Source organism: Hibiscus syriacus, unplaced genomic scaffold, assembly GCF_006381635.1.
Source record: "Hibiscus syriacus cultivar Baekdansim isolate YM2019G1 unplaced genomic scaffold, ASM638163v2 tig00110597_pilon, whole genome shotgun sequence".
Classification (NCBI taxonomy): Eukaryota; Viridiplantae; Streptophyta; class Magnoliopsida; order Malvales; family Malvaceae; genus Hibiscus; species Hibiscus syriacus.
In genome coordinates, this window is record NW_024062795.1 from 3,147,025 (window position 1) to 3,275,555 (window position 128,531).

Consider the following 128,531-nt stretch of genomic DNA (forward strand, 5'->3'; position numbering starts at 1 on the left):
ATTCTGACCATGGTTGAACTTCCAGGAAAACTTTATTTAAATACGACCAGTTATGCTCCTTCATGATACTGAATAATTCGTCATCATCTATCTCAACTAAGAAATCTCTCCCTCCCAGAAATTTGGTCTTAATTTCTCCTAGGCCTCCTGCACGTAACCTATCTTCCACCTGACTCGAAGAACAAACCGTCGCCATCATTCATACTAGGCATTTCTGAAGCTTTCGAACTACGTCCTTATCTACATACCCTGAATAATTTTACTGCTCCTTATTAATTGATCCTCCAAACTTGATCCTGCAATATTGTTCTTTTCTTGTTCTACCGATGTTGCAACTTTGGAGGGTGATGGTCTATAAGTTTTCCCACTTTGGCTCTTAGCTCTATACCAAGCTTCTTTGACTGATAATCGGTACCCAAAAATCCATATTCCATCTAATCTTTGAACTGCTCTATCTGCATCGTTCCTGTTGGAGAATCTAACAAAACCAAAACGCTTTCCTGCTCTGTCTAACTTCCTTGCTATGTAAGAACTAACCACGTCTCCATGCCTGCCAAATAGTTATCTCAATCCACTCCAATGGTATCTAGGTGGAATGTTCTGAACAAACAGAGTTGATATGATGCTTTCTTTCCCCTCCATTTTAGCATTCGAACAACGTACATCAACTGTTACATATGATACTATAGAGACATTTTGACAAACACTTGGTGTGCATCAGACCCAGAAAAATCCCCCGATCGAATAATACTATTGGTAGAACCCCCTCCGATGAAGAGTTAACTTGAATCAATACTCCAGGACTTCTTTATTTATCCTATCAGCTTCGACAAACACCTTCGCTGGAAATGAAGAGGATGAACAACAATGGAGATTCTATTTTGTATACTCATTTATTCAAATTGCATGAGTCTTGTGGTCATGAAGTAACAACAATTTTTTAGCCTTTAGGGGCACATAATCTAAAAATATTATTATCCAAAGATTATTTAAGAAAACATTTATTCATATTTCCTTACAGAATTGAGAAATGTTTTCCTAAAAACAATAAGGTTTACATGACATCATTTTTGACTTCTTTGATATAAAGTATAAGGGTCAAGGAAATATGAGGGAGTACATTATGAATATATTTCATATTACTTCAAGACTTAATACACTTAAGATCAAGTTTTTCTGAAGAATTACTTGTTCTTGTGATTTCAGTATCGCTTTATATATAATTTATTCAACTGAAAGGGAGAAATGAACTCATGCTTTTTATTTTGTACTACATGAAGAAAGATTGACGCATAATAAGTTTGAAAGTATTCATTTGAAAAATGCATATAAAGTTAAGGGAAAAAAATAAAATCAGAATGTAATTATTAAAGGTCCAAATCAAAAGAGACAACAATATGTTACAAATGGTTGTTCTCTTTTTTAGATAAGTTTAGGATATATGAGGAGAAATTAAATTCTAAAAAAGTAAGCAACTCCTTCAGTTATTCTGAGCGATCCACGGGGTTATAAGTTTTATGATCTCATAATCAGAAATATTTTTAAGATGAGATCTATAACATTATTTTTTTAGAATGTTGAGTTTGGAGGGAGAAATAAGTTTTAAGGAATTGCTTTTGAAGGGGAATTAAATTATAACTCAATTATTATTATCCCTTTTGATAATATCCACGTGCTTATACATGTCGTTAATTAAGAAGTGAATCTATAACCTCAATAAGATAATATTGAACAACTCTCCATTCAAGATTAGAAATTATTACGGAATGACAAACTCAACAACCTCAAAGAACAAGTGTAATTTTAAAGATCCAAGAGATGAAAGAAATATTATTTTAGATTATTATGTTTCTAAAAGAAATAAGGATGACAGTAGAATGATGGAAGATGGTCTAATCAACTTTCATCATGTCATAAAAGTTATAACTCTAAAAAGTGGATTAATGTTATGTAAGAAGAGTATAAGGTTTATACAAGATAATAAAAGTTGAGAACTTGTCTCATTACCTGAAGGTGTAAAGATTATTGGCTACAAATGGATATTTAAAACCAAGATGGATGCAAAAGGTGATGTTGACAGGTATAAGACATATCTTGTATCTAAAGGATATACTCAGAGAAAATATATTAATTTTGTAGAGACTTTCTTTTTTGTTTCATTGAAAGACTCTTCCAAGATAATCATGATACTTGTTGTTCATATTTGGTCTTGATTTACCTAAGTTGGATTTCAAAAATTACGTTTATCAATGGTAACATTGATGAGATGGTTTATACGGCGCAATTAGAAAATTGTGTCTAACGATACAAATTTAATGATATGCAAATTAAGGAAATCCATTTATGAGTGTAAGTATGACTCCTGTTAATTATATAACAAATTTCATCAAGTGATTATCTCATTTGGTTTTGAGACAAATTTGGTTGACTATTGTATATACTACAAGTTCAATGGGAGTAAACTAAGTGATACCCCTTATTGATAAAGGAAACAAGTTTAGTCTTGATTGGTGCCCTAAGAATGGTTCTGAAACTAAGAAAATGCAAAAAGGTTCCTTATACTTCATAAATAAATGAAGAGTTTAATGTATACTCAAGTTTGTACGCATACAGTCGTAGTGTATGGTTTTGGGATATTAAGTCAATATTTAAGTAATTTGGGTATCGATCGTTGGATAGAAGCCAAATTGATTCATACGATACATTTAAGAACAAAAATATTACATGCTCGCATATCAGAGGTCTAGTAAGTAAGAGATCATCAAGTTTATGGACTCCTACTTATTGAAATATGGAAGCAAAATTTTGTTACATGAACTGTTGATTATGGATTGATAAGAAAGACCACTTGAGTTATTTTGTGACAACAAAGTTGCAATCCTTTATTCTATATACAACGGAAACACCTTAAAGTCTAATCACATAGACGTTATGTTTCTGATTATTAAAGAAAATATAGAGTTGGTTATGTGTTTATAGAGCATATTGGTTCAAACTCATTATTGCACGCTTATTAAGGAACTGTCACCCTAGGTCTTTCATGAACACACTACTCACGTGGGTGTAATATCATTTAAGAATATTCAAATTTAGTTGGAGTTTGTAATTTAAATGCTTGTTGGTTATAAACACAATTTCAATTACTTTAATTGAAGAATATTTATGCTAAGGGTTTGTTTTTGCATAAATAAAGTTTGTTTTGGTTTATCCACACTCTAGTTTTCTTAAAATTTGATCTCACTAAAGAGGACCATTTGTAAATATACATACAGTTCACATTGCATGTAATTTCCATGCTACGCTTCATGATTGATCTATGTCATTTGATTGTGTTTGTATACATGACCATTGATGTGTCTAGTCATGATTGATATAGCAAATGCCGCTTTGATCCTATATGGATATAGTTTATGAACGAGATTATTATAGAATACATATTGCATGATAACAAATTTTGAGCTCATAAGGTTATACATTTATCAGGAAACATATGTTGTCCAAGTGGGAGATTGTTGGATTAAAATCCATAATTATGGGTACATATTTTTAATGTATATTGTTATCATAAAATATGGCATAAATTAAGTGATCAATTATATTATAAAGTCATAAGGTATTAGAAGTGTCATAGAAATAAAAGTGTAGATACTACTAAAGTTGTATTTATAATTCGATGAGGGGTAGAGTTATAAGTACAAACAATAATTGATTCTTAAATCAGCTATATAAAGGGGTTTTGGTCTCAAAAAATAGATCATCTCGTATTACTCTTATCCGCGCAGAGAGTTTATACTTAATAGAATTATATCTTCTTGGAAGATCACAACTAAATAAAGATTCAAGGATTTTAACCTATCAATTAATTCAAGTACACTTCCGCAAATCTAGTTTATTTTTTTTATTCTTAATGATTTAGCATGATTAGATTCTGGTTAATTTTCATTTATATTATAATTTGGTTCTAACATCAAGACCAATACAACAACAACTACAATGTATAAATTTAGGGTGGAGTGGTGGATAGCGTAAGATGTTAAATTTAGGAGGGTGCTTTGACAAAGGGGATGGAGTCGTGGATAGTGTTGGCAATTAATAATCAAGAGTGTGAGTTGCAAATCCAAGTTCAAAGAAGAAGAAGAAGAGACGTGAAATTTTTTTATTTTTAATTGCGATCATGCCATAAGTAAAAGGGAATTGAAAACCCGTTTAGAAAAATTAAGGTAACAACATAGATGAATTTATGATCTTTTTTTCTCCTTTCCTTCTATACCCAAGAGGCAGAACATACAATAGAAATACATTAAGCGCTATAGTACTATTTAGTAGCCTGGAAACATTGGTGGAGGTGGTGACGAGTATTGGAATCCAATGTTTGGTGGGAGGATAATATCCACTTTAGGAGGTGGTGCAAGTTTGACAACAGGAGGAGGTAGGGATCGTACTGGTGGTGGCGGAGAATGGATCGGTGGTGGTGGTGAATAGACAAGTGGTGGAGGAGATTGAACTGGTATCGGGGGTGGGAAGAAGACTGGTGGTGGTGGGGAGTGAACTGGTTGAGGTGGAGATTGAATTGGTACCGGGGGTGGAGATTGAACTGGTACTGGAGGTGGAGATTGAACAGGTACCGGAGGTGGGGAGTGGACTGGTCGAGGTGGAGATTGAACCGGTACCAGAGGTGGGGAGTGGACTGGTCGAGGTGGAGATTGAACTTGTACCGGAGGTGGGGAGTGGACTGGTCGAGGTGGAGATTGAACCGGCACCGGAGGTGGGGAGTGGACTGGTCGAGGTGGAGATTGAACTTGTACCGGAGGTGGGGAGTGGACTGGTCGAGGTGGAGATTGAACCGGTACCGGAGGTGGGGAGTGGACTGGTTGAGGTGGAGATTGAACTGGTATCGGAGGTGGAGATTGAACTGGTACCGGAGGTGGAGATTGAATTGGTACTGGAGGTGGAGAAGGAACTGACGGTGAAGGTGAAGGAACAACAGGTGTTGGTGGCCTAATAGGAGTCACCGGAGATTGATAAGTTGGATCAGGTGATGGTTTTGGTTGTGGCTTCGGCATTGGAGGAGCTTGAACCTGTGGCTCTGGTGGGTTAGGCTTAGGAGGTGAAGGCCCTGCAACACATTGATCCTTGCTACAATCAACCGGATTCCTCACCACCGATTGACATTCATTATCCAACTTCTGGTTTATCCGACCAGCCACACAATTACCAGTATCATCCAACACGATGTTGTTCCTTTCAGGCGATATACAACCTTTAGGCTCCTCAGTGAAATAGTTGTGAGAAAAGGTGAAATTAGACAAGGTTGGCAACTTGCAAACTTTTCAGGCACAGCACCCGTCAACTTGTTGTGAGAAATATCCAAAATGTCAATGTTCTTCAGGCTCGATATTTTGAGGCAAACTACCGGTAAATGAGTTGAAGCTAACATCGAAATAGTGACATTGGCAAGCAATCCAATTTCTGGTGGAAAACAACCACCAAGGTCATTGTTCATGAAAAGAATTTCATTCAATCTCCACATTTTCCCAATGCTGCGTGGAATACACCCTTTGAACTTATTGTTGGCAATGTCACCACCGAGACCAAGATGTGCCAATTGTTTCAGGGATTGAGCAAGTGAACCGATTGTTGTTTAAAAACAATGCATCCAAATCCTTCTCAAAGATCTCTGGTGGTAAACAACCTTCAAAATTATTGTATCTTATATCAAGATACTTAACACTCGTCCATGTCATTACCACTTCTGGGAATGGGCCAACGAATCGGTTGTTGCTAATATCAAATTCGTACATGAGCGTAAGCCTTGAAAAGCTCTTGGGGATAATACCACAAAACCTGTTGGAATTTAAATGGATCAATGCAAGGTCGGTCATCAACCCCAACTCTACTGGAAGATAACCGGCAATGTCGGCATGGTTAAGGTCAATACCAGCAACGACCGTCAAATTGGAATCATCCAATGCCGGAGCACAGAACACACCTTTGTAGCTACAAACATTGGACCCAAACCAGTTCCTGGTGATGTTCAAAGGGTCGGAGTACATAGCCTTTTTCCAGGCTTGAAGAGCGATGAAAGCCCTCCTAAGCCTTTCATTTTCGAAAGTTTCGGTTGTTTTTACTGTATATTCATACCCATCAGGGAGATCACCATTTTCGGGGAGAGCTAAGAGCTGACGACGAGCGATATAAGACGCTTCGTTGTCTGATAATGCAGAAGTGGGTTCTATTTTATACAAGAAGAAACAAAAGAAAAGAAGAAAGCAGCCCAAGGCCGGAAGAGCTTGACTATTATTCATTATTGACCACCTTGGTCTGCCCAAGGCTGCTTATGCAATGAAGATGGAACCGTGGAATGGGGATTATATTGAGGAGAAAATGTCCTATTTTAGCTACCGAAAAGATTGGGGAACGGTTCAAATTGAAAGGCTTTGAAATAAAGGAAGAAGAAGAAGGAAAACGTAGCTTTTGTTTTAATTTTTAATTATCAATTTAATTTCTGTTAATGAGTTAACAACTAAAATCGAACAGATTTATAATATAAAAAATAATAAAACCATCATTCTTTTGCATCGGTGACTAAAATCGGACAGACAATCGTTACAGTTTATCCAAAATTTTAAGGCGGGTGGACGATTCATTCTGAATCTAACTGTTAACGATTGAACTGGGTGGTTCACTGAAGCTGTAAAATAGAAGCTGCCAAAACTGGGTGGTTTGGGTTTGGCTGTATGGCCTGGTCTGCAATATAAGGTCGCTGTAATTTATTAAATTTATTTATATTCTTTTTTTCATATATGTATAAATGTACAATAATTTTGGATCAATTTTGTTATATATATGATATAATATACTAGAGGAATTTTGTTTTATAAATGAATGTTGGTGAATTTTATGTGAAAATAATAATATACTTCCAGGTGAATGCGGCATTATAGTGTTATATTTAGACTAAAATTATAATTGATAATTAAGTTTAATTTTGTTATAATTTTATTGGTTAAAGATTATTTTTTGATTATATTTATTCAGTTAATTTATAAGAATTCTTGGTGATTAAGTATTTGATTCTATAAATAGAGAGTATATCTTAATCTTTAGAATTATGAGAGAATTATCTCTGAGTGATATAATTTTTTTCTCGTATCTTTGTAACTTTTGAGGTTTATGTTATAAATATAATTTTCTAGGGATATTGAGAGAGTGAGTTAGGATACTTCGTATAGATATCATATTTTAAGATACATGTGATATCATATATTTGTATCATTTGTGTCCTCTACATTTATAGTAGATTATTATTCTTCACCCGCGAAGATAGGTAAAGTCGAACCACGTTAAATCTTGTTTCTTTTAATGTCTTATTTTATTTTAATATAGTGTCAGTTATTTTTTCGCTTACGAATTCCTAAAAAGTGATATCATGAGCTATGGTTTGGGATATAAAATCTCGAAATAGATAATATGTGATGCAATCCTTTTTGAGATATTTATAATTGTTAGGGTTAATGTTGCAAAGGTGGTTTTATAAGGGCATTGATAGAGTGATTTGAGATACTCCGAGTTATGATATAAATATCAGATTTTAAGATACATAAAATATCATGTATTTGTATAGTCGTGATCTCTATATTTATGGTGGATGATTATTCTTCTCATCGGAAGTAGACAAGATTGAATCACATTAAATCTTGTCTCATGTGCATGTTTTATTTTATATTAATATTACTTTTAGTTCATTTTCAGTAAGGTCCCTATCATTAATTCCCGTTAGTTTTAGCTGACGTGGTACATAACCCCATTACCTCCATCTTCTTCTTTTCCTCCTCATTCTTCTTAACCAACATCAGACGGAGGAAGGACAATGACGAGGAGGCACGACTGACTGAGTTTTGGTCAGAATGGTGTGATAACTCTAATGGTGGTGGCGGTATGGTGAATAGACGACCTAATCGACCAAAAAATTATGAAAATAGAAAAGGGGTGTTGGGGTTTTCCGATGAGATTCAGGACCCTCTCTACAGTGAATGGAGGTGAGTCTCAGTAAGTGACCAGAGGGGTTTTGGTTGGAACGGTATGAGAACTCCAATGGTGGTGGCGGTATGGCGAACGAATGACCTAATCGGACAAAAATCGATGAAAACAAAAAAAGGGCGTTGGGGTTTTTCGACGAGATTTGAGGCTTTCTCCACGGCGAATGGAGGTGAGTATCCATGAGTGGCTAAGGAGGTTTTGGTCGGAATGGGGCTATACTCCTATTGGTACCGATGGTAAAGGTCATCGGTGACTGACGATAGAGACCAGGGATGGGTGTTCAAACGTGTTTTCTCGTAATTTAGGACGAATAATGGATGATGAGTATGAATTGAGGGTCGGGGTGTGGTCGGGAAGCGACGCTGGTGATGATGATGATGGCAGTGTGAGCCACTGCTGATTGGAGGTGGGGTGACCGGAGGTAGTGTGAGAAGAAGAGAAGAATAAGAAAAAGAAGAATGCGGTTAACGAGGTTAAGTGCCACGTCAGCTAAAACTAACGGGAGGTAACCACAGTGACCTTACTGAAAAGGAACTAAAAGTTTGATGATTGTATTACAAGTTTGTTGGGATTTCGATGAAGCTCAATTGAACAACTGAATATTGCCAAGAGGGAATGAATTGGCTTTTTGAGTTTAGGGAATAGGGAGAGAAAAAAAAGATGAGGCAATTTACACAAGGATTTATAGTGGTATGACTTCTTAACCAAGTCTACATCCAGTACCTAAGCTCCTTACTTTGGATTTTCTAACAAATTCACTAATTTGTTCTTTCTTTTTATAGGATCAATAGATAACCTTTATAACTCCCTAGCTTTTCACAGTCTAAGCTAGAACCAATCCCTTTTACAAAAGGATAAGAAAAGTAAACAAGAAAAACATCTCAAAAGGAATGTATTTACAAGAATTAAGCTCACAAGAAAACAAATAAAAGATTTTCAATGAGCTAAAAAACACAAATATTTACAAGAGAAAGGAAAATAGAAATGAAAAGCTCTTCTCTTGTGTTTGATTGCTTGGATAGGTGTTCTTAACCTTCTTCAAGTGTAATCAACTTGTTTTTATATGTTTGAATAAGTTTGTGGCTGTTTCTAGCAATTGGGGATTAATTTTCTGTAAAATAAAATTGCCCAAAACAGAGAGTATCGATACTCCTTTAATAAGTATTGGTACTACCTTTGTAATTTTTAAATAAACTAACCGTTAAAGAGCGTTGGGCTTGACCAATATCGATACTATGCTTCATGGTATTGATATCACTATGTAAAGTAGTATCGGTACCCCATTGAGTATCGATACCTATTTTGCATTATGGAATTTGTGCAATTCGGAAAACACCTGGTAGTATCGATACTTCTCTTACCTTTGGTATCGGTACTACGTGAACAGTATTGATATTGTTCATGCAGTGTTAATACTGTAAGAATAGTATTGGTACTACGTACCCAAAAAAATAATTTTGTGCTCAAATTATAGTTTAATGGACTTTGAATTATTTTTGAAAACTTTGAACAAGTTTAATAAAGTCCAAAAACATTTTGCCTTAATTTGTTATATCAAAACATTATAAAACATGGTTCAATAAAGATTCAAAAGTTGGGTGACCAAAATGTAAGTGTCCTAAAAGTTTAGGGATTGTTATATACTTTACCCTAATTAAAATTTAAATTGCAAATGCGATTGCGATATCATGAATGATAACCCTGTCTTCCTTATAAAGATGGAAATTTATGAGCTAATCTAATTCGAATCACAGATGCAAATGAATGATGCTGGAAAAACACTTAATATTGAGTCCAAAGTTTTTTCTTGTCTTCCATTGGATGAGGATATGTTTGAGATAACGTGAGACACTTAAGGGACTCTTTATGTATTTTATCCATACTATATATATATATTATGTTTCATATTATATTAAATAATTTCCTACTAATAAAAGGGTAAACAACATTTTTAGTACCTAAACTATTATGTTGTTCACTTTTAATATTTAACTTTTTTTTAAAACGATAAATTTCATTAATAAAGAAAATATAAGTTTTAATTTGATTTTCGCGGTTAAAAAATTAACAAAACTATTGATATGATATTTTTTTTTATTTTTTCAATGACGAGTTAACATTATCTTATAATGATACGTCAATATCATCATTAAATTTTTAACACGAAACATTAAGTATAATTTTTTAAAACTATAAAATTTAAATATCAAAATATAATAAAAATAATAGTTTAGATATTAATTGTGTAGTTTATCTAATGATATTAAGTGTTTTTACATTAGACATGTCATGGGTCTCATCTAAGTTTTTTTTTTAAGTACCTCACCTAAGTTTTTTTTAAAAGTACCTCACCTAAGTCTTATTATATCCACTTGGAACCGTATTTTGGTTTGTGTTATATTTCTATTGACAACCTAAACTTAGCGTTATCAATGTGAAAAATAGTCTTACGTCGAGAAAATAAATATGGAAATTTAGGGGGAAAACTTGTCAAATTTATTACGTGGCAAGACTCTACAGGCCAGTTGATATTAGGGAGAAAACTCTCTAACGCTGTATATCCGCACCCGATCATAATCTCTCAAAAACCTTACTATTTTTTTTCTTTTTTTTTTTCAAATATATTTAGTAAAAGGAGAACAAATTCCAGATACTCTCATTTCCCTCTCCTATGTTATTTTATTTCTTCGTTGCGCCTAATTCCAAATTAATCCCTGCTGGAAGATGATCGAAGAGAAAAGATTCAATCATTTTCCTGTTCCTTTTCCGGCTTTTAGTTTTTTTCCTCTTCCGTGATAAGAAAATGAATTGAAAATTCTGGAAAATCAAGAAATTGAATTCCGCGAATTGGAAGAAAATTGAATCGGAGGGAGGGAGTGGAAAAATAAAAGAAAAGCTGGAAAATGAAGCCGATGGAGACGATACAGGATCTGATCGAAGAAGCCAAAGTTCGGACGGTTTGGTGGGCGTTGGCTACCTTTACCGTGACTTCTTGACTCGTAAGTTTTTTCTTTCTTTCTTTTTAGCGGTTTAATTTTTTCTAATTCTTTGATTTTACTTTGCATGGATACTTTGTTTTCGTAGAATTGTTTTTTTCTTTGAAGTTCTTTAGGATATTCCATTTTAATAGGAATAAATTGAATGTTAGATTTTAAATTTATATTAATTTATAAATTGAAGTTCTTAGAATTGATTATAAGTAATTTTCTCGCTTTTGTTAATGGTTGTAGATACGAGTACATCTATGTTGATGAATTTACCTATAGAAATTCTTTTTGTTGCCGGATTGCGATTTATAGTTAATGAAGTTGAGTTCAAATGGAAAGTTAAATCAGTTCGTCGTCCATCTTATTTGTCTCATTTGGAGAAGAAACAGTTTTCCGTGAATGATTCTCGTCTTTCCAGCTTACCTTCTCCGATCAAGTGGAAGCGGAAAATTGATTCTCCTATTGTGGAGGCTGCTCTCAATGAGCTTATTGATAAAATACTCAAGGATTTTGTTGTTGATTTATGGTATTCCGAGATTACTCCAGATAGGGAGGCCCCTGAGTTGATACGCGATGTGATTTTGGATGCTATAGGCGAAATATCAGGAAGGGCAAAAGAGATAAACCTTGTTGATTTGCTGACAAGGTAGATGTTTTGGTTTAAAAAGGTTTGTCAATTGTAAAATATTTGTTCACGATTTTTTAAAAGTTAAAAGGATTTTAAACGGTTGTCTAATGTTCCAGGGATATAGTTGATTTGATAGGAGATCACTTGGATCTTTTTAGGAGAAACCAAGCTGCAATAGGTGTTGAAGTTATGGTAACATTGTCATCTGAAGAAAGGGATGAAAGATTGAAACACCATCTTATGGATTCTGAAGAGCTTCATCCTTCACTAATTTCACCAGAGAGTGAGTACAAGGTGTGAGTTGAGTGTTCCAAATTTCCTATTAAAACATATTTTGCCTTTAGATTTTGCGGTTTGCTTTTTTTTTTTTTAATTCCTTATTCTTGCATTTTTCAGGTTATTCAACGGCTTATTGGTGGAGTTTTAGCAGTAGTATTAAGACCACGAGAAGCTCAATGTCCTTTGGTTCGTACTATTGCTTGTGAGATTGTTACTTGCTTGGTTGTGCAACCTCTTTTGAATTTGGCAAGCCCTAGGTAGGTTATTGAGCTATGGTTTGTTGTTTGTTTAATTTCAAGGTAGCAGAAAATGCAGTTGGTACTTAATATAAAACTACAGTGCTGTTTAGCGAATGCCTAAACTTTTAGGTTTAAGAATTTTGACAGTTGATTTCGAAATGCACTCTTATTTCGTGTTTATTTGGTTTTTGAAAGAGTGGAACAATTAGAATAGAAGCCATCTGGCATGGAAGGACATTATACAACTAGAGTGGTTTCTTGGTTAGAATCTTACTCTTGCACATTGTAGGCAAAAGAAGGGAAAATGCCTAAAAGGTTATTCATGGTTGTCCTTTCTTCCTTGGTATAAGATATGTGCTTGCCTATCAAATATGCCTTATTCTATCATTTATTTTTCATACTTATGTTTTGTTGTCAGGTATATCAATAAAGTAATTGAATTTGTTCTACTTTCCATTAAAGATGATATGATTAAGGTGATGGAAGGTTTTGATCAGTCTTCAGTTGAAGTACACGCAGATGACTCTACCTCATGCAAAATTGCATCCTTAAATAGTCAGGGAACAGATTTGATGTTGGCTAGAATCGAAAATCAGAAAGAAATATATTCAGATTGTAACAGATATGAGGAAGAATCAATGCAGCCTCGACCAGCTGATTGGGCTCGAAAATTAGAGGCGGCAACACAGAGAAGAACTGAAGTTCTTGCCCCTGAAAATCTTGAAAACATGTGGACAAAAGGAAGAAACTACAAAAAGGAGAAAAAAATATAAAAGCAAGATCTCAAGAATCTATTCCTAAGGTTGCCGTGTTAATGGGGAACCCTGGTAGTGAAATCTCTGCCAACAAGATTGGAACTTCTACAGGAAGTGAAGAGAAAACTTTAATGCATCTAATGCCTGGTTTAAATCTTGACGCTCAATTATGTGGTGGTAACACAGCAGACACAAAGTTGGCTTCAGAATTTAACACCTCATTGTTATTTTGTGGAGATCATCATGCTAATAATTTTAATGATGCTAGTGAACAATCTGCTGATGGAAATAAAAGTAGGCTTAAGAGATGCAGTAGTTCCTCCGATTTTATTGTTGAACCTGATACAAAGAAGGCATTTACAGGAGATATTCAAGAGCCAATTATTTCTGAGTTCTACAGCCCTGATCTTGGTAGGCATAGTGAAGAATCTAGGGGTAGGGTTAGCTCAAATGCAGTACTTCGCAATGAGGAGTCTCATAAACCCAAGCTTAGGTGTCGGGTGAGCATTCCTGTCTATACTGTTACTAGTTTTGAGAATTTGAAATTTGAACTGCCTGTTTAATTCATAAGTGACATGGGATATAAATTAAAAAAGCTTCATATTCTTGGTGGTGTTGAGTTGTAGTCATAGACATTTTTTGTGATCTGTAATTATATTTGCTATTCCTGTCTATCTCTGCAGGTTATTGGAGCATATGTTGAGAAACTTGGATCAAAATCTTTTGCAGTTTATTCAATTGCTGTGACAGATGCAGAAAACAGAACTTGGTTTGTTAAGAGAAGGTTTTATCTCACCCAACTGCTTATGTATGTACGTGTGTGTATTAAACAAAAAAAGTCATTTATTTAAGGGCCCTTTAGTCATAAATGAATAATGGAAAACTATAATAATTTGATTTTTCTTCTTCTCTAACATCAATCTTTTTCTGATCTGCAGATACAGAAATTTTGAACGATTGCATCGGCATCTTAAAGAAATTCCTAATTATACATTACATTTGCCTCCCAAAAGGATATTTTCATCAAGCACCGAAGACTCGTTTGTTCACCAGCGCTGCATTCAGCTTGACAAGTATCTGGAAGTAATTTTGTTGATAAAGAGTAAACAATATAGTGGAGAAGAAAAAAGAACTCTTTTATTTTATATATATTGAATGGTGAAAATACATCTTTTTATAGGAAAAGTTAGGAGTAAGTTTTCTATTAGAAGTAAACTACTTAGTAGTTATCCTTTTCTATCCAACTTTCTAAGAGTTAGTATTATATTAAAATACTAACTAATTATCCTTATCTATTGCATAACCTACACTCCCCCTCAAGTTGGGGAGTAAATGTTGAAAAGACCCAACTTGGATATAATCTCATCAAAGGTAATTCTTGGAAGTGCTTTGGTGAGAATATCTGCTAACTGATTCTTCGTTGAAACATAATTGAGCTTCACCGTTCCACCATTCACCTTTTCAGAGATGAAATGTCTGTCAATCTCCACATGCTTCGTTCGGTCATGATGAACTGGATTCTTTGCAATACTTATTGCAGATTTACTGTCACTTTGAAGTTCAAACCATTTGTTGGCATATAACCCCATCCCAGTTAACATTCTTTGAAGCCAAATTCCTTCACAAATTCCAAGTGCCATTGCTCTAAATTCTGCTTCTGCACTACTTCGAGACACCACCGCCTGTTTTTTACTTCTCCAAGTAACAAGATTTCCCCAAACAAATGAACAATAACCAGTTGTAGATCTTCTATCCGTTAATTCACCTGCCCAGTTTGAATCTGAAAAAATTCTTACTGTTCTATCATCACTCTTTCTAAAAATTAACCCATGTCCTGGTGTCATTTTCAAGTATCTTAGAATTCTATTCACAGTCTCTAAATGTTCTTCTCTTGGATCATTCATATATTGACTCACTATACTGACAGGGAACACAAAATCAGGTCTAGTAAGTGATAAATAAATTAGTTTACCTACTAGCCTTTGATACTGTTCTTTGTTCACAGGACTTCCCAATTCTTCTCTCCTTAGCTTAAGATTTGCTTCCATGGGTGTTTCTGTCGGCTTACATCCCTTCATTCCAGTTTCTGATAGTAGATCAAGGATATATTTCCTTTGGTTGATCACTATTCTTTCTTTTGACCTTGCAACCTCCATGCTTAAAAATTACCGCAAAGTTCCCAAGTCTTTGGTTTCGAACTCCTTCGCCAATAGCTTTTTCAATCTTTCTATCCATACAATCATCACCTACTATAATGATATCATCCACATAGACAATCAAAATTGCCTTTTTGTTGTTTGAAGTTGTTTTAACAAATAAAGTGTGATCCGATTGACATTGCTTGTAACCATCCTGAATAATCACCTTTGTAAATCTGTCAAACTAGGCTCTTGGAGATTGCTTAAGTCCATACAAGGACTTTAGTAATCTACATGCTTTTCCTGTATTACTCTTCACACCCGGTGGAATTCGCATATATACTTCCTCCTCCAAGTTTCCGTTTAGGAAAGCGTTTTTGATGTCTAACTGATGTAGCACCCAATTCTCATTAACTGTTAATGACAGTAACACTCTCACAGTGTTTAGTTTTGCTACCAGAGCAAACGTTTCATGATAATCAACTCCAAAAGATTGAGTGAATCCTTTTGCCACTAATCTCGCCTTATATCTTTCAATGCTACCATCAGCTTTGTATTTTACCTTGAATACCCATTTGCAGCCGACTAGTTTTTTATCTTTCGGAAGATCAACTATAATTCAAGTATTGTTGTTTTCCAGTGCTTTTAATTCCTCTTCTACTGCCTTTTTCCACTTGGGATCTTTCAATGCTTCTTCCACCGTATCTGGAACAATAATGCTATCTACACTTGCTGTAAAGTTCTTAAAACAAGGCGTTAGCTTTCCATATGCAACAAATCTCTCAATTGGATAATTTCTGCATTTTCTTACTCCTTTCCTTTGAGCAATTAGAAAGTCATTATCATCAATCAAAACATTTAATTCAGTGGAAGAACTCTGATTACCTTCTTCATTCTTCAAAGGATTCTCGTTCGGTTCCGGTTCATGACAGTGTCCATGCTGTGTGGGAGACTCGGGATTAGGTTTAGGGATTTATTTAGAAATTGATATTTGTCGTCTCTTGTAAATCTGCAACTCGGATTGAGGTATTTGAGGCGAAGTGATATGTTGATCATGTGTTTCGGTGGACTGGTTTGGCAAGGATACGTCTTCTGGGCTCGATAGTGTTGTTTGGTCTGGCTATAGCAATTTTGTAGGCTTATTCGACTGGTTTAACTGGCTTGACGGTGTTGGTTGATAAAAAAGTGTTGGCTGCAAATCAAGTGACAATTGTTGTGAGTCAACAAACTGATATTCATTATATGACTCCCCTGAATAGCAGTTTTAAGAAAAAAATGTGTTTTTTCAAAGAAAGTAACGTCCATAGTAATAAAGAATTTCTTTGTACGAAGATAATAACACCGAAAGCCCTTTTGAGTCGATGAGTAACCCATAAACACACACCGAAATGCTCGAGGATCTAATTTGGACCTGAAAGGAACATTGTTATGAACGAACACAGTACAATCAAAAACTCTAAGGGGTAAAAATGAATTCATCGGTTTAAAATTGGGAAAAACTGGAAAAAAAAACATCTCTCGGACACTTAAATTGTAATGGTTTACTAGGGAGACGGTTAATCAAATAAGTAGCAGTTAAAAGAGCTTCCCCCCAAAAATAGTTAGGAACATTTGTGGAAAAAAGTAGAGACCGAGTAACCTCAAGAAGATGCCTGTTTTTTCGCTCAGCAATCCCATTTTGTTGAGGAGAATTAACACACGAAGTAAGATGAACAATCCCGGTTTCCTGAAAGAAAAAACCCAAAACATTGGCAAAATGCTCACTACCATTGTCAGAATGAAACATTTGGATTGAACACTGAAATTGGGTTTCAACCATCTTATGGAACCGTTTAAATATTTCACAGGCTTCAGATTTGGTTTTCATGAGGAAGGTCCACGTAGTACGAGTGTGATCATCAATAAATGAAATAAACCACCGAAACCCATGTAAAGATGCGACCCGAGATGGTCCCCAAATATCACTATGGATCATGGTAAATGGTTTGGACGGTTTATATGGAGAAGGTAGATAAACACTCTTAGTTTGTTTAGCAAGTGGACAAATGTCACAAGAAAAGGATTTTGGACTTCTATTGACAAACAAATGTGGAAACAATTTTGCAAGATAAAAGAAACTGGGATGTCTCAAACGAAAATGTAATAACATAACATCGGTTGAAGGTTCAAGTAAAGGAAATTGTTGTATAACATTGAAGGAAGTAGATGAGTGGGAAAATAAAGTTGCTGGAAGTAGGTAAAGACCCCCACAAAGCCTAGCACTGCCAATCACTTTCCCCGAGCTGGAATCTTGAAATTCACAAAAAACAGAGTTAAATTTCCTGGTACAGCATAAATCGGCAGACAACTTGCTAATGGAGATAAGATTGCAAAACATAAAGAACATGAGATAACAAAATGTTCTGATTTATTTGAATAGACCCATGAGCGGCAACACCAGATAGAGAACCATCAGCTGTTCGAATATGAGAGATAGACGAGTCGGCATGAAAAGTGTGAAAAAGCCGAAGATCACCTGTCATATGATCACTTGCACCAGAATCCACAATCCAAGTAGGAGTGGTGGATGTATTAGCCAAAGTAGCAGAAGGAATTCTACTTGCATGTACTGATTGGGAATGAGTGATAGAGGCTGAAGAAACATCAGAAAGGTTTGAATGGGGCAAATTAACGAGGCATTCCGAAGTGACCTCCGATGAAGAAGTGGCGGAATTCATGATCGACGGCTAGATTTAGGGTAAAAAAATCGACTAGATTTAGGAAAAGGATCGGTCACCTAACTGATACCATGTTGATAAAGAGTAAACAATATAGCGGAGAAGAAAAAAGAACTCTTTTATTTTATATATATTGAATGGTGAAAATACATCTTTTTATAGGAAAAGTTAGAAGTAAGTTTTCTGTTAGAAGTAAACTACTTAGTAGTTATCCTTATCTATCCAACTTTCTAAGAGTTAGTATTATATTAAAATACTAACTAATTATCCTTATCTATTGCATAACCTACAAATTTACTTCCTAAGCTTCCTTTCTTTCCTTTTTTTTCTTTTTCTGTAGGATGTTTACTTTCAACCTGTGCTTCAATTAAGCTGCCTATTTGCAGGATCTGTTGTCTATAGCTAATGTGGCTGAACAACATGAAGTGTGGGACTTTTTAAGTGTTTCCTCAAAGGTGTGTATCTTCTTCATATCACATTGGGTGCACTTTTGTTTTCTATTTGTAGGAATTAGGACAAAGACATCTCATTCTAATTGTGGGTGACATTTGCTTTTGAAGAACTACTCTTTTGGAAAATCTTCATCAGTGATGAGAACCCTTTCAGGTAGGTTGTTTCTGTTTTTGGTTATCATGCCATTTTTGCAAACATTGAATTGTTTTATTCAGATTACTTCTTGACCATTTCCAATTCTCTTGTTTATGAACAGTGAATGTGGATGATGCTACGGGTGATGTTGTACGTCAGTTTAGAGGAGTATCAGATGGCGGAATGAGCAAAGTTGTCGGTTCATCTTCTCCCCCTAGTGAATCCTCTCCTTCAGGCTCTGGCAGGTCCTTGTCATGGACCGCAGATGAGATTGCTAAAGACATTTCAAGGCAAAGTATCTTGGAGTCAGCAAACAGCATTTCTGATAATGAAGAAGGTGATATTAAAGACGGTAGCCATGGTCATGAGGATGATAGATCTGGTTCCCGAGGTCATGCTTGGCACCCAGACCGTGAGTTAATGGGTTTGACTCCAAGAGTGGTAGATCATGATGGAGGGTCTGGTAATTTAATCTCTGAGAAACATGATTTATGTGTTAAACCTGAATTTTCTGGCCAGGGTGGCTCTTCAATGAAATTTTCAGGAACCTCAAGCCATATGGAGGATCCAGTTGGAGTGCCCCCGGAGGTATCATGATTTATCTCTGTTGTTTTGTTTTGAGATCACTCTTCTAAAATGTCAACATTGTCAATAAAATTTTGGATTGCTTTCATAAGAATCTCAAGCAAAAGTATGATTATTAGGAAATCAGATTCCTTGGTTGCACCTATTCTCTAGGTGCTGCAAGCCTTTCTTTTCTTGGTGTCTATTTGGCTTTGACTCATTGCTAATGTTAATAATCTTTTGGTTGAAAAGTTTCAGATTTTTTAAGCTTACACTATTTTATAAGAGCTTTTTTCACTTTTTGAAATTTTTGAATGTTTACTGATTGATTTTTGTGCAGTGGACACCACCTAAGGTGAGTGTACCTTTGCTGAATCTAGTTGATAACGTGTTTCAGCTTAAGAGAAGAGGCTGGCTAAGGTGAGTGAGTTTTTCCTTATTTCCATAGCTGTGGATTACTTAATTGCTAATTGCTAAATGCCATAATCTACTATTTGAAAATTATAAAGATTATCCTAAAAACAATATTGTACCTTGTATTTTTTATATTTCTAATGTTTGTTAATTTGTCATCATGATTAATTATTAACTTATGCAGTTACTTCAGCTAGGCTGACGATTAAATGGCTCCGTACATTCAAGTAGTAGGCATTGCTATTTCCTAGACTAGGATTGGTTGATGTGAGTTGACTCGAATAACTCAAACAACTCTACTCGAATAACTCGAGATAAAAAAAATCAATTTTTTCGAGTTGAATCTAGTTTTGTTCACCCCCACGATTTTCTCCAGTTGTTGGAAATTTTGCACTTAAATCATAATCATGTTCTTTCAGCAGAATCAAATTTTTGTGTAGATTCGATCATTGAATCCAACCATGATTGTAACAAACAACTAATGAATAGCCTATAAATGAGTTTGGTTTTGCTTATGATCTTTTGCTTATTTTTAGAGAATCTTTGAGATAATGTTCATAATTTGTCAATGTTTATTTAAATGGAAGGGATAAAGCTTGATTTAGTACTTCAATTCCACCACATCTTTTCTGTTCAATCTTGTATGATAGGTAGTCTTGTGTCTAGTGGCTCTTTTGTCTGTTTAAGTTCTGAAGCAGGTTGCAAAATGAAACGCTAACCTAGTCTGAGTTTAGAGGCATTAGTTTACTGCCATTGATTAGTTCTACTTCAATCCTTTTTCTTGTTTCCTGTTAGCCAGTAACAACTGTCTGATCTTTCGGACAATGTGATCCTGTTAAACTTTAATGGTGTGATTTGATGCTCTAAAATTACTTATTTTCAGAATAATTTGGCATAAACATGTGCATCTTTTTTCCTTGATGCAGAAGACAGGTCTTTTGGATATCCAAGCATATATTACACCTGGTGATGGAGGATGCCATCGGTGACTGGCTTATGAGGCAGATTTATTGGCTTCGAAGGGAGGACACTATTGCCCAAGGGATTCGATGGATTCAAGATGTAAGAACTGAACAAATTAGCCACATTATAACTTAGAGTTTTAACTGGCTTAGGATTCGTTGCTGTTAAAGCATGAGTTTTGCCATTAAGAGCTGGTTCTACTTGCATATAAACTTTTAGAAGGCTTTCTGTTTTGCAAAACCCCTTGTATTCTGTTTCTTTTGATAGCACGTTTTTTCTCCCAGATTCTGTGGCCAGGTGGTACATTCTTTACAAAAACAGCAAACATTCAGAGAAATTTTGATAATTCTCAGCCTAACCAGGCACCTGTGCACAACGTCAGCCAATTTGGTGGGAGTAATGTCAATAAACCTGGGTCCTTTGAGGAACAACTTGAGGCTTCTCGTAGAGCAAACAACATCAAAAATATGCTTTTCGGTAAGGTTTTTTGGGTCAGATCATACTGAAGACCTGCCCTGACTTTTGGATCTGTAGTTTACATGCTTGCAATTCACTTGATCATTGCTTCAAATGATATAATTCCTTGGTCAGGAGTTCAATGATTATATTTCCAACTAAATTTTCTGAAGTCCTCGTGTATAGGTTACCATAAAATGTTCATTGTGACGGTTTATGTTGTTAAAATCATTAAACTTGTCTCATATATATTTACGGGGGGGCTGAACACTAATCAATTGTGAAAACCACTAAAAGAGTAACAATTTTGTCAGATGGGGCTCCGACAGCCTTAGTTAGCTTGATCGGGCAAAAGCAATACAGACGGTGTGCAGGAGACATTTATTTTTTCACTCAGGTTGAGTTTTTATCCTCCTGCCATTTTCTTCCATGCACGTCGATATTTTCCCCTAATTTCTTTTATACTTTACATTTACATTGTCCTTATCCATTGCAGTCAACTATATGCATTAAGCAACTTGCTTATGCGATATTAGAACTTGTAATCGTATCGATTTTCCCCGAGTTACGGGATCTTGTGACGGATGTCCATGGCATGAAACACATTAAATTTTCTGTTTCTGGTTTTGGCGAGAAAGTTTGATGCTGTCTCACTTATATCCATGAAAGCTTAGAAAATGAAAGAACAATATAGTCAGCTAGCACAGTTGCCTTTGCCTGTGATCTTCACTACTATTTCAAATTACTAGCAAGCAGCGCTATATGGAATATACATACATACATACATATATTGTTTTAGGAAATTAGGGTTTTCTTTTTTAATCTCGCATTCTAAATGTACAGGGATGTAGATTTAGTTTGTACAGAATGTTTTGTCCTTGTGGCTTTACCCACTCGGGAGACAAATCTATTGGAATTTTGGGTTGATTTGTATTTGGGACATTTGAGAAACAGGGCCGATAATATTCGTTATTCTTTCTTTAATCCTAACCAGTGGTTCTGGAAATTCAAGTATTTATCTTTACACAAAATTAACATAAGTAATGTGATGTATACATAAATTAGAATTTGGTGTTAATGTTTAGACATTCAAGAATCAGATGTGATATCCGTTGTTTAATTCGAATCGTGACAAGCAATTTCGGAAATCTAAAAAATAAATATTAGTTCTAAATAAATATTTTATTCTATTATATATATATACATATATATATATTAATTTTTGCAATTAAATTTAAGATAAATTATATGGATGATCTCTTATATTTCTAGACTAGTTGATTTTAGTCACCGATTTAAAAGATTGTGGTTTTAATCCTTTATGTCATCAAACCGTTCAATTTTAGTCATCATAGTAGAAAACGTGATTTTAAAGCATACAGTTAATTTCTGGTCATCACCGAATCTCTCTATATGAGTTTTGATTTGATTTTGTTTTTCATTCTGGTTTAAATTACATGCATAATAACAAAAACAAACCAGTGCGTCGTTCTTTGCCTTTGATGTTGTGGCTCCTCCAATCTCCACGACCCCTAAATTGTCTATGATGAAGTGTTCATGAAGAGACGCTCTTGAAATCTGGATTTAGTAACGGGATGTTTTAGGGTCTGTTCCAAAGACATTTGCAGAATTTATTCTAGTTTGCAGGTATCATAAACAAGTTTCTATTCAATTTTTCTACTTCATTTTTATACGATAATATGGTAAAAATGTCAGATGATGGATGAGAGATATAAGGGATAAATGAAATGGGTTAGAATCGAAGTGGATTTGGATAAACATGTTATCGTTCCAAAGCTGGATCCGAACATTGATTCACCCAAAAAAGTTCCTTGAGGGGTTACATTTACAACACGAGCAAAGCCGGCATCGACAAATCGCATCCTCTTTGAGACATCCATTTGCTCAACTTAAGAAACTCGTAATCTGAGACGGTTGGAGCTTTTAGGGTCCATCACTCCCTTGGCGGTGGCACTTCACTCGTGTCTCTTCTACTCACTTGCACTCTCCTACTATCCCAGTCAATAAGAAGCAAGAGAATAAGGAGGATGATAGATGGATGTGGAGAATTATGTTTATGTTTTGGTCTTTCTTTCAAGTGTCTAAGAATACTGTTGTTGGTGTTTTCATGTTTATTTCCACTCTATTTGTAAGACAAATTTAAATTTGTATCCCAATATAAATGAACTTATATTGATATAAAAATTAATTAGCTTTAGCACTATTATATATATTTTTAATAAATTGATTGTGAAGCTTAGAAATATATTTGTACTTTTGTGTGCATAATAACGATAAGATATATATATATATATAATGTGAATTGAAATAATTAATTTTTTTCTTTCCAATGTGTATGAAATATTTATGATCATATAAATAAAGCATTACCCTTCTTATACGTAGAATATATGAATAAATTCTTTCCTTTTCTTTGCAATATTATTAAAGGCTTTACCGAATTACATGTTATCATTGATTCTTTGAAATAACTCTACCAATAATTACATTTATTGAAATTATTTTATATGAAAAGAGGTTTAATTTCGAAAATAAATAGAAAAAAGGTAATTTGATTGGCGAGAAATGAAGAATGAAAGTGGGTTCCTCCATTTATTTATTTTTTCTGTGCATGTGATTCTGGGAGTGGTCCCTTTCCACCCTGATCTGACACGTGTCCATTTAAAACCTTGCCTTTGACGAATGGAATGAATAAAAGGATCTTCCTCTTGGGGTCACCACTCGGTCCACACTGCCTTTTTGATTCAGTGCTCCCGACTCAACTCACTCACCACATCGAGTTCAACCTAACTCACCATTCTTGCCGTTTTGCCTTGTTTTTTTAATCTCACTAATTTCTCCAACTCTATAATAGGCTCTTTCTTTTTAACACGAATTCTGGTTTCATTCACCTATCTTTTAAATAATCTTAATCATTCTATTAATATGTACAATTAACCTTAGTGACCGAAAATTCCTTATAATATATGATTTTGACCAATTTTTTTTTGATTTGCCAAAATGACCAACAAAATCGCAATGCGATCTCTAAATCGCAACGCGATCTCCAGTATTGCAAATCAGTTTTAAGATTCGCATTGCGATTTTTCAAATTCGCGTTGCGATTTTAGAATATCTCAATGCGAATATGTAAATCGCAACACGATTCTAACTATCGCAACGCGATAATACATAATCGCAACGCGATTCTGACTATCGCAACGCGATAATACATAATCGCAACGCGATTCTGACTATCGCAACGCGATAATACATAATCGCAACGCGATTCTGACTATCGCAACGCGATAATACATAATCGCAACGCGATTCTGACTATCGCAACGCGATAATACATAATCGCAACGCGATTCTGACTATCGCAATGCGATAATACATAATCGCAACTCGATTCTGACTATCGCAACGCGATTCTGACTATCGCAACGCAATTTTGACTATCACAACGCGATTCTGACTCTCGCAACACTGAATTTCAAATTCGCAACACAAATGTTTTGGGTATATAACTACGCAGCAACAACAACTCATAACCTAAATCCCTAAATCGCAACTCATTTCATCTCCATTTATCACTCTCTCCGGTGACATCCATTCCTATATCCAACGACATCCTTCACCATCCGGCAACAGGTTTTAGTTTCGCAGCTCGTTTGTTTAGTAAATTAATTTACAATAATGAAATCATTTAATGTTGATCATGTTTGGATAGATTTGTGTTTTGGAGGGTCATGGGAGAATGTTCATGGTGTTTTACAATATATACATTTACCCATGAATCTTCAACTAAAACTGTCATTAAAAAAGTTAACTTATGAAACTCTAATGTTACGTGTTGCAAATAAATTGAATTTAGAGCCCCTAAGTGGATTTAGGTTATCTTATCAGAGAAAAGGTAAAGTTTATTTGTTAACCGACAATGAAGATGTTGAACGATTCATTGCTTATATTAGTATTTCGCAAGATGATGTTACATTGTATGTTGTTGAACCTAGAAGTAGTGAAGTTGGGTCAGTAGCGGGTAGTAATCAACTAAGTTTTTCAATCCCAGTTTATGATGCTCAAAATTTAATGGTTCCACCACAATTTCATTACTAAGTAAATTTTGTTTCACCACATTTCCAATACCAAACACCCACAACCTTTCCCTAATCCAAATCTCAATCAACTTTCAGCATCAAATTCCGGTTTTCGTATTGACCAGTTAGACGATGATGAGCCAACAGAAAAAATTGTGAGTACTAGTCAGTATTCGAAATTTGATCTTGGTCAATACCCAGACTTTGATCTTGGTCAATACTCGGATTTTGATGATGTTTCAGAAGAAGAAACAGACCCTGCATGTAATGATTTTGATATTGGTCAATACCCGAATTTTGATGATGAAACAGCAGCTGCCGAGGAAGATGTTGATGATGATAATGAGGAGGAAGTTACGACTGTGAATGAACATGTTGAACATTCATTCTGTAATTCATATAACCCTAAAGAATAAAAAGAAGAAGAAGAAATCCCCGAAGAAAATGCCACTAGAGTATAATTGGAATATGTCAGAATTACTTCAGATACCGGAAGAATAGTTGGTAAAGATAACAGTTGATTGTTACACAAAAATTATTCGTATCAAGAAAGATGATTGTTTTGATACAAAGGAAGACTTGAAGATAACTTTGTATATGAAATGTGTGGAAGATGGCTATCAACTAAAAGTTAACAAATCAAGCAAAGATCGTTTCGAAACAAGGTGTATGATTGACAAAAACTGTATGTGGCGTATGATTGCAAAGAAGATAAAAGATTGCGAAATGTTTCAAGTTAGGACTTTTATTGATAAACATACATGTTCAAGAACCCAAGTTTTTCCTCACCATAGACAGGCAAACAAAAAGGTATTGGGTGATTTTCTGGCTGAGTTAATGTTTTTGAATGGCAGGGTATATCGGAGACATGAAATTATGACTGACATGAATGCTCGGTTCAAGATTAGTATCTCATATTCTCAAGCTTGGAGAGCCAAATGTTATGCCTTGGAATTGTTGAGGGGGTCGCCAGAAGCATCATTTGCCCAACTGCAGGCTTATTGTCACAATTTAAAGCTGAAAAATCCTGGGTCGGTAACTCATATCAAAACAGATAGAGATGGACGCTTTGAGTTGCTGTTTATCGCTATTGGTGCTGCGGTTAGTAAATCAATATAATTTATTGACTCATTTTTGTTAGTTACATGCATTTCACATTTAAATGATTATATTTCTTGTGTATATTATTTTGTAGATTTGTTCGTTTATTACTTGCATGAACCCAGTTATTATAGTTGACGGGGCACATTTGAAAGGTCGATACCTTGGAGTAAACTTATTAGCAGTAGTCATGGATGCTAACAATGGGATATTGCCAATAGCTTACGGGGTTGGCAAATCTGAAACCTCTGATTCATGGACATGGTTTATGGGGCATCTTAGGGATTGCATAGGTCCTATTAGCAATCTGACAATCATATCTGATAGGGCAAACTCAATTGACAACGCTGTTAGAAGGTGTTTCCCAGATGCTTTTCATGGACTTTGTGGTGTTCATTTGTATAGAAATCTAAAATCAAGGTCTGTTGGTATAAAAAATCACAAATGGACATACTGGAAGGCTGTAAAAGCTTATCAGAAAGTGGATTTTAATAAGCATATAAATTGTTTAAGACGTGTTTTGCCTTAGTGTGCTCAAACACTAGAAGATGTCGGGTTTGAAAGATGGTCAAGAGTACATCAACTTGGAGCAAGATATGGTTTCATGACGTCTAATAGTGCAGAATCAATCAACGCTCTAAGTCTTCATTCTCGAAAATTACCTATTACTATGTTAATGGAGTTTTTTCGAGCCTCTATTCAACAGTGGTACTACAAGAAAAGAAACCATGCAGGTATTATTTCTTTAAATTCGTAATTTATCATATATTTTACTAAGTATTATTTATTTAAATTTACATGAACATTGGAACATCGTGTTACACCATGGACTGAAAAAAAGATAACGAAACGTGTTGTGAAGTCAACGTCATGGAGAGTTGAACCATGTTCAAAAACTTTGTTTGAAGTACTGGATAATAACTTAAATGGGCTTGTCGATCTAAATGCAAAGACGTGTAGTTGTATGAAATGGTAAACATCTGGTTATCCGTGTGGCCATGTTATAAAAGTTGCTCTTCATCTAAACCAAGATGGTTCAAGCGCATACGCTATGGATTACTACACTACAGAAGTATATCGACAGACTTATGCCGAGATTATCTACCCTATTCCACATCCTTATGAGTGAGACATACCAGATGACTTACAAACAGTTTTGTCACCAGCCATGGACAGAAGGCTACCTGGCCCACCAAAAAGTCACGATTGTATACCGTCTAAGGGTGAAGAGAAGAAGAGATCGACATATAGTCGGTACAAGGAAAGTGGTCATACAAGGTTGACATGTGGATCACCAGTGCCATCACAATAATCTTTTCCTCTACTAAAATATGGATCCTCATCAAAATCCAAAGCTCATATGGTGTCAAGCAAATGGCAATCAAAATCGCAATCAAAATCAAAATCTCAATCACAACCGGCTTCACCTTCTGAGACTATTAACTTAGGTGATTTTTAAATGCAAACGTTGTATTATGTGTATTTTATGTGTAAACTTTTAACATTTTCAGTTAGGCATGTATTAATAACTTGAGTTTGAACATTGCTATGATCTGTTCAGTTGTTATCACTTATTACACATTCATTTGAATATCGCAACGCGAATTTGACTATTATGTGTATTTTATGTGTAAACTTTTAACATTTTCAGTTAGACATGTATTAGTAACTTGAGTTTGAACATTGCTATGATATGTTCAGTTGTTATCACTTATTACACATTCATTTGAATATCGCAACGCGAATATGACTATCGCAACGCAAAAATTGCAACGCGAATTTGATTATCGCAACGCGAATTTGACTATCGCAACGCGAATTTGACTATCGTAACGCGAATTTGACTATCGCAACGTGAATTTGATTATCGCAATGGGAATTTGACTATCGCAACGAGAAAATTGCAAAGCGTATTAGACTATCGCAACGCGAATTGACTTTCGCGTTGCGATTTTGGCTTTCGCATTCGATTTTGACTTTTGCATTGTGATTTTGAGTTTAGCGTTGCGAAAGTGTACCTTCAATAGGTCTTTTGTCTTCAATATGATGCATATTGAAATCAACAAATCAATTTTTACATTTTAATCAATTAAAAAAGAACAAATAAGAATTATTTACACATCAATTAAACAAATCAACTTTTACAAATCAATTAAACAAGCAAAAAATGCTAATAATTCTTATTTTCCTCATCAATTAAACAAATTAGACTTTTAATAATCAATTAAACAATCAAAAAAAGTGTACCTCATACAGTTGTTTATGCACCCATACATCAATTTCACGCAGCTCACTTCAGGATTAACCTGCAGAAACCAAACATTTGCTCAAACAACACTTTCTACACATCTAAAACCAAAAAACAACAAATTATTGAATTCTAGGTACTTAACAACACTTGCATTTGACTTACCAATTGTTTATGAACACTTTCATAATGCGGATGCAGGTAGGTAGCGTCTCGCATATATCGTTCTAGCCATAAAATACCGAAACCACAAGCCTACTGCACCTCTATCTATATCAGTGGGAGGTAGAAACTGTGTACTTCCTGTCGTCAAACGCTCCAAGAACATGCATACGAGAGGACCACAATCCCCTATGGCTTCCTGCGTTTGTTGTGGCGTGGTCTCGTCTCTGATAACTGTAACATTGAACTTCTTTGGCTTATTGTTTCCAGAATAAGTCCAATAATTAATCGCATCCAAGAATTTAGCCAAATGAGAGCTTCATCCCTTAATAATATCTCTCAAATCAGACAATGATATGTAATTTATCATGCAGTCATATACTATTGTCTTCAGGGATGAGAGTTGAAGCTCGACGAGAAGCCAATGAGTACGTTCCAAAACAGGGATAAACACCTACAATCATAAGTAATAATTCAATTGCGCACTTATTTATGAACACCTTTAAAATATTTAAAAAATAAATACTAACCTTATCAACCTCCCACCATGCAGGATAAAGTTTAGCTTGTCCATTAGCCAACACATATGATTCATGTCGTTGATTCTTCAAGTGAACTACGTGAAAAGACGTCGGCATAATTGTATATCACGTATTTTTTTATTTTTCCTCATTTTCCTTATCATTAGAAGACGTGACACCCATGCATCAATATGTTGTTTTACAAAAAAAGACATATATTAGTGAATTACATAAATTTTAAAAAAAAATTAATCAAAATGAACTATAAGAAAAATATAAGACTTACCCCCCATGAAAATAGCCTTTGTCTTCAACCCCTAATAATACATCCCACCAAGACCGATCAATCAACAAATGCATATCATCGTTGAGTTTGTATATGTCAGCGTAACACCCCTGGCTCCGCTCATGTAGATAAAAATCAACTGCGGTCTTAGCCCAAAGGGTATTATCCAGAATTGTTTCCGGTAGTTTTCTCCTCTCCACTTCATCTGCCGGAATGGTACTGGCCGGTAACTCATACGAAAGCCAACAGTCATCCATCATGTCCGGCACGTGAGAGGGTTTCTCAATAATTTGACATATTACGCCGTGTGAATTGAGCTCTTGAATGGTGGGAGAGACCTCTTCAACGATGACAAGGGCCTCTTGAACAGTGGGAGGGGACTCTTGAGGGATGATAGGGGCCTCTTGAACGATAGGAGAGGCCTCTTGAACGATGACAGGTGAGTCGGGCTTCTTCTTACGGAGTCTTTGCACTATTGGGATGAACGGAGACGTAATGGCACGTGCATGCCGTCTGATGCGTGAACCCCGTCGTGCAAGAAAAACCCGACGTAAAACATCCACCTTATCGGGCCGCTAAAAATAAATTAATACATAAATCAGTAAATAAACAGACATGATATTAAACAGTGAAAACAAAGACAAATATGTTTCAAACTTGCACGGTATTCACCCAAGTCATTATTCTATCATAGTTCACAAAATGCATCAGATAACATTCTAGAAGTAAGCACTTATATAAACATTTAAAAGGATAACATATAGGTTTAGTGCATGTTTAAGGACAACATAAAGAGTAGTAGTTTATTCTTGAAACTTAAAATTTGCAATACTGTGAAGTTAGTATTTGTCTTTGTCTTTTGGTTGAAGTAATGCAATCCATTCAAGTTTCAATTTGCAGAAGAAGAATAGTTTCTGAAACTTAAAATCGCAACACGAAACTTAAAATCGCAACGCGAAAATGACTATCGCAACAAGATAATCGCAATGTGAAATAAAAATCACAACGCGAAACTAAATTCGCGTTGCGATTTTCATTTTCGCATTGCAATTTTCACGTTGCGATTTTTATTTCGCATTGCGATAGTCAAATCCGCGTTGCGATAGTCATTTTCGCATTGCGATTTTAAGTTTCGTGTTGCGACTATTCTTCTTCTGCAAATTGAAACTTGAATGAATTGCATTACTTCAACCAAAAGACAAAACAAAGACAAACACTAACTTCACAGGGTTATTTTAGAACTGTTTAGCAGTATTGGCAGCAACCGAATGAATTTACTAAGCAATATAAGTGAAATGGTTAATCTAAGTGAAATTACGAGTAAATCAAGTTAAATATGAAAAATATTAAACTTACCTCGTTACGTAGAGTATGAACCACATTCTGCAACGATGCTACCATCTCACGTAGAGCCGCTACCTCACCACGTAAAGTAGATACCTCATCACGCCATGCACCATTGTCATCGCGTAAAGTACCGACCTCCTCACGTAAGGCATTGACCTCATCAAGTAATTCCCCTAACTCATCCCGTGGAGGTGGAGAACAGGGAGATAAATTTCGTGGCATCTTTGCTGGTCGCCTATCATGAGGTGATGGTGGAGAAGAGGCTCGATAATGTGACGGAATAGGTAATGGCTCTCGTTGTAGAGGTGTATAGTGTGGTCGATCAGGTGATGGCTCTGGTTGAGGTGATGGCTCTCAAAGTGGAGGCTGCTCATCATCCGTTCCATCAAAAAAATGCTTACTAGCTTGCCACCAATTAGTGGCAAGCTCAGCCTCCGTGGGTATCAGCCTCTGTAATGGAGTGTTGGCCTCCTAACAATATAAAAGCTCAAACAAAGTTAAACATATACTGGTAATAACTTGTTTATATATGGTAGTATTTGTGTTAACTTACATCATTTATTGTCGTATACAGTAGTAACTCTTCCCAAATCAACAGCCGCCGTTTCCTCTTCCAGGAAATAGCCCTAGGAATATCATTTGAAGTTTTTAATGCAAATGTCTGCATGTCGGGAAAAACCTCAAATATTCAAATCTACAAACAATATAATACACAAACATTAGTAATTGTTAAATAATTAATTACAATATTGGAAACATTATATAGAAAATCTTACCTTAAAGGCCCAAATAAAGCCTGACAAAGTGTATTTGGAACCATCACCACGCAAACTTTTGCGGTCATCAAAGGCAGACGACAACTTATTCCAGGTAGCTTTCCATAGATACGAACCCCACGGAAACAGGTTCTATGCATTTAGGTCCTCTACCAATAATATTAGGTCCTTAGGAATAGGTTATCTGGCCTTTCTGCCTAAAAAGCCGGCATGCAAAAGTACTAAAAGGCATACTCGGATAACATCGACGTCATCCATCTGAGGAAAACCATCTTTCTTATTAAATAATCACGTCAAGTCATCGACGTGTAAATTCAGCTTCTCCATTGACAACTCAGGAAAAACCCGGGATAACCATGATGGACGGGTAATATGACTAGTGTATCGACCTACATCACCGTGTCCGAAGCGTATACCAGTGATTAAACAAAACTCCTCCCGCCCAAAACACGTATACGCCAGTGGAAAATGAAACCATATCTCTTCATTACCACGTTTTATACTCTCGGGTAGATCGCTAGTCATGGTCTGAAGCCACAAATGGGTCAACATAGCATCTCCACCCAGATGTTGTACTTTCAGCCATGGCCCGAAGCAAGTATCCTCAAACAATTTTCTTTGTACAAGTGAAAGCTTCGACGCAATTATAGTGACTAGACTTATTTTATTCCTTAAGGTCAATTGAGCCGAAAAAAGTTCTACAAAAATAATAAACATACCAAGTTAGATATACCAAAAACTACATTGTGAAGATATACCAAAAACAATAATAAACATAAAGAGTAGTAGTAGTTTATTCTTCAAACTTAAATTTGCAACACTGTGAATTTCGTATTTGTCTTTGTTTTTTGGTTGAAGTAATGAAATTCATTCAAGTTTCAATTTGCAGAAGAAGAATAGTTTCTGAAACTTAAAATCCCAACACGAAAATGAAAATCGCAACACGAAAATGACTATCGCAACGCGAATTTGACTATCGCAACGAGATAATCGCAATGCGAAACTAAAATCGCGTTGCGATTTTGTCGTTGCGATTTTCATTTCGCGTTGCGATCCTCGGTTTCAAATAGTCATTGTCTAAAATTGAAACTTGAATGAATTGCATTACTTCAACCAAAAGACAAAACAAAGACAAATACTAACTTCGCAGGGTTAAAGACTATACAATTTAGCAGTATTGACAGCAATCGAATGAATTTAATAAGCAATCTAAGTAAAATGGTTAATCTATTATTGAAATTACCAGTAAACTTATCATCAATTTCAATATGAAAAACCTAATAATAATGCAAAAATTTCAAAATAAAAATAATTAAAAAAAATTAACCCTCGGTAGTTGATTTGGTTGATTTTCCATTTCTGATCGTGAATGATTGTGAGGGTGGCTCTGAGAGATGGAGATAGACGAATTTCGCCGGAGATGGGGACAGATTTCGGCGGAGATGGGGACGGATGTTGCCGTAGAGAGTGAGAGATGGAGATGAGGCTGAGTTATGATTTAGGGTTTTAGGTTAAGAGTTGCGATTACGGGATATATTAATATTCGTGTTTGGAATTTGAAAATAAAATACGCGTTGCGATACTAATGGCGCTTTGAAAATCGCATTGCGATTTTGTATTATCGTAACGCGATAGTCAGAATCGCGTTGCGATTATATATTATCGCGTTGCGATAGTCAAAACCGCGTTGCGAATCTGGAAACTGATTTGCGATACTGGAGATCGCATTGCGATTTTGTTGGTCATTTTGGCAAATCGAAAAAAAGTTGGTCAAAATCGTATATTATAAGGAATTTTCGGTCACTGAGGTTATTTTTTCTTTTATTAATTTAATTTTATATGATTTTAAATATGTGATCAAATAATACAGAATTGTTAATCACTTTAATCATAATAACTGATGATATTAGTAATTTAGATGAAATAATAATACTATAAAAGTAGAAAAAAATCAAATTATAATAATTAGAGGATTAAGTCTTAAATTTTAGCATAATAGAGATAGAAATTATAAATTTATCAGTACATTTTATTAAAAATACTTCTTTAATTTTAAAATTATATAATGTTAGTCTATGTTTATAATAATTATATTTTTATTTTATTGAAATTATTTTGTTAATATGCACAAGTAAAATAACTTAAATGCTGTGTTTTAATGACTAAAAAAAGAAATGAACTAAACTTTGGGTATCATTCAAGCTGCAAAGTACCAATATTAGTATGATTAATTTATTTAGGTTAGGTAAACTGTCAAATCCTTATTTAATGTTATATTATGTTTATTATATTATTTAAAATTTGACTAAATTGAACTTATTGAATGATTTTTGTAATTCAAGAGAGTGTTGTTTTTTTTTGAGGTTTTGGGTTCAAGTAATTGTGTTTGTTGTGTTGTCAATGATTAAAAAAAGATTATGAGCAAACATTATCTTATAATAATCCTGACTATTCACAAAGATATAATTAAATTAATAAAATTTGTAAAATTTATGGATTAGACACGTGATTATATCAATCAGAAAGTTGACACATTAGCTCTTCCATTATTAGTTTGACGAATAATGACTAAATTGTAATTAAAAGGTACCATTATTGATTAAATTTATATTTTTTTTCAATTCAGGGATCAAAATAGCACAAACTCACTAATTTAGTGACTAATGGAGTAACTTACCCTATAATTAATAGTGTCTGGCTTTTAACGATTGGTGAGTTTGTGAAAAAGAAGAAAAAACACTTTTTCCTTTATTCGAAAAAGGAAATAACTTTTACTACTAAAAACAAAGGGGAATTAGTTGGACACAGAGAGTGCCTGAGTTTTAAGCAGACGAATTATATAACTCGGAAAGTGAGTGAGTGAGTCGACAAATGTGATGAAACTGGGTTAACTTTTAGGTGAAGTCGATGTTTTTTTAATGTTGTTTTTTAAGCTTTAAAATCAATATATGTCTAGGAGAAAAAAACCAGTGGGAAGCAGAAGAGAAAGGAAAGACCCAGATCTGAAAGTTCTCTCCTTTTTTTTCTGTGTTGAATTTTGAACGAGTAGGATTATACTTCATATATGTGTGTATGTATGTACTGTATACACTTAGAAATTTCAAAAAGGAAAACCCAAGTCTCTCACTCAAACTGAAACTCAACATCATTATATGATCTGACCCTTTATCCAAAATGCCGCGCCCTTTTTTCCATAAGCTTATTCTCTCCACCACCCTTCACGAAAAGAAACTGGTAAAATACTAAACCCCCATTCTTTTTTCTCTTACTCTACTCTTCTTATCGCTCTATAATCTTTGTTTTTGTTACGTTACTTAATCTGGTTTCTCATATATTGTTGTTGGCAAAAAAAAAAAAAGGTAGATAACTCCCCTTTTGAGGGGTAATTTAGCATTTGAGGAAGAACTTTTTCTGTGGGATAAAGTTTAGTCTTGGAAAATTAAAGGATGATGAAGATTAGTAACTTTTGTTATTTTTTCTTTCCCTTCCAGTTTTTGGTTTGTGGGTTTTTTCTTTCTTTCTTCTTTTGTGGTTTGAACTTTGAAGTGTGTTTTTGAGATAAGATTTGAAGGTTAAGACATGATGAAACTGTATAAAAAAAATTATAGAGACTTGAAGAAATTAGTTTAAGTTTTGATCGCTAGTGTGATATGATTTTGATCAAATAATTCTTGAAGTTTGTTTGCCTACTGGATGAACTAGGTAAAGTAAACCCAAAATCTCAAATTTCACTTAAAGTTATTTTATCAATGTTTTTTTAGATCAATTGTTCATACATGATATGCGTGTGTTACTTCATTTTAGTATATGCATGATATGAATGTGCTAGTATTTTACTTTGGAGTGTAAAGTTTGTTGCTGAACTCGATTTGCCCCAACTTTTCACTCATTTGAAATGGTGTGATAATTATTTTTTTACATATTTTCATTGGGTTATAAATGAAGAAAATTCGAATGGTGTAATTTTCATTACTTTCTGTGTATCATTTCAGCTTACCTCCCGTTATCTCGCCTGTATGTGAGTGAAAGCTTATTAGTTTTTATACTTGGACTTAATCTGGTCCGCCTGGTTTTAAGTTGGTAGTTTTTATGCATTTGCTTTGATCTTCCTGTATGCGTTGTGGGGAGTAAGGAATACACAGCTAGTCCATATAATGGTAAAATAAAGTTCTATATTTCCCGGATTTGTTGGATTTAATAGAGTACCTTAGGCCGATACACTCTTGTTTGTTTTTTCTCGAGTAAAAGAAAAACATTTGAAAGACTATCAAAATCTATTGGAACCAGAAAAGTAGAAGTGCAACAAGATCTATATAGATTAATACATATTCTAGGAAGGATCTCGTACGATATCGCTGTATTACTTAGGTATCTTTCAGATAAAGAAACAAACTTTATAGAAGGTAATTTGTACTAAATTTGAAAATTGCACGATGGTTCAAGCTGTGTTATTTATTTCAATCTTCATCATTGGTGTATATTACTTGGACAAGGAATCTTTTGACCGTCATCTATTTGTTTGGCATCTCTCTTTGTGTTATACTGCTAGCGAGTTTCGTCAAATAGGACATCGAATGACATGGCTATTTCAGTGTTTTATGAGCAAGAGAAGAAAGTTCATCTACTTCTTAATTTAATATTTCAGTGTTTTATGAGCAAGAGAAGAAAGTTCATCTACGTCTTAATTTAATATTTTCCCTTTTCTTGACGTTTGGTCATTTGAAAAAGTATATATATGGATTTCACTTTTAATTATGATTATGGTGTTATGATGCATATTTTTTCTTTGAAATGATCCAAACTTCTCATGTTGATGCTAGTATTACTTTAGGTACGAGGACGGATTAGTAGTTTTCTTCGCCCGGCATGAGGTTTAAGCTCACAATGTTATGAAAGTTCATCTGCAAATTATTCACTAAAACCATCTGAATGCCGGTTCTAGTATTCATCAGATAAATAAGCCTAACTTGATTTGGGGTGTCTGCAGAGGATCCCTGATAACTTTGTTAAGAAATTCAGGGATGAGCTTTCTGTTGCTGCCGCTCTCACTGTCCCTGACGGTCATGTTTGGCGTGTAGGCATAAAGAAAGCCAACAACAAGGTTTGGTTTCAGGAAGGTTGGCAGGAATTCCTAGAGCGTTACTACATCCGTGTTGGCTACGTTTTGGTTTTCAGATACGAAGGAAATTCTGCTTTCAGTGTCAGTGTATTTAATTTGTACAACTCGGAAATAAACTATCAGACTAACGCCCTTGTTGGTGCTCAATACAATCACGGAAAACAATATCCATTTGAACAACTTGAAGATGATGAATGCGTCTCTCCAGCACTGCAGAATTTGTTTGGTGGGTCTAAACTTAACAACTGCATAAACTGGGGTGGTGACGTTAACCTTCAAACTTCAAAGAGAGTGAATAATCAAGCTATTCGAGGTATGGCTTTTCATTTAGTGCTTTTGAACTTAAAAAGATTCTGCTGATGAAGTGAAACTGCATACTTCAGGTGCAATGCCACCTGAACAGAAAAAGCGCGGGAGGAAGCGGCAGGTTGATCCTAGTAAGTCCTCTTAGCTAAGGCTTATATGTTTTGTTTTGTTTTTAATTATTTTAAGGAGCTGCAATTTCTGATCGGTTGCCAAATGAATGTAGACATACAGGAGCCATCTGCTGGAAATGTAGATGAGGTTGATATGCGCTTTCGATCTTATGAAAGTGCTTCAGCCCGAAAGAGAACCTTGACAGCTGAAGAAAGAGAGAGAGCAATTAATGCAGCCAAAGCATTTGAGCCAACTAACCCCTTCTGCAGGGTTGTCCTGCGACCATCATATTTATACAGGGGATGTATTATGGTGAGAACTGAATATGATGTGTTGTTCATGTCTTTTCCGGCTTTCCTTAAAGTGCATTTCGACTTTTTCTCTCACAGTACTTACCATCATGCTTTGCTGAGAAACATCTAAACGGGGTTTCGGGATCCATTAAACTTCAGCTTCCTGATGGGAGACAGTGGTCAGTACGATGTCTTTATAAAGGAGGCAAGGCTAAGTTCAGTCGAGGATGGTATGAATTCACACAGGAGAATAACTTGGGAGAAGGGGATGTCTGTGTCTTTGAAGTGCTGAGAGCGAGGGAAATTGTGCTCAAAGTGACTGTATTTCGTGTAATGGAAAGCGCTGGACTAATGCATCGGTCTCACTAAAATGCCGCCGGAGTTCTAAAGTTTAAATCAACCTAGATTATAGACAACCGGAAATCTCTGAAATGACAGAACTCTGTTAAGTAACCCTTTTCTGGCTTCACTAGGGTTGTAAATAAATTTATCCAATGTAGTCAGTCCACTTTGAACCGGGTCCTTACACTTGATTTTTATGGTCTGTTTGATTGGTTTGAAATCGAATTTTTATCCTTCACTACTCGGCTTGAATTCCTCATGTTCTTTCATGCTGTATTCTTGAATTCTTCTTGTACTAAAGGGTATCATGTGTTTTTTAAATAGTTTAGTATGATTATAAGATAACGTCTGTTTATAATCTTTCTTAATCTATTGATATAGCGCGCACATTTTACGGTCGTAGTTGTTCGAACTCATAACTTATAGGGAGAACAACATTCTCTTTAATCATTGATGTCACTTGATGGGTTCAAAAGGTATCATGTTTGTCGTATTTGAAATTATTTATGTTGTATTTTAATATGGTGTCCAAATTCTTTAAAATTTAAACCCAATTGAGTCTTCCGAGTCTTCTTTGCAACTGATCTTAAGGGCATTGACTAAAAGCATTTCAACATTTTGATTCTAACTGACAATGCCACAGATATAAAGTTAGAAAATCCTGCTCGATTTTAATGTGATTGATTGTGGTTGGACCCCACAAAGAGTTGGTCCGAGAAAAAAGAGAGCAATTTTATTGCCCAACGCACAGCATAGAATATATCAAAGGAATGTAAAATTTCTTCACCGATGTCTTTTTGAGTGGACGATGGTCATACTTAAACTTACAATATTTGACCTCCAAAACTTGACTATTGATTTAATGAAAGTGACGATGAAATACAGTATAAAAATAACTTTAAATTTTAAAAATTTATTAAATTTATCTTAATTTAATGAATATTTAATATTTAAAATCATATCAATCTATTCTAATATAAAATCCTAAAATAAATTTCAAAGTCTTGGTTTTCCTAACACCTATTCTCCAACATCGTTGTCGCCCATTCGCTCAATCACCGTTGTCTCTCTACGCCGACCGCTTGGGTGTAAATGAACAGAACGGTCGATGGTTGTTCGTTAACCGTTTCATACTTTATATATCATTTGTTTATATTTGTTTATTAAGTTAAATAAACGAGTATAAATAATTTTTTATATGCATTTAATACACAATGAACACGAACAAAGACATGTTCGGTTCGTTTATGTTCACGAACAAGCTTGGTTATATTGACTTGTCTATAAGTTTGTTTATCGACTCACTTATAAGCTCATTTATCCGATTCTCCTTTTCCTTTTATCGTTTTACATTTTAAATGATGGTGAAGATAGAAACTAAACACAAGGTGGACTTTAGAGTTTAAACTATGAGGCATAAGGAGCTAAAAGACTAGTGACATAATTTCACCATATTTTAACATATAATCGAATATGTTAGAAAAAACTAAACGAACATATTTTGAAACATATGCGATTTAAAAAGTAAACAAACGAACACAAACATAACCTTATTCGTTTAAACTTAGTTCATTTACATCCTTACCGACCGCAGATCCCTCGTCGAGCCCTTACGTCGGCACTTCATTGATATTACACTAAGTTTATGAGACAGAATTCATAGCTTCACACTTCACGGGATTGTATATCTACATGCATGTACCAGATTTGCCAACATGGGCTCATGGCCTTTATCTTTTATATTTTGCTCTTCAAGAACAGGCTAGCTAGTTTAATACAAACCAGTTTTTGTTAAAAGTCATTTTCCACATCAGGATGAAACAATCCATGTGCTTAACTGAACATCCATCAGTTGCTTCAGGCCTTCAGCCATCTATCTTCTGCATTATGCTACCAATTTCTTAGAGTTTTGCTCATACCGTATAAAATTGGTGCTGTAAACGAATACAATGTTACATAAATTATTCGTATATTATTTATTTGTTAAATTAGTTAAGTAATTTTACATCAATCAAACGACTTCATTGAGGTTTGAATTTGAATATCGTGTACGTAGGGGTGTTTGTGGATATTAAATGAATATATTCACGAATATTGAATAATGAACCTGTATATACGTAATTTTTTAAATAAACAAACATGGAAAAAAATCCGAAAGCAGAAATGAATTGCTGGATTTTGTTGGAAGGAAATAATATGTTTGGCGAGGGAAATACGCGTGGAATTATAAATGCAAACATTGAACAAATCAGAAATCAGAAATATTAGCCGTTCTTTGCACCCAAATTTGGCAAAATCCAAGAAAAAACTCACCTCGCCGCATTAATTACAATTTATTTCCCTAATCTGCTCTCAAAGCAACAAAAATAACAAATCCTACATCACTAAAACAGTCAAACCATTCCTCCATTTTCTGTTTCACATTTATACACAAACACCCAAACTGAGAAGAAAGCCATGAAAATGAATCCTTTTTACTTTGTTGTTCAAAGATCATCGCATATTCTCTTCTCTTTCATCTTCCTCTGCTTTCTTTTCAGCTCCATTTCACCTTCATGTAAGTATGCACAATTTCTCTTAATGGCTCCAATCTATTATCAATTATTTTTCTCTGGTTCAGTGAGTTGATTCTTTTTGTTATTAATAAACATGCAGTTGGATATGATCCTTTGGATCCCTACGGAAACATAACACTCAAATGGGATCTTTTGACATCAGATACAGCCTCTAATTATGTTAGTTCCTTCTTCTTTTTTAATTTGGGGTTTAGGAAGAAACGATGAATGAAAAATCGCATCTTTTTTGAAGTTTGAAACAACTTTTTATGCATGTTCTGTGTTCACTGTGCTTTTTCTTTCTTTCTTTCTGAGTTGTAAAGAATGTCCATTTGTTTGTCTCTTGGCTTGTGTTTCCGGGGGCAATTGAGTCCACGAACTGTAGGCTTGTCGAACCAATTGTTGCCTACCACGTCATCCTTCTTAGGGGTATTTCCGTCTTTGTGAAGAGGAGAATGATGTTTCTCGCTGGTCAGAAACATAAGATCAGAACAAACAAAAAAACTATAACCGAAGATACCTATAGCTTATCCCTTCACGTTTGCTATAAAATTAGTAAAGATATAAACATCCAAATGGTGATACCTTGAGGATTTGGATTCGAGTAGCCGTATTTGTCTGGTGTATGTACCTTATTAATAAGATAAAAAAAATTATGAACATATATTATTTTCTAATCACTCCAAATTATTCAAAACAAATGACCATAACTTTGATCTTTAAAAATATTCAAATTCTATTATTAGTCATTGTACTCTGTTGTATAAATTAGAGTTTATGGACTAAATCTACAACTTCGGTATACTGATGAATTAAAAAGATGTTTAATTGTTGCTTAACTTGCAGGTGAGGGTATCGATGCTTAATTTCCAAAAATATCGACATATAGAGCAGCCTGGGTGGAAACTAGGGTGGGATTGGAAAGGTGATGAGGCTATTTGGAACATGCTAGGTGCCGAGGCTACCGAGCAAGGAAACTGCTCCAGGTTCAAAGGTGGCCAATTGCCTCATTGTTGTGAAAGAACCCCTTCAATTGTTGACCTTTTACCTGGTACCCCATATAACATGCAAACCACTAATTGTTGCAAAGGAGGTGTCCTATCATCCATGATCCAAGACCCCTCTAAATACGGTTCCGTCTTCGAGATGACTGTATCCTCAGCCACCAAAGCCGGCTTCAATATGCCGGAAAATTTCACCATCGGAGTTCAAGGCTATACCTGTGGGGATGCGGTTCCGGTTGCACCGAGTAAGTATAGTTTGGATGGTCGTCGGTGGACACAAGCTCTTGGTAAGTATAGTTCAAATGTTGGTCGTAGGTTGTTTTGGCCATGTTTTTTTCTCTAGGATTGAACCGAAACTCACGTTGTATGTATGTATGTTGCAGGGACATGGAATGTGACATGTATGTACTCCCAATTTCTGGCATCAACTACTCCAAAGTGCTGTGTATCGTTATCTGCATTCTACAATAGCACCATAGTTCCTTGTCCCAAGTGCAGCTGCAGCTGCCAAGGATTACCTGGAGCAAAATGTTTAAAGTAAACCCTCCTCCTTACATGCATACATACATAACAAGTTCATAGGTTCTGACGATTTCCTTTGAACAGTTCCGGTGAAACACCGTCATTGTTGCGGGAAATAAAAGATAAGAACCGAGAGCCGCCGTCTTTAGTGAGGTGCTCGGAACATATGTGTCCGATATGGATTCATTGGCACGTGAAACAAAGTTACACAAGCTATTGGAGGGTGAAGATAACCGTGCATAACCAGAATATCGTGAAGAATTATAGTGAGTGGAACTTGGTCGCATTGCACCCCAATCTGAAAAGCGTGGTACAAGTTTTCAGCTTCAACTACGAGCCACTTAGCCAGTATGAGTTTATCAGTAAGTTATCAAAGTATTTTGCTCACCTACTTCTTTGTGAATTGAAAAGATTAATGCACAAATTACCCATATATTACATGTTAAAACGAAATATAAACTACATATTGTTATACCTATAGAGACTTCCTTCTCGGAAACTGTAAAAATCCTTCCATTAGAAATCACTAACACTCTCTCAAATCAACTACAGTGTGTAAATAAGACCCTACAAAAAAAAAACCACTTACAAGCTTGAACAAGCTTCGGGTGTGAAAATTAAATAATTTGAGTAGCATATCTTAGCCTATCATCCCACAAATAGCCGTAATGACCCTATATCTAACATCACCGGACAAGATCACTATAAAAAATCCTCCTCAATTATGAGAAGAGAGAGACATCATCTTCTTATTCTTCTTCTCTCAATTATCTTACACATAAAAACATATGGGCCCACGGCCGTGGCTCTCGGCTAAACCAGAAGGGTGTGAACAAGTCATGGCTGATCCCTTTTGTTGCCATCAACACATATTAACCAAAAATATGATGTATTTGGTGCAGATGATACAGGTATGTTCTGGGGGATTAAGTTCTACAATGACATGCTGCTTCAGGAAGGTGCTGGTGGGAATGTACAAACAGAAATGTTGCTGCAGAAAGATCCAGGGATGTTCACTTTCAGGGAAGGATGGGGTTTCCCTAGAAGGATACTTTTCAATGGTGATGAATGCGTCATGCCCCCACCTGATCAGTACCCAAGGTTGCCTAACATTGGACAACATGATGCTAAATTCAGCATTGTTGCTATCTTTTTCTCTTTGTTGCTGATGATGTTATGTGCTTGAAAAATGAGAATTGTATGAGAGAGCATTGTAGGCTTTTCAGGTTCCCAATTGTACAAAACCCATTTTCTTTGCTCAGCTAAATCTTGTTACAAACTAATGAATTTGAGAACCTCCTACTCGGTTTTGGGATTCTGAGTTTGGTAATTTCAGTTAGATCGGAGAAAGATACTCTAAAAACCAATTAGGATTTGCCTTCGTATACTCATTTTGGTTAATTCAAGATGCAAGAGTAAGCTACACTCACTTAAACTCGGACATGCATATTGTTTAAGTGAGTGTAGCTTTTAAAACCATATGCAAATCCTTTGAGAAGCCATTACATGCATATGGTTTTAAAATCATATACCATTACATTTATTGCCTTCGTATACTCTAAAAATGCTTTGAGAAACCACATAAACTCAACATTCAAAATAAATACTCATCGTATAGTCTCATTATTTGTTTCAATTGACTTTAAAACCATATACATTATACCAATTGCGTTTTCGTATGCTATAACGTGACATGCATATGGTTTTAAAATCATATACCATTACATTTATTTACAAACCAATTGCACATAAACATATATAACAAAGGTTCCATAAAATGATTTACGGACATGTTGCTGCTATAAAAAAAATAGAAAACATAATTTTTATTACGTTGCTCTTCTGAGATTTGATGAAATCTCGGAGTAAACTAACTCCTAATTATCTAACCTAAGTACAAAAACACGACACGTTGAGCCTCAAACTCAATAATATCCCTAAGAAAACATATATCAAAGCGTCCGTATAGGGATGGCAAACGGGCGGGTCGGGTGCGGATACTCCCTTCCCATCCCCGTACCCACCTAATATTTTTTAATCTACCACCAGTCCACCACTCATGATTGGTAAAAAATTTCAAATCCACAACCGCCCACGTGGTTATATTCTCAAATACATCACCACACCCGCTACCCAACTGAAGACGTACCCGGCTAGACCCGCCTGACAGCTAGGGGTTTGCAAAAAAATACGATCCGACCGATCCGATCTGTCTATCCGATCCAAAAATTCGTATATCCGATCCGTTTTTCAATTTTTGGATAGTTCGGATCGGGTATCCGAAATTTTTTCCGTATTATCTGATCGGATACGGATCGATAAAAAACCATGTTCGGATTATCCGAAAACCCGAAAAAAATTTGGGCTAAATTCGAAGACCAGAGGAGGTTTTCACATAAGGCGTGGGCATAACTTATTCATCCTGAGCTATCGCATAAGAAGTCTGCAGTTAAGGCGTGGGCATGCCTTACCAGTTCGTATAACCCTAAATTAGGGTTATAAATTTACAAGGAAAAAAGAATTTAATGACAGTTGAAAAACTCTATTGAATCATTCTTATCTTTAAAAAATGATGAGGGTAATCAAAATCCCTATTTTGGTGGGATTTACTTTGGGGACACTTCCTTATCTAGAAAAGGACAATCCTTATATAGCCCGATGTTTGGATCTTTACCTTTGCATTATCCCAATCCAGAAAAAAATATCAAATCTAAGTTTTATTGGTTTTGGGCTTTTTTTCAAGATATTTTTGTTTTTCAATGCATGATTATACAAATTATAATGCATAAATTATTCATAATTTTCAAAATCAGCAGAATGTATGAATGCACTTAAATTCAGAAGAATATCAAAATCGATAATTAAATATACGTACATATAACGTATTTCTTAAAAATCAAAATCAATATACGAATACTCTTAGATTCAGCAGAATATCAAAATCAAAATAACAGAGTATTGACTATTGACATTGTGTCTTGAACAGAACTAAGAGGATTAGATTTGAAAACCGGAGTATTCACATTACGACAAATTAAAGCGGCCACAAACAATTTTGATGCAGCAAACAAGATTGGGGAAGGTGGTTTTGAATCTGTGTATAAGGTGACATATAACTCTACTACCCGCAGAAGAGACCAGAGTAAATAAGAGGAAGAAGGCGTACCTGAATGAGTTGGAGACCAGAGTTTCAAACTAAGAGAAGAAGAACTACCAGAATATCGACGCAGTAACCAACAAGCAAAGCACGAGACGGTCCGTAGGTTTGTCCCTTGAGGACTCGGGTTTGAATAATTGTATAAATAGGGTGGGTACACTATCAATAGGCTAAGAAAATTATGAATAAATATTACTTTGTAACCACCTCAAATTACTAAAAAAATGTTTTGAGAAGCCATAAACTCAAAAATAAATATTCATCATATAGTCTCTTTATTTGTTTCAATTGATTTTCTTAACGGTATAAGCTCTCTAATAAGTATATGGATAAACTATAAACAATATGATATATTATTTTTATGAGTAACTAAATATATCTAACAAAATTTAATGACATACGAGATCACTTTTTACCAACATATTTATAAATCAAAATAATTAGTATATTTGTCATATTTATACGACCTTAAAGGTGTGTTTGATTGAGGGAATGTGAGATTCTCATGGGAATAAAATCCACATTTCCCCGTTTGGTTGGTCGGGAATTTCATTCCCGGTAATCTTACATTACCAATAGTGGATTTTTTGGGGTATATTACTGGGAATGTCATTACCTCCCTTTCCTTAGGTATTATTGGATTACCGGCGTTTTGGACTAAAATGCCATATAAAAAAAATTCTTTCAAAAATATACTTCTGTCATTGAATAGTAAAAATTCTACGAAGGTTAAATTACAAATTTATCCTTAAACTATTTTAGATTTATAAAAAAAATCTATAATTAAAATTTTATATGAAGTTCAGGGGTTAAAATAAAATTTTTCCCTTTCATTAAACCTTTTTATATTTTCAATTTTATAAAAAAATTATATAAATTTTATGAATTTAAATTTTTTAAAGAAAATATATAAATATTTTTCAACTTGTTAAAAAAGCAAATATATAATAAGGACAATTTGGTCAAATATACATTCCAATAATCTTTTATTCTTTTAACCAAACACGGTAATCTTACATTCTTGCTAAACCAACCAAACACAAAATACAACATTCCCAGTAATCTTATTCCCTGATAATCTTTTATTTCCTGGTAATCTTTTATTACCACTAGTAATCTTACATTTCGTGAACCAAATGCACCCTAAAGGAAATCATCAATCTCATTTAACCATATTACATGGGAATATATCCGATATAACTAATAATTGTAGTATTTGCACAAATCAACTTACTTCAGTGATTAAATGAATAATTGTTGTTCTTTTAGGTCATGGGTTTGAACACCAGCTATGCAAAGGTGATTGAGCGGTCATTGTCAAATGAATAAAAATATTTAGAATAGATACTACTTTAAATACTTTAAAAATACACATATAAACCTCTAAATGCTTTAAAAAAATATGAAAGATGTTTTATCAATATGAAAATCTTATCTCTTTTTTCTTAAATCTAAAATTCTAATTTATCCTTGATTCCACATATAGTTAGATTAACTTCAAAAATGGGAAAAAAATCAATTTATATTGATTAAAAACTTACCTCTTTTTGGAGCAAAATTATGAAAAGATCCATTTTTCCCAAACTCAAGCTTTCCTCACATTTTGAAGAAGATGAAGGGACGAAGAGGATGATAGAATTTAATTTCATATTTTTTATATAAAATCAAATAAAATTTAGTAAATTATTAAAATCTCTGACTTTGCTTAAAAAATATAATATCTCGTGCCACTAGGCTAACTAGTTGTTGGTAAAAATAATATTATTTCTCATCACATATATATATATGGGATAAATTCACTGGGAGAAAAAGGAGTTGATCTCATACTTTAATTTTTCTTTATCCAAAGGTCCTAAAAGATTGTAAAATTAAAAGTTATGCACTATGTGTAAGTAGATCCTAACTTTTATATTTATATACATATATATATATATATATATATATATATATATATATATATATATATATATATATATATATATTAATTCTAAATTTAATATTTATTTGAGAACCATTTCCTTTATGTTTCTCATTAAATAAAAACTTTTGAGATTTTTTTATTTTGATCCCTGAACTTTTCTTTATTAACAAAAATTACTTAAATCGTCCCAAATCATAAAAAATCATACCTATCATTCAGATTTGAATCAACCATTTTCATTCTATTACCTTTTTACCCTAATTTAATCATTTATGAATTTATACCTAAAACTTTTATCTTTACAATTTAATTCTAATTCAGCAAAAATTTTCTTTTCAAAAAAGCTGCAATAACTTTGTTTTAGTCACATTGTTAATTCCTTAATATAATATTGGGCTGAAAATCAATATTTAATGATTAACCACTTTTAAGGCATTAAAACAGTAATCCATAGACTAGAGCAGTAATGCCAACGAGAGGGGAAGGGAGAAAACGAAAGGGCTGAACGGCATCACGCAACGTAATCCCTAAATTTATTATAATTATTTAAAAATTTTGATATGATTATAAGATAATATATTAAAAAAAAAGTCTATTAACAACACATTCAATTGTTTAAACTCAAACCATCGAAAGAGAATAACATTCTCTTATTAACAAATTTTATTCTTTAAAATGTTAGAGATATTTTTATTATCAAATAAGAAACAATAATTACCATAGAGAGAATAGACTTTTATTCTAACTAATAATGTAATATTTCAACTGGTTTAATATTAAAAAATCATTTATAGCTACCCAAAAAGTAAAGGCATTACAATTGGAAATCTAAGGTAAAGCCCCTCCCAAGGGTTTACCTTGTTAGATAAACCGTTTTAATTCACCAACTCACTCTGTATATCAACATAACTCCTATCTTCTATCCCAAACGTATTTTTTATATCTTTATAAAAAAAACTATTCCATGCCAATGGAGTGGAATTAAAAAAAAAAGCACCACCGAGATATCCAATAATAATCTTATAACTGAATTTGACAACTAGAAGGGTAATTTGCAGATGTGATCGTCGGTTAACGTCCTTACAGCTCAATAATGGTTGTGGGGCAAGGGGTGACCACTTGGCCAGCCTAGTTGCACTAGTACCTCTATTTCCTTTCTTTCACATATGCTTTGCTTTCAACTTGCATTATTAATCCTACCCCACAAAAGTAACTGAATTAGTCACATTGGGTCAGAGGAAGAAATGTAAATGAGCTGTCAGGGGATTTGCATTCTTGGAAGGCTAATAATGACAACAACGTAATATAATAAGTTTTAAAAAAACAAATCAAATAGAGTATTTTTTTTATAAATCCTAAATATAATCATCATCTTATCTAAAGAGAATGGGAAAGAGAATTTTAGAGGAAGGAGAAGGAGTTCCTAGTAAATCTAGAACTCATGACTTAAGAGAATATAAGAAATCAAAGATAAGAAGGTTAACCATCCGGTTAACCATCCGGTTAACACTAATTCTCGAGTTCAAAGTTCAAACCCGTGTGTGAAAACCCTTCCCTCCTTTCCCCCAAATAGTTCTGTAATTAGTAATGCTTGCGTTGATTTAAAAGAATAAAAAAATAAAAGTAATCCTGATTAGGACTATAAATGAGACGAAATAAATCGTGATCTATTCGAGATCGACTCGATCAAGGCTCGATAAATACTCAGATCGAATAGACTCGACTTGAATTTTTAACGAGCCAAAACAAACTACTTGATACTTGACTCGAAAAGCTCATGAGCAACTCAAAAATATAATATATTAAGATTTTACTTTTTTTAAAAAAAATTATTAATAATATTAACATTTATATGTTGTTGTTTTTTTTTTAAAATACAATAAGACTTTCATGTATTTAAAGTTCAGGTTCGAGTTTGAGAATTCAATCTTGTTAAGTTTAAGAATTTTTTTCATTTCAAGCTGCTCACGAGCTTCAGTTCAAGATTTTGAGTTCGCTCGCGAGTTTTCGAGTCGAGCTCAGCAATACTCGAACTCGACTCGGCTCGTTTACACCCATACTCCTGATAAATGATAATGCCAAGGGGGAAGGTGGGGAGGGAGGCTCCTTGACTGCAAACCTGAAAACCTAGACGAATTTATAAAATTATTGGGAACGAAAACAAATTATCACTGAAAAATACAAAGAAAATATCTAAAATATATGATAATTTAGAATTTTTAGGACAATTGTCCTAGCCGCTCCCTCAGTCCATCCATGCCTGCAAACGCCAAACCAACTTCAAGCATAGGGGCAAAACCATGCAAATAATTATAACCAACAGAATCCCGGAAATATGGCATAGATTTGATTAAAAGCATGGTACAATAAAAATTTTCCTGCCGTTACGCATTATACATATAATGCACATCTAAACAGCCTAAAGATCTCTGCAGTACAAGGTGGGATCCACTGGGCGGATACTCAGAATGGGGGACAAATAAAATTTCAAAATCATAATAACCACAGATGAACAGACAGGACCGGGTGGGGGGAGGGAGAAACTGCCCTTATGTTTTCCACCTCAGGTGAATCATGTGCCAGAAATCAAATTTTCTGGCAATGACTACCAGGTGCACATCAATATTTAATTGGCTGAAAGGAAAATAATAAGGGTAAGATATGATGGAAAATAACATGAAGATCAGGCAGAGGGAAGGCACCAAGACTGGATGAACTTGGCTTTTATCCCACGCAAAGGGGATGTGGAAACAACAAATTTGGTCGGCATGGCAGCGCCCATTGAAGTAGTGGCACAAAAAGCTCTGGCTAGATTAGATATTTAAATGCGGAGTGGACCAGTGAGTGTCGTGACCAGAACTGGTATCCTTCTCTTTCAGAGATAGGTTTGCAAATTGGGAATCAATATCTCTACTGCTAGAGCGTCGATGGTTTGATGATGGATGCTTTTGTTGCTGCTGCTGCTGCTGGTACAAGCCTCGTAGCCTACCAAGCTCCCTCTCCAATACTTCCTGCTCAACTGAGCAAAGTGATTGCATGATTTAGTTTTCCTTCTATAATTTTTTTAACCAAATAAAATAATTAATGTTCGTCACAGGACAGATCAATGATGGCCAATTAGGCTATTACACACATTGGCATTTTCTCCATAATAATCCATGCTTTTGAAAGACCCAATGCATTGCTAAGGGAGCTTGTCTCCCCCCAAGGAAACCAGAAAATCACTTTCCCAACCAAAAGAATAAGACAGGACCATGCACATCCTATATTTGCCTTCTTAACATGAAGGTAAAACAAGTGAAATTGGTTCGCTTGGAATCATTACATACCTTAACTCCTCCCATACACAGCACAAGAAGACATTTATATCATTTATTAGCATAACAAACTAAATCGTAGCCTCAGAGGTCATGAGTTAGACACTTACGAAATTTGATAGCATGCTCTTGGGACAAACTCTCTAAACGTTGCGAAAGAGCTTTGTTCTCCATGCTAAGAATAAGATTCTGTTGGTTGAGAAACTCAAGCTCAGCTGAAACTTTAGATCCTTCAGCCTGTTAAGTAAAAAGCTTCATTACAAGACATATACTCGCTCATAATTTCAAGCCAATTCCAAATGTAAGTACATGTTAAAAAATATTCAGTTCAGACTAAATCTTGCCTGCAAAGCTTGTACATTTCTTTCCAGCTCAGCTATGTACTGAAGTTTACGCACTCTTGAGCGTTGAGCAAACTGCCTGCAATAGATAATAACAAAGTACTGTAATCAAACATTTTCAACCAATGTGGATAACAACTAAAAAAATTTATAAAAGTTTTAAGAACCACACAGCAAAAGTAAATCAAAGTCACTAGTCACTAACAAAAAAATAGATCAACTTAAACACCAGGCACATAAAAAATGAATATAGAGGGAATGAAAGTGATATAGCATTCCATTGAGAACAAAGAAAACATAAAAAAATGTATTTATGTTATCCTTTTGTGAGTGTAATAAATTCCACTCGGAACAAAACATAAGAAATTCCAGCCAAAGAAGCCAAGGTAAAAAGCCAAGAAATACAAAACAACTAGAAGGTGAATGCAAATGCAAGAAACATCTAATCACACAATCTACAGTTCCATATCCTAGCATCATCTATAAATTCCATTGGAAATTAACTTAAAAATCCTTATCAATTGGGTCATTACAAGCAAAAAGTAATTATTAACAACATTAGCAGCATTAAGCAACTATCAATATTCCCAGAGCTCATAAACTGTAACTTTTAAAAGTTATTGATGACCGTGTGAGATTTTGCTCACTGCAAGCACAGGCAAAAAAAGCAACAACAACAACAATAGCAGGCCTTGCAACCAGAAAAACACAATATATCACTACGGTATTGCTATACCCCAAATGTGGAACAACAAAAAAAGGCTACTCACTGCTTGGCTCTTTTTGTGTCACAGTCAGACGCAGAAGACTTGGCATGAGAATTATCTTTTTTCTCAGAAAAGGCTTTTTCATCAAGAGGGCCAGATTTAGCAGAATCTTGTTTTCCATTTCCTGTTTTTGGTGCACCCTCCACTTCTCGTGCTGCACATGATCCTAAACCCTGAACAAATGTGTTTCCTCTAAGTGAAGGAAGCCCACTTGGATGAGACACAGCATTCAAAGATGAATCCCACGCCCTATTATTTTGCTTTACCAAGTTCACATCAGCATAGAAAGAGTTAAGCCGAAAATCTTTGCGATTGTGATGATCAAAGTCTTGAGATGCCCAAGAAAGTCCAGAATTCATAGTTTTATAACCATAATCATCTTGAGCTGCATAATCTAGGCTAGGAGCATCAGATACATCGATGTATGCAAAAGAGTCGCTCGATGATCGTCGATGACCTCCTCTGTGCACTGGAGTCTCTGGCTCATTAAGGAGATCATCAAGCCAAGAAGGTTGTTCCTCTATTAGAAAGCTTTCAGAGGAAGTGCGCTGGTGGTATGCACTTCCCTCTCTGGGCTTTTGAACCACTTTTGATCCAATTACATTGTTGGGGGCATTATCATTATTCGTTGAGGAGACAGTAGGAAAAGGACATTTAGGAGGAAGTAATGGATTCTTTCCAGCAAACATCAAATTTCTTATATTTGTTCCCTTGGAATTTGCCATGGCCAAGGCCAACCAGTTCCTGTACAGGGAACAGGAAAGACTGATCATGAAATAGATAATTAGGATAAGAACAAAGTCAAACAAAAAGGTATTAGCAAAAATGAGTTGTCATGCCAATTTCAGTTCAGAAACTAAGAGACAATAAGCCCTCCATTAAACAAAGGAAATCGTAAAAATAATAGAGTGTACCTTGTATCAAACATATTGCTATATAGCAGACAGTGATCTTAACATAAAAAAGTTTGTCTGGTACACAGCATTGCATAACAAGTAGACATTCTATCAAAGATTTCTTTTCCCTTTTAAAAAGAGACCACTCATGAACAATATCTTTCAACAAGACTTTACATCTTACATCAAAATCAATTTTGTCCCTAGTTCCAATGGCTATATCTTCAGATGCAAGTAAAACAAAAAAAAAAGCCAAACAAACACTACACTACTACAGTTAGAAGAAATCTTTGCTTTTGTTTTGCAGGTTGAAGATTGTAACATCACACAACACTTTTATGAAGAGCCGTATGTTGATTGTTTTAATTGAAACTGAGCATTAAAAAAGGAATAGCATAGAACTCGAAACACAGTGTAACAAAAGAATGTTTCCCAAGCTCTGTCAAATAAGAAAACCTATCTAACGAAATCATATTCATATTGTGTATGAAATATTATAACTTTTGCATATGTAGCCAAGCATGTAGTCCGAAAAGAAATAGCAGCACATTCCTCACAAACAGGAAAAAATAGATCAAGAGTTCATGACATTCCTCATAACAAAATCTAAGTAATCTAATTCATTAACTTAAACGAGACACTTCAAGTTCATTCAACAAAACAGGGAAAATGCAAAGCAAAATCTGTTAAAATTAACAGATTAAATTAACTTATAACAATGATTTTGGCATTATTTTTAGTGCCTCTACATAAACAGGAAAAAAAACAAAGTTAAAAAGCTTAATTGAATTTTTTACTAAATAATAAAAAATATGAACAAACAGCTACTAAGCTAAAAAAAAGCATAGAATACTTAAAACTGTGACTTCTGATTGTTTTCCACATTTCCTCAGCAACCAAAAGGCAGACTAAAAAATCTAAGACACGTGAAAGCCAAAATGCAGCTCATGAACCTTTTTTTTTTAAAAAAAATCTTAAGCATTGAAGATTAGGTAATCTATATTCAGTATAAAAAGGAAATGTTACACAACGTGTGAGACAAATAAATATACTAGAAGATTCAAAAACAGATTGAAAATACAAACAAACGGAAAATTTATCTTTCTGAAGTTGTAATTTATAAATATATACAAATTTTAAAGCTTACTTTTGAAATCGAAGAATTAAGATCTCGAAATGCAAATCTTCAATGATTCAAGATCGGAATCTAAGAATTCCTAGGGTTTGCCTTTTTCGCCCTTTTCTCTTGAGGTTTTTCTGTTCTCTGGTTACGCACCTTCTGCCCTGCTCTCTCTCTCTCTTTCTATTTATATTTCTTTCTCTGCGTTGAAAGCTGGAAGTGGGAATCACGAATCAATCAGGGACTGGATTGAATAATAGTAATAAAAATTGAGAAAAAACAAAAGTTGAATTACGTTTTTCTTTTTCACTTTTTAACTCCCCAACAAATCGCCAATTTCTATTTTGATTATTTTAATATATTTTAGCCCACTTTAATCCTCAAAATATGATTAAAATAAAAAAAAATCAAAACAAAGAAGAATAAAAAATAAACTTGAAAGCAAACAATTATAATATAGTTATAAAAGAATTTAAACAATAAATGAGAGGTGAAAACATTAATAAAAAAAGAAAATAAAAAAGAGTAAAGTACACAAATGATCCTGAGACTATAAGTTGTTTCCTTGTTGGCTATTAAAGTTACGAAATGACCCTTTGTTTATAGTACATTATTTTGTTGAGTCACACGACTATAAAAAGATACAAAATAGTCAGCTAACTATTCATATTTTCAATCTTGTCATTTTGTTAAAAATTTGATGGCGGTTTGAGTTAGACGTTAACATGTTAACTGTGATATGATAAAATCGGATCTCAAAATCTCAAATGACTATCATATCTCAGTCAACAGATTAACTTCTAGTTCATATTGTCATCAGTTTTTTAATGAAAAAGACGAGTTTAGATTATATAAATAATTGGGTGACCATTTTATAACTTTTAATAGTCGGAAGATTCAATAAAACAATATCCTATAATCAGGGAACTATTTTATACTTTTAATAATAGAAAGAATCAACAAAATAATGCCTACATATCATTTGTGTATTTTACCCTACAAAAGATTTTGGACTGTTTCTTAGTATGGGCCACCTACCATTACTAGTCCATTTCTGGCATCGTCCCCTATGCCTTTTGTTTCTTTTATTGATATTTCCATAAAAACATACTATATATTTAAAAATAAAACTTTTCTATTGCAGCAAGTTGCAAAAAGCCTGCATGTTTCATTCATATAATAAGATAGGAAGGGATCTGGCTTTTTCAATAAATTTTATATTTCTCTTACTTTTCTTTTCCATATATTATTCAACACTATTTTTAGTTATATATATATATATATAATTTTTTAACCATTATCCTCTGCCCACATGTTATTTATATAACCTTTTTTTATTTTTTATTGTTAGTTAATAAAGAAGATTTTTTAACTTTACAAGTAGAGTTATAAAACTGCATGTTTCTAGAATTAATAAAAATAAAAAAGACACTTGATTTTTTTTAATATATTAGTTTTAAAATCCATTTTGAGATATTTATTAGTAATATTTTCATTATAATTTAAAAACATTTAAAGGACTAAATGTTTATTGATGTCATGGATAGATATTTTACTTAATCTAGAAACATTTTTGGATGATTTAATTTGGTTTATTACATGAGGAATTAAGAATATTAATATATTGTATAATTATAAAACAAAAACTATCAAGTTTTATTGGTGAAAAACTATCAAGTTTTATTGGGGAAAAACTTTCAAATAATTGAAATTTGTATTTATCTTTTATAATCATTCATTGAAAATTGTTTGATTTTTATGTTTACAAAATCAATTATATCAAAATTGTTTTAAATATTATAGTCATTTATAATATAATCTTTTATAATTTTTTTAAATATAATATTGTTTTCCATAATTATGAATAATATGTTTTATTTTTTTAATAATATGAGGTGATTATAAGGTAATTTGTTTATAATTTTTCTTGCTCATTTTATAACGCACATATACCATGTAAGCGTAGCAGTTAAACGCTAGACGATGTTTATTTAGATCTAAATTGAACAAATTAAAAATGACACTAAATCACTACCTAAGACGACATTTTAAAAACAAAAACTATAAAAACACTTTAGAAAAAATTAATATATTGAAACTACAAAAACTATAAAATTAGGATTTTTCGTATCAAAGCTTATAACTTGAAATAAAAAAAAAATTATTGATTGTTTACAGTAATTTTTTATGTAAAATATATATTAAATATATTTTTAATAATAAATATTGACCTCGATATGTATCAAGGCCTTATCATCTTGATCGCAATTAATCCGTAGAAAAAAAATTAATGATTTTATATTTTTATGAATAAGTCATTGATGGCATGGTTATGAGATAATCGGCGTGAACGGTGTAATTTGGATTGAAAAAAATTATTCTCTGTGATTTATTGGAACCTTTAGAAGCAGTGAAACCTCTCGATTTTTAATGATTCCATCAAGTATGAAAGTATTGTTGCGCGGAGTAGGACTCTTTAGAGAGTTATTAGCTAACCGTGCCTCCAAGCAACATGCTCCCCTTGTAGGATTGATTTCTGCACGATGAGAGAGACCTCCCAAGAGGATTAAAGCTAACGTAGACGTAAATGTGAGGTGCAATGACATGACGGAAGCTGCGGGAGTGTTCTTCGATGTAACCAAGGGAATTGGTTATTTGGTTCCTCTAAAAATATAGGTAATTGTCCGATATTGTTTGCAGAAATTTGGACCTTCCATGATATGTTTGTGAATGCATGGAGATTGAGGTACAGTAAGATAATGGTTGAAACTGACAACGCCGAGGTATTTAAATTACTATTTTCGGCACTAAGAATAGAATTGAAGAACCCACTCGTAGACTCGGTAAGGACGATTCTAAAGTTATAGTGGGATGTGCGGATATTGCTAATTGGGAGGAAAGCTAATTCGATAGGCTTGCAAGATTGGATCGGAGGCGCTCCATTGGCAAAAGAATTTTTACTAAACCGTCTCCTGAAGTGACTGCCATTGTCTCTCTAGAGACTACTGAAATTTGAGGAGTCTTGAGTTCTGTAGTTTCAGTTTTAGTGAGAGAAAAAAAGGCAATTATACAGATGTAATATAACAGAATGTGCAGGCATTGGACAAAGGATTACTGACATAGGAAATAAGATAGATGTGATATTGTTTGGCCTTGAATTCCTGAAGTTATAGCTGATTCGAAGTTCATGCTCCAATCGGTCCACTTCCTCTCTAGTCTCTACTCTTCGGTGCAACTCTAAAACCCCAGATAGCAGAAGAGCATCCTTGTAAAAAACCTCAAATTGCCACTCTCTGTCAGCCTCGTGCTCACAAAAGTGGCTTCTTCCGATTTTCCCTTGTCGCAGTCTGCCTGAATTTAATCAAGTTTGTTATTGTTTGCGATGCCAGTGTCAAACAAGTTTTGAACAGCCTCGCCTCGGAAATCACTAGTAGTGTTCCTTTTAAATCAACTGATGGAGATCATACTACTTTTGCTTGGTCGTGTTTTATTAAATCGTGGTGTCAAGTACGAAATACTGTATGTTTTGACCTGAGGATAGGAATCTATTGTGTGAGGGGATTGAACTTGACCTCAATGATCAACTGAATGCTAATCTCAGGGAAATGCTGCTAGAATCTAATTTTGGGTTTGATATATGATTTTATTTGTTTGCTAATTATAATTAATTTAGTGTTTATAGATTTATTATGCATGTCACTGTAAAAAGTATATTTTATAGAATGAATAATAAGGTGGATACGACCAATGTGGGCCGGGTAAAAAGTTATTTGGGTAAACAAACATATCAGGTTCTCGTATAATATTGAAGATAGAATGAAATTATTGAATGAAACTCATTTGATGAACAGGAGCATTGAGAACGTAGTCATCTTGTGCGGGGATCATCTCTATCGAATGGATTATATGGACTTTCTACAGATTTTAGTTTCTTTTGCTTGACTTGGGTCATTTTTTTACCTTTTAGCATAGCTAAAAGCTTCAATAGCTTACTGCAATGCATAACAGAGTCATGTCGACAATAATGCTGATATTACGATTTCATGCGTGACCATGGGAAACAGGTTTCCGATCTTCTTCTCTTATTGTAGTTTTCTCAAGTTGTATATGTACCTTATTTAACTGGTCCCCATTAGTAAGAGTTTCATGGTTTACCATTGTGATGAAATTATCTCATGGGGTATATTTTTGCCGAAGCTTCTTTGGGTAAGGCTTTCTGTATCACAACTTCGTATGAACAAATCCTAAAATCATCTAAGAAGCTGAACATAGATAATTAATCACTTTCCAGCCGTGCATCTGATTATGGACTGGTGACGATAGATGGAAGGGGCCGTATTGTCCAGTTTTCTGAAAAGCCAAAGGGTGCTGACTTGAAAGCAATGGTAAGTAGTAGAAGTCGTGCGTAGTCTCGATGTCCAGTTAGCTTCGAATTTTCTCTGCGTTTCTGAATTTTAGCTACAAACATTGAGATGTTGTTCTATTTACTTGCTTTCTACTTATGTAACCGACGATTATTTTCTCAACCGATACCACTTTTCCTTTATAATTCTCTGCAGCAAACAGATACCACTCTTCTAGGGTTGTCTCCCCAAGAAGCCTTGAAATCTCCTTACATAGCATCAATGGAAGTCTATATATTTAAGACAGAAGTTTTATTAAAGCTTCTGAGATGGAGATTTCCTGCTTCCAATGACTTCGGGTCCGAAATCATCCCTGCTGCAGTTGAGGAACATGATGTCCAGGTAAGAGCTATAGAAATGGAAATTCCATTTGTCTATGACGTTTCTCCATCTTTGCTAAAACGAGGGACGAGTTCATATACCAGTGAGGCTTCAAACCGAGCACTGAATCTTACCGGAAAAGAAGCAGGCCTTTCCAAGTGTCATTTATTGACTCGGATGTTATGTCAAATATAAGAATTATTTCATTCATTGTTCGAATAAGATTTAACCTCTGTTAATCTTCTCGGCCTGTATGCAGGTTCCTAAGTCCGAGTGTTATGATCCAAAGACACCTTTCTATCCATCTCCTCGACACTTACCACCAACAAAAATCGATAAATGCAGGGTATGGTTGTGTAATTTTGGATTACAATTGTGACACTTCATTTTCTTCCATCTCATGATGTTTCAGTCTATTAATGAAGATTAAAGCTGCACTAATCTCTCATGGATGCTTCTTGCGAGAGTGTACCGTCCAACACTTGGTAATTGGTGAATGCTCCCGTTTGGACTCTGGCGTTGAGCTTCAGGTGAATTATCATTGTTTCCCGTTTAAACTAAATCGTTTGCCTTCAAAACTTTTTGGTTGGATTGATGATTGTTCAATTCCTTCCTATCCACAGGGCACAGTTATGCTGGGAACGGACTATTACCAAACTGAAACTGAAATTGCATCTCTACCAGCTGACGGTAAGGTCCCGATTGGAATGGGACACAATACCAAAATCAGATAACTTATTTAACATGTTGAACAAATTCCAACAGTTCAATGACATATCCGTGATCTCGTCTTTCCAAAACACATATCGTTTTCTCTGCCAGGAACTGCATTATCGACAAGAATTCTAAGATAGGAAACGATGTGATCATTGCCAACAAAGATGTAAGAATACTATCCTTATTCATTCATTCATGCCTTTCCATGTATCATCAAATAAAGCAGAGCATTTATAAGACATCGATAAACTGTTGTTTCTTTTGTAGGGTGTTGAAGAAGCGGATAGGCCGGACGAAGGATTTTATATCCGGTCGGGAATCACCATCATAGCAGAGAAGGCAACAATTAAAAATGGTACTGTTATATAGGCGGAACATAAATTACTTCCACGACAGCTCTGGGCTTGGAATTAGAAGGGGCACTATCGAAAGCTGTTACTGTCGGATGAGCTTCTGAAGGTGGCGTTAGCAGAGCATTTTGCCTCAGAAAAACAAAGCTGCAATGCTATCAATTACTTTTATGTAAATTGTTACTTGTTTTTTGCATTGTAAAGTAATAGATTCAATGTCAGTTGGAAAAATAAATCAGGTGGCTAAGCCCCTTGTTTCTGTAATATCTTTTGAGAAAATAATAAATGCTTAAAATTTTATTTCTTTAATGCTTTTAATGTTACTCTTTTGCTATCCGTGCATGACTATATATTTGTATAAGTTGATTGTTAGTGATGAGATAGAATTTCTTATCGGTAGTAATTATTCACAGATTGCGGGCGTTAATTTTTATTATTTTTAACAAAATGACAAACAATTTTAAAATAAATTAGAATTACTTTGAAATTTTTCAATACAATCCGACAAATTATACAATATTATGAAAATTATATAAAAATTTGTCAACCTACAACTAAAGCCCATACAATGCAATGGAAGCAATATTTGGTGACTTTGATAGCCTTCAAAAGCATTCAATTTTTTCAATTCCATGAAACATTAAAGGATAAGTAAAGAATCAAATCCTGCTTGATGGCTCGACCCAGCTAGACGAAATATGTTAACTCTTTTGCCACTTTATCCGGACTACCGAACAAACGTCAAATATCATGTGACCAAGAAGAAAAAACAATATCCACATAAAAGAACCAATATCATCAGGGAGTGACTGTTAAGTTAAAACATTCACTAAGAATCCAAAATCATACGAAGCATGGAAGGTCATCCACATTAAATCTCTAAAAAAATTAAATAGCCACAAATCCTTGTTGCGGAAGACGACTATCGGATAGAGCAAAATCGCAACTGATAATTTGAGAAAATAAAAAATGAAGATAAAAGAGACACAAAATTTACATGGAAAACCCCTAAATAATATAGGATAAAAACTACGGGCAACAGTAGAAGAATTTCACTATAAGAAAATAGGAATTACAACTTCTCTCGATCTACCAAGGAGAAAACAATGATAATTCTCTCTTGATAAATAGGAGAAAACAACTCTCAAGAAACTCTCTAAATTCTCTCTAATATTGGAAGAAAGCTAGAATGCTTTGGGATGGTTTTGAAGCTAAATGAGCTAGGGTATTTATAGTTGAAGCTTAAGGACTAATCTTAAAAATACTCTAAAGTTTAGTGACTAAAGTTTCTAATTTTTCCATTTAATTTTCAACCATTTCAGCTACCTAATTTTGAACCAAATTTGCAGCCAACATGGACCAAATTCAGCCACCCCATGCCGCCCCATTTGCTTGCTTTGACATTTCAACAATCTCCCACTTGAAGATTTGATTGGAACAATCATATCTTTACACCATTCTTTCTACCTTGTACCATCATGTTGTTTATGTCTCTGACAGGCCACAGGAGGATCGACACCAGATAAATTTATCAGCGTTGATCGTCTTCGTCGTGAAATTTGCTATGTTGTCTTTGGTATAGATCTTCTGCATATCTACCGTCCCTTCTTCTGCATATCTATCGTCCCTTCTTCCACCTTTTCACGAATGAAATGGTACTGAACTCGTATGTTCTTTGTCCTTGAATGAAATACTGGATTCCTTGCTAGATGCAAGGCGCTTTGACTGTCACAAAACAGAGAGACATACTCTTGATTGTGCCCAAGCTCCTCCAATAGCATCTTCAACCAAATTGCTTCTTTACTGGCTTGTGTAGCTGCTACATATTCTGCCTCTGTTGTGGATTTAGCCACAACTGACTGCAATTTTGAAACTCAGCTTACAGCTCCACCAGCAATTTTGAACAGATATCCTGTAGTAGATTTGCTTTTATCCAAATCCCCTACATAGTTAGAATCAACATACCCATTGATAAGTAAGTTTGATCCTCCGTAACATAATACAATATTTGAGGTCCCTTTGATGTATCTCAGGATCCTCTTTACTGTATTCCAATGCTCTTTTCCTGGATTCACCATGTACCGACTAACCATTCTCACTGCTTGTGCAATGTCTGGTCTTGTGCATATCATAGCGAACATTAAACTTCCCATTGCTGATGCATACGATACTCGAGACATCTTCATCCTCTCTTCTTCACTGCTAGGACTCATTCTGGAGGATAATTTGAAGTTAATAGGAAGAGGGGTAGAAATTGGCTTACAATCTTGCATGTTGAATCGTGACAAGATATTCTTCAAGTAATTCTTTTGTGAAAGCCAAATCTTCTTATTACTTCTGTCTCGGTGATTTTGCATCCCTAGAATCTTGTTTGTTGATCCCAAGTCCTTCATTTCAAATTCCCTAGCTAGTTGTGCCTTCAATTCTTCAATATGATCTTTGTTGGGTCTTACAACTAACATGTCATCCACGTACAACAGTAATATAACAAAATCGTTATCAACAGACCTCTTGAAATAAGCACAAGGGTTTGAATTAAGTCTGTTGTATCCAAGGCACATAATGAATTAATCAAATCTCTTATACCAACACCTCGGCGCCTACTTTAGATCGTACATAGATTTGTTCAACCTGCAAACCAAATTCTTCTTTTCTTTTTCTTCAAAACCTTTAGGATGAAGCATATAAATCTCTTCTTCAAGATTTCCATAAAGAAAAGTTGTTTTAACATCTAGTTGCTCTAGATGTAAGTTCAATGTAGCACACATTGCCAAAACTACTCGAACTGTTGTTAGTCAAACCACAAGAGAAAATATTTCATTGAAATCAATACCTTCTTTTTTAGCATATCCTTTGACCACCAGTCTTGCACGATACCTCTCAACTTGATCGTCACCATTTCGCTTGATTTTAAAGACCCATTTGTTACCAATTGGCTTCCTTCCTTGTAGTAGTGGCACAAGGTCCCATGTATTATTTTTATGAAGGGCTTCAATTTCTTCTTGCATCGCCATCATCCACAGTGAAGCATCTGAGTTGTTTATTGCCTCCTGATATGTTGATGGCTCACCGTCCTATGTTAAAAGGCAGTATGCAACATTTCCTTCTATAACATAATCTGAGTGCCAATTGGGACGTCTTCTCACACGATTTGATTGACGAGTTGTTGGAGCTTCAGAAATCTCTGGTTCTTGTTCATCATGTGCTGGTTCTGCTTCAGAAGAATCTCCTTGTTCAACCTCTTTTTTACATCTATCTGTGTAGTCTCTGACTTTTCAACGCTATCATCATCTTCTTTTCTTTGTAGTTTATCTTCTACAAAGATAACATCCCTGATGATGATCACTTTGCGGGCAGTGGGATCCCACAAGCGATACCCCTTTACACCATCAGCATACCCCAAGAATTTGCATTTCCTGGATTTTGGATCCAGCTTTGAAATTTCTTGGGAGTTGTGCATCACGTACACAATACTTCCAAATACATGGAGGTTTGAATAATCAGCTAGTTTACCAGTCCACATCTCCATTGGTGTCTTCAGCTCTATTGCAGTTGATGGAGCTCAATTCACCAAATAACAAGCGGTATTGACTGCTTTTGCCTAGAATGATTTTTCTAGGTCTGCATCCCTCAACATTACTCTTGTTCTTTCTAACAAGGTTCTGTTCATCCGCTCTGCCACTCCATTTTGTTGAGGAGTATTCGCCACTGTGAACTGTCTTTTGATGCCTTTTTTCCTGCAAAAGTCATCAAATTCTTCGCTTGTGTATTCCCCTCCATTATCTGTTCTGAAACACTTGATCTTGTTTCCGGAATCAAATTCCACCCATGATTTGAAGTTTCTGAAAGTTGAAAACACATCTGACTTCTTCTTAATAGGGTACACCCAACATCTTCTAGAGTAGTCATCAATAAATGAGACAAAGTATTTTGCTTCGCCTAGAGATGTAACTGGTGCTTGCCATACATCAGAGTGAACCAATTCTAGAACAATTTTGCCTCTAGAATTTGACGTCTTGAAATATTGAAAAGTATATAATTATCTTTAATATTCAAAATTAAATAGGTAACAAATACATTTTAATTTGACATATTCAAAGAATAATTATCCTACTACTATTCAAATTAAAAATATCTTTTAATTTGTAATATTTAAAAGTATAGTAAATTTAATTCAGAAGGTAGTACTTGTTTGAAAAAGAGTGAATTATAGATTTAATATGTAAATTAAATTTACGATACTTTTAAATATTACAAACCAAAAAGAATCGCTTGGATCAGTGACTTCTTCGTTAATGGTATCGTCGGTGGGAGTCATGGAATCATATGGTTGAATTAGCCATCTCAGACGGTGAATTCACACCATCCGAATCAAATCTTTTTTTTTTCCTCATCAACTAATCTTGCAAAAGATGGCAATATGGAAGAAGAAGAAAAATGGATTGGGAAAATAAGTTGAAAAAGAACTTAGTTAAGGAAGGTAGAGGGTTCAAATCTTCTTTTTCTTTCCTTATCAACTAATCTTACAAAAGACAACAACATGAAAGAAGAAGAGATTTGGAAATGGGTTGAAGAAGAACTTAGTTAAGGAAGGTGAAGGGTTCAAATCTTTTTCTTCTTCTTTTGATATGTGTGTTTCCTCATCAACTAATCTTGCAAAAGACACAGTATGGAAGAAGAAGAAGAGATTGTGAAAATAGGTTGAAGAAGAACATGGTTAGGGAAGGTGGAGGGTTGGACGAATCCAAAATCAGAAAGAGTAGAGGGTCGAGGTTGAGAATTAGGTTTTTTAATATTTTAATATTTATTATTATTTTAAAATATATTTTAAAATTAAATAATAATAATTTACCATGTCATAAAAAATTAAAAAAAATTCAAGTCATTGTTGAGTGATAAAAAAATAATGTATAAAATTTAAATTAAAAAAAATTAAAAGTACAATTAATAAAATAAAAGATTCAACTACTAAATTTGTCATTTATCCATTTAATATTCCAACGACCACAACGGGAGCTGAATCCATGACCTTCTGATCGGAAGTCAGACAAGCTAATCCACTGCGCTATGCAGTCCTTGGATGGACATGAAATTTGAAACCAATTAGCAAGCTAACTCTAGATTTGGGCCGCTGAATTATATTAAAAATAAAAAAAAGATGAAGGACTATAATTGAAGTCGATGACAATGTAAAAATATTTTGAAAACTTAATAAAGATATATCAATTTTGGAGATGGTTTTGTGGAGGCAATAGATCCTTAAGGTTAATAAAGATGGAGTTGTTGATTTTCTACTGATTTATCTGGTATAATATTGAAGATCAATATAGAACTAGAGAATAAATGTGATGTTTTCGAGAAGATTGAACGAAACTCGTTTGATGAACAGCTTCTGGCAGCCACTCAAACATCAGGAGATGCAGGGAACAAGTGGTTCCAAGGATGTTGTGAGGCAATTTCATCTTATCATCATACTGTTAACATCTTTTATTAAAATTATTTATTATTAGATAACTCACTAAATTTATAATCATTTGTAACTTATATGATTGCATGCATATATTAGTGATAAATTCAAATAAAAATGACGTTATTGAATAGATTAAGATTTTTAAATCTTAAAATATAGAAACAAAGGTAGACCAACAAGTAGCAATAGTTTCACACAGATAAGATGTGTTAGAAAGACCATCTAAGCTAATCACAGATTATTATTGATCTCCTTTTTCCTTGGCTTTCTCTTTTCTCAGTTAATCACAAATTATTAGCTCCTAATCCACACAAATAAGATATGTTAGCAACACCATCTAAGTTAGTCCATGGGAAATACGGAGGACTTATTTCGCAAAGGGGGGAAATGTTTATTACAGTAGTCGTCTTCGAAAGTTACGGGTAGTGCCTTGGTAGGTACGAACCAGCAAACCTACTCCTAACCCGATTCCAACAGACACTAAGGCATTGAACCAAGACAGCTCCCCTTCTTCCCCATCAAAATACTCCACCCCTGAATACATATAGCTGTGTTCTTCACCTTCTGATTTATGATTCAAGCAATCTGGTATCTGTAAAAACAAAAAGGAGAGAAATACATAATGTTAAGTCAGACGTACATTGTTGTGATTCAAGTACATGGTTGGCACTTGCAAAGTCACTACGTATAAAACCCTTCATTGTTATTTTTTTTGGTACAAAAGAAGGTCAGGACCGGGAATAGATAACGGGATGCTCGGTTCAAACTCTAGCATCAATTGGATTAATCTCAGGTTCAAAAGTGTAGAGGGAAGACATAACAACTCCAATATAGATATAATAGTTGAATTATTGAGTATCAAACTAGCATCCAGGTCAGTTGCTAAACTGGTATGTTGGTGCAACTATAGTCCGAGTCTCTTGTGTCTTTAGCTTTCAACCAATTAACAAATCTTCATGCCAAATTATCACTACTCAGGGATGTTTGAGGCTCAGAGGATAGCTCGAAGAAGCAACGACAATACGGCAGAACAAATTCTACCCGAACCTTTAAGCTGTAAACAGCATGATAATTTTTTAATGAGATTGACCTCAACATGATATCCGGACCTTCTCTACATTTTCAAAGGCAATTATACAGATCTAAAATAACAGAATGTGAAGGCATTGAACAAAGGATTACTGACATAGGAAATAAGATAGATGTATGCAAGTACTACCTTTTGAATTAAAAGTATGTACTTATCAATTGAACTAAAGGTATGATTGATTCTCAGTAAGGAGTTTCGTTAGACAATGAACAATATAGGGTACAGTTTAGAGCATGTGATGAATGGCTAGGATAACATATCAGTTGAGCAGCGAAGGGGGCAACGGTGAGATTTCTTTTGAAGAACTTGAAATTTAAGGATCCGTTTGTTTTACTGAAAACATTTTCCATAAAATGTTTTCCGTAAAATGAATTACATCTTCTGGAAAATGTTTTATGGTGTTTGGAAGATGTTGTGTAAACCATTTTTCATTAGTTGATAATTTTTTTAGAAATTATTTATTGCAAATATAAAATATAATAAAATAATATTATTTATTATAAAAACTTAATATTATTATTTTAAAAATATTAGAATAATTTATTGAAATAAGCCAATATTATTATTAAAATATTATTTCTATAATTTTATATATAAAAATATTAACTCTATTATATTCTGTTAAAATAAAAAATGATAAATTATATTGAATATCTATAAAAATAAAAATATTATATTATATTTTAAAAATATTAATAAATATATTTTAAGGAATTTTATAATATTATTAGACTATTATATTAATATTAAATACATAAATAAAAGTATTCACTATTAATAATTCAATAATATTATTTTTAAGAAATTAATAAATAATATAACTTTTATTAATAATTTATTATATATTATTAAAATAATAATATAATAGTATCATATATTATTATAATATAATTGAGTATATTATTATTATATTATATTATTAAAAATATTAATAAATATATTTTAAATATGTTAATAATTAATATTTTATTAAAATGATACTAAAATATCATATTAATATTAAATTTATAAAATAATATTATTTTGAGTATTTGTGTTTTAAAGTGAAAAGTTTGAAAAATGATTTACGGAAAATTAAATCATAAGGCATTTTTTAGAAAATGCAAATAAAATTCTGTTGACTAAAAAAAAGAAAAAATATTTTACATTGACCAATATATTTTCTTCCAACTAAATATAAAAAAGATCGGAAAAGGTTTTACGTAACCTAAATGTTCACGAATAAATACCTGCAAAGGGCTAACTTCTTTATGATCTTCAGTTGCGTCATACTCTGGTATCGAGTCCAATATCCCTTCCATTTGCTTCTTCCTTGCACTAGGATGTAAAGTTCTAGTTAATATAATTGGACTGCCTGAGAATGACCCAGCAACGTAGACCTCAAAAGTTCAGATTATTATATATTTCATGAGATCTTTTAATGGCAAAAGTTTTCAAAAAGTTAAATAAATTAATAGCACGAGTATGTCTATATTTATAAAGTTATTTTTATATAATGTTGAGACTTGAGATTGTGCTTTTTTAAAAAAAGAAAAATTAATCAAATAAGAAAAAGCTGCATCTGAAAATACGAAGACCAAATTAATGTCAACTACATTGTAAGCGCTACATCACACCATTCAATATAGTAAATTTGAGCTAAACTCAAAAAAATCAATTTAATTTAAAGTTAAAAAACGGTTGAAGTAAACGTAACAAAAAATGTTATAAAATTATATATATTTTAAATGAGGCGTAACCTAAAATGTTACAAATATCATGAAGAATACAACATTTTAGACTACATTCAATTTAAAATATTTTATTTTTTTATAACATTTTCGATTACATTTATTTCCGTCGTTTTTTAACATTAAATTATTAGATTTTTATGGGAGCTTAAGCATTACCTTATTATATATAACCCTATTAATCAAAGATAGACGGAGGGTTGTTTGTTTTGTTGGTAGTGGTGGCCGTCTGACAATGGAGGTAGTGGCCGGAGGATGGTGTCAGGTGATGGGTAGTGGGATGGTTAAGGTGAGTAGTGGTCGTGGAGGGAGGAGGAGGCGGTGGAGTGTAATAAGTAATTTGTAGTTATTTATAAAAATTGCAAACGGTAAGCCAAAGGGTTCCATGGTCTAGTGGTCAGGACATTGGACTCTGAATCCAGTAACCCGAGTTCAAATCTCGGCGGAACCTATATTTTATTGCAATTTTTTCCATATAGAAATTTATCTATTAATGGCTTTAGTCCCTCTAATATACTTAAGTTTGACATTTAACCCTTCTCTTTTAATCTAGTAAAATTTGATCTTCATCACACTATCATAACAATGTGAAAATTCACTTCCATTGCCCTCTTTGTCTAAAATTCCATTTTGTATATGTAAGTTTTCCCACCAAACTTGTCTGCAATTTTGAGATGACCAAATTCAAAGGACAACGAATACTTTATGGATACACGCATATACTATAACACACGACTCGCACCAAACATTGCCACTCTTTCTCAGCTACTTCTATATTTCCCAATTGAAATGCCCAAAAGAATCTCTTGTTGATTGTCATGTCAGTTTTTTCCTGAACAGCTGAAACTCTTATCTGAATGAAGCAATCCTAGACAATTACAATTTACATTTCACAAAAGGACCACAAACACATGCTCAAATCACATAAAAATCGTAGCTTGCTTTTACCCTGAAACAAGCTGTCAAAAAAAATCGAACCAACTACTTGTCAATGGCGCCCCTATCACAATGTCCACGGGACCGACGGAGCCCTTCCGATGCGATGCAAAATATCACCTTGGAAATCCTATTTACCTATGAAGAGCTTCATCGGGTGCTCAACCAAAGCAGGCACTCCAATGGGAAGCCTGTCGTCTTATTATGAAAGAATTGTAAACAAATTTAACCTCTCTGCTAGTAGTGATCCTGCCGTTCTATATCTTGTTGTGGTTCAGGTTGCTCCGGGCATATCTCCCTTGAATGCCGTCTACGTGAGGATGAATGGTCACCTCCACCATTCTGAGCGCTTCCCTGCGAACCCGTTGTAACTGAGTGCTTGAAACTACTTCCCCCTTCAGCTCTAGTAGTGGAGGCTGCAGGATTAATAGCTACGTTCAAAGAGCTTTGACGCCAGCTACCAAAAACAGAAGCATTCCATGATCCTCTAGACGAGGTTGTTCTAAGCCTTGCTGAACTTGAAGTATCTTCCCTAACCACCCTCAAAGGATTTTCCAAAGCTTTGAGAATATATCTCATCGGTGGCCGTCTTGAAGGTTTCGAATTAAGACAAGACCTCGCAACAATGGCCATGGCCCAAACTTCCTCCAACAGATCGTCATCCACAAGAAGAGATGGGTCCAAAATTTTAGTCACAAGTTCCTTTTCATATATACTGATGCATGGTAGTGTTTGTTCTAACCATTCCTTCATCTGGGCATCACTCGATACACCGATGTCCATCTTACCGGTTACCAACCCAAGTAAAACTTTCCCGAAGCAGTAAACATCGTAGGCACATATTGCTGTAGACGAACCTGCCCGTTGTACAAAATAAAAAGAAATTCAGAAAAGCTTTCAGATTTGATGAAAAGAGTTGTAAAGGTAATTCTACACTCTTAAGCTTTGCTCGTCTTTGGAAATCACCCTGTTAGGTAAGGTCAGGCAAATTTACGAAGATTATCCATGTACATCTTTTTGGTCCTAGAATGAGTAATTATGTATTTATTCGGTAATTCTAACTGAGTAAGCATATCAAAACAATACGCTGCCGATCTAATAAAAAGTGGGGGCGTGAGGAAGGAAAGAGTGGTTGATTTTTGTGGTAGAATGATAGCCAGACGCGAACCTAGAATGAAACTGGTTGCTTATTAGTAAAACGGGCTAATACATGCAATGACCATGTTGGAGCTAAAGTGCAATGTATTCGGAGATAACAACTGAGAAATAAATATTCGCGAATTTTTACAAGCGAAATGTGCACATACCTAAAGAACCTTGTTCAGATGACCTGCACGCAACAAAGAATAGAACCACATTACAACCTTCATCAATTAAACAAGCATAGAAAGCAATAAATACAACTCGGACATTTCGTTTGAAACGGTAATAAAATCCATGAAGAGGAAATGAAGACGGAAAAGTTTTAAATGCTATTTGCTAATTACTTCTCGATGCATATGTGCCTGGAAATGGCATTGCTACAGATTGAAACATCTCAATACGCATGTATTATTGATCCATATCAAAACATAACATTTTTATTTAACATGTAAATGCCAGAACTCTACTGCATCAGATATTAAAACCCGAACTTGGGTTTATCCTTTCGAGTCAAGGAAACACGCTTGTGTGCAGAAAAATATGCAGGGGAAAAGAAAGAAGTAAATCTCAGAACCAAGCAAGTAAGAAACATAGGTGGACTTAAGTGTCTAAAAGCTCATTCATGAGACCGTGTTCTATTAGTCCGTTGTTTCTAGCTAAAACATAGAACAACGTAGAAGTACCACACTGTTGAATTATATTCTCCATCCGAAAACTATGAGACATTTTAATCCTCAGCTTCGTTTAGCTAAAAAAATTAAGTGCGGGAAGCCAGGGGGATTTCAATAAAAAATTGCATAAGAAAGAAGCCAAAAAAGTGATATATCACAATCAACATGCAAGAACTCGTTCAACTAACATATTAGGTGATCTACAAATATTCATCTATGTATATAATTCACATTCTGAGAACATCTATAAATATATACAATTGTACAGAATACTCACTGTGGCAACCGCAGTAATTGTGTGATTCTGTTTTGATGACCATCACCTTCATGAGCGCAGACCTCGCTCAGGCTCCCCATTCTAACTTCAAATTTATCATCGAGAAGTATACTGCTAGCTTGAACATCTCTTTAACAATAAAAAGAAAACATGTCACTGCAAGTATTTTTCAGTTTCTCGATATTCCATTCACAAAGAAGTTATGATATGCATAAGAAAAGCATCATGCAGCAACCGAAGGCAGTTTAAGCATAAAACGAGAAGCTGCAAAAATACCTGTGGACAAGAGGTGGTGTGCATTCGTGATGCAGATAAGATAGGCCTTCTGCGGCTCCTATAGCAATTTTCAATCTTGTTATCCAATCTAATGACTGTAAACTATCATCCTCCGGATTGTTTTTCCTGTACAACGAACTTGACAAGTCCCCATTTGGCATATATTTATAAACCAAGAATTTCTCATTCTCTCTCTCTAAACAATGTCCCAATAGAGGAACAATTCGTGGATGTGAAACTTTACTAAGGAACTCCAATTCCGAAAGGTACACTTCCTTTTTAATTGACTGCAAATCAATCCTTTTGATGACAACAGGAAGCCCGCCTTCTAAGATACCCCTGAAGAGATCACCAGAATGACCGTGCTTGATGAGGTTTGCATCATTAAAATCACCAGTGGCTTCAAGAAGTTGCTGGTAGGTAAATAGATCACCTAGACTCGAAAAATTAATTTCGACTCCCGGTGAAGGAGGTGCTTGTCTAGCAGGAACCGCTCCCATGTCAACTCCTCTATGATTCCTTGTGCTCCTCCTTTTAAGGACACATTGGACCAGCAATAGCAACAGGATTAGTAGCGCAACAAGCCCAGATCCTCCCAAGACAGCAGCCAATATTATTGTCCTTCTGTTGCTGCTTCCTCTTTCAGATGCTGGAGGTTCTGTGGAATTTGGGCGTCCGAAATTATCAAAACTCAGGCCCCTCTCAGCATAGAATGTTACACATTGCATTAAAGTCCTCTGGCTTGACACATTTTGGAGACAGTTAGTACTAAGAAACACATTGTCCTGCACATAGTCCGGAACCATGCCTTCAAAATAGTTTCCAGACAAGTCAATAGACCTAAACCTTCGAAGTACAGTTGTGAGACCTCCATAAAACTTGTTCTGTGAAATGTTAAGTACTGCAGCAGTGGCATTATCATTCAAAGTAGAATTAGGCAGCTGTCCTGTAAAATTATTCTGAGAGATATCGAGCAGGTTCAGCTCACGTATTGACCATAATACTTCAGGAACAGTGCCATTGAAACTATTGTTTGTCAGAACTATAACTTGCAACTGACTTGGGGCAGGGAACAACTCGGCCGGCAGAGACCCTATGAGACCATTGTTCCCCAGGACCATTCTCCGCAAATTCCTTAGCCCTCTAAGATCTGGTGGCACTGATCCTGACAAACCATTGCTTCTGAGATCAAGGTCAACCAAGCTATCAAGGTTCCCGAGTTGTGCAGGTATTGAAGACGTTAAAAGATTGCTTGAAAGATTCAGACTTTGTAGCTTTGAAAGCGATCCAATGCCAGAAGGAATTGACCCCGTTAAGTTATTCGAGGAAATGTCAAGTCTTGTTAAATTCCTTAGTGAAAAAAGTGATGATGGAATAGATCCAGTGAGCAAATTCTTGGAAAGATCAAGACGTAAAAGGCTTAACAACCGACCCAAAGTCGAAGGAATCTGTCCGGTCAGCCTATTATCGGACAAGTATAGACTAGTTAAATTAGTCAAATTACCAATACTCAAAGGTATAACACCTGAGACATTACAAGACCTGAGATCCAACACTTGCAATGTCAACAGCCTTTGGCCAAACCAATCTGGGATAGAACCAGGAAGCAAGAATCTAGAGGCATTGAAGGAAACCAAACGAGTAAAATTCGCGAGCGAATCCACGGCGAACTGCGGGTTTTGTCTGCCAACCCTTGTTCTTCTAAACCCGGAAATGTTAATGGAAGTAACACTGCCATTCTCACATGTAATACCGTTCCAAGTGGTACAAGGGTCGACTTTTCTAGGCCAGTCTCTGCTTCTAAGCCCCAAAGAGGATCTGAGTTCAAACAAAGCAGTAAACTCAATGCCTGAACTCAGCCGCCGCTGCTGCTGCACTTGTTGCTCAAATGTAAACTGAAATAACAGCAACAACAAGAGATGTAACAAAGCTACTACTCCTATGCTACGCTGATCCACCATGGCTCATGGAGTCTATCCCCCAATCATCAAAGCATTCTAATTTCTTCTCTTTTTCTGCCCCTTTCTCTCTACTCTTAATACATGAAATGAAAATTTGACCCCAAAAACCCCACTTTTAAAGGAACAAAGAAAGAGGCAGCTACTTTCTTTCTCTTTTTGAAGCCTCAAACCCTCCAAAGAAAAAAGAATTGTCTAGAAAAAGCTCTTACGTTGATGCACCAAAGCTCTAATTTTTTTTAGAAGAAAATTCTTCAAAACTGTTGGTAACCAATCTGTATCAACTTCTCCTCCTTCTTGGCTGTCTTTTTTTGCTCTCTCTACCTACTTTTTGTTCTCTCTCTCTAAATCCTTCAGTTGACAAAAGGGCGGTAAGAGACAGAAAAGAAGGGGAGAAAAGTTGTATTAATAAATAAAAAGTACTAATGTTGATTTAATTAATCAATAATTCTAGAGGTAGGAGAAGGAGGCCGGTCAAAAACTCAAGTGATGCACTTTTCACTCTATCTCTTTCCCTTTCCTTGCTCCACCAAAAAAAATTGATTGAGGTAAATATATATAAATATATTACAGTGGGGTAAAATTTAAACTGGAGGCATTTTGATTATGGTCTGAAAACAGAGACAATTACGGTGCCGGTACGAGTTTTGTCTGAACTCCGGCATCCCGACTAAGCTTTAGAAAGAACAAACAAAACTTACAGCACTGCCCTATATTGTCTTCAGGGGCTTCTCTTGTTTCTTTGTTTAGGATTTAGTTTATGTTGTTTTGTTTTTGTTGTTGTTTTGTGTTTTAATTTAAAATTCATCCTAATAAAAGAAAAACTCGATTATGTAAGTTAATTAATTAGTTATTATGAGAATACCCGGTATTTGTAGATATCAGATATCATTTAAATAATTATCATTAATAATAATTAAATGAGAATATATTTTCAAATAGAACAGTCTATTCAAAATAAGATTATTTTATTAAGACAATGAATTGTTATTAATATACTCCATTGAATCTAATAAAAATACATAATTATATAAAGCATTAATATAATCGGTTTGATTGGAAAAAAATTAAAATTGAAACAACCGATTAATTTGTTATTCTTATAAATTAATTGAGTGCTTTAAGTTTAATCAAATCAAAATGATATCATTTGATTTTATCTTAAATTCATAATTGATTATTTATCGGCACAATTAATTTAATTACATGCAAATTCATTTTTATTATTATAATTGATTTGATCAAATTTTTACTTATTAAATCAATTTAAAAACCGAATTTATTGCACCGTGGGTGCTCCGTTGGGTTTATTGAAGCAAAAGATGACTTTGCTTCCCTTATTCAAACACTTAGGCCACCCAATTTGTTTTCAAGTTCAACACTTTTGTTGGCTTTTCCTAGGGTAAGAATATGAATAAAAAATTAAAAATAGATCCTAAATCTCCAATTTTTGTAATAAATGAATTTATGATTATTGTGGAGGTAATAGGTATGTGTAGAGTAGGGGTATGTAAAAAGATTTGATCAGTTGGTACATTAATCCGATTTGAAAATTTAAATATTTGATTTATTTTTTGATTTTTGAATAATTTAGATCGGATATCTTAAAAAATTAAGATAAATCATGCATTTAATATCTAAACTACCAGTTTTGATTCGTTTTAGTACATATACTTTAATTTTTTTCAAAATCATATCTACTTTAGTTTTTGTTTTATTTTAATACCCCGTCATTAAGTTAAAAAAATGAAAGTCTAGGTTTCAAAACATGTTTAGTATCTAAATCATATTTAAGTTTTGATTTTTTTTTAAAAAAAAATTTAGGTAATAAAACATATCAAAACTAATAGTTTATGTACTAAGCACATTAAGTTTTTAATGGCGGGTATTAAAATGAAACAAAAAATAAACTTTGAGTATGGTTTTGAAAAAATTAAAAATTTAGGTACTAAAACGGACCAAAATTGATAATTTATTTAATAAATGATTAATTTACCCAAAATTTATGATAATCGGATAAATTTTAATTTAAAAAATCCAAAAAAAAATTAGGCTTTTAAACTTTGTATACCCTTTAACCCAATAAATGAGTATGTCGCTAACTCATTAAAGCTCTAACCAATAAAAATTATGATTTTAAATTATTTATTGTGTGTGAGTAGTTAAATATATATATATATAATATAGTAGAGATATCGAATAAGTTACATTAACCCACAAAAAATAAAATTTAAAATTAATTTTTTGTCAAATTTAATTTTATATTTGGATATGGATATTTTATCCAAAAATTTAGATATATGATTATTCCGGATCGAATACATATCACTATTTTATGTGTCCAAATTTTTTGATATTTCAATTTTCGGATCGGATCCGATATCTAAATTTGCACACCATAACTTAGAGTATTACTTTTTAATTTTGAATTATTAGAGTGGTTTGAATTGTTCCCGTCAATTCAAATTAATAGTTTGAACTTTGAATTTAACTAAAAATTTGAATATTAAAGCCACGTTAAATTTGGTATTTAGCTTTAGTTAAGTATTTGATAGTTTTATAATTTGGTCTTACTTGTTCCTTATATTACTCTATTTTAAGTCTATTTTAATTAAATTTGAACCACATGCTCTAAGAATGCATGTGAAACTTCAAGTTCTCTTTTTGATAATAAATTTACCTATTTATAATTTATTCTCTCAATTTCATATTTTATTCAATTTGATCTCCCTAATGCAACTATTTATAAATTATTTCTTTCCATTAATTTAATTTTTAAAACGGTTTTCTTGCTGTAAATATTTTTTTTATTAATCACAACTATAATTTCTGTTGATTATTTAAATCTAAATTTACTACAGCTGTAATCCATGTATGATTTGAAACATTTAATCATAAAATTTGGTAGTTACAGCAATTATTAATACATTTATTTTTGCGGCATAAATTCAGCCTTAATGTGAAGCTAATTATTTATTTTCTCCTGAATTCAACCTATAAATATCAAGGATATCAGCATTGTCAGATCACCAACATGTTTTGTTTACTTTTTAAAATTTATTTTATAGTTCTAGATCTTGAGAATAGGGATATCATCGCCGTACACTTCAAACTTCGGGTATATGTTTTTTTTTTAAAAAGTATGCTAATCTCACAAGATATCGTCCAATATAATAATTACCTCAGTTGAAATAAATTTACTTTCAAGACTAATTTAACACAATATTTTAAAAAATATTCAATTTATTCTTTTATTTATCTTGTCAGTGCTACTTATTTTGCACTAATTTTTACTAACATCTCTACCTCATGTACTGTATCAAACAACTCAGAGATTTACCCCCAGTGGACACTTCACCAAGGAAGCATTTCCTGAAATCTGTGATCTGGACTTTAAGCTGTGTTATATTCTTCGAGTTTAAGCAGTGTTGCTCAAATTATATAGTTTACCCTTAATGTAAGCACTATAAAAGTTCAGGGATCATTTATATAGTTTACCCTTAATAGTAACTAATTGTTAGCGTTGGATTTGATAATTCACTTTACAACTACGTGCATTCCTTTTCGATTCATCCGAACAAATATTTATTTATTTATTTAAAAAGAACAGTAACATGAAATGCATATAATTTTTACTATTATTCAAAATAAATAAATAAGATAAAAGACAAAACCCAACTAACAAACCAACAGTAAGGGGGAAAATGCCTGCCTCTTATTCAGGTCCCCTGCTTCGTAAGTATAGTACCTTTGACTAAACTATGATAATGGGATCTTTTCCCTCACAATATTAGAATTTAGACAACGTGGGTAACAAAACTATTTTTAAAACATATAGATGAAAAATAAATTTATTTGGTGATTGTTGAAATCTATTTCTTTTAATATAGATGGAGAGTCGTAATTGATAGAGACTCGTTGTGATTAATGAGAAGAAAAAAATATAGGTAGAAGAAGATGAGAGAGAGAGAAAAAAAATCATTTCTTTTAATTTTTTATGATATAAATATTCGGATTATAAGACGATTGATATTAGACCAATGACGACGATGATTATTCATAGATGGATCTAAAAATTAAAAAATAGGGATCTAAAATTTTAATACACTGTTATAAAAAAAATTAAGTATGCAATTTTTTTGTTTCCTTTAACAAATTAAAATAAATTTGTAACTTTTCCCAAATAATGAGTTTGTAATTACTCCCATATGAAGTCACATACATCCATCTATGTTGTAGGCTTACTTAAATAAAATGATTACATAGGTCGGAGAAGGTTTGATTCATATAAATCACATGAGATTATCATACATATAATCGTGACATTGTAATCACTTAATAAGTATAGGACATTAATTAAATCTTGAATAAATATACCATTCTCCAAAAATATCTTTGGAAGTATAATAAAAACATATGTTTCATGAATTTTGATTTTAAGACAACGAAATTATATCATGCACGTATTTTCCATGGCTTGTTTTTCATATCACTTTTACTTCAAATATGGACCGGAATGGTTGCTTGTGGTGGAGGGATTTTAAGAAAGAGAATAGAAAGGAAAAAAAACAAGTAGGGGCAAGCAAGTTGTACCGAAATTGAATTTCCATGTTTCCAAGTAACTAACCTCCCCCTTTGAAGACAAATATCAGTTTTAAACATTTTAAATGCCCCCATGTGAAAGTAGATTACGACCCAAATTTTATACCAAGAAAAGACTTTTTGCCCTGTTGAGATAGGCTAGCTGCGCCGCCCTCGCCTCAAAGTTCCACCATCATTGCTCAATTTTTAGCACCCGCGGCAGCATTGCTGCCGTAGTACCTTTGTTGTTTTCTATTTATATTGATTGTTCAACAAGTTACTCCGGTCGACACATCCACATTATTTTATTAAATTTGAATTCTTAATCTTTCGAAATAAAATTATGTTTTTCACTAAACAAAAAATAAAATATAACAAAGACAACAAAATTTCAATATGAAAACTCATAGGGCGTCAAAAATCAAAATATTCTTTTAAATATATGTTTCATCTTTCATAAAAGCTTAGCAACTATCAATAATATTTATGTCTTTATTTAAATTTAGATGTTATATTATTCAATGTGTGGAAAGTAAGAGAACTTATATGACAAATTTTCACAAACGATTTTAAATGTATCGATATCCTAACGTGAAATAAATCTTATTATATAAGATCATTGACATTTTCTGATTAAGATATAAACTATGAGGAATGTGAAACATGATAAACAAAACTGTGTTGCAAAAGCAAAAAAAATAACGTTTTAAGAATATACATAAAGGAATAAATCAAAATATAAGGGTATTTATTTAGAACTAAATAAAAAAATCAAATAAAATATAATACAAATAAAAATAGATGACAATACTTAGATCGACGTTTTTTTGATGATTTGAAGTTAGTAATTCTTAGAATTTGAAAATGATGTGGATATTTAGAGGGATTTTTTTGTCTAACTTAAAAGATGTTGAATTCATTGAGTGATCTTAATAGTTAAAAAGAAGTATTATTTTTTCTTAAGGTCTCAAATTTCAGCAATTGTGTTTACAGGGCATGTCTACGTTATTATTGATTAAAAAATATAAATAAATACTATCTTTGTAACATCCTGGAATCAGGGTTAGTGATAAAAATGTGAATTTTTAAAATTTGGGGATCAATTTAGGAAAAATTGAAAGTTCAAGAATTTTAATAGGAATATTCCATTATTGGATGAAAGGGTAAATATATGAAAGGATTATAAGGGCATTATGGTAATGTTAGCTTAAAAGATATTTTCTCCCTTTTATAAGAATGAAACACGTGGGTTTGGAGAGTTATCTGGAACTCTTCTTTTTCTTCTTTCTTTCTTCTTCCCGTGTGTTCATGCTTAAGCCTCAAAGGTGAGTTTTAATTTTGATGGTCAATTCTTGAATATTTGAGTTGTGTTTTATTCTTTGAGTGTTATAAGCTTAAAGAAAGCTTATATAAGCTTAAAACACCAAAAGGAGAGAATTAGAAAGGATATTTGATTAAGGGTTGAGAAATGAACTTTTGCTATGGAAAGGTTTTTGAAGTTCTAAAGATGGATTTGACTTGTCAAAGTGTTAATTAAGAAGTTAGAGGGGATATAATTGAATTAAGAACACGTGTAAAAATTAGATGCAATTATTTGATTCAAGAACCATGGTGAATTATGTGAGATGATGAAGTGTTATAGTGTTATAAGAAGGTTTATACATGTATAGATAAGTTTTAAGGCATAATGAGGGGTTAATAAGTAGAATTTGAGGTCAAAGTAAGAATTTTCGGGCTCAAAATGTAATTTCTGGATTGTGTGCCTCGATGCATCTTCAATGTGCATCGATGCACTCTCAAATAAATAAACATCGAGTACAGTTGGTGCATCGATGCATGAGGAGTGCATCGATGCATCCCCTTAAAATGGAAACATCAAATGTAAATTGTGTATCGATGCATGGTAGTGCATCGATGCACCTATTAAATAATGCATCGATGCACTGTAGAATGCACCGATGCACTTCAATGGGAAATGAAATAAATCGTTATTTAGTCTATGGAATGATATATTAAAGTATATTAATTGGATACTGATAGCATATATATATATGATTGTGTAGACATCGATCAAAAGCAAAGTTCGGATAGGTCGACAGAGTAAGATACGCAACGGAAATAAGAGTTTAAGAGGGTTCATTGAGACCAAGTGAGTACATGATAGTAAGTGTACGTTATGTTAAGGAATTAAGACTTGCGATGAGTCCAATTCTGATATTATATGATGATATAAGTATTAAAGCATAAACATGTAGTGATATGGTGTTAGATGTATGGTATATGAGTAAATGCATATGTTTAATTGTTGAATGCATTTTTATGTGTGAACTATGTAAATGCCTGTATTATGATAATAGGTCATGTGATCATGAAATATATGATAAAATATATATGAAAATAATATGACTCATATGTGCTTCTATTAGAATGTTACATGATATGTTAGTATAATAAGATAGATTAGATATTGATAATAAGACATAAGATTATATGCATATGTAATATATGTTAAAAGATAAGAAAAAAATATGTTATATGCATATGAGAAAAAGGTATATGTGATGTGACCATGTGTGAAAAGGATGAATAATGTGAATTTCATGGAAAATGCTACGTGAAAGTAAACTACGTGACTATGTGATCATATGAAATGTGATAAAGAGCTATGTGAAAGAACTATGTGATATGAATATATGAATGTGTAATGAGGTAAAAGATAATGCCCATGTCATGTGTTATGAGAGCTATAGGTATAGTTGGCATGCCAAGAGTCGAGTCTACGCGATCCTTCGGGGCATAGTGGTCCTTCGGGACATCTACGTGGTCCTTGGGGACAAATTCTACGCACCCCTAGTGGAATTTATATGAGCTGTGGTGACAGCATAGTGCACAACCTTTATGTACTCACATACCTTAAGTTCTCAATAGTGTGCATGGGCTTTGAAAAGAAAACATAATTTGATATAATGATATATGTGTTTCTCTGGAAATGGTATATGTGATATGTGACATGTATAAGTGATAAGTTAGGATCATATGATAATAATAGTAACAAATGCATATGGGTAATGGTTATATGAAATGCTATGTGGTTATGTATGATATGATCATAGTAATTATTCATTTATTGTTGTGTTTTGTAGTCATATTATATGATTGATTCTATAAGTATGTAATTATGATATGTATTATATGACAACTGCATGTATTTGTTAGGTCACATTGTGCCTTTACATGTCTCACTAAGTCTATGACTTAGCGTGTAAGTGTTTTACACGTAGGTGTGAAAAGTCAGAAGATCAAGCTTCGAATTCTTAAAGCAGCATACCTCTGTGCAACGTTCAGATCGAAAATATTTTGTAAAGTATGTATTGTCATATAAAAGAATTACTTTATTGAAAAGAAAAAGTTTTAAATTTTCTATGGTTTTTTATAAAAGTATATACTTTGACTAGTCAATGTGACACCTCGGACTCGTATCCGAGTCGGGTACGGGTTGGGGGTATTACAATCTTATAATCAATCAAATCATTAAAAAAAACTTAGAACACTAAAGCTTAGTTTTAGTCAATATACTATTATATAAGTGCAGTTCAGTGTAGCATTATTTAAATAAGGTGTAGCTTAGTGAATTATAGTAAAACTTAAAATATAAACAAAAATAAAAGAAGATTTTATTTTTATTTAGCTTTGTTAAAAAAGAAGTTCATTATAATATGCTTAATACAAGAAATATAAATCTTCAATCTAATTATATATAATAATCAGAAGTGTTTATCAAGCAAGTCGATCATGATTTAGACAATGCTCGACTCGTGCTCATTAAAAAAAATTATTGCTTGACTCGACTCGTTTCTCGTTAAACTAATTAAAATTTTACTCAACTCGTGCTCGTTAAAAATACTTGTTGCTCGGCTCGACTCGTGGTTCGTTGTTTGTTAAACTCACCAAATTTTTTACCTTGTTTTTTTTAACAATAGGTAAAATTATTAATATTGTATAGAGCTTAATATAAACATAAATCAACGAATTTAACAAAAAAAATATTAAAAGGGTGTATGAAACAATTTCAAAGTCTAAACTCCAAAAAAACAATTCACAAATATATCAAACTAACATATTAAAACCAAATAGCAAGCCACAAAAAAAACTAACATATTGAAAACATTTTTTTTAAAAAAAATCAACAACACATCATCAATCCTCAAAATAAAGAAATGAACATTTCTTCTCTCCATTCATTGTTTACTGCAATCACCAAATTACAAAGTTAAAAAAATATATTAAAAAAAAACTATTGACAACAACAACAACAAAACCCTATTCTCATATGCAATGGGATAAGGGGAAGGTAGGGTAGTAGGTTGCCCCCAACGCCAGGTTGAGAGAAGCTTCCATGGAAGACCTCCGACAGTAACAAAATTAAAAATAAAGATAAAAATGCAATGCATGAAGGAAAAAAATAGTTGAATTGTCTTCCTATACAGTCTTAATATGCGAGTCTGTTATGGGAAGTAAATCCCTGTAAATAAATCTCTGCGTAAAAATCTCTGCATATAGACAGAAACATAAGACCTGACTAAATTTAAACAGAGGAAACATGAAGAGAATGATACGCAGAAGTCAACGAATAGCTAGCTACGAGGAGGAATAAAGTCAAATGGGTTAGAACTTAAATCTAAGGCAACATTACTCCGCTACCATAGTTCTAAGCATTTATAAAATCCAATGACAGAAACGTATAAAAGTCGAAGTAATGGAAATTACTACAAAGGCATTAAAAGAAGACAGAGATGATACACCCTATGGAAGTGACACACATTACTCGGCTACCCTGGTCTTAAATCTCCATACATTCCTATCAGAGGTCATGTCCTCGGTAAGGGCTAAATCCTTAAAATCAGATCTCAAGCAGTCTTCCCACTTTCGCCTTGGTCGTCATCTCCTTCTGGCACCGTCTACTGTAATGGACTCTACTCTCCTGACCGCATCCGACGGTTGTCGCCTAAGGACATACCCAAACCACCGTAGTCTTCTCTCCCTCAATTTTTCGGATACAGACACCACCCCTAAGGGCTAAAAAAAACTATTGAGTTGCTCGTAAACTTATTGAGTCAAGTTAGACTTTGTTCGACTCAACTCGTTAAGATTTCGAGTCGAGTTTTAACCAAGTATTGGTTGAGTCGAGTTTGAACTGCTCAACTCATTAAGCACCCCTAACAATAATTATAGGTGTTTCTCGTATAATATTAAGCATAATGTCAAAAATAGCCTCCAATATTTATCAAAATAATCATTTTACCTCTTATACTTTTTTATAGAGTATTTTAAGCCCCAACGTTTCATTATGGGGCAAAAAATTCCCTCTATAGATAAAATATTAGTTAACACTCGATTAACTCTCCATTATAGTTGTCGGTAGATTACGATGTTTTGTTTTGTTTATTCCTTTTAATTATCATTCGAATATGGTCCTTTTTAATTATTTCTTAAATTATGAGCTTATTTACTGGAATAATTATTTTGAGGTGAACTCAACCTCTGAGTTTTATGTTGTTCACTTTGTTTTCTTTTTCAGAGAATATGTTTTCCAATGGGTTTTATGTAAATTCGTTTCAACTAAATTATACTGGGATTGTAATTTAATGTGAAACTAATGGATTTTGATCCGATCAAAACTAATCAGGTCAAAAAAATTTAAAAAAAAAATTAGCTCGAATCCGGTTGGGTCAAATTTATATAAAGGAATGAGGTTGGGTTGGACTGAGTTGAGGTGGAGAGTTAAAGAACTCCGATCTGACTTGAAGTTAACAATATAATTTCTTTAAATAAATTTATACATAATTATTATAGTACACAATGTCTCTATTGTATTATTTAATTAAATCTTTATTTTATATCATATAAGATTGTATCAGGTCAGATTTATAATTTAAAAAATTTAAGTCGAATCGAAAACGTGTAAAAGATATATATTTTTTCGGTGGGTGGAGTGTATAAATTATCCTCTATAAAACTTACTAATTCAAGAGACAAGTTATGCTACTCAACATCATGTATAATTTTTCTTTTCTAAATTATTACATTAATTCAACCGAAACACAATTTAAAATATTAAAATAAGTGTTGATGCACTGGGAACGTGGCTGCTAATCAACAATCGATATATTTAAGGGAGCAAGTAAAAAGTACAGTTGCATACAGCACACACCTAAAGCATTATGAGATGGTATTGAAATATGTTGTCTAACACGTATTCAGTTCAGCTGCATACAGCACACACCTAAAGCATGAGTTTTATGTTTACAGTCTTCAGTCGAATTCAAATTAAAATTTTATATATATTATATTTATGGGTAAAGTACAAAAATATATTTGACTATATGATTATTTTATTGAATCTCATTATTATTAAAAGTTATAAGATAATATCTTAACTATAAGATGTTATTTTATTGATTCTTTTAACTATTAAAAGTTATAAAATAGTCACTCGATTATTCATATAGTTCAAACTCATTCTTTTTCATTAAAGAAATGGCGCTCGTCTAAAATAGGCGTTATCTTGTTGACTGAAATATGATAAAATATGATCTCAAATTCGTTTTAACGGTATTTTGTTGATGAAATCTCTATTTACATTATGTTGGGTCAGTATTTGAAAGCAACAACGGTGCCGATAGATATCATTAAAAAATGATTTTTTTCATATCTTAATCACCAACTTAATGTCCAACTCAGACGAGAGTGAATTTTTTTAATGGGAAATGGACGACTTTGGAATATATGAATAGTCAGAAGACTGTTTTATAACTTTTAATAGTTAAAAAGGCTTAATAAAACAATGTTATATAGTCAGTGACTACTTGTGTACTTTACTCTATATTTTAAAATTCATATTAAATTATAATTTTGATTAAAGTTTATGAGTAATTTTTTATAGTCTATGATGATTATAATGTATTATTTGTTTATAATATTTCTTAATCATTGATAAAACATATTTAATGTATCAGACGTAACTGCTCAAATCTAAAATCTCCTATAAAAATAAAATTTATTTTTTTCTTTTAACTATTGGGTGACTCGGTACGTTTCAGTTTATGTGCAATTGTAATATTTATATAAAAGGAGAAAGTGCGAGAATCGAAGGACTATTAAAAGACACATAATTATTATCAACCAGGTCCAAGACAACTAATAAAAGACACATAATTGTAATATTGGGGTGAAGAAGACCATTGATGATAGCAGGCAAGGCAAATCTCAATTATTATCAACTGTCCGTTAAAAAATATTATTGAATTTCATTTTACACTCTCACTCATCACCCATGCTTTACTTTTGTTACAAACCAAATAATCAAATTTTTAACATAAAAAAACAACTTATTAATTATCATGAAGGTTTTTAATTCGTAAATAATTTTAATAATAAGACACATAATTATAAAAAATACTAAAAACAGTTTTTTTTTTCATTTTAATATTTTTCGTATTATTTTATGTATTAAATTCAAAATTTATGAGCGTGTCTCCTTTATTTTCTTGAAAAAATAGATATGGAGAATTGGATAAAGATGGTGAACCTTTAAAGTTACTCTAAGTATGTAATCCATGGAGTCTTTGAGTAAACACAAACCCAATGGAAACAATGATATGAAATCCATGGAATCTTTGAGTAAACACAAACCCAATGGTAACAATGATATGTGTATGATTAATAGTACACACACACAAATGGTCAGAAACAGAAAGGTGGATAAGTTTTGTCTCTTCCTAAAGCAAAAATAATAATCCTTATAATTCCCGCCAAACCAAACCAAACCAAACCAAACCAAACGTGTTCATCGCTTCAAGTAACGTACAAACATCAAACTCAAAGTATAGTACACTCTGACGTCTATTTCAGTCTTTCACAACCATATTTAATTTTAGGATAAAGTATACAAATTACCTTTCGATTATAAAATATTATTTTATTAAGTCGAATGATTATTAAAAATTATAAAATAGTCGTTTGATTATATGACGTTATTTTGTTGAATCTACTGACTATTAAAAATTATAAAATGATCACTCGACTATTCATATATTTCAAAGTCGTCATTTTTGTTAAAAAATTAAAGATCGTATAAGTTTAATGTTAACATGTTGGTTGAAATTTTATAAAATTATATTTTAATGATATCTACTTGAACCACTGTTGCTTTCAATTACTAGTTCAACTTCATAATATTTCAAGCATTGACTCGACGATATAAATAGAGAGTTGGTCCACAAAATACAACTCAAATAATTATGAGATCAGATTTTATCATATCTTAATTAATAAGTTAATATCCAGTTTAAAAGCCCATCAATTTTTTAACTAAAAAGGACGGGTTTAGAACATATGAATAATCACATGATCATTATGTAACTTTTAATAGTCGAAAGACTCAACAAAAAAGTATCCTATAACCAAAGGATTGTTTTATAAATTTTAATATTTTAAAACTCAACAAAGCATCATCTTATAATCAGGCAAATCCCAATACTTTACCTTTAATTTTATTCTTATTTTGATTTGATAATACAACCATGATTATAAATTATTCGACCTCGATTTTTTTTTAAAAAAAATCATTTAAAATAGTTTACTGAAAATATAGAGAGGTAAAGAATCTTAAGTAGTGATATGAAATAGTTGTGTACTTTGGTACTGGTAATTTACTGCTTGTCATCATTGTTGAGTTGTATCATATTATATTAATTGACTGGAAATTTTTTACAAATTCAAATTTAAGAGTGTTTTTATAAAAATAAAATAGTTAATTTTTAATGACGTAGTTTAAAATAAAAAAGTGGGAAACAATGCCTATGGAGAAGATGCAATGTAAACGTAAGATATAGTGGTTAGTGGACAGACAAATAGTTGAGTTTTGAGGCTAAACTACTCAGCAGCCTTTTAGGCCGTCTTTAAACCCTAAATGCTACACATAACTTAGGCCCAACCCAACTAAGATGAAAAAAAATGTAATACAGTATTCTGATCAAGGTAAAACGCTTTAAATCGACTCTCTAGTACCTTGGGTTTTAATATTTTATTAAGACATTTGTTTCTACTTAAAATTGTATTATTTCAGTGATTATCTGATTTTAATTAAATTAAAAAATTATTTAAAATTTCATAAGATTTATATTATTGAATTTAAATACAAATAAATATTTTTTTTTATTTTTTATTAATCTGGTAATAGAAAACGATACCTATATTGGGCCGTTTTGGTCTTTCAGCCCAAACAACATAGAACCGACTTAAACGCCACAACATTCGGTGCCAAGTGGACGCAAAAGGCAATCAATCAATCAGAGTGAGAGAGATATTTTTGAAGTATGATAGATATTTTCTAAAGCATTTTTCAACAACTCAGGGATCACGTGACTGCTGGCACCACTACCGACTAGGTCACCACATAACTAACCATAGTTTATTTTTAACAATTCCCCAGTTCACACGCTGGGGCCTGTCCTACTATTCAGGGCCATCGTAGTTTTAACCATGGTTAACTAACCGTAATTCGCTGTATCCAGGTCCATTTAACCCTAGTTCAACCCCCACACCCTCTCTATAAAACCATGGTTTAGGCCTGTTGTATATTCACTCGCAGCCTTCTCCAAAGTATCTCCCTTCATATATCTCTTTGTTCCCTTTAATTTTACTTGTTTTTAGAATTTTCCATCATGGCCGCAGCCGATGTTGAGTTCCGGTGCTTTGTCGGAGGGCTCGCATGGGCCACCGACGACCGGGCCCTTGAAGAAGCCTTTAGTACCTTTGGTGAAATTGTTGAATCGAAGGTCCGTTTGTTGCTGAGATTGGGCTCCAGATCTGACTCGATCCGACCCGAATTGGGCCTTCCATGTCTATGATCTGTGATCCTTGATCTGTTCTTTTGTGTTACTGCTACTTGTTGTTACTTGGTACTCTTCTTGTTACTGTTCTCTTTTAATTCTAGAGCCGGTACGTTCTTTCTTCATCGCCGTGGGCCGAAGATTGATCGATTCGAAAAAAAATTCTTTTATTTTGATTTTCTTTTTGTGATTTTGTTCACTTAATTGATTATTTATTTGCTTTTTATAGATCATTAATGATCGTGAGACTGGAAGATCAAGAGGTTTCGGGTTCATTACTTTCCGTGACGAGAAAGCTATGAGGGACGCTATCGAAGGAATGAACGGTCAAAATCTTGACGGAAGGAATATTACCGTCAACGAAGCTCAATCTCGCAGAAGCGGAGGAGGTGGAAATGGTGGATACAACAGCGGGGGTGGAGGCGGTGGGTATGGTGGTCGCCAAGGAGGATATGGTGGTGGTGGACGTCGTGATGGAGGTGGATATGGAAACGGTGGAGGATATGGTGGTGGTGGATATGGAGGCGGTCGACGTGAGGGAGGGTACGGTGACTCTGATAGCAACTGGAGGTCTTAAGTTTAAGGTTTATAATTGGGCTGTGTAGGTCCGAAATCGGTATTAGGAAATGAAAGTGTTGTTGTAGTTGGTATTTTGATTTGATGTTGGTTCGATGGTTCTCTGTTACTCTTATCTTGTTTTTGACCGATGCTTGTGCTTATCTGTCACTTTGTCTTTTTAAAAACATAAAAAATGGAATGAAGTATACAGTATCTTCTTTTCAATTTCTTGCATTTGTCGTAAACATTAATTTTGAATTTGTTTACCCTCAAATCATTTACAAGTGCATATCCAAATCCTATGGATAATTTATTTCTAATATTATTTACTCTGATATAATTTTTTCTTTTATATAAATATTGTTAATTAGAATCCTAAATTACATTTGGAATGAAATCGTATAGACAAAGGTTTGATAAAGATCCACAATTAATTTTTGGTTTAAATTGTTATTGTCGAATAATAAAATTAAAATAATTGTCTTATTGTTTGCAAGTTTTATTATTTGTCCGCAGTGTGTGCCGTACAATTCCAGATTTTATAGTAAAAAAATGTATCGTATGATCAAAATTAGTGATAAGCTTTTCATACACAACGCAATAATAAATAGTGTATTTACACATTTTAACTTCCTTTTGGATTATGGAAGCTTTTATTTATATCTTTAGTGGCTAACGAGGATGTGATTGATACATATATCAATAGTTTTAGGATGAAATATCTTCAAAAATCCGAAAAAGATCAATTTAAAATAAAAAATATATAATTTAGGTATAAAATTGAAATTTTAAGTTCAGGGAGTAATTCAAAGTGAGAATTTTTTACAATTTCAAAGTAAAATTAGAACATCTAAAAATTTGAAGAATAATTTAAAATAAGAGATAATAATTCAATTTATTTAAATTATATTTTTTAAAATTCAATCTAAACAATATTATAATCGTTCGAGAGTCGAATAATATCTTTACAATTGAAGAAGTCAAAACCCATATTGGATTGAATGCCTATTAATTTTGAAAATAAGTCGGTCCCTATAAGAATACATAAATTCAAAATAATATTCAAAAGAACAAAATAAATTCCAAAATTTTATAGTCTTTTATCAATTTATAAAAAGATAAGTTTAAAAAAAATTATAAGTAGTAAACAAATAAATTAATTATCAAATCAAATATAATTAATATTAAATTGTTTACTCTAACATCTATGTTTTTCATTATTCCCATTGGTCGAATTTTGGACAAAATTATTAAACAGTGATTGAGGTTGATTTGAATGTTTATTATTAAATTAAATTTGTAATAATGGTACTATCATTAAAATGAAGAAAAATTAGATGAAATTGTTACTAATTTTTTTTAAAAAGTAAAAATCCTTACAATTTAAAATGTACATGTTAGGTGTAAATAAAATATTTAATGGTTTAAAATGATTTTATTAAGTCTCTAAATATTTTTATTGTAGTCCTCTTATCATTTAAAATCGTTGAAATTAAACTATCATTTAAAATCGTTGAAATCAAATTATCATTCTATTCATCTTCTTGTTAAATTAAATAAAATTTAAAATATTATTATTATTATTATTTTGTTATGAAAAAGAGATACTAAGCTTAACCTAACAAACCTACTAACTATTATCTGCTACTAATTTATGTCGTACTACTTCTGGTGCTTGAGAGAACTTGTGGAAGCCATCCTGGAGAGTCCATGCATATTTTTCCATAGCATCAGCTGCTTCGTTTGTCTTACGTGGGGTGTAGGACAATGTGGTTGGTGCGGCCACTGCAAACGCCTCTCCCCCCAGGTTTTATATTCTTTCGATTCTTCAAGCTGTTGCCGCGATCCTTTTGTACAGGACTCTTCCGGAGCATCTTCATTTGTAGCAGCAGCTGAGGCATCATCGGTTTTGTATTTCTTTTTCTTGCTTCTCTTTGCTTATCATCCTATTTATTAACTTCTCTTAAGTTCAACTTTGATTTTTCATTTTTCTTTTTTTTTCACCCAGATCTACCTGTTAGTGGCAATATTTATACTCTGCCTATTGGTTTTCTTTGCGGGTTTTCATTCTTAAGATCTGTACTTTCCATTTTTTTTTCTAGAAACTAGACAAAAATTTGTGTTTCTTTGATTAAGATTTACTTGCAAGTGTAAACCTTTCAACTATACATGTTGATTTTTTTTTCTGGGTTTTTCATTTCTGTGATTAAGCACGATTGCTATTTTCACTTTTCGTTTTCAAAATAAAATTTATTTTTGTTGTTTTTCTCCTTGCTAATATTTGTTGTGAAGTTTGATTATTTTTTAGTCTTAAAATATTTTTGTTAGTGATTTTTACGTGATCACACTGGATTATGCGAGTTTTAAGCTTATTAGATCTGTTTTTGGGTATTTGTATTTATATATCATTGTCTTGAGCTCTGTCAATCTTCATGCCTCTATCCACAAGATCCATTGGAATAGCCGGTTCCTTTGGATCAGGAGGGGGTCCTGCTTTTTCTAATATGTTGGGAGCGGATGGGGCATCTAGCTGTGATGAAAAGTTTTGGATCAAATCTGAAAGCAGGGGTCCTTTGGGAGCTTTATATTCCTTGGGTTTTTTTATTTTCAAATTTTTACGATTGGCTTTATGCATGTTGCTGTTCATCTTGGCTTGGCGCTATCGTTGAGAGTACGACAGATTTGCTTCTTCTTCCCTAATTGAAATAGCTGCATGGTTTCCTTTCCCAATGTTGGTGAGTATTGATAGAAGCTCCGCTTTTGAATATGACTTGAGTTTTTTCTCCATGTTGATTGATGGAGGGAATGTCCATTTGCTGCATGTTTGCATCTCTGATTGGTACATCAACCCATGAGCTTTCTTCTTGTAGGATGGGGTGATCGTTTTCTTTGCTATCGTCATATGTGACTGTTCCCTTGGGGGCGTTATAAATTTTCGGTAGGGAGCTGTTGCTTGTACTTGGTTTGTTGTCCTTACGAGATTTGGTTTTGCTTCCTTTGGGAGTTAGGTGTGACCGGGTTTGGTTGCTCTTTTGAGGTGTCTTCTAAGTTTGGTTCCGTTTGGTTACTTTCTGATTGGAGAATAGCGAACCGTTGGTGAAGTTTCACCCTCCTCCATTCTCCGTAACCATCCAAGGCCCGTATGGGCGTTGATCAGCACCATCACTGGGGGGTTGTGTAATTTGGGGTTGGTTGGCTGGTTTTGTCGGATTTGTTTGATCACTAGTTGAGGTTTCACAAGATTCTTTTGCATGTCCGTAAAGGCCACAGTTGAAACAAATTTGACGCAAGCTTTCATATTCAAGTTTTTGGACGAAATCGTCAATTCCGATGCAGGGGATGAGGGGCTTGTTTAAATCAACCATCACTGCTAATCTAGCAAATTTGCCTCTTTCCCCAGCATTGGTATTATAGTCAACCTTGATGACTTTTCCTATCATATTGGCGGTTGCCCTAAATAAAATTTTTGTATAGTATTTGTAGGGCAAACCTGGGAGACGAACCCAATCAATCACATGCCATGGATGCTTTTCCGATGTGGTAAAGCTTCTACTCCAAGGCTGAACCGTGAGATATATCGCCCAAGGGCCTTCCGTTAGAACTTTTGTATAGTCTTCCAACCTTTCAAATTTCTCTAAGTAATAATCATTATCCAAATCAACTAGATTAATATTACCTAGCAGTTGCCAGAGTGTGTTGATTCTGTTCCAGAGCGCTTTATATCTGATTTTTCCCCCAGGAGACGGACAATTATTCTGTTTCATACTTTGATCAATGATGTTGTGTACTCGATCAGAAAATTTGATTCTCGGGTAGGTTCCTGTTGTGTCGATAGTGATATCGCCTTCTTGGAAGTTGATATCCTCTTCGCAGTTTGGTATGATGGGAGATTTTTCTTTACCTGGATTACTTGCAGCCATGGATGCTTTATGGCATCAACTATTACAACGAGGTCGATGGCTGGTGCGGCAGAGTTATCGGTTTCTTCCTCCTGCATGTGATCTTCTTCCACAGTTATTACTTCCTCTGAACGATTCTTAACTTTTCTCGTTGCCCTTTGGACGTCGTTGGTTGTTGGGAAACCAGCGTTATCTGTCGTTTTTGCAAGGTGGCTAGGAACCCCAGACTCGAGAAGCCTAGGGTTTTGTTTTGACAAGTTGCTAGGGTTTTGTTATTAAACTTTTGAAAGTTGTAAAATTATCGTTACACTTTTGATTCAATTACAAAAATTTAAAATTTAATGACTGAAAAATCATGTCAACATAATTTAATGATCATGTATATACTTACAAAATAGTAATTTTTCAAAAAGATTATCATGAATAATTGAAGAATTTGATTAACAAAACATTATTTAAAGATTTCATTAATATGAAAGCTGATATGAACTAATTTTTTTTATTAAGATGAAGTTTAAGGACCAATTTTTTTTTTTCAAAAGTTAAATTAAGTCTGAATCATTATGGAAAGTGATTCTCATGCAACTAATTAAGAATTATAAGATTCTATGGAATTCCATTAAATTGAAATAAAAGATGATATATTGGTATTTTATTATTTTGTTGTATTTGTTGGTATGGTAGAATGAGACACTAGATCCCTTAAGCAAGGTCGTAAATTTGAATCTTGATGTTTGCGAATGAAACAAATGTGTTCGGAGGGTTTCTCCATAATAAGTCTCTATAAAGTTCGATCTGAAACAACCGATCAACCGTTTAAATACTGGTGGAATAACATAGATGGAAAGAAAGGTATGAGAGAAAATTTTGATATTGATTTGGATTGCTTGGTTAAGGCAACTGTAAATTAATTAAGTTTTTGAATTTGTGTTTTTATTGAAATCTATGTGGGAAATATTTTCCTAATAGTAACTATGAATAATTGCAATAATTTTAGAAAACAAGTTAGAAATTGATCTATACATTTTTTAAATCTTATATAAGTAAAATTTCTTTCAAACAAATGTGATTGATTTTGATTTGTATTTTCAGAGATTCAATTTTTTCAAGTAATGAAAGATAAAAAAAAAAAAAAGGAAATGAGAAAAAATAAAGAAATTTACATAATCATTTCGTTAAAGAAAATGAATTTTAAAAATTATCGAATTTATTTTTAAATTTCTGAATCCGTCACTAACTGTACGTCTTCCAGATTTACCCGCCTGAATTTTCAATAACAATACATTTACCTTAAACATGCTTAATTTACAAGAAAGGTTAAAATAAATAAACATTTGTAAGAAGATTTCATGAAATACTTTATGGCCGGGTTAATTTGGTAATGGAAAATTGATTTTCCATGACCAAATTTTTAAAATTCGATTTACTTAAATTCGATTTAAAATTATGGTTGAAAAAGCGATATTCAACTTAATCACAAAAGCTTAAATTTTTAGCTTTTGTTGTAAAAAATCACTTTTGAGATGCAATTATATTTTTATCCTCAATCATTTAATTTTAGTTTGTTTTTAAATTGATACACGTACATATATATAATTATTTATTAATTATTTTTTTTTATTAATGTTCAGATAGATTGTTAGATATGAATTGATAGAACTTCAAAGATTTTTTTTAAGTATAATAATCTAAATTGATGTAAACTGATTGCCTTTTATATTTTTATTATAGTTTAATTTGATATATATTTAATATTATAGTAATAATAAGTGTAAATATACTTTAAATTCTATATTTTAAATTTATAATATAATGTCTAAAATAAAAAAAATTTCTTTTTAAAATCATTATTCAACAGTAATTTTAAACAATTAAATTTTAAACTACATTTTCTAAAAGTATTTTTTCAAAAGTAATACCAAACCAATCCTTAATTTCACGAAGATACTTAATATGAATGAATTGCTATTATAATTTTGTACTTGAATTATAAAAACACATGTTATATTATAAATTTGTTATACTTGTTTAAGTATTGTTGAGCATGTCGCTCAGCGTGCTATTTATTTCCCACACATATGAATTTGACCAAGTACATAACGAGTTAACGACCTAGTGTTCAAATTGTAACAAATTAATAACTGAAACATAACTTTCTAAATTTTGATGATCAAAATAAGATATGTGCAAAACAAAAATGACCTCCAATATAGTTTAACCTTTCCTAAAATATACCATTTGATAAAAAATAGAGGACTGATGGAAGGCTCTACCATAAAGGTCTAGTGATTGTTTTAGTCCTTAGTAGTTTAAATCCTACTCAACTTAATCTTTATTTTAGATTTAAATACTTAGGGTGCGTTTGGTTCACGGAATGTAAGATTACCAGTGGGAATAAAAGATTACCAGGGAATAGGATTACTGGGAATGTTGTATTTTGTGTTTGGTTGGTTTAGCAGGAATGTAAGATTACCTTGTTTGGTCAAAGGAATAAAAGATTATTGGAATGTATATTTGACCAAATTGTCCTTATTATATATATTTGTATAATATTACAAATTGTAAAATATTTATATATTTTCTTTAAAAAATTAAATTCATAATATTTATATAATTTTTTTACAAAATTAAAAATATAAAAAAAAATTTAATGAAAGGGTAAAAAAATTTAACCCCTAAACTTCATATAAAATTTTAATTATAGACTTTTTTTGTAAATCTAAAATAATTTAAGGATAAATTTGTAATTTAACCTTCGTAGAATTTTTATTATTCAATGACAGAAGAATGATATTTTTGAAAAAAAATAAAAATTTAAGGGCATTTTAGTCCAAAACGCCGGTAATGTTACAATACCTAAGGGAAGGGAGGTAATGACATTCCCGGTAATATACCCCAAAAAATCTACTATTGGTAATAAAACATTACCGGGAATGAGATTACCAGCCAACCAAACATGGGAATGTGGGATTCCCATCCCATGGGAATCCCATGGGAATCCCACATTCCTTGAACCAAACACCCCCTTAACGGATCCCTATTTTTTTGAATAGACAACTTAATCCTTCCCGTTATTTGATTTTTGTTTAATTCTTAATCATAACATAAATTTAAACTTGAAATTATAAATATCAGTAAAAACTTAGTAAAAAATAATACTTGTTCAAAATAAACACAATATGTATTCATTCTCTTTCTTCAAATTAAATCATGCGGCATGAATCAATTGGCCTAAGTGGTTAAATGACTCATTATTCTCCTTAGAGGCAGGCATATTCATTAACAATTATAAAATGTGATACGTCACATGACCATAAAATTTAGGGGGTCATACTTTAAAAAAATATTCTAATTAAAAAAATATTTTTCTTGGCCATATTTAACAAAAAAAAACACTTCTAATTTTCTTCCTTATTATCTCAACAATTCAATTGTAATCAATTCTTTCTAAATATCAACAAATTTATGGTGTTTAACGGACAAAAAAATCTTATTTATATCGATCCTAATTTCAATTTTCTTAAAATTTGATATTTTACAATTTTACGTTATTATAATATATTTTAGGGGTCTCATTTTAATAAAGTAGCACTGGGTTCATATATTTCTTGGGACTAGCCTGCTTAGAGGTCATAGGTCCGACAGGGGTATGAGAGTTTATAGTTAATTGGTTGAGAGTATTTGAACAGATATTGTCTTGTATTTACTCCAGATGTATAAAAAATAATTAAATCATGCCAAACGTGTAGTAAAAGCATCCGTATATGAATGGTCTCCCGACTATGTGATGCCACTTTGTTGAATCTCATGTCAAATTTTTAATAGAAAAAGACGAGTTTGAAACATATAAATAGTCGAGTGACTATTGTGTAACTTTTAATAGCCGAGCAACGTCCTATAGTCGGAAAATCATTTTACAACTTTTAATAATAAATAGACTCAACAAAATAACATCCTATAGTCGAGACCATTTGTGTACTTTATCCTGAAAAAAAAATATTACTTAATTTAACAAAAATGTGGAAGTGGAAATGAATCAATGGAGTAAAAACACAACATTAACCGTAGAATTGCTTGCAAAAAAAGCACGAAGAAATAGACAGTAACCGGCATTTTGACATTATTACCAGCACTTTAACGAGAACGACATCACAAAGATCAGCATAAAGAACATTAGCATCTTTTGCCCCCACAATATCTTGGTTTGGTCTCGTTGAATCTTCCAACATTCGAATCAGCCTACGAACGACCAAATACATATATGTAATACAATTTCATTTAAATTCTAACATCAGTTTATCAATCATTGACATGTTCCATTGGTGAACCTATATCCAATTTGCATAGGGATCGTGTTCTAATACATCACACATCTTTGGCAACCTTATTCAAGCCACATATGTTTTATCTACTTGGAGTGTTTAATTTCATATATGAAAAAAAATACAATTCAATCCAATCAAATTTCAAATTATAGATTCATCTTGTGAACGAGATTTTATATTTTTTTAAGAAGGGTGGAGTTGGAACTCTAGATAAAAATATTATTTTATTAATTCCATCAAATAATTTGGTATGACATCAATAATCAGTTGGTCTAGTGAAATGAGATATTAGATCTCTTATATAAGATTAGAAGCTCAAATCCTAACATTATGAATGAAAAAAATGAATTAAGAGAATCACCCTTTAGAATGAGCATTTACAATACTCTATGAATACTATTAATTAAACCCCCATAAAAATTAGTGTGCTTTTTTAATACATGTAATAATGTGGTATATACCCTTTAATATACTGTAATTGACATTTCCTTTCGCATATGCTCCCCTATTAACCTATATACCTTTTGTTTTCCTTAGACCTTCCCACCTAAAAGGTTCCTTTTCTGGTGATTCAGCTTTCAAATGGAAATCAAGTCATATTTGTTCATTTAAATTACGATTTTATATACGAATTAATCTATTTTAGTAATCGAATGAATAATTATTATTTTTAAAGATATCGAGTTTAAATACAATATTTGTAAGGATGTTCGAACGTTTATTATCAAATGGTTGAAAGTTTTTTAAACAAATATTATGTTATAATTACCTCATACTAATAATAAAAACAAATTATGGTTTTGGTTTTTATATTATATTTAAATTTAGAATTCAATGTATTTTAGTATGGTAGACTACAATATAATATTTAAATTTAGTTTTCTTTTAAGATGTTAAATAGATTTATCTTAGAAACATCCATTACAAAAGAATTCACGTAAATTTGATGAAAATCCATTTCATATTTGTTAGATCAAATTATTGTTTTGGTCCCTCTAATATAAGATTTAGTTCTTATATTTTAATATGATCACTCTTCTTCTATATTATCATTACTTAATTCAAATATTTAACAGCTTTAATTATTTCAATTAAAGTATTGGATTTTTTTATTTATTAAAAACACTCATTCTTACCCCAAAAAAAAAAAGATCCACTCAACGGAACGAAGTCAGAAATTTGAGGTGTAAAAATAATATTTTATTATTGTATTGATTTTAAAATTTTACGATTTTTGGAAGAATTATATTATAAAGTTATCGTTTGGGCACAAAATGTTTCTATTGTTACACTAATTTAAAACCTTGCATTTGTTAAAGGGACTAAACAACAAATTTTCCATTTTTGGGTAACCAAGGCCCTGGTCTGTCGCCTAGCGCCGTCCCCTCATGTCGGCATAATTAGTTAAAATGGCAGTTTTAAGGAAAATGTTTCATGTTAATATTTTAAATTATATTAAATCAAATTTTTAATTTTATTATAGTAGAGGAATCAAAATCAGAATTTGACATATATATTGAGAGATTATAATAAAATAAATAAACCAAATTATTTGATTTAAACTCTATAATCTTATCTATTTGAATCCAAACCCCTAAAACCTTGTATTCTAAGATTAATACCTAAGAAATTCAAAATTTTATAAATTATTATTTTTATATAAATCTAGGGTGAATGCAAGGTAATATTTATTTAAAGATTCTTAACCATTTAACAATAAACGTTTATGCTTCTAAGCATACGCATTGTTCGAACCCAAAACCTCGATAGATAGATTGTGATTTGTGAAATCTAAATTTATATAGTTAATCTATAAAATAAATTTTACATAAAAGAAATTATATTTTAGTATTCCGAGGGTGATGCAAGTGTGCAATATTGTAATTAGTAAACTCTCTTGGAGTTTTTTTCCTTCAGTATAAAGTTGTAGATTCCTGGTTCTGTGGTAGCTGATCAAAAGAATTCTTTTAGAGGCCATCGTAACCTCCATTTAAACTTGCTAAATTTATCAAATAACAAGAACCTAATCTCTTGCTCCAATTTCAAAGGAAGGGGACCATTTGGCAAAAGAAACAAGGTCCTTGGAAGATCAAAAGCAATTCACCTACGAATACAAGATTTTATGTTAGAAATGTGAACTTTTAAAAAATTATATTAAAAATTTAAAAATACGGAATTAAAAAAATCTAAGAGATGTAAAATTAAATCATTAGAAGAAAACACAAAAAGAAACTAGATTAGATGAGAATTTGAAATTTCCAGAAGTGTGATTATCCAATACTCGTAGATTCATCTCATATTATATATTAGTTTCAAAAGGGATTAGATTGAATGATAAGGATTCCAAACATCCAAAAGCATCATTTTATTTTCTTTTTATATTTCTTTTTTCGTACTTGAAAGTTGCATGGGTAATTTTCAACCAATCATCACATGCAGCCCCATTAGCATCCATGAATATGACCTCCTGCAACTTGACATTCTTGAGACAACAAAGGGTTAACGATAATTCTCCGGTTTACATTGATTTTTCTCAGTTAGTTCCACGGCACCTTGTCGAATCCAACACAATTCATGGTATGCCAACTTTGAAATCACAGTGGTAAAATTATTTGAAAGGAATGGTGATACAAGATGGTTTCCCAAATGTAGAGGAATTGAATGGGACTCTACTCATGACAAGTCTTCGGGGATGGATTGAAGGAGATGCTTGCGAGGAAATCGCTTTTTGTAAATTTTGAATTCTTATATAATTTAGATATTTTCTTTTGTATTTTTATTGATAATTTGTTTTCACTTTTAAAATTTTATAAGTTTGTCCGTTGATATAAAATTTTGCATACATTCCAACTAGTGGCAGGAATTTTAGTGAGGGATAGGCCCATATAGGTTGGGGCTAACCCTAACTCAACTTGCATGGCTTAAAATTCTCTTTTTGTTGTTCTTAAAACTTGCAGGTTAAACTCATGGTGTGTCATCCCACCGTCCTCTTGAATTCAGATGCTTTGTAGATTTGATTTGTTATTCCCAACACAGATATTTAGGTCTGTCCCCAGAATTTTGGTGTCATTTTCTTATTTTGATTTGTATTAATCTAAGTAATGAGATCAGGTTGATTATAGAAAATGACATTATTTTCATAATCTTAACCTTCCATTTTTGTGATCATTTATCTTTCACTGCATGTAATGGTAAAGAACTGTAAATAGTGCTCAAGTTGACAACAAATGAACATGCACACAAATAAAGACAGGAGGATTTTATGTTAGGAGATGGATTTTTAAAATTTTAGAGGTGAACGAATTTATAAAATGCTAGGAGTCAAAAATATATTTTTGATAAAAAAATATAAAGAAAATAATTAAAATATGTGATAATATAAAATTTTTAAGAGATAACTGCCCTCAACCGTCCCCTTGATCAATCCATGCATGCACATATATTTACACAGTAATTCCCATGTTTTCTGATATATATCAGCCTGAACAGGCTTTACTTGGTTATTCTAAGGAGAAGAACAAAAAAACTTTCTTATTTTTCCCATGCATCTTATCATTGGCAGAATAATATAAACCAAGAAAAGGACTTTGGATTGCCAGCATACGTATATTATTGACTGTTAAGACACTTGTTTCTTGTTTTACTGATTCTCTTGCATTTCTTCTTCTTCTTGGTCCTCCAACAATTCTTGTGGTTCCAAAGGAAACAAATCACTGAAATTCTACAAATTCTCTTTCCAAGGTTTCTACGCCAACTGATATCATATAGACCACCTCTCCCCACTGCCTATAAAAGAGCAGTCATTGCCAACTCTTTTTCTCATACCATCCCCTTTGTAGCTTGTGCAGTCCATTCCATCACTTGTTTCTTCCCAAGTGATCAACATAATGGCATCGAGCTCAATGTCCTCCCGTGGGTCTGGTTCATGGACTGCCAAGCAGAACAAAGACTTCGAAAGGGCTTTGGCCGTTTACGACAAGGACACCCCCGACCGTTGGTACAATGTCGCCAAGGCTGTCGGAGGGAAAACTGCTGACGAAGTTAGGAAGCACTACGAGCTGCTCGTGGCCGATGTCAAGTACATCGAGTCCGGCCAAGTTCCCTTCCCCTATAGGTCCTCTGCCAATTAGCCCAAGGTAACCAAACCAGTATATTCCTACATGAGGACCCATTTACATAGTTTTTAACAATATATGCACAAAAGGGGTCCAGTTTCTTAGCAACTTTCTGGTTTTTTTTTCCTCTCATGTGAAGCACTTTTCACATTGCTCAAATTGCAGCATCTTCCATTATTTAACCTTTGTTTTGATATGCAGGATTGGGTTTGCATCTCAGCTACAATAAAGAAGAACATCTGGCACTAGTAATAATTTATGGAAGATTCGGCCATTAATGATTATCTTCTAAGTTTTGTTGTGCTCTTATATTTTATGTTGTATGAGGAAATGGCACATAATTGTGATCCTTGCTTCCTCTCTCTGTGTTGTGAAACTACTTCTTAATATAAGTACACGACTAGAATCGTGATCTTCATAACTCAAAGATGAACTCATTGGTTCACCAGGAAGAAATCCCAACATCTTTTGACTTAAATTCACAGAATCTGCCATCCTTCTTATTCCGGAATTTATTCTCTGTGACCAAACTTTAATAGATAATGCAAATCATTAGATTCCCTAAAGTGTAACTTAGATCGTTGTCACTGTTCAAGAATCAATATCATGTCGTTGATGCTAAAATTTGGGGGTTCAGCCTTTGTTTAGAATAATCTCTGTTTTAAATAAAATAGGATTGAAATGATTAAAAAATAATAAAAGAAGAGGGGATTAAGATCCAGATCATAATAGATAAGATTAAGCATCGAGACCTTAAATAGTGTAAATTAATTAAGCATGCATGCATGCAAGTAGGGCGACAGCATCTGCTTATTTTAGCGGCTGAGTTATAGGATAATTAATGAGCGTAATTAAGCCATGTTTAAGCAATGAAGATAATAATAATAATGATGGGGATGAGGTGCACAAATAAGAAGTGAGAAGCGTGGCTGTTAGGTACGCCTGGTGAACAACCCTTTCTCAATATGAGGGATCAGGCCAATTGCCTCTCTCTTCTCTACTCTCCCATTTTTCTTCTGTCTTATCCCTTTTCTGTTTCATCATACTTTGCCATTATTATCCTATTTTTCTTTTCTAATTCAATTTTTTACTCATTTACTTCTACTTTAGATCTTTAAGTTGTTTCTCTTTTATGGACAAACATTTGTAATTATTATTATTATTTTGTTCTACCTGTTCTAACGTTTCACCTTAACTTATCCGGGTCGACCTGCGTTACATATCTAATTTTGGTGGGAGAGTCTCTCAGCAGAGATTTTCTGCATACACAAAGAATCGAACTCAAGACATTACTTAAACGATATCAAGTTGCTTAGCTCTTAAACCAACACTTATTGGCAGACAATTGTAATTATTAAAGATATATCATAATTAAATTATGATCTTTAAGTTGTTTCTATTTTATTGATATACACTTATAATTATTAAAGATATATTATAATTAAATTGTGACAAAATCACATTGTCAATAAAACATTTTTTTATTTATCATTTTTGAATTATTTAATTAAGAATTATTGATATGCCAAATTTATATATAAACTAAATATTATTATAGGATGAGAAATTCTCAAAAATGGAAAAAAATTATTATAGGATGAGAAGGTTGAAAACAATTTGGACAGAACAAAAGGAACTCCGGAGGGGGCTTTTTTGGCCCAATAAGGATAACGGGTTTTTTACTTAGCCCATTAGGACATCTAGGTCTATATTTTGGGATATACGATATTTTCTACAGTGTTATTAGAACTCGTCATGTCGAGGTGACGAGTTCTAATAAAAAATATTTTTTATTCAAACTCGTCACCTCGAGTTAACGAGTTCTAATAAAATATAATTTTTTTATTAAAATCTATCAAATCGAAGTAAAAAATTCGTCACCTCGACATGATGAATTCTATATCACTGTAAAAAAATATCATAAATTCTAAAATAAATGTTTATTTGCCGTATTAAACTAAATAAAAAAACATATAATATGTGCGTGTCTGTATCAATGGGACATATAATGAACAATTACTGGCACAAAATAATTGACCTGTGTTAGGAATTAGAGTAAGTGGCAGATCGAAAACATATTTTAAAAAAATATATTCGGTATAGATACAAATAAAATTTTAAAATAAATAAAAAAAATAATCTAAAAATTTTTGAATTTTAAAATGACATGCTCGATAACCGACAACAAGTTTATTCCTCCACTGTTTATAATACTGTAATCCATATCTTCATTTACTATGTTAAATTGTATAAGTAAATATCAATATTTAAAATTATCTGAAAATTAAAAATGACTAATTAGATCAATTATCGAGATCTGTTTATTGTAATGTGTAGATTTTATATAAAGATAAAGATTATGAGACATGATAAAAATTGATTAAACATAATAGTAAAACATATCTTTTGCTCATTAAATATCACAAAACAAGTAACACTACAAAACTCCAAATGGCCAGTAAAAAGTATCAGAATTCAGCATTAGGTTATTGGGTTTTCAGTCCAAACAAGTTCTCAAATAACTTTGGAGCCATGGGAGGAAGTTTCATCGGCTCCGGTGCCATGAAGTTGACTATCTTCTCATGAACATGGTACCTGAAAGGGTGTTATTTAACACAAAAGTGTCGAACCTTAGATTAACTTTACTTATTACAAGGTGCCGATCCAATCACATTTGAAAAACTTACCTGATCTTTCGACTCTTTGATGCACGACGATCAACTATTTTTCTCTTCTTAGTTTGCAGTCTTTTTAAGGCATAGAAGGCCGTCTCTGCGGTCGAACAGTAGTAATGTTTTAACTAAAATAAAATATTCTTCATATTGCAAGAAATTTTTTAAAAGATGTTAGAGAACATTTACCTGACGATGTTGGGTCAACAGTCTCAAAAAATTCCTTCAGCAACTGCTGGTAAAATTCAGAATCATCCAGAAGTTCGGGATCACCTTCGGGATGTGCTTCCTGAGCATACAAACGATTCAAAGATAAAATTTTGACAGGAGAAGAGAACATGTATTGATAACAAAAGCAATATTCTAGCGTATCCAAATCATCATCATTTTACTTTGGCTAAATACTGACTATCACTCCCCATGACTTCACCATCAACGACTTTACTTTCCTCTAAGTTTTATCCGAACAGGACCTTAAGAACAAGCTTCTCTTTGTATACTATTGGTGTATACCTATTCAACTACCATGAATACTAAATGGTATAGGCAAAAATTACATCCTCCAAAGCAAACCCATATAGCCTACCATGCATTCTACATGGTATGTCAGTGAGGCCGGAACCTTAACATTGAAATACAAACACCATGTCATTTATTAAAGCCTAGAGTAATAAAGAGAATCACATTACCTCTCCATTAGCACTACTACCGGACTCAGTAACCTGTCCAATAAAGGTGGGGTAAATAATAGAAGAAAACATGAAAAAGAAAAATAATTGTGCAGAAAGCACACCAGAGCCATGTCTAATGTTTTATGCAAATTCAGAACCCTCAAACAAGAATTTAGTAACTTACAGCCCCAAATATGCCAATTGTTGATCTTCTTTGTTGCATTTGCTTTATCATTCTAGTTGGATCCCTCATATAGGCTGCCACTTGTTCACTAATGTTCTGTCATAGGAAAAGAACTAAGCAAATTTCGTTTTACATCCAATAGGGCACGGATTTAATATCAGCGAGCCAGTGTCAGCTAAGGATCAAACCTGATTAAAAGCTTGCAATTTTTTTTTTATTGCAGCAGCACCAGTTGTGACTTCTGTCTTCCTCTGCCATTTGTCAACTGCTTTATCTCTGAAAGCAGCTATTCTGCAGGACTCGAGCATTAAAATTGTCAGTTAAATGCTCGTATCAAGAGATATTATTTGAAGGAGAGTATCAAGTATAAAAAGAAGACACAGAATTTGGAAGAAAAAGGATAACACAAATACATGACCAAGCCAGTCAAACCCATAAAAGCAATAGGTGAATGAATATTAAAGCACTGGTAAACACTCCAAGACAAGACAATTTGAGGAGAGTCCATAACAACAATCTGTAACTAATGACAAAGACTTATACTCTTTAAGCATAGCATCTCTGGCACTGTTAATTTAAAGTTGTAAAATCAGGAATCAAAGACTTGGAATCAGAATCAATCTAGAGCATGGTAGAATAGCACTGGTAAATACTCCAAGAAAAACAATTAAGAAAAACGGTGTTGTATGAAGAATGGAAACAAGAAAAGTCACGAAAATGACCACCTCAATCTTTCTACAATAAGGAATTTAGCCAATTAATATTGTAATATGAATATTTCCAACTGAACACAGAATATCAATTCGAATTGAGCAACAAGGAATGGTGATCTAAAATTTGCTAGAGCTACCTCTTATTCATCTGAGAAATCTGTAGCCACTCTTCATCATCTTCCATGTCCAAGTTCTTAGAATCTCCAGAAAGCTTCTCAGATGGTTGAGCACCAATACCTTAAGAGTAGAACACAAGGTTAATGTAATACATAATGTGCAGGCTTAATAATTTGCTTGTTTTTTAAATGTTTAAGCAATTATCTAGTGAACGTGGCACATTAAAATCAATCATACAGGGAAAAAGAAAATAAACAAACAACAAAAAGATAATAGGAAACAAATTTGATAGATCAGCAGTGACATATTAAAGAAGGATCTTCTAGAGGCTAAAAATAACAACAGAAAACAAACTATTCTATACAGTCTAAAATACCGAATTTAGTGCAACACATAAATTGATAGATATTCAAGTTCAAAAGTATAATGACACAATTTGAAAAAAGCTTGGTGTCATACCCTCTACAGGTTGAGCAATTGATGGATTGTTCTCCAGCAATGCCTGATGACAATTCAACAGTAACAATAAGAAGATTTCAAAGGAAAAGGAATTTCATGGTAAGGTTGTTAAAAGCATTAGCTTTCAATGTTTAATAAGCAAAAAATTTACTAAGAAGACAGAATGTTTCTTAAGAAAAGGAATACCTCCTGCAGTTCCAATAAAGAATCTAAAGTCTTCTTTGACGAAGTTATAAGGTCCGAATAGGCAGAACTGACTACTTCATCTGAAGCACAAAATGAAGACCTAACAGGGTCCTGATAGAAAAGTCATCATATAAATCTAATTCGAATACATAAACAAAACAGTCAAATCAAGGAAAGAACACAAAATACACCACACAAAAGAAAATAAAGGTACCTGCGGCAGTCTATTTGAACAGGAGAAGGCTTTCTGAAGCAAGAACCTGAACTCAAGAGTTTTATCCCAAAGAGCCTTGGCAAAATAAGGAAGAAGTTTGAGATTTACTTATGATAGCTCCCACAAATACACACACACAGACAGACACAAAAATATAAGCATACATATAAATAGCAAAATTTATCAACAATAATCATCAAGAGTTACAGGAAATAAGCCAAACATCAATGAAGTCACGTTTATGTGAACGCTAAGAAAGAGGGTATATACCTTTTGGTTCTTCACTGCTTCACCCTTTTTAACATCTTCATCCTTATGATGCTTGAGATTCCTCAATATATCTCTAATTTGGAATAAAAGGGTAAAAATAAAAACAGTAATCTTAAAGAAAACATAATTCAATATTTCCCCAAACCCAAATCTATCCATGTGTATTGTAACTAAACGACGTAAAGTGAAGCAGAAATAAAATTAGAAGCCCAGATAAAGCAATAAATCCGCTTTAACATACTGCTCCTTGCTGTGAAGCTCCTTGTACTCTTTTTCAAGCTCTTCCATCTCACCATCTTTGTCCTCCTCCTCTTCTTCTTCTCCATCTTCTCCACCATCGTCGTCATCATCATCTTCTAATTCTTCTTCTTCATCGTCGTCGTCGTCGTCGTCATCAATATCTTCTTCGCTATCATCTTCATCTACTTCAGCTTCTTCTTCTTCCTCTTCGCCATTAACCAATAATTCCTCATCTTCCGAATCGTCAAAGTCCTCCATGTCCACATCTTTGCTTCTAGCTTTTTTTGAACGTTTCGGATACAACCCCATTTTCCCCACAACTCCGTGAACTCTCAAACCACAATTAAAGTCTAACCCAAGTTAGGGCACTGAATAGGAAAAACAAACAAAGCCTGAAATCAATAGAGAGATATGGGAAGGTGCGTTTTGGGGTGTGGAATTTCTGGGAAAACGGCACCAGCGAGGGTTTAGGGTTTAACCCAATGTTTTATCTTAGGGAAGCAGCAAAGAGGCTGAGCTACTACGGGTCGGGTTTGGTTTGGTTTGGTTATGCCCAAAATTTGATATGGGCTTAACTCCATAATTTGGTGCATTGTGGATTATATAAGAAAGGACCATATAACCAGCCATTCCTAAACATGAAATCTAAAAGAAAGGACCAAATTGATGAACGTGTGAATGTCAAGGGTTGAAATTGTTACTATACCAATACAAATTAACCACATCATCAATTCGATTAAAATTTAACGTAAGTGACTTGATTGACACCAAACCGAAAGTTAAATGACCTAATCCATAATTCTTTTAGCAACCAAGATAAATTTGACCCTATAGTTCAGTGACTAAATAGATAGTTTACCCTTGAAAAATGTGACCTAAAGTTTAAGGGCTTAACAATTGTCATGCTCTTATCCTTCACCAGATTTCTTGCAGTGATGTTTGCTCGGCGTTCAACCAATGTTAATCTGCTCAATCTTTGAGGATTATCTTCAACTGACCATTAATGTGAGGACCTCAAAATTAATTCTAACAAAAACATATGGCACCGATGTCCCACACTAATTTTAATTTTGATTTATTTATTTATTTATGGATAAATTATGTATTTAATCTCCCAACTATTCTCATGATTCCATTTTTTTTTCAAAATCATACGTAAACTTAAATTTGTGTTCTATTTTAGTCATCCGTCATTAAAAATAAACAAAATTATTGATGTGATATTTCTATATTTTTCAATGATGACGTGACATTATATTATGATAACATATATAGTGATTGACCAAAATATAACAAAAACATAAGTTTAGGTATGAATTTGAAAGGAAAATAGTTTACTGACAAAAATTGAACCACAAAAATAATTGAGTGACTAAATACTAATTTATCCTTTATTTTTCTTACTAGAAATCATATTAACTGATGTTGAAATTAGTGGGGGTCGTGGAACAGCTCCTGGCTTTCCTTTTGCAGGTTTCACCAACAACCGACCTCATCATGACAATGCTCATGTACTCTATACACATATATATGAGACTAACATGTTAGTTTACTTGATTTTTAAGGCAAGTTGTTTACGAGACAAGTAAATGGTTTACAGGAAACAGGCTAAATTCATTGAAATTGCAACCAACCCAAGGTGCTTCTTGACCAAACTACATATCCAAAATAATAAATAGATTGAGTGATTGTGGGATGTTGGGTTTTGTAGGTGTAGATATAAGAGAAGCTGTCTTTACAGCTGTCGTGACTATAGTTCTACCGTGTACTGATTTCATATCCGTTTTCACTGTTAAAAAAATCAACAAACAGAGCAATCTGACATTCTACGTATAAAATGGTCAATACTTTCAACCAAATTTATGTTCAGACGTTGTTTACACCTGAAAGCTCTGCCATCAAAGAAAGATGCCTTATCATAGCCCATACACGTGCCAAGAAAATAGCCTCTCGTCTGCCTGCAACCCTAACCCTAGACTGGTTCCAGGATAAGACCCACTGGCCTCAACACCATAGGGTATATAGGACTAGGAACCCATATTAAAGGCGTAAAAGCAGAAGACATGGAATTACAACTACAATTCTTGGGTATACCAGGAAAAGGACTTTAATAACATAAGACGCTTACTGCAAAACGCTTCTTTTACCACATTAACAAAAGACACTTTATGTACAATACACTTTCTACTACGTACTAAATACACTTTCTGCCACATTAAAATAAGACAGTCCTGCAAAAACACATATTTAGTTATGTAATATAAAAGAATGCCAATTTAAGCATTCCAGATTTTAATGCTCATAATAAGAAATATTTTTTAATAAAATATATTTAGGTAAAAAATTCCTAATTCCGATTCAGAAGACCTTCTCTTCAATTCTTCTTTTAGAAGAATATTCACATAGCTATTTAGGTTCGTTTGTGTCACGTAAAATATTTTTTAAAAAATGTTTTCCTTACTTTTCAATGTTTGGTTAGAGGAAAATAGATTGGTCAACGTAAAATATTTTTCTGGTCAACAAAATTTCCTTTGCATTTTCTATAAAGTAACTTACGTTTTAATTTTTCGTAAGTAATTTTCTAAACTTTTCACTTCAAACCATAAATACTCAAAATAATATTATTTTATAAATTTAATAATAATATGATATTTTAGTATCATTTTAATAAAAATATTAATTATTAATTTATTTAAAATATATTTATTAATATTTTTAATAACGTAATATAATATTATTATTATTACCATAATATACTCAATTATATTATAATAATATATGATACTATTATATTCTTATTTTAATAATATATAATGAATTATTAATAAAAGTTATATTATTTATCAATTCTTAAAAATAATATTATTGAATTTTTAATAGTGAATACTTTTATTTATGTATTTAATATTAATATAATAGTCTAATAATATTATAAAAATTTCTTAAAATATATTTATTAATAATTTTAAAATAAAATATGTCTATTTTTATAGATATTCAATATAATTTATCATATTTTTATTTTAATAGAATATACTAGAGTTAATATTTTTCTTTATAAAATTATAGAAATAATATTTTAATAATAATATTGGCATAAATATTATTAAATAAATTATTATAATATTTTTAAAATAATAATATTAAGTTTTTATAATCAATAATATTATTTATTATATTTTAAATTTGCAATAAATAATTTCTAAAAAATTCATCAACTAGTGAAAAATGATTTACACAGTCTTCCAAACACTATAAAACATTTTCCATAAAAATATTTTTCAAAAGATATAATTCATTTTATGAAAAATATTTTCAATGAAACAAACAGACCGGATATGGAAATTAAAAACATCCATCGTACATTTCAATTAGAGATAGAGGGAAACTTTTTTTCTTTAATTGTTCCAGTATCTTGTCTCTTTTTTATAGAATAATTTGATCTACATGCTTCAAAACGTCCTATATAAACTATCAACCAACGTTTGAATTAATAATTAATACAATAGTAATATCTTAATATTTTGATTATAATGTTTTATGTTTAATTACGACCAATTTACCAAGAATTATAGTCACTCGAATTTCATGTATATATATATATATATATATATATATATATATATATATATATATATATATATATATATATATTAAGATTCACTTATATTCAGTGTAAAACTTTTAATTTTATACTTTTTAGGATCGTTGGATGATAAGAAATCAAAGGTTGAGATTAATAGCATAAAATGTGAAAAATAAGAAGTTATTCTCAGTCTTTTATTTCCTCTCCTTTAACGATCCTAAAAATGTATAAAACCAAAAAGTTTTACACTATGTTTTAGTTTATGTTTGTTTTGTTTTGTTTTGGTTATATATATAGTTTTGAAAAATATATTATTTGTATTATTATTATTATTTTTTTATTTGTGCTTTAATTGTAGGGTTCGGGTCCAAAGTCTAGAAGTCTGGTAAGTGTCAAAGTCTAATCGGGCTCACAAGTCTGACCCAGCAAGTGATTCGTTCAAGGCCCAGGAAGTAACCCAGCAGATCAGGCCCGCATACAAGACAATAGCTAGAGTTTTGTGTATCATTCTCCCAGCCGCCAGAGGATTTGAACCGTTTGATCTGTGGCCAATCCAACGGCCCAGATAAGATCATATTTAGGGTTTTTTAAACCCTCAGTAATTTGCCGTTGCCGCACAGATATGAACCATCAGAGTTGGATCAATCCAGAGGTCCAGATCGAAAGATGCAAGGGTTTTGTCTTAACCCGAGCCGTCGATATCACCGACCAAATCATACATATATGGGGCATTAAATGCCCCATATACCTAAAATCGACGTCGCCCCTAAGAAGGCCACCGCCATAGCTCGATGACTAAAAGGGCTCCTCCCTTCTATAGGTATGAAAGATGGTCTTAAGAGTCATATAAAAGGAACCCCTACCAACAACCAACAAGGGACATGAACAACCAACAGGAGATACGAATAAAAACAGACCAAAAACAACCATCAACAACAACTAAAACAAGCACAAAAATCAAACACAACAACAGCAACCAAACAATCGTGAGAAAAACCAGAAAAATCCTTAGAAAGCTGAAGGTAACCATTCGTTTTCCTTTAGATCTAGGACAGTGGGGGTTATTTTTAAGGGGAGTGGTGTTCAGATTCGGGTAGAGGAAATGCATGAGATCATTTTGGTTAATTTTTTTAGTTTCCGGCCATCATAAACGATGGCCGACGGTCGACCGAGTTCGCCATAACCGACGGGAGAAAGAGAGAATATAGAAGAGAGAGAATTCATCTATTTTAAGAATGAAGAGATAGATAGTAAAAGAGATAAATGGCCAGGTCGGGGCCAAATGGCTGATTTAATGGGTATTTATATTGGGGTTAAACAACGTCGTTTAGTAAGGGATCTGAGAGTAATTTTTTGTGTGCGGGTTAATTATGTTTTAGGTCCCTAGAGTTTTGTAACTTTGTGTTTTAGTCATTAAATTAAAGTTTTATCTTTTTGTTTTGAGCTTATGTTTTTCCATATTTATGGTTTAATCACTGCTTTTATTTATACGCATTTTTGGTAAATATCTTATTTAGTCCCTATTATTTTAATGGTTTCTATTTTAATCATTAATAGTGATAATGGTTAAATTACAATTCCAATACTTATTTTGCATGTTAGTCTTATTTATTGCCAGAATTTTGATTATTTTACAGTTTAATCTTCAAATTTAAATTTAAATTTTGAGTAATGTACATATTTATAAATTTATTACTAAAATAAAATTTTCATATATTATTTTATACGAGTAATTTGAAGAAATAACCCTTAACTAATAAGGAGTGTGTTTCTAATGATTGCTCGAATAAAATAATATTTTTTATGTTTTAAATGAATTTATTTTTATCTATTTTTATATATTTATTGTATCTAAAATTTAGGATAATACTATGTTGTATGAGGAATTAATAAAAATACCCCCTTAATTGACTATGGAGGTATTTTCAAGGGTTATTCGTATAAAATCATATTTCTTTTTATTTTTTCTAAAAAAAGTTATCACAATTCAAATATTATTCGAATTTGCCAATTTTAATATTTAGATAATGTATAATCGCCTAGGTACCGATTTCGAGCGTTATTGAGTGTTAATCATTCCTCACGTGCAATCGACTATCGAACCCTTTTTCAAAATAAATTTTTGGTCAAACGCATATTAATTTTTATCTTTTAAAATTGTTTTTCTTAAAATTATTTTAAAAATTATTTTTAGGTATTCGATCTACCTAATTCAAAAGTCGATGATGACTCTAAATTTATTTATTTTTACGTTTATTTTAAAATTTAATATTTTCTCAAAATTAAATTGAATCGACCCTTGCAATAACCCTAAAAAGTTGCGGTGATCGTTTCGACACTATCCCTGCCTATATATATACACATATTTATACTACATTCCTAACACGTAGCACCGACTTTCTAGCAATTTATGTGATGAGATGTGGTTGAGAAATCTCCTCTCATGTCATCATCTATTTAGTTTCGAGTTTTCGGTTTTCTTCTTTTTCTCGTCATTCCATTTATGAAATAAATATTTTACTCTCTTTTTAGTCAGACTACTTATTTGTTTTCTAATAATAATAATACTATTTTTGTTGAATGAATAAAAATAAAATACAATAAAAATTATTATAGATAAATGTCTACAAAATTTAGAGTAAATTAATTATATTAACCGATTATCTCTCTTAAATTATTGAAAGTAAAAATTAGTTGTTGAACTATATAATAAAAGAATTAAAAAATACAAACAAACATCATTATTAAACGTTGATTTAAATTAATCGAAAATCGTGAAGAAAAAAAACAAGTGCCTCGTAGCCTATGGGCTCATATTAATAATAATAATAATAATAATAATATTATTATTATTATTATTATTATTATTATTATTTAGAATCAAAATGGGGGGGTCCTCTTAGGGAAATGAATGCACAAGGAAGTCGTAGGGCACATTGGTAGCATTAAAGGAGAGAGATAGGGCATGGAGTTTGGATACCCTCCTTACAATTAACACCCGAACAGGAGACACAAAGGTATCCGATGAAGACAACTCCATTCCTACAATTATGTTTTTTTAAGAATTTGAAGTTATTATAAAATATTAACTATTTATAATTTTTTAATCAATCGATAATATTTATATATTTTATAGATATAATTGTTCGAATTTAAAATATTTTAAGAATAGAGAAAATAATATTCTCTTTAAACATCAAAACTATTTAATAAATTTTTTTATTTTTTTAATAACATCTTTTATCTCTCTATAATAATGGACACCCCCTTTGCATCGGATCTTCTAAAATATTTAATTGCCTCTTCCTCCTATCCCATCTCTCTCACATATTATTTAGAAAATAAAAGTGAAAGACAAGGTGGAACGAAATCCACTATTTCTTTTATATTTGAACTATACAAGTTTTCAAAACAACACCAAAAGGTAAGGGCTCAACACCCTAATCTGCCCCTCCTTGCGTCATCGAGGACCGTCTTCTTTTAGAAAAATATTTATCAGTCTAATCCCAATAAAAAAATGAGCGTCTACAAAAGTAATTTTGTATTTAATCGTACTCAAAACCATTCTCTTATTATATCTCTAGAGATATAATTTTTATTTTTACGTAGATACAATCATAAGGTATTTATAATTTTATTCATAATTCTGATTATTGTTTTAGTGATAATGTTGAATTTAAAGATAAAAATGAATTATACGTGAATAAATAAGAAATGATAGTGAGTAATTAGATGAAAAAGAACTCGTGACTCATTAAAAAAATTGTTCTTTTAGAACACATTTTTCTTTTAGTGTACTTTAATGATATCTATGCTCTTTTTTACGTAGATAAAATGATTATTTTTCAATTGATATTAATGACCATTCTCTCTTTGACAATTTAGATTAATTCAATGGTGAATACTTTCTAAGAAGGGAGAATAGTACGACAATACGAGTGATAAAATAAGTCATTTTTTGACAAGAAATTGACATTGTTTTTCATGTAAATGAGAAAGTGATGGAAGAAATGAGATAGAGAAGGAGAGGCTGCATTTGCCCTTTGTTCATGTAAATGTAATAAATAAATAAATAAAAGTTTTAGGGAAATGGTGAGAGGGACCCTTTTTTTAAGTGATAATGGAAGTAGCCTTCATCCTCTCTGGACTCTTTCCCACCAGTTCTGAGTACCATATCTACTACCACCACAATAATAAATAGGATACGAGAAATTTAATTAAAATCCAGTACCATAAATGTGAATGAATTCACGAATATATCAATCTTTATTTAATTTAACTTTTTAATACGTTAATATATATATTAATAATTACTAAAAATTCAAAAATAAATTCAGATTACAATTTTAAAATTAATTTTAAAAAAACCAACGTATATTTAAGAAAACAGGAAGTAAATATCTTTAGTATCAGTTTTTGTAGGAGCTGATTTGAGGTTTGGAGAAGAGCTTTTTCTTAATCCTAACGATCACTTTCATTAGCATAAATAAAACCTAAAGTAATCAAGTAATGAGATTTTTTTGACGTAATAGACAAGTTAGCGACCATGACTCTCCACAAGCCATGTTTCTAGTCACGTTCTCGCCGTTAAAATCAACCTTTAATCCAACCACCTGATCAATTTTTTTCATTTTTGTTCTACGCTACGCCCATTTTTTAATTAAAAATTTTAATTAATTTATTTAATCATTTCTAAAATATAAACGCCTATAATTTTTTCATCTTTTATGCAATTCCTAATAAAAATAAATATTCAATCAAATCAAATCACAAAAATATCAAATTAATCTAGTTAACAAGTCTTATTTTAATACTCAAAATTATTCCGCAGACGAAAGGCATTTTGGGAGGGAGTCTTCCAACAGAGTTTATTCTTGGCAATTTAAGTTTGTACGCGCAGCATGTGAGAGTGAAGAGAAAGTAACTGTAAACTGACTACCGTAATATCCTACGACGTCCCCCCTGGTAGTCCAAATGTCCAACGGTGGCCGAAACAGAACCCGTTTGAACACGTAAGGAGTATGTTATGCAGATGAAAAGATGAGATAGTGCCACGTGTAAGGGATCATGTGCGGGTAGGGACGTCGAGCTTTCAGCCTCCCTCCGCGGGGCCCAGAAGCCGAAGCAACAATAATAGACAACACTTGGACGACGATCCGCTTGTTTAAATATTTAATATTTATGGCTAATGATTGTGTAATACGGAATTAGTGTTTAAATAAGGGAGGCATGATTGACACCTTTTTTTTTTTTTTTTTTTCTTTTCTGACACCGTTTGACTAATATTTTCAGAAGTAGTACTCTTTTTGCTGAGTTAGCAAAGGCGCGTCACCGGGGACGCGCTTTACTCGTGTTTTCGCTGAGTTGGATGCCACATGTGGAAGGCGCATCTCCGGGGACGCGCCTTTGCCAACTCAGCAGACACGTGTGGAAAGCGCATCCCCGGGGACGCGCCTTCCATTAAATGTCATAAATGCCCCCATTCGTTTTTCCTAACTACCCCTCCTCCTCCCTTATATAAACCCCCTCAACCCTCACTCATTCTTCACACCAAAATCATCTTCTCCTCTCTGATATAACTCAAATTCTCCAACTATTTGAGTTTTAAATTTGTTATTAGTGGTAAGAAATTTATTTTTATGTTATTATTTTTTTAAATAGTTATTATTTTTTATATTAATATATTTATGTAAATATTATATTTTTATTAAAATAATATTTATATAATTATTATTTATTTAGAATTTTTTTTTGCTAATTATATTGTTTTGTCTACAGTTATAATGGAAAACGAAATGCTGTTGCGATTGGATATTGATCATATCTCCAGACATTTTAGCGATATGGTAATATTTTTTATAATTAATGTTAATATTTAAATTTATTTTTATTTTAAAGTTATTATGAATTTATATTAATTTTTATTTTTTATAATGTATATTATTTAGGATGTTGATCGTATTTTAGAGACTTTTATTAAAAATCCACGTATACCGACACCGGAACGTATTTTGCCATATTTGGCTTCTGCCGGGTTCGGGTATATTGCAACAATTATAGGCGGTTGTAAACTCGAACCTGTCCTAATTTCTGCACTGATTGAGAGGTGGAGGCCCGAGACACACACTTTTCACCTTCCATGTGGAGAGACAACAATTACATTGGAGGATGTCTCTATGCATCTGGGGCTTCCCGTCGACGGAAATATGATGTGTGGTATGGCGTATGGTGATTGGCAATCAATGTGCATTGATTATCTTGGAGCTGCTCCGCCAGAGTTTAATGGAGGTAGAATAGCTTTATCTTGGTTGAAAGCTAATTTTGAGGTTTTAAATGAAAATGCTTCAGAGGATCAAGCAAAGGCATGTGCTCGGGCATATATTCTACGAATAATTGGAGGAATATTGATGCCCGACAAATCTCGCAACCAGGTGCATTGTATGTGGTTGCGGCATCTGATCGATTTTGATGAAGCTGGAAGATATAGTTGGGGTGCTGCAGTTTTGGCATTTCTCTTTAGAGAAATGTGTCGGACGACGAATTATAAGAAAACTGCTATCGGTGGATGTCTTATGCTTCTACAATCATGGGCGTGGTTCCGCATGCCTTTCTTATGCCCGATCGTGAATGAACCATACGTATTCCCCTTATTGTTGAGGTAATTTTCGAACTAAATTTTGATTTAAATATTTTCAGTTAAATAGGGTGATATTTAGTTTATATTATATTTCATAGGTGGTCGATGAAAAGAAAGGACCATAAAAGTATACCTACTGGGTTAGAAGAAATTCGTTTACTTATTGATACGAAAGCTGGGTCTGAGGTATATTTTTAAATTTGTTTAATTATTAATATTTTAATTTAAAATGTTAGATATAATTAGAATATTTTATTTATTTGAATTGTATATTTATATTTTAGTTTCAGTGGATACCTTATGCGAGCGATGAAGTGAAAGCTTGCATCCCACCCCACCTTAGTGGGTCATTAGAGGTATGGATATCGGTTATACCACTTATATGTTATGCTATTATTGAGTGGCATCCAGTTGATCGCGTGCTCCGTCAGTATGGTTGTACACAATATATTCCTGGAGCTCCTAGGAATTTAGACGACGTGCATAACATAGATAGACGAGGGAAGAAAGATGTTAACTGGGTGGTGAGACACAGAGATTGGATTGCGTTTTGGGAGAACCGATATACACTGGTGGCCCATCGACAATATTACGCTGAAACTGGTCATATGGTTACGGATAACTATATGGACTGGTTTAATGAAAATGGGAAGCCGTTTCTACTTTCGGCGGAAGCACGAGGGGTTAACATTCCTAGGCGCCGAGAAAGATGTCAACCGTCTCAATATCATCGTCCCCCGACGCGTGGACGGAGAGAAGGCGCTACCGGTTCTGCATCAGTCCCACCACAACATCCTTATTCGTCGATGCCGTAGGGGTACATGCCCAGCCCTCCACTTCATATGCCAAGCCCACCAGTTTATATGCCATCTCCGCAGGGTTACATTCCGAGCCCGCAGGGTTACATTCCGAGCCCGCAGGGTTACATTCCTAGCCCGCCAGGTTACATGCCTAGCCCGCAGGGTTTTATACCATATGGAGGTGCATATACGACTATGTTTAATGATCCAACATATGGTTCATATGCATCTTATTTGGCTGGTGGTGCTTCTCCGCAGACACCTCAATCTCCATCTGGATCACAGATATCGATGCAATGTTTCCACAGTTTTCACAGTTCCCGGGGAGCGGTGGGATTGTTACTAGCACTCCTCCAGGGTCGTTATTTTATACAGGCCCTTCAGCCCCTTCAGCGTCATCTACACCAAATGAAGAAAATGCTGTTGATGATGATAGTGAAGATGAGGAGACTGAAGAACAAGTTCCACGAAGAAATCCTCCACGAAATAGACAACCACCGCAATGTGGAACTCATTCGAGAAGACGACATCGGTGATCCAGTTATATTTAATGTTATTTAAATAATTATATTTCAGAATTTTATGTAATTTGGTTATGTTATTTAAATGTTTCATGGTTGTTACATACATATTTTTTAATGTTATTTTTTATTCACATTTAACATTAAATGTTTGATAAATGTTTTTAAAATACAAATTATATTATTCAAAATTTAAAATAAAAATAAAAATAATATTATTCAAATTTAAATTTAAAATATAAATTATAGTATTCGAAATTTAACATTAAATTTCAACTTAATATTCCAATTGTATTCGAAATTAAAAGTTATATTCCAATTATAGTTCACAATACTTAAATTGAAATTAAATTTATCCATACATATGATTTTATCATTAACATATATATTAAAACGTATACATTAAAATCAACTTATGTTGAGTTCATCGATCGACGGAATCGGCCAAGAGGGGGTGAATTGGCAATTTATTCAATGTCACATTTCAATGCTCATTTCATACAATTTCAATGTCACAATCAACTTATCACTTCACATTTATTCAATTTATCCATAACCTTTTATCTAATTTATTCAAACTTCACATAACGTTTTAATTTAAGTTATTCTTAACTTGCTAAACTTTCAAAAGAAGTTAAATTTTGGTTATAATTTACCTGATTTACAGATATATCTAGTGTCCCCGAGGGACGTGAGTGACATAATAGGGCAATGATAACATATTCTATGACAAAATAATGGAAGGCGCGCCCCCGGGAACGCGCCTTCATGTCCCCTGAGAAATAATAGGTACTGATTTATCTAGTGTCCCCGAGGGACATGAGTGACATAATAGGGCAATGATAACATATTCTCTGATGAAATAATGGAAGGTGCGCCCCCGGGAACGCGCCTTCATGTGAATAGTGAAATAATAGGTAATGATATATCTAGTGTCCCCGAGGGACATGAGTGACATAATAGGGCAATGATAACATATTCTCTGATGAAATAATGGAAGGCGCGCCCCCGGGAACGCGCCTTCATGTGAATAGTGAAATAATAGGTACTGATATATCTAGTGTCCCCGAGGGACATGCGTGACATAATAGGGCAATGATAACATATTCTCTGACGAAATAATGGAAGGCGCGCCCCCGGGAACGCGCCTTCATGTGAATAATACTCCGATTATAGACACTATTATATGCAACGTATTATAAACTTTCAAAACAAACTTCAGTTCACAATCTTTCAAATTCTCAAATTCCCAAACTCTAAATTCTCAAATTCTCTGAAAATGAGTCGTCTTTCTGCTGTTGTTTTGTATGATGGAGAAATTAAGGAAGCTGAAGAGGGGGTTGTTTTTTAGTCAGATCATTATATCCCCTTAACCTTGAAGAGGAACATCACAATTGAGGAGTTAATCACAAAAAATTCGTTAAAGATTCGTGTAGCAGGCCAGAGAAGACTATCTTCACTTCAGTACAGATTTCCTACTGAACTTTTTCCGCTCACGTATACATCATTTTAGCTTTCAAACGATGATGATGTTTCTATGATGGTTGATACTCATATGGGGAGTTCACAATCTCTTATTGAAATGTATGCCACTTTTATTGAGGTTCGTGCAACTCGTGGTCTCTCATATTCCTCTCACTTTGGCATTGCATATCAAACTGATCAAGTTGATAGCCCGACACAACTGATCTGTAATGATTTCACATCATTAATGGCGGATCCAACGCCATATACCATGACATCAAGTTCAATAGGAAGGCATTCATCTGCAACTGCTTATGATCTCAACCCACGTGGCTTCACCAATAATCCATATGGCAACATCTCTTCTACTTCAAGGGGCAGACATTCATCTGCCAATGTTTTCGACTTACATATGGAAATGCCAACGAGACGACAGTCTATTCACATCCCACATGATACAATGGCCTCAAGTTCAAGGGGAGGACACGCAAGCGGGAACTTATTTGACCTCAACATTGGATTATCGGAGGAACCCTCATCTCCACCAGAAGAACCTCTTCGGGAGTCAGGTGCAGATGGTGCTGAAACGAGATTATTCGTTGAACCTGACTCACCACAGTTTAACGTACATTCTGATGATGACGAGGACGACGTTCCGATAAATACAACACCAGCTGAACTTCCTGCACATATGTATGAGGTTGATTATGATGCAATGTATGAGCCTAAATTTCCAGATCTTCCTGATGTTGGCAACTATGGACTTCAATCATCAGTCAATGACGGTAATTTACATATTGGAATGGAGTTCGCATCGAAGGAGAAAGCAATGATGGCAATAAAGAGTTACAATATTCGTAACTCAGTTCAGTCTCGAGTTGATCGATCTAACACGGAGAAATATGTCTGCTACTGCGTCCAACGTGACAACGGATGTCAATGGATGGTCCGTGTATCAAAGAGGAAGAAAAACTTATGGGAACTAACCAGATATAACGGTCCTCATACATGTTGTGCAACAGGTATAAACCAGGATCATCCCAACTTGGACTCCAACATTATTTGTCAAGCAATCATGCCCATTGTGAAGCAAAGCTCTCATATAGCTGTTGCAGTGTTGATTTCTGCTATACAGTCACAATATGGGTACACTGTCTCATATAAAAAAGCGTGGTTGGCAAAACAGAATGCCATTTGCAAACTTCATGGCGAATGGGATTCCTCTTACAACGAGCTGCCCAGTTGGTTTCATGTTGTGCAAAGACTTAATCCCGGGACAATTGTTGAGTTCAAAACTCAACATCATTACGTGAATGATCGAATGGTTCGCGATCGCTGCCAATTTTACCGAGTCTTTTGGACTTACCCTCAGTGTATTAATGCAGTCAAGTACTGTAAACCAATTGTCCAAATTGATGGTACTTTCTTGTATGGGAAATACAAGCAAGTTTTATTATTGGTTATGGTCCAAGATGGAAACCACAATATTCTTCCTGTTGCGTTTGCCCTCGTTCAAGGAGAAGACACTGAGTCTTGGGCTTTTTTCCTTAAAATTTTACGTTTACATGTTGTTACCAGGGAACGAGTATGCATTATTTCAGACCGAGGAGCCAGGATAAAAGCAGCAATGGACTATTTGGGTACAATGTATAGACCTCCACATGTTCAACATCGTTATTGTGTCCGTCATATTGCTGCAAACTATTACGAAAAATACAAGAAGAACGATGAACGTCAGTTAGTCGTGCGGATGGGTATGTTACTTTTTCCTAATTTTTCTATCAATTTCTTATTACTTATTTATACTTCATATTAACTATTACATATTCCTAATGGCTTAGGTTACGAACTCTTACCTCAAAGGTTTGAGTCGATGCTACAAGAGCTGTTTGGCAAAAATAAGAAGGGGTGTGAGTACATTATGGACATCAGCAAAGAAATGTGGACAAATGCATATGACGGGGGGTATCGCTATGGTCATATGACAACAAACTTGGCTGAAGCAATAAATTCAACCTTAAAGGGGGCGCTTCATTTACCAGTCACGGCGTTGGTTAAAACGACTTATTTTCATTTGGGTCAACTCTTTGCAAAGCTCGGTGGACAAGCTCTTACTTGGATGCAAAACGGACATATTTACCACCCAAGACTAGTAGTTGATTTACAGAAAAAAGTGGCTGCATCAAATGGGATGTTAGTTACAAATTTTTCTCGCACCCGTGAATTGTTTCGTGTAACCGAAATGCCACGTCCCCTGCAAGGGATTGAAGCTAACTCTTTCAGAGTTAATCTGCAAGAGAGGTGGTGCGATTGTGGTTTCTTTCAAGCACTCAAATATCCATGCTCTCATGTCATTGCTGCTTGCTCACATTCGCATTTGGACTACAAAAATTATGTTGGTCCCGTATACCAACTTTCACAAGTATTCAAGGTATATGAATTTGAGTTTCCGCCCATAGGAAACGAAAGAGACCCAAATGAGATTCAAACTTGGCTTACAATTGTACCAGATCTATTGCTATTGAGGGATTCAGGTCGTCCAAAATCTACTAGAATACATTGTGATATGGATATTCGGGAGAAGTCAACAGAACAAAAACGATGTGGGCATTGTAGAAACATCGGGCACAATAGAAAAAAATGTCCAGCTCTGTTATCATCATATAACTGTTAATTCTTATGTAATTAATATTGTATTTAAATGAATGTTTTTGTTTCTAATAATTTAATGTTATTGCATTTATATAATTTGTCAATGTATGTACACCTAAATAATTTTTTTTAACTTTTAAATATATAAATATATTTAATATATTTATTTAATATAATAATTAATATTATTAGTCATAATTTTTTTAAAATATAATAATAATTCCACCTTCTAAGTAGAGAAAAATATTAAATTAAACAAATTAAAAGTTATTAAAAAATTTATGTATACGATGACACATTTCATGTTCTGATTGGAGGATTAAATTTATTAAATTAAATTTTCAATAAGACTAATTTTATAAAATATGTAAGTCTTGAAGATTAAATATGTAATTATACTAATTTATTAACTTATACATCAATATTTTCGTTAAATATTGATATGAGATGACTAGATTGATAACATTTAAATAATTAACTGATAAAATTAATAGATCGATAATCAAAATCAAAAATAATAATATAACCATATGTATAATATTATAATTTCATACATTTTTCCTATAATCGAAACATTTTATAATAATAATAAAATACGTGTCTGCTGATTCTTACATTTGATAATTCTTACATTATAATCGAAACATTTTACATAATATATTATTAATTTATAATAATAATAAAAATAAACTATTTATTATTAAATAAAATACGTGTCTGCTGTAGGGATGGCAATGGGTCGGGTCGGGTCGGGTCGGGTTTTTGGGCCACCCGACCCGACCCGAGAAGAAAGGGTTTTTCACCCGTGACCCGACCCGATCCGACGAAATTAAGGTTTCACCCGACCCGAACCGACCCGAATATATGACTTAGAAACCCGACCCGACCCGACCCGAAATAATAATAAAAAAAATTTTATTCAATGAAAACAGTGACTTAATTGAAAAAAATTATATATGGAGGAACATTATTGTAATTATCCCTAAATATATAGGATAAAATTATATATATTTTTCGGGTTGGGTCGGGTCGAATTTTGTTCACCCTAAACCCGACCCGACCCGAACAGTACATTTAAAAAAACCCGACCCGACCCGACTCGAACCCGATTTTTTTAAAAAAAAATCCGACCCGATCGGGTTGGGTCGGGTCGGAACCCGTCGGATTCGGGTTGAGTTGCCATCCCTAGTCTGCTGAGTTGGCAAAGGCGCGTCCTCGAGGATGCGCCTTCCACACATGACATCCAATTCAGCAAAAACACGGGTAAAGCGCATCCCCGGGGACGCACCTTTGCAAACTCAACAGAAAAGATACTACTTCTGAAAATATTGGTCAAACGGTATCAGAAAGGAAAAATAAAAAAAATAAAAAGGATATCAATCATGTCAAATAGCCTTTCTTTTTCCTTTTTTTAGTTTTTTAGTTTTTCTCTTTCTTACAAGGGAAAATAAGAGAGAAAAGAAGCCGTTTTATCTGTGCACCGGACAAGCCCACGTGGGTTGTCATGTCATTGGGCCCCACCGATCACGAACTCTGCTTATGGGATGCATTCGATGATGGACAGGACCCTATTTAAATTTTAATTTTTCTTACTCCAACCCCTCTTTCATTTACTTATTCAACTCTTTTTTAAATATTAATTTTTTTTAGGTTTGTGGAAAATCATATGATATATATACGTACACGTTAGGTTTAATTTTAATTTTTTTTAATTTAATTATCGATATTTTTTTATAATATTTAATAATCAATATTTGATTTACTTATCAATTAATCTGAATTAGATTTTGTCGATGCTTAGTATGGGTGATCAACATAATCTAATTTATTTCATTTACAAATATTATGATTCGAACTCTTAACCTTACTTAAAAATTTGATATCTCATCCCACTAAATCAATTGATGATTAATAAAATTTTAATATTTTAATATTACATATTTTAGAGATAGAATTTAAAATTTTAATATTAAATTTTAAATTTTAAAATTTAGATTTTATTATTATAATAGATAAAATATTTAAAAATTACATAATATATATCAAGTAGTAAATCAGTTTGTTATATTAATATATACTTATAATATTAAGGTTATAATTTGATTTAAATTTTGTTCATGTTTTTTAACATATTTACTACATAGCACGCTTTAATATTATTGAAGTATATTATTCCTCTCGTCCTATTCAAACTGTTTTTTATTGGTTTTTCTTGATTAATTTTTTTCTACTTTCTTTTATTATTATTCAACAATTATTATTTATAAAACTATAACATTATATATTTTAAAAATCTTTAATTAAGTAGTTTTTAAATATATATTTTATAAACTTTATTTTTTTAAATATTTAAAATAATCATAACCATAATTAAAATTATAAAAATTTAAATTTTAAAAAAAAAAAAAATTTAGTGGAAGAGAGGCAGTAGTACTTTATCAAATCAACTTGTTTAGAACATAATATCAATCTAGAATTTTCAGACGGTTAGTTAGAGATTTTTTTTTACACTTAAAGTTCCTATTTTCAATCATGTTAGTTTAAGATTTAATCATTAATTTACTCATTGAATCACTTAAGTAATTAAATTGAGTATTATTCTCCTTTGAAATTCTAGATACGAGCAATTATATATATGTAGAGTGTATATATATATGTTATTTATAATTAAGATAAATTATAATCATATATAACATTGTAATAGATTTAGACTATTCAAAAAAATATTTAATCATTATCGTGATTGATATTTTCCGTTATAATTTACTGTGTGATATATTGATTAGATTGCCCTTGTCTGTCGTGTGGTATATTTTATTAGTTCAATAAATATATATTTTTGGTATAAATCAGTAAATATGTTTAGATTTCAATACAATTTATCAAATAAGTCTTAATTTAATAGATAGATTTATTAATATGATATCTAATAAAATTTTAATTTGAACTTATTCAAATATATATTATATTTTTAATTTGATAATAAATTAAAATATATTTTAATTTAAACATTACATTAAAAAATATAATCGATCATTGAACTACAATATTGATTTATAAGTTTTAAGTACTAAATCCCAAAAAATTGTCAAATTTATGGACTTGAAGCATATTTTGACTGATTTAACAATTAAATATTATTTTAACTAATTTTAGCAAACAAAGGATTCTGTGGGGGAAATCAGCCTAGATTTCTGATGCAGTTGTTATGGCAAGAGGAGAAGTTGAATTATAATAAATTATCCAGGAATCTGGACCATACATTTTCAAAATATTATTTATTTTGTTCTCTATATACGTGTACATCTTAATCCCAGATGTGATTTATACTTATCATCATTTATGCATCACATCTAATAGAGATTTTTATTAGATTTAGATTTTTTTTTGAGTTCGTGAGATTGAGTCCTACGGATGATATTTCATAATTCGGAGGTCTCCTACAGAAGCTGTTCTCAACCTGGCGTTGGAGACAGCCTACTATCCTACCTCCCTCCTACTCCATTACATATGAGAATAAAGATCAGCTAATTTTTTATCTAATAGAGATTTTATGTTAAAAGATTAAATTTTTAAAAAGATATAAATTATAAAATTATAAAAAATGAAAATAAACTTTTAAACAAAAAAATATATATGTAGACACCTGTTTTTGTAAGGGTTTACAAAAATATTTTATTATATTATATATTTTTTTATTAATTATTATTAATATATTTTTATTTTATTATTTTTGCAAACCTCACACTCAACAACCTCGATTTAGTGAGATTCAAAAAATAAACCAACGTATCTGAATCCTATTGAAACACTAAAACCGAAGCATTTTGAGTCCAAGTAGAACTCTAAATATGAGTTAAAAATAGATTTCTTTATACTATAAATAGACTCATGCATCAAGAGGAAAGGACACAGAGAAAAACGTAGAATCAAAATCAGAGGAAGGGGCAACGATTTAGAAAAACTGAGGGAAGAAAAGGACAAAAAACAAGCGTGGAGGATCCAAAATCAATATCTAAAAGCACGAGGAGTAACAAAATATTTTAATTGCAAATCCAATTTCTCTACACTCAAAACATAAGAGATGTAACAACTTTTGACTTATTCTTTTTATTTTATTTTTTATTTATTTACTTTATATATATTTTTTATATTTTCTCCTAATTTTAATATTTTTTATTTCTTTTTACATTGTTATATATATATATATTTATTTATTTATTTTTATTAATATTATTATATTAATTTTTTTTATTTTCTCATGTTTATTTTCAATTTTAAAATCTAACACTTTTGACTTTTTAAAGATACTTTCAATCGATAAAAGATAATTAATTCAAATTGAATTTTTAAATTTCAATTTAAATTTTGATTTTCGTGGTTAAGACAATCGATGAATTAATTGGTACCGAAAAGGCGGTTCAAGGGTGTTAATCCTTCTTTGACCGTAACCGACTCCCAAACCCGACACGTTTCTAGTACAACGCAGATCAAGTAAGATGGTGTCCGACCTACCTAAATTCGTTTAAATGGTTGGTGGCGACTCCAATTCATTTAATCTAAGTCGAAACCCAATTCGAGGTCCAACCGAAAGACAGTTCCGACAATATAAAAAAATTAAAATATATGATAATTTAAAAAACAACTGTGGCTACTCATACTTGTCTCTCTACCCAGTGAAACACATATAACAGTTCAAGTTGTCAGCTAACTCATCTTGTGTGATGCATTTTAAAATATGAAAAAGATGATTTTTATATGCTATATATTACATCTTATGCTTTTGCTTTAATTATCAGATCACCTATTAATGAAATATTTTACAATCCGATAATCAAACTACACTTTAATCACGAGGTTAATAATTAAATTGGTGAGAAAATTATTTTTTAAAATTTATTTTGATAAAATAATTTTATTGAAGAGCTTTTTTTTCAATTTATTTGATAAATCTTCATAGTTTTTCTTTCATACATGTTTTATATATATTATTTTTAATAAATAAAAATAATTAATAATTAGTATAGAGTATTTTTTATGTTATATTCAATTTTTGACATATAAAATATTTTAAATTATTTATTTATTAAATAAAAACGAGTACAATTAGATTCAATCAACTATGATTGTAAACTTGTGAACTATAAATTATCTAATTACTTATCAAATAGTTGTTCAATTGGATCCGTTTCCTTATCTTACCTTAAATATAAGATTTAAGTTTTAGAATCTAAAAATATGTTTTAAACAACGACAACAACAAAACCCTGTTCTCATATGCAATGTGGTAAGGGGGAGGTAGGGTAGTAGGCTGTCCCCAACGCATGGTTGAGAGCAGCTTCCGTGGAAGACCTCCGACAGTCAGAAAATTAAAAATAAAGATAAAATGCAATGCATGTATAAATAAATAAGTACATATTTGAACAGTCTTCATATACAATCTTCATATGTGCTTCTGTAATGGGAAGTAATCCCTGCTAATAAATCCCTGCATAATAATCTCTGCATATAGACAGAAACGTAAGACTCGACTAAAATTAAAAAGAGGAAACATGAAGAGAATGATACACATAAGTCAACGATAGCAAGCTACGAGAAGGAATAAAGTCAAATGGGTTAAAATCTAAACTAAGGCAACACTAATCCGCTACCCTAGTCCTAAGCCTTCATTAATTCCAATGACAGAAACGTATAAAAAGTAGAAGCCATAGAAATTACAACAAAGACATTAAAAGAAGACAGAAATGTTACACCCTATGGATGTGACCCACACTAATCGACTACCCTAGTCTTAAGTCTCCATACTTTCCTATCAGAGGTCATGTCCTCGGTAAGGGCTAAATCCTTCAAATCAGATCTCAAGCAGTCTTCCCACTTCCGCCTTGGTCGTCATCTCCTTCTGGCACCGTCTACTGTAATCGACTATACCCTCCTAACCGAATCCGACGGTTGTCGCCTAAGGACATGCCCAAAACACCGTAGTCTTTCCTCCCTCAATTTTTCGGATTCAGGCACCACCCCCAAGGACATCCTAATAGCAGAGTTTGGTGTCATGTCCCACAGAGTCCTACCACATGCCCATCGAAGTATTCTCATTTATGTGGCCTCCATCCTCCTTACGTGATCCTTCTTGATTGCCCAACATTCTGATCCATACAGCAGCGATGGTCTTATTACCATTCTATAAAATTTTCCCTTAAGTTTTTGAGGCACCTTCTTGTCACACAAAACTCCAGTAGCAGCCCTCAACTTTAGCCATCTCGCCTTTATACGGTGTGTAACGTCATCATCTACACCCCCATCCTTATGTATCATAGACCCTAGGTACTTGAAACAATCATTTAAGGGAATAACGTGTCATTCTATGCATACTTCTACATCTTCATCGTTTTGGTTCCCACTGAAGTTTGAACATAAATACTTTGTCTTTTCAATATTGATCCTTAGACCTTTTTCTTCCAAAGCAGTCTTCCAGGTAGCCAATATACTATTCAGCTCAGTTTTTGTTTCAGCAACTAGGACAATGTCGTCAGTGAAAAGCATACACCATGGAACACCGTCAGGTGTCACACAATAGATGTCGTCCATAATCAAGGAGAAGTTGTAAGGGCTAAGAGCCGACCCCTGGTGGAGTCCGATTTCCACCGGGAATGCCTTGGTGTCGCCAACTGTAGTTCTGACGTATGTAGTAGATCTACAGTACATAACACGAATCGCCCGAATATAAGCAGTTGGGATACGTCTCGTTTCCAAGGTCTTCCAGATCATATCGCAGGGAACTCTATCATATGCCTTCTCAAGGTCAATGAACGCCATGTGAAGATCTCTATTTTTCCCTATATTTCTCCATAAGCCGTCGAAGTAGATGAATCGCCTCCGTAGTAGACCTGCCTGACATAAAGCCAAATTGGTTTTTCGAAACCCTAGTAACATGTCTCAACCTAGCCTCTATCACCCTTTCCCATAGCTTCATGGTTTGGCTGAGTAGTTTAATACCTCTGTAGTTGCCACAACATTGGGGATCTCTTTTATTCTTAAAGATTGGTATCACCGTAAACTTTCTCCACTCATCTGGCATCTTGGCAGTCTCTAAAATAATATTAAAGATATTGGTTAACCACTTAACTCCCTCTTCTCCTAGGGCTAACTACACAGTGATAGGAATTTGATCTGCACCGACAGCTTTGTCCCTCCCCATCTTTCTAAGAGCCATTTTGACTTATTCAAACCCAATCCTACTTGTAGGGCAGTCATTGGCCGTAGTATGATGGTCGACTGACCCATCAACGATACTATCACTACAGGGAGAGGCACCTTTATTAAATAAGCCAAATAAGTAACTACCCCAAACC

General features: G+C 33.0%; 8 protein-coding genes, 1 non-coding gene and 3 pseudogenes across 10 annotated transcripts; 8 read left to right on the forward strand and 4 right to left on the reverse strand.

Moving 5' to 3' along the window:
* Positions 1–4,224: 4,224 nt before the first annotated feature.
* LOC120134189 lies at positions 4,225–6,331 on the reverse strand (annotated as a pseudogene).
* A 4,342-nt stretch (positions 6,332–10,673) lies between these two features.
* Positions 10,674–21,504, forward strand: LOC120134588 (annotated as a pseudogene).
* A 12,581-nt stretch (positions 21,505–34,085) lies between these two features.
* Positions 34,086–37,732, forward strand: LOC120134756 (B3 domain-containing transcription factor VRN1-like). 2 transcript variants are annotated; one of them, XM_039151189.1, is made up of 5 exons: positions 34,086–34,543; positions 36,297–36,741; positions 36,794–36,865; positions 36,958–37,157; positions 37,235–37,732. In XM_039151189.1, exons 1-5 carry the CDS (start codon positions 34,484–34,486, stop codon positions 37,505–37,507), a joined length of 1,050 nt encoding a protein of 349 aa, XP_039007120.1. In that variant the 5' UTR covers positions 34,086–34,483; the 3' UTR covers positions 37,508–37,732. The 2 variants fall into 2 exon arrangements, with proteins under 2 accessions (XP_039007120.1, XP_039007122.1); XM_039151191.1 differs by having other exon boundaries at positions 36,812–36,865.
* A 2,202-nt stretch (positions 37,733–39,934) lies between these two features.
* Positions 39,935–42,802, forward strand: LOC120134043 (COBRA-like protein 6). The gene is made up of 6 exons (XM_039150522.1): positions 39,935–40,037; positions 40,136–40,215; positions 40,882–41,326; positions 41,423–41,576; positions 41,646–41,923; positions 42,464–42,802. The coding sequence occupies exons 1-6, from the start codon at positions 39,938–39,940 to the stop codon at positions 42,745–42,747; spliced, it is 1,341 nt and encodes a 446-aa protein (XP_039006453.1). The 5' UTR covers positions 39,935–39,937; the 3' UTR covers positions 42,748–42,802.
* Positions 42,803–48,920: 6,118 nt separating this feature from the next.
* Positions 48,921–53,292, reverse strand: LOC120133944 (annotated as a pseudogene).
* Positions 53,293–55,684: 2,392 nt separating this feature from the next.
* On the forward strand, positions 55,685–58,071 carry LOC120133898 (glucose-1-phosphate adenylyltransferase large subunit 1-like). Its single transcript, XM_039150395.1, has 6 exons — positions 55,685–55,730; positions 55,781–55,863; positions 57,089–57,144; positions 57,372–57,465; positions 57,640–57,964; positions 58,064–58,071. Exons 1-6 carry the CDS (start codon positions 55,685–55,687, stop codon positions 58,069–58,071), a joined length of 612 nt encoding a protein of 203 aa, XP_039006326.1.
* A 137-nt stretch (positions 58,072–58,208) lies between these two features.
* LOC120134465 (glucose-1-phosphate adenylyltransferase large subunit 1-like) lies at positions 58,209–59,125 on the forward strand. Its single transcript, XM_039150903.1, has 4 exons — positions 58,209–58,334; positions 58,428–58,534; positions 58,627–58,687; positions 58,789–59,125. Exons 1-4 carry the CDS (start codon positions 58,224–58,226, stop codon positions 58,888–58,890), a joined length of 381 nt encoding a protein of 126 aa, XP_039006834.1. The 5' UTR covers positions 58,209–58,223; the 3' UTR covers positions 58,891–59,125.
* Positions 59,126–67,540: 8,415 nt separating this feature from the next.
* On the forward strand, positions 67,541–67,612 carry TRNAQ-CUG. Its single transcript has one exon. It is a non-coding gene; the product is annotated as a tRNA-Gln (tRNA).
* A 590-nt stretch (positions 67,613–68,202) lies between these two features.
* LOC120134457 (probable LRR receptor-like serine/threonine-protein kinase At2g16250) lies at positions 68,203–72,814 on the reverse strand. Its single transcript, XM_039150898.1, has 4 exons — positions 70,465–72,814; positions 70,189–70,317; positions 69,405–69,427; positions 68,203–68,954 (listed from the first exon to the last, which is right to left on the reverse strand). The coding sequence occupies exons 1-4, from the start codon at positions 72,423–72,425 to the stop codon at positions 68,335–68,337; spliced, it is 2,733 nt and encodes a 910-aa protein (XP_039006829.1). The 5' UTR covers positions 72,426–72,814; the 3' UTR covers positions 68,203–68,334.
* Positions 72,815–86,674: 13,860 nt separating this feature from the next.
* LOC120134464 (glycine-rich RNA-binding protein GRP1A-like) lies at positions 86,675–87,550 on the forward strand. The gene is made up of 2 exons (XM_039150902.1): positions 86,675–86,842; positions 87,126–87,550. Exons 1-2 carry the CDS (start codon positions 86,729–86,731, stop codon positions 87,471–87,473), a joined length of 462 nt encoding a protein of 153 aa, XP_039006833.1. The 5' UTR covers positions 86,675–86,728; the 3' UTR covers positions 87,474–87,550.
* Positions 87,551–99,536: 11,986 nt separating this feature from the next.
* LOC120134466 (protein RADIALIS-like 1) lies at positions 99,537–100,048 on the forward strand. Its single transcript, XM_039150904.1, has 2 exons — positions 99,537–99,813; positions 99,993–100,048. The coding sequence occupies exon 1, from the start codon at positions 99,566–99,568 to the stop codon at positions 99,806–99,808; it is 243 nt and encodes an 80-aa protein (XP_039006835.1). The 5' UTR covers positions 99,537–99,565; the 3' UTR covers positions 99,809–99,813; positions 99,993–100,048.
* Positions 100,049–102,197: 2,149 nt separating this feature from the next.
* On the reverse strand, positions 102,198–105,978 carry LOC120134462 (putative uncharacterized protein DDB_G0270496). The gene is made up of 12 exons (XM_039150901.1): positions 105,521–105,978; positions 105,280–105,352; positions 105,010–105,084; positions 104,796–104,906; positions 104,610–104,652; positions 104,171–104,270; positions 103,509–103,611; positions 103,321–103,416; positions 103,155–103,187; positions 102,655–102,754; positions 102,481–102,565; positions 102,198–102,388 (listed from the first exon to the last, which is right to left on the reverse strand). The coding sequence occupies exons 1-12, from the start codon at positions 105,826–105,828 to the stop codon at positions 102,280–102,282; spliced, it is 1,236 nt and encodes a 411-aa protein (XP_039006832.1). The 5' UTR covers positions 105,829–105,978; the 3' UTR covers positions 102,198–102,279.
* Between the last annotated feature and the right edge of the window lie 22,553 nt (positions 105,979–128,531).

Bases quoted from the DNA above. Each gene is read 5' to 3' on its own strand.
- LOC120134756 (XM_039151189.1), top strand. From the start codon at position 34,484: ATGCCGCGCCCTTTTTTCCATAAGCTTATTCTCTCCACCACCCTTCAC. The intron at 36,866-36,957 runs GTAAGTCCTCTT...AAATGAATGTAG, and splicing joins GAAGCGGCAGGTTGATCCTA to ACATACAGGAGCCATCTGCT. The intron at 37,158-37,234 runs GTGAGAACTGAA...TTTCTCTCACAG, and splicing joins TATACAGGGGATGTATTATG to TACTTACCATCATGCTTTGC.
- LOC120134043 (XM_039150522.1), top strand. From the start codon at position 39,938: ATGAAAATGAATCCTTTTTACTTTGTTGTTCAAAGATCATCGCATATT. The intron at 40,216-40,881 runs GTTAGTTCCTTC...CTTAACTTGCAG, and splicing joins CAGATACAGCCTCTAATTAT to GTGAGGGTATCGATGCTTAA. The intron at 41,577-41,645 runs GTAAACCCTCCT...TCCTTTGAACAG, and splicing joins CCTGGAGCAAAATGTTTAAA to TTCCGGTGAAACACCGTCAT.
- LOC120133898 (XM_039150395.1), top strand. From the start codon at position 55,685: ATGACGGAAGCTGCGGGAGTGTTCTTCGATGTAACCAAGGGAATTG. The intron at 55,864-57,088 runs GTATTTAAATTA...AATGCATAACAG, and splicing joins TTGAAACTGACAACGCCGAG to AGTCATGTCGACAATAATGC. The intron at 57,145-57,371 runs GTTTCCGATCTT...ATCACTTTCCAG, and splicing joins TGCGTGACCATGGGAAACAG to CCGTGCATCTGATTATGGAC.
- LOC120134465 (XM_039150903.1), top strand. From the start codon at position 58,224: ATGAAGATTAAAGCTGCACTAATCTCTCATGGATGCTTCTTGCGAGAG. The intron at 58,335-58,427 runs GTGAATTATCAT...TCCTATCCACAG, and splicing joins ACTCTGGCGTTGAGCTTCAG to GGCACAGTTATGCTGGGAAC. The intron at 58,688-58,788 runs GTAAGAATACTA...TTTCTTTTGTAG, and splicing joins TGATCATTGCCAACAAAGAT to GGTGTTGAAGAAGCGGATAG.
- LOC120134457 (XM_039150898.1), bottom strand. From the start codon at position 72,425: ATGGTGGATCAGCGTAGCATAGGAGTAGTAGCTTTGTTACATCTCTTG. The intron at 70,318-70,464 runs GTATTTTTGCAG...TTATTGTTAAAG, and splicing joins ACACCACCTCTTGTCCACAG to AGATGTTCAAGCTAGCAGTA. The intron at 68,955-69,404 runs GTATGTGCACAT...TACAACGGGCAG, and splicing joins ATCTGAACAAGGTTCTTTAG to GTTCGTCTACAGCAATATGT.
- LOC120134464 (XM_039150902.1), top strand. From the start codon at position 86,729: ATGGCCGCAGCCGATGTTGAGTTCCGGTGCTTTGTCGGAGGGCTCGCA. The intron at 86,843-87,125 runs GTCCGTTTGTTG...TGCTTTTTATAG, and splicing joins GTGAAATTGTTGAATCGAAG to ATCATTAATGATCGTGAGAC.
- LOC120134466 (XM_039150904.1), top strand. From the start codon at position 99,566: ATGGCATCGAGCTCAATGTCCTCCCGTGGGTCTGGTTCATGGACTGCC.
- LOC120134462 (XM_039150901.1), bottom strand. From the start codon at position 105,828: ATGGGGTTGTATCCGAAACGTTCAAAAAAAGCTAGAAGCAAAGATGTG. The intron at 105,353-105,520 runs GTATGTTAAAGC...ATTCCAAATTAG, and splicing joins GAGCTTCACAGCAAGGAGCA to AGATATATTGAGGAATCTCA. The intron at 102,566-102,654 runs GTAAATGTTCTC...GTTCGACCGCAG, and splicing joins TGTTGACCCAACATCGTCAG to AGACGGCCTTCTATGCCTTA.